General features: G+C 31.5%; 17 protein-coding genes, 1 non-coding gene and 1 pseudogene across 30 annotated transcripts in view; 11 read left to right on the top strand and 8 right to left on the bottom strand.

The window, feature by feature from the left end:
* Positions 1 to 2,884, top strand: part of LOC137822977 (plasma membrane fusion protein) — a 4,993-nt gene extending 2,109 nt beyond the window's left edge. Inside the window, exons 5-8 of one of the 2 annotated variants that reach the window (XM_068628040.2) lie at positions 743 to 802; positions 1,624 to 1,777; positions 2,066 to 2,185; positions 2,713 to 2,884. In XM_068628040.2, coding sequence (XP_068484141.1) covers positions 743 to 802; positions 1,624 to 1,708 — 145 coding nt within the window. In that variant the 3' untranslated portion in view covers positions 1,709 to 1,777; positions 2,066 to 2,185; positions 2,713 to 2,884. Of the gene's footprint in view, positions 1 to 742; positions 803 to 1,623; positions 1,778 to 2,065; positions 2,263 to 2,712 lie in introns of those variants that run through there. The other variant, XM_068628039.1, reaches the window with a different exon arrangement.
* A 414-nt stretch (positions 2,885 to 3,298) lies between these two features.
* Positions 3,299 to 5,353, bottom strand: LOC137822976 (Leucine carboxyl methyltransferase). Of its 2 annotated transcripts, XM_068628038.2 has the most exons (3): positions 4,762 to 5,353; positions 3,937 to 4,191; positions 3,299 to 3,855 (listed from the first exon to the last, which is right to left on the bottom strand). In XM_068628038.2, exons 1-3 carry the CDS (start codon positions 5,141 to 5,143, stop codon positions 3,539 to 3,541), a joined length of 954 nt encoding a protein of 317 aa, XP_068484139.1. In that variant the 5' UTR covers positions 5,144 to 5,353; the 3' UTR covers positions 3,299 to 3,538. The 2 variants fall into 2 exon arrangements, with proteins under 2 accessions (XP_068484139.1, XP_068484138.1); XM_068628037.2 differs by having other exon boundaries at positions 3,299 to 4,191.
* Positions 5,354 to 9,258: 3,905 nt separating this feature from the next.
* On the top strand, positions 9,259 to 16,206 carry LOC137820778 (methyltransferase, putative (DUF21)). 2 transcript variants are annotated; one of them, XM_068625019.2, is made up of 12 exons: positions 9,259 to 9,647; positions 9,756 to 9,832; positions 9,915 to 9,998; positions 10,080 to 10,193; positions 10,517 to 10,603; positions 10,827 to 10,966; positions 11,051 to 11,138; positions 11,695 to 11,768; positions 11,893 to 12,074; positions 12,477 to 12,697; positions 15,499 to 15,545; positions 15,717 to 16,206. In XM_068625019.2, exons 1-12 carry the CDS (start codon positions 9,470 to 9,472, stop codon positions 15,892 to 15,894), a joined length of 1,470 nt encoding a protein of 489 aa, XP_068481120.1. In that variant the 5' UTR covers positions 9,259 to 9,469; the 3' UTR covers positions 15,895 to 16,206. The 2 variants fall into 2 exon arrangements, with proteins under 2 accessions (XP_068481120.1, XP_090151183.1); XM_090295057.1 differs by having other exon boundaries at positions 9,293 to 9,647; positions 10,827 to 10,931.
* A 3,654-nt stretch (positions 16,207 to 19,860) lies between these two features.
* Positions 19,861 to 21,084, bottom strand: LOC150025171 (uncharacterized). The gene has a single exon (XM_090294727.1). The coding sequence runs from the start codon at positions 20,692 to 20,694 to the stop codon at positions 20,221 to 20,223; it is 474 nt and encodes a 157-aa protein (XP_090150853.1). The 5' UTR covers positions 20,695 to 21,084; the 3' UTR covers positions 19,861 to 20,220.
* A 2,682-nt stretch (positions 21,085 to 23,766) lies between these two features.
* On the top strand, positions 23,767 to 31,730 carry LOC137820685 (Sugar isomerase (SIS) family protein). Its single transcript, XM_068624868.2, has 23 exons — positions 23,767 to 23,998; positions 24,095 to 24,171; positions 24,292 to 24,373; positions 24,470 to 24,517; positions 24,828 to 24,983; positions 25,077 to 25,173; positions 25,323 to 25,365; positions 25,488 to 25,555; positions 25,648 to 25,732; positions 25,978 to 26,026; positions 26,429 to 26,501; positions 26,603 to 26,663; positions 27,025 to 27,091; positions 27,554 to 27,610; positions 27,711 to 27,764; positions 27,851 to 27,979; positions 28,614 to 28,677; positions 28,780 to 28,853; positions 29,078 to 29,131; positions 29,224 to 29,292; positions 29,991 to 30,080; positions 30,203 to 30,310; positions 31,342 to 31,730. Exons 1-23 carry the CDS (start codon positions 23,948 to 23,950, stop codon positions 31,390 to 31,392), a joined length of 1,707 nt encoding a protein of 568 aa, XP_068480969.2. The 5' UTR covers positions 23,767 to 23,947; the 3' UTR covers positions 31,393 to 31,730.
* A 10,670-nt stretch (positions 31,731 to 42,400) lies between these two features.
* Positions 42,401 to 42,506, top strand: LOC137823222 (small nucleolar RNA R71; annotated as a pseudogene).
* A 5,249-nt stretch (positions 42,507 to 47,755) lies between these two features.
* Positions 47,756 to 48,531, bottom strand: LOC150025170 (uncharacterized). Its single transcript, XM_090295651.1, has 2 exons — positions 48,076 to 48,531; positions 47,756 to 47,986 (listed from the first exon to the last, which is right to left on the bottom strand). The coding sequence occupies exons 1-2, from the start codon at positions 48,529 to 48,531 to the stop codon at positions 47,756 to 47,758; spliced, it is 687 nt and encodes a 228-aa protein (XP_090151777.1).
* Positions 48,532 to 51,515: 2,984 nt separating this feature from the next.
* On the top strand, positions 51,516 to 60,284 carry LOC137820266 (protein ESSENTIAL FOR POTEXVIRUS ACCUMULATION 1). Its single transcript, XM_068624243.2, has 9 exons — positions 51,516 to 51,775; positions 52,965 to 53,053; positions 53,202 to 54,080; positions 54,163 to 54,292; positions 54,926 to 55,711; positions 55,868 to 58,607; positions 59,075 to 59,268; positions 59,433 to 59,492; positions 59,711 to 60,284. The coding sequence occupies exons 1-9, from the start codon at positions 51,706 to 51,708 to the stop codon at positions 60,037 to 60,039; spliced, it is 5,277 nt and encodes a 1,758-aa protein (XP_068480344.2). The 5' UTR covers positions 51,516 to 51,705; the 3' UTR covers positions 60,040 to 60,284.
* Positions 60,285 to 61,316: 1,032 nt separating this feature from the next.
* On the bottom strand, positions 61,317 to 63,115 carry LOC137822630 (uncharacterized). The gene is made up of 3 exons (XM_068627550.2): positions 62,753 to 63,115; positions 62,326 to 62,538; positions 61,317 to 61,583 (listed from the first exon to the last, which is right to left on the bottom strand). The coding sequence occupies exons 1-3, from the start codon at positions 62,942 to 62,944 to the stop codon at positions 61,524 to 61,526; spliced, it is 465 nt and encodes a 154-aa protein (XP_068483651.2). The 5' UTR covers positions 62,945 to 63,115; the 3' UTR covers positions 61,317 to 61,523.
* A 3,388-nt stretch (positions 63,116 to 66,503) lies between these two features.
* LOC137821654 (uncharacterized) lies at positions 66,504 to 71,070 on the bottom strand. Its single transcript, XM_068626354.2, has 3 exons — positions 70,310 to 71,070; positions 67,414 to 67,758; positions 66,504 to 67,333 (listed from the first exon to the last, which is right to left on the bottom strand). Exons 1-3 carry the CDS (start codon positions 70,577 to 70,579, stop codon positions 66,827 to 66,829), a joined length of 1,122 nt encoding a protein of 373 aa, XP_068482455.1. The 5' UTR covers positions 70,580 to 71,070; the 3' UTR covers positions 66,504 to 66,826.
* A 5,301-nt stretch (positions 71,071 to 76,371) lies between these two features.
* On the top strand, positions 76,372 to 77,415 carry LOC137821453 (uncharacterized). The gene has a single exon (XM_068626059.2). It carries the CDS (start codon positions 76,522 to 76,524, stop codon positions 77,314 to 77,316), a length of 795 nt encoding a protein of 264 aa, XP_068482160.1. The 5' UTR covers positions 76,372 to 76,521; the 3' UTR covers positions 77,317 to 77,415.
* Positions 77,416 to 81,797: 4,382 nt separating this feature from the next.
* Positions 81,798 to 88,478, top strand: LOC137820112 (DNA ligase-like protein). Of its 3 annotated transcripts, none has more exons than XM_068623938.2 (12): positions 81,798 to 82,407; positions 82,504 to 82,558; positions 82,650 to 82,749; positions 82,830 to 83,022; positions 83,249 to 83,302; positions 83,386 to 83,528; positions 83,957 to 84,539; positions 84,708 to 84,819; positions 84,924 to 84,973; positions 85,180 to 85,323; positions 85,982 to 86,235; positions 88,271 to 88,478. In XM_068623938.2, the coding sequence occupies exons 1-11, from the start codon at positions 81,808 to 81,810 to the stop codon at positions 86,210 to 86,212; spliced, it is 2,265 nt and encodes a 754-aa protein (XP_068480039.2). In that variant the 5' UTR covers positions 81,798 to 81,807; the 3' UTR covers positions 86,213 to 86,235; positions 88,271 to 88,478. The 3 variants fall into 3 exon arrangements, with proteins under 3 accessions (XP_068480039.2, XP_068480037.2, XP_090150934.1); XM_068623936.2 differs by having other exon boundaries at positions 81,819 to 82,407; positions 84,705 to 84,819; XM_090294808.1 differs by lacking the exon at positions 82,650 to 82,749 and having other exon boundaries at positions 81,835 to 82,407.
* LOC137820113 (alpha-1,6-mannosyl-glycoprotein 2-beta-N-acetylglucosaminyltransferase) lies at positions 86,855 to 96,584 on the top strand. Of its 4 annotated transcripts, none has more exons than XM_068623940.2 (16): positions 86,855 to 87,302; positions 88,271 to 88,479; positions 88,999 to 89,135; positions 89,209 to 89,319; positions 89,431 to 89,532; positions 89,628 to 89,736; positions 89,830 to 90,030; positions 90,368 to 90,536; positions 90,630 to 90,711; positions 90,801 to 90,894; positions 91,190 to 91,286; positions 92,253 to 92,346; positions 93,888 to 93,960; positions 95,383 to 95,556; positions 95,670 to 95,792; positions 96,001 to 96,584. In XM_068623940.2, exons 1-16 carry the CDS (start codon positions 87,290 to 87,292, stop codon positions 96,160 to 96,162), a joined length of 1,950 nt encoding a protein of 649 aa, XP_068480041.1. In that variant the 5' UTR covers positions 86,855 to 87,289; the 3' UTR covers positions 96,163 to 96,584. The 4 variants fall into 4 exon arrangements, 3 of the variants coding, with proteins under 3 accessions (XP_068480041.1, XP_068480042.1, XP_090150935.1); XR_016515368.1 differs by having other exon boundaries at positions 87,114 to 87,302; positions 88,149 to 88,479; positions 90,630 to 90,700; XM_068623941.2 differs by having other exon boundaries at positions 87,114 to 87,302; positions 88,149 to 88,479.
* Positions 96,585 to 100,793: 4,209 nt separating this feature from the next.
* LOC137821474 (zinc finger protein GAI-ASSOCIATED FACTOR 1) lies at positions 100,794 to 103,509 on the top strand. The gene is given in 5 exon segments (XM_090295917.1): positions 100,794 to 100,983; positions 100,986 to 101,060; positions 101,203 to 101,599; positions 101,697 to 101,866; positions 102,548 to 103,509. Coding segments are annotated over 5 exon segments (1,407 nt in total). The 5' UTR covers positions 100,794 to 100,940; the 3' UTR covers positions 103,270 to 103,509.
* A 6,430-nt stretch (positions 103,510 to 109,939) lies between these two features.
* Positions 109,940 to 118,382, top strand: JAC1 (J-domain protein required for chloroplast accumulation response 1). Of its 4 annotated transcripts, none has more exons than XM_068624563.2 (9): positions 109,940 to 110,694; positions 114,914 to 115,665; positions 115,770 to 116,095; positions 116,234 to 116,336; positions 116,910 to 116,974; positions 117,062 to 117,115; positions 117,201 to 117,278; positions 117,700 to 117,876; positions 118,034 to 118,382. In XM_068624563.2, exons 1-9 carry the CDS (start codon positions 110,222 to 110,224, stop codon positions 118,070 to 118,072), a joined length of 2,067 nt encoding a protein of 688 aa, XP_068480664.1. In that variant the 5' UTR covers positions 109,940 to 110,221; the 3' UTR covers positions 118,073 to 118,382. The 4 variants fall into 4 exon arrangements, with proteins under 4 accessions (XP_068480664.1, XP_068480661.1, XP_068480662.1 ...); XM_068624560.2 differs by having other exon boundaries at positions 110,019 to 110,694; positions 116,907 to 116,974; XM_068624561.2 differs by having other exon boundaries at positions 110,019 to 110,694; positions 116,231 to 116,336.
* A 1,160-nt stretch (positions 118,383 to 119,542) lies between these two features.
* Positions 119,543 to 125,848, bottom strand: LOC137820503 (Phospholipid/glycerol acyltransferase family protein). Of its 2 annotated transcripts, XM_068624625.2 has the most exons (9): positions 125,057 to 125,848; positions 124,351 to 124,467; positions 124,199 to 124,236; positions 123,877 to 123,941; positions 123,175 to 123,243; positions 122,343 to 122,476; positions 121,619 to 121,759; positions 120,167 to 120,230; positions 119,543 to 119,790 (listed from the first exon to the last, which is right to left on the bottom strand). In XM_068624625.2, the coding sequence occupies exons 1-9, from the start codon at positions 125,507 to 125,509 to the stop codon at positions 119,771 to 119,773; spliced, it is 1,101 nt and encodes a 366-aa protein (XP_068480726.1). In that variant the 5' UTR covers positions 125,510 to 125,848; the 3' UTR covers positions 119,543 to 119,770. The 2 variants fall into 2 exon arrangements, with proteins under 2 accessions (XP_068480726.1, XP_068480725.1); XM_068624624.2 differs by lacking the exon at positions 119,543 to 119,790 and having other exon boundaries at positions 119,900 to 120,230; positions 125,057 to 125,821.
* Positions 125,849 to 126,620: 772 nt separating this feature from the next.
* Positions 126,621 to 129,230, top strand: LOC137821066 (DNA glycosylase superfamily protein). The gene is made up of 4 exons (XM_068625484.2): positions 126,621 to 127,241; positions 128,163 to 128,304; positions 128,400 to 128,541; positions 128,660 to 129,230. The coding sequence occupies exons 1-4, from the start codon at positions 126,887 to 126,889 to the stop codon at positions 128,981 to 128,983; spliced, it is 963 nt and encodes a 320-aa protein (XP_068481585.1). The 5' UTR covers positions 126,621 to 126,886; the 3' UTR covers positions 128,984 to 129,230.
* A 779-nt stretch (positions 129,231 to 130,009) lies between these two features.
* On the bottom strand, positions 130,010 to 132,018 carry BZR1 (Brassinosteroid signaling positive regulator (BZR1) family protein). The gene is made up of 2 exons (XM_068625483.2): positions 131,626 to 132,018; positions 130,010 to 130,963 (listed from the first exon to the last, which is right to left on the bottom strand). The coding sequence occupies exons 1-2, from the start codon at positions 131,869 to 131,871 to the stop codon at positions 130,235 to 130,237; spliced, it is 975 nt and encodes a 324-aa protein (XP_068481584.1). The 5' UTR covers positions 131,872 to 132,018; the 3' UTR covers positions 130,010 to 130,234.
* A 6,824-nt stretch (positions 132,019 to 138,842) lies between these two features.
* TRNAD-GUC (transfer RNA aspartic acid (anticodon GUC)) lies at positions 138,843 to 138,914 on the bottom strand. Its single transcript has one exon. It is a non-coding gene; the product is annotated as a tRNA-Asp (tRNA).
* Between the last annotated feature and the right edge of the window lie 2,576 nt (positions 138,915 to 141,490).

The raw sequence follows: 141,490 nt of genomic DNA, 5'->3' as shown, positions 1-141,490 counted from the left end.
ATATGTCGCAATTTTCTTTAACCAATATGAAGCAGGACAAAGGTAGGCCTAGTATAACTAAATATTTTGATTTTAATGGTTGAGATGGAGTTTTGGCGTAATTAATTAGGTTCAGAGCATCTATGTAGTTATTTTGGATAAATTTATGGCAATTCTGATACAATTATGTTCCTATAAGGATATTATTTGGATTGCAAAATTTCTAGGGGGATTATTACTGACTATTCTAGTTTATCATGCTTATAAAAGGGACTGCTGTGCAGAAATGGAGATAGATTTCTACTTTCAGTTATGAATATTATTAAGAGGTTTTCTTGTGTCGTGATAACTGATAGAAATGTAACAAATACAACGAACCTTAACCCGTTGAAGTTTTAGGAGAATAATTTTTTCGTATGATATCAGAGCTAAGTCCCAAGTGTTTCAATAGTTTGATCCTTGCCTCTCCAATTTGTTTTGATAAAACTGAAACTTAACACTTGAAGTTGGCCTTCTCATTTATGTATTCCCTTGGAGCCCAGGTGGCTCTTCCATGATGGGGTATATGATAATGTAACGAAGTTATTCCTGGGTTTTCAGGAGAGTTAGTTCTTGACAGCTGATATCAAATTCCTAAATTTCTGTTATTTCTTTCTCCTGAACCGTGGTTTTCCATATTTCTTAGCAAAATACATGCTGTTCATTTAATTTGATTGCATCTAAAGATGAATGTTTGTTTACCACATCGCTTCTTAAAATGCAGATCTTTCAGCACTATCAGTGGGATGGCAAGTGAAACCAACATTCAACTTGCATCGCATAGGTATTTTTGCTGTCGTAGTTGCTTCCAGGAATATCTTTTAGAAAGACTATTTTTTATTCAAGAAAATTCTCTATGTTATTTGTGAAAGAAGTGAACCTAGTTCATTGACCCCCAAATCTTAGTATTGACTATTAATGAATAATATTCACTTCATTTTTTTGTTACAATTTATTTCATGTTATGCCTAACTGCACTTAATATCAATTACTTGATGAATGAGAGCAGTACCTGAGGTTTTGTGACTTGGAATGAACTTGTAATTTTTTATTGGCTTGATGTACAAAAAATGAGGAGAACTGGGAATTTTGTTTGAGAAGTTCTTAGTTTCTGAAAAGTAGTAGTTAAGCTGGTTGAATGTTCCGAAACATAGGTTGGATTTATTTTGAAACTTTCTTAAGATTTATTCTTCTGTTTTTAACAATTAAAATAAGAAGTTCTTGCATTTGATTCAAAGGGGGCTTCATCCAAAAGACTTGATTTTATTGCCTCTCTTTAATTGTTTGTTTATTAATGTTTTGGAGGATTTATCTATTTGGATTAAATCATAAAATCTCTTTAATTGTTTGTTTTTTAATGCTTGGAAGGATTTATCTATTATGGATTAAATTATAAAAGTGTTGGTTTATATGATTTTTTTCCTCATGATTTGCTGCCTGTCTTGGTTTCCTGTTTTTTTTTCTACCCTCTTCAAGTATTAAGGAGACCAAGTTTTATCTTTCAAAGTTATTGTTGCTTGTTTTAATTTTATTTATTATTCGGGTGCTTATTACCTGATTATTGTATCAATGGGTTGTCCCTAAAATCCTTCTTTTTTTTCCCAGAGAAAAGATAGCGGATGCTGTATCAGATACCATATCTGATCTCGACAAATTTGAGCAGGGAATCAGGGATTGCCTTGAAAGTTGAAACCTAACTGTAAAGAATAGCCTCTCCTACTTTTTGATGTGGAAAGTTGATCCTTAAAAAATCGCGCAAGTATGTGCTTCTGTCTATATCCTATGAATTCAGCACTTCGTTTTTCCAAGTGCCTACTTTCCTTTGATTTTTTAAAAATTTTCTAGTTACTATCTACCATAATGAAAAAGGTGGGCCGTATCTATAGTCTTATACTTCAATAACAGATTGCACTTTCAAAACAGACAAACAGACAAATGTTAGTGTATAATTTCATCAACAAATAGACCTGAATATTGTTTTGACTCTAAACTGTCTGAACAAGGCTTTGGGTTTATGCCTTTGCTAATACGTTCTCTTGTTCCTCAGGGAGCTTATTGGTGTAAATAACCAATTATCTGTTATCACCGGTTTGCTGACTGCCGAGAATACCAAAATATGCTCTTGCCGTACTTTAAAATACTTATTTGTTCTCTCAATCTAAAATCTGTAAGCACTCTGTCAATACACATCTGATATTCTTTTTCAATGCATTCAATCCTCTGAATCGTTTCGGAGAGGAAACACTCATGCTCTTAATAGCTTTATCCTTTTGATATTACGGGATGTGTTCATAATTTGATATACTGAATATGTTATAAACTTTGGTAATTTCTAAGTAAAGGTAAATGCTAGGATGTTCTGAAATGATTTCTTAAAATCAGCCAAAAAATATGAGCGTTTTAAATCTTAAACTAAGGCTGTTTCCCTTTTTGTTTGGAACTGTGTGGGGAATGTCCTGCTTTCAACAAAAGGGATCAAATAAATGCATGCGATACGGGATCCGTTATTACTCTAATTTAGATTCTAAATTTGTCACGATATCTTAAATGATGTAGTGTGATTTAGCTGGAAGTATTTTTTGTTGATCGATGCTATCTTTTTGTACTGGTACCTAATTTAGATGGGACATTTTTGTTGATGCTATATGCACTCTGTCAAGTTATTTATTTTTCTTTTTGATGTTTACTGCCCAGTTGTCATCAGTTTATAGATACTCCTCCAATCCAAGGTACAAAGATACGTATATGCCTTGTTGAAAGAGACTGCTATTTCAATGAGGGGGGAGTTATGTTATGGTTGCTGAAGATTTTTGTGTACTTTCAAACTTGGGAGAAAAGTAATAAATGTATTTTTTAAATGGGACAACCCCCATCTTGGAAACTGCCAAATCAAGACAAGAGCTACTTCACATACCTCATTAGGTGAGAATTTCGTTCAGAGTTTAGTTTTTTATTTATAATCAGGTAATATCACAACATATTTAATAAACATTAATTTTTTATAATACTAAAATTCACACATAGAAATGTGTTGAATAAGATATAACAATTGATCACAAAATTAAAATGATTGTCAGCTCTTTATTTTTTAAAAAAATTGCTCTGAACATTCAATATTTGTTGCTTCAATTTTATAGAGTGAAAGATTTGACATTAGCCAGGTTTTGTTAGTTATGACTGGGTGTATTTGTAAGACATAACTGCATTATTTATTTACTAGCATTATTTTCATCATTTTACGCACAGAAGAGACTTGAATTCTTCCATTAAGAACTGGAAAGAGAAAAGAAGGCTGAGGTCCTTAGGTTATTTATATAGTTTACCCCACGGCACTTCGCCGACGGTGTAGAATATAAATTATACGAGCGACATGATATATTGGCCAACAATTGTTGGACGAATTTGCAAATTAAAATGTGATACCTACTTCCCATGTGCTAGTTGTACAATACAATTAACGAGGATGCATCTAGACAAGATTACGATTAGACATGAATTGGAGACAAGGTGGTTATACATATCAAGCCTGAGTGGTTGGCCCATTATGTGAAACATTTTGATCAGGTGAACCAGAAGCTTCCACCAAGTACAATCGGCAGCATGGCTTCCCATCGTCTGGATTTGTTTGTAGCGATCTGGGCAAACTGCGGAGCTTGTTGAAGAGGTTTAATGGATCATTTAAGAGACCAAAATGGGCATCTGGGTCTCCAATTTGTGAAAGTTTTACATTAGTGAACCCTATGGATGGCAATAGATGGTCTGGCCAATCGCTGTAAAATTGGAAGGCTGAATTGGATAGAGTGGTTGATGACTTATTCATGAAGTCTGCTAAGAGGACTGTGTGGGTTAAGGAGCATTTGTTAGCTAAAATTCTCAGCACTTGCATGGCTTGGGATTGGGTGAGATAGTAGATTATACCTTCTAGAATCCAAACAGTGCTCTTTTGAGGCATGTATCCTGCAATCTCAAGCTTTTCCATCCAGTCATTTTCTCTTATGTCGGCTGCTACTCTGGTTAAGGATTTCGCTTTGGACATAATATGCTGCGAGTCGTATGCGGAGTCCTCGGCTGCTTGTAAAATAGTGGTTTTTACTTCTAACACTCCCGAAAAGTCCACCTCATACACATCACTGTCCTTCAAGCAACTCAAACGATATGCTCTCGTGTCCATTCCTACATTAAAACTTCCACAACTTCATCAATATATAGTTTGTGTACGGGAAAATTACGAGTATATGGAATTAGCAGGGTAAATATAATGCTTTAGGCATGGATTGTTAACAACCTAATTTCTGAGGAATTTGTGTTGCAAAAAAATTATCTGGAATGGCGTGAGTAAAAATATGGACAGATGCACTAGATGGTGATGTCATTGATTATGTTTAGCTCATGGTTAGATAGACTGTGGTCCAAAAAATGGCTAGTGATGATAAACGAATCGGTTTGTCAAAATCAATGAGGTGGCCTTTAAATAGCTTGTAACGTGATCTTGAAGGCGTTAGTAATTTCACCCAAATGTCCCCAATGTTTTAGCCTAACGCTATTATTGTGTTTGAGAGGCTACAAAATCGCACAGCCACATTTGGCGAACATAATAATTACTTATTCTGAGTAACTTAATAGATTCGCACCTCAAAATAACGGTTGGTTAACTGATCAGTTACTGTTACCAATATTAATTAAAAAAAAAGAAGACGAAAGCTGTTTATACAAAATTAAATTAATGGCTGAGTGTGGACAAACCTGCGCCAAGGAGAACAACCTGAGCTGCTCTGCCACTAGGGGAATTAAGGGCATCTTCTAGCCTAGAATCAAACCAGAGGGTTCGTACAGCAAGAATGACTCCAGAAATTTCACGAGCATTGTTGAGACGGTCTTTCTTGATCTTTTCATGGAGGTTTTTCAAGTAAGTTTCCCCTGCCAGTAAATCAGCGAGTGGATCATGGATGGCATGCTTCCACAGAGCCCTTCCCGCAGCAGTTTGGCAAGCTGACCTTTGAAGGAAATCCCATTCTTTTTCAATAGTTGCATGGATTTCTCTAACAGCATCAGTGTTCAGCAAGTCTGGGAGCTTCAGCTCTTGCCATGCTTTGTCCTCAGGCAACCCATTTAGTTTATCTGACATGGTTGTGTGTTACACAAAATAAGGGATTAAGAGGGGCTTCTGAAGAAGATAATGCATGTTATTTATATATAGAGGAGTTTAAAGATTTGGGGTAGGGATAAGGAAAAGAGAACCACACACAATCAAGGATGCCTAAATTATATCCAGCTTCTTGCCTTAGTGAAAGGCAAGGTAACAATGCAGTCCACGACTACCACAACTGCATAGCCCGACCCTTTCCTGCCTCGCCTGTCATTTTTCAACCGCAAAAGTGACATTCTGTGGTTCCCACTACAAATGGTGGGTGCCTCAATTTGGATAACAACAAAATAACTATTCAACCCACTCTATATACATCTCATAAGCGCCTTTGCCATGTAAGCAAACATAATTTATTAAACTCATTTGTTACTATTTCTTATTGATACAGAGACATAGATACGTATAATATCTAAAATGTGGAGACGGAAACACGGATCTATACATTATATAATTATGAATTATATAAATTGACAATAAAGATTTATGTTCATAAGACGGAAACACGGATCTATATATTATATAATTATGAATTATATAAATTGATAATAAAGATTTATGTTCATAAGGATGTTTCATTTTTTTTAGCACAAAGATGTTTCTCGTGACTGGTTCAAAAGGATTTGTTTCCTATTTTTATAATCATATTAAAATTTATACAATAAGTTTGAGTTTTTAAAAAATTGACTCATTTTTATAATTATGTTAGAACTTTGCTAGAATTTTTAAAAATTCAACAAATATTTTTGAATTATATACTTCATCGATACGTGTGTTTTACGAGTATCAGTGTCTGATATGTGTGTGCGACCTCATTCTTACCTAATCATTTGCATTTTTTTTATTTGTTTATCTGTCTCAATTCAATTGGACTAAATGGCTTAATTATCACCACTTTGATCTTCCGTTAATTCTCTTAAAACGCAAATCACAAATACTAGAATCAATGATTCCTTTTTATATAGATGGTGAGAATAAGGTTTATTGTATTGTTTTGTTGTTAAGTTTTACCTTCTCTTTTTATATATAAACGCTTTGTTGTTTTTGACATGGTATAGTTTTTTTACTTTCACTAATACAGTTTTATGAAAAGTAGATTTTCCCTTTGCATACGGCTATTTCTTTTCTCTCATTGTAATGTGAATCTCTTTATTTTGTCCAGGTTAATTTTTTATTTTAGTCTTGTTTTCAATATGAATCACTGTTTTAATGTTCTTGGTATCAGAGCATTCTCTTATTTTTCAATCTCTTAGCAAGTTTTTCAACCTGCTCTGCTTGTGTGTCCGCTTTTTTTTGTTAGTTTTCTTGTTTTGTCTTCTTGTTTGGTTTCTTGCTCGTTCTTCTTCATTTTTTTCGTCTTTATTGATTCTTCAACCATCGAGAACATCTTTGTCATGGATCTTTATATGAATCCCTCCTGTGCATACTACCTACATCCCCCATGAAAATCGTGGAGCCGTTCTTTTCACTCCTCAACTCAAGGAACATAATTATCATTCTGGAAGAGGAATATGACAGTCATTTTGATATGAACGATCGTGTGTAGAAGCGTCTAGGTCTTCTCGTAAGAGATTTCGAAGAACGATTAGACTTTGGACAAAGGAAACCTTTAGGTGACTTCCAATTATACCAAGAACAAGAAATGATAGAGAATTGAGAAACGAAAACAAAGTGCATATATTATTGATATTTCCAATAATAGTTCAATACTCTATTTATAGAGTACTAAAGATAACAAATGATAAAGATAAATGACAAAAAGATAAATGATAAAATCCTAACTAATTAAATCTCAACTAAAGATAAATGATAAATGATAGAACTACTAATTAAATCCTAACTAATTAAATCCCAACTAAAGATAAATGATAAAACTACTAATTAAATCCTAACTAATTAAATCCTAAAACTTTAGAATATAACACATTTTATCCCAGAAAACTAAAATTTGTGGATGGCAGTATCAACGTGCCTGAGCGCGTGATGATCCTAATTTCGAAACATAGGAGATGAACAATGTCATAGTGTTATAATATATTAACTGCACATTATCTGCTTAAATAACTGAAACCGTGGTGTTTAAGATAAGATGCATTTTTTTCTTTCAATAAAATACTTTTATGAAGAGTGGATTTCCCCTTTGCATGTAACTATTTCTTTTTTCTTGTGTAAACTATAATGTCAATCTCTTAACTTTGTCTGGCTTAATTTTTAGTGTCACTTTTTTTTTCAATATGAATTACTGTTTGAATGCATTTGGAAAGAAATACCATTTGTTTTGAGATTTGAATATATATTACGTGTTAACCATCAAATAAGCATAGAGATTTAATTATTATTTAATACACATTCAAAAACTAATTTCTTGATATACTAAAATTTATTTAAAAAAATATCTCTTTTTAGTCACTCACATAAACTTAAAACATACTCTTAACAGCATGCAAATCCTTTTTTTTTCTTCATAAAATATCTAAATCCTAAACGACACTTACCATTATTTTGCTTGCTTGATTGTTTATTTGGGTTGTTTTTTTATGTGAGTTTTATTTTTAAAATGTGTGATTTTTTTTAAAAATAATTAAAAATAATCCATAGTTATATACAAATATACTGTAAAAATTGGATCAAAATATATAAGTTTATTTATTTAAAATTTATACATTAGTAATCAATAGTAGTTGTCATCAAGTTCGAGTTGTAAGTGTGATACTTCGTTACAAAAAAAAATCATTAAAAATATAATTATAAGTAACCCAAACCAATCATAAAACAAAACTATGATTAGCAAAATTTAATTAGAATGAACTTATAATTTGAAGTTTTTTTTATTATATTCTCTGATCACACTAATATTAAAACTATTTTTAGGATTCGTTTACACGTGTTACTAAAATTAAATTCCTGAATCCATCTACAGAAAAACCAAGTAGGAAAATTTTAATTTGGTTAAAAGGACAAATGAATGGAGAAAACAGATAAGCAAAACCGTCTTTCCATCTCCTTCAAATATTTTAATGCTAGAACAGTGACGCAGAAGCCAAGAAATGCGTATCCAACCGAACAACTTTGCAGGAATATTATCCCAGGTTATACAGTATAAACTTCCATACCTGTAAAATGTTCCTAACAAATAAAAATATTAAGTATTGTAATTTTCTTATTTTGCTTAATTACAGATTCGTGTGATTATTAAAAAAAAATCAAACTATTTGCTTACTCTTCACGGTTGTTTTTATTTCCAATTTTAGTATTTTAGGAAGTAATTATAGGTCCTAATTTTTACATAATTTTCTGTAATAATTAACACTATCAGATTTTTTTTTTTGAAATAATTATACTCACTTAAAAAATCTTCTCTGGGGTTAGCGTGAAGTATGAACTTTTATTTAGCAGAATATAAAATTCATTTTTCAGGATAAAAAAATATTTAATGACAATACAAATTTTTTATACTATTATATTATCTAATTATAAATTAACTTAAAAATTGTTATGCATTGAATACGACAACCCCATTCACTACCTTTTGAAAGAGTATTGATTTGAATTGATAATAAATTGCATGTGCTTTTAAATATCCTGATACCTATGTCCATACAGTAGGCAAAATGAGATTGTGTTAGAGGTTTTCCAAGTTTGAATGATTTTAAAACAATAATATGCTAAATGATAATATAAAATTATTAATAAAGTATACGAAATCAATTTTATAATAAAAATTAATAAGCCTTTAATGTATTTTATTAGTTATATTTCTCTCTTTCTTTTTATAACTTTCAAATTTTTAATATTTAAAATTCAAGATAACAATGCCGTTAAACACAATTATCGAACAAATTGAAGTCAATGAGACCACATTAATATTTATTATATTATTATAAAGAGGTTACGTTAGTTAGTATCTGTGGTGCAAGAAAATGTTTTCCCAAAACTAATTACCAATAAAGAAACTATGTGGTTTGTTTTGTGAGTGGAGCGATGTGTGAGAAGAGGAAGTAAAAGCAGGAGAAAAGTGACACGAGTCAGACTTTGAATTGGGAAAACCAGTCAACATGCACTGTAACAATAAAGAAAGAATGGAATTAGGTATTTTCATCATTATTACTATTTATTATTCTCTTTATGCCCACACACACACACTTTATTGTGATGTAAGAAACACAACAACTCCCAAAACCGCAAACCACTGAAGGAAAAAGCTGATCACATCAGCATCGCCTAACCTCTTACCTTAAAATAAGAGAACAAAAACAACCTTAGCCGTGCAGTGCTTTCTTCGTAGTGTCTGAGTGTCTTCAGAGAGAGATGGCGGCGGAGATACCGTGTTGCGGCACAAAGTTCTCATTGTACGTGTTGGTGATCGTAGGATTAGTCTGCTTCGCGGGCCTAATGGCTGGTCTCACTCTCGGACTCATGTCTCTTGGACTCGTCGACCTCGAAGTTCTCATGAAATCTGGCCGTCCTCAGGATCGAATTCACGCTTGTTCGTACTATCCCCTTTTCCTCCTTCCAACAATTCTAATTTAGTATCACTCCTTCTTCCTACTCATCCATTTTTTCTTTCTCTCTTTCTTTCTTTCTTTCTTTGCAGCTAAAATTTATCCAGTGGTCAAGAACCAGCATCTTCTGCTTTGCACGCTTCTAATTGGAAACTCCTTAGCCATGGAGGTATTGTCAATTAACCTATTTAACCTTTCATTGTAATAATAATAATTATTATTATTATGAATTTTAATGTTTCTATTTGTAGGCTCTCCCCATTTTTCTTGATTCGCTGGTGCATCCTGCTGCTGCAATCTTGATTTCGGTCACTCTTATCCTCGTGTTTGGGGAGGTAATTATTGATTTGTGTCATATGAGTAATCTTACTTGGACTGTTTTGTTGAGTGAGGTTACCTGTTCTTGATCGGTGCAGATATTGCCGCAAGCAATTTGCACAAGATATGGATTAACAGTTGGAGCAACGCTGGCTCCATTTGTTCGTGTTCTTCTTCTTGTTTTCTACCCCGTTTCTTATCCAATCAGCAAGGTATGCTTTTATAGATTGCAAGTCACTGCAAGCTGTTAGTGAGGAGTTGAATGAGATGTTTGGATGTGAGAAGTTGAAAACAGGGAATCACAGTTGAGAAGCGAAAGCTGTGTTTTTTAGTTTACGTCTGAAATGGGAAACCAATCACGCTATTTCACACTAGAGCTAAGGTTTAAAATTTGAATCATTTTAGGAGAGGTGTGAATATTTACTACGTGGATAGAATATCTCTGAAAGGGGATATGTATGGGCGTGATGTGATAAAAAAACTGTATGATTACTATATTAAAAGAAAATTCTGATGGAGATTATTATATTTTCAGGTTCTTGATTGGATGTTGGGTAAAGGACATGCTGCCCTTTTGAAGAGGGCAGAGCTCAAGACTTTTGTGAATTTTCATGGAAATGAGGTGTGTGTCTATAATATATATATAATTGAAAATTTGGAGATCCAAGTTTTAGAGGATTTATAAAACTAATGCCTTTATATTCATTTGAATGCTTTAAGACGTGCTTCTGTATTATTATTATGAGCGTGGGTTTCAAATTTATAATAATTATGCTCTAGTTATTTCAGAATGATACTGTTGTGTGCTCTCATGAACATGGATACGTGATTGTGTTCTTTTGTAGGCCGGTAAAGGAGGAGATTTAACTCATGACGAAACGACCATCATTACTGGGGCACTTGAGTTGACAGAAAAGACTGCAAAAGATGCCATGACTCCCATTTCAAAGGCATTTTCCCTTGATCTGGATGCAACTCTAAATTTGTGGGTTTGTGAATTCTTTATGTTGTCTCAACTATTCTTAGGTCTTATTTTGTTCTAACTATGTCCTTTTTGTCTGCACTGAAGGGAGACACTGAATTCCATAATGACAATTGGTCATAGTAGAGTTCCAGTTTATGCAGGAGAAAAAACTAATATCATTGGACTTGTTCTGGTAATTTTTCTAATTTTCTTCCGTTTCAGATTTTGTAAATAAACGCACAGGATTATAGATGGCTAGTTTCAGATAATGTCCATAATTAATGTCTATGTTATAACTCTTGTAATCATATTGTTATGGTGAACATTATTAAGTCAAGTTTCAAATTATTTGTTCGGTTTTGTAAGTTGGTGCATTTTGGCTACATCAAATGGTAACAATATCATACTATTATACTATTGTTTTTTTTTTACTGTTATAATGGTTGTTCGGATGAAATGCATGAAAAATTTTATAAGGATTGATGTCAAGCCTGAGTGAGGTCTTCTAGCAGACCTGATTGTGATTATTGTTTATGATATACGTAGGAGTAATAGATTGTGGATCTGGTATTGTGAGAAGGGTATAACTGATATATAATAAAACATTACTGTCAAATCACTCTGAAATAAAATATTGCGTGAGAAATAGTAAAAAAGAGAAACTCCAGCATTAGCCTTAGCCTACCAGGTCTGCACGATTATGCCACTCATTCTTTGTTAGTTAATGTTCTGTTCACTTGTATGCCCAGGTGAAAAATCTCTTTATGGTTGATTCAAAGGCTGCAGTTCCTCTAAGAAAAATGGTCATCAGAAAAATTCCTCGGTAATCCTTTTTCACACATGAGATGGGATACATTGTGCTTACATACGAACTAGATCGCATATGTGTATGGTTTATATGCTTGCCATTGCCGTTACAAGGTAGTCATTATTTATTCATCCTGCAGTGTTTCAGAGAACATGCCTCTGTATGATATACTGAACGAATTTCAGAAGGGTCACAGTCATATTGCAGTAGTGTATAAGGATCTAAACGGTAAAAACGAGGCCCCAAAAAAGGTCAAAGATGGGGAACAACATGACAGGGACAACTATAAGAATAAGGGAGAGAATGCACCCTTGGATAAAGGTAGAGATTTAAATAAAAGTAGAATAAATTTCAGTTTTTTTGTTGAGTACGTGCTTTCGAAATATTATGTGTGGTTTGCAATTTGTTGAACTCATAAAGCAGGATATGGTAAATTGTACTTTAGTTCCCTTGAGTGTCATCAGTCCTCCTGTCTGCTGACCTTCCTGATTATTTTAGGAAGCTTTTGTACCCAGATATTGTCATTTGTATTCAAAATTTGGGTTTCCTTCTTTGAAGGTCATTTTCAGAACCGTGTGGTTTTACTTCACACTTTTGTGGTTTTCTTCCTGCATGTTTATATATATGCTCTATTGTATTATTTAGTATTAAGATCCTTTGTGGTTGACTCAGTGAAACTCTTGGTGACTATCTTTTTATACCTCACCGTGGCTGCATATATAGGTTCTAGATTGGAGTCAGGTGATACTTTGACTACTGTTACTAAGATTGATGGTGCTCAAGCAAAGAAAAGTCCACCAACAACTCCTGCTTTTAAAAAGCGACATAGAGGTTGTTCATACTGCATCCTGGACCTTGATAATGCGCCCCTGCCAGTATTTCCACTTAATGAAGTGGTTGTTGGTGTTATTACAATGGAGGATGTCATCGAAGAGCTTCTTCAGGTTAGAAGCTATAGTGCATTTATAGTTAGTAGTTTGTGCTCCAAATTATCTAGCCCTGTGTATCTGTTTTCGCTTTTTCATCCCTATTATATTCACCATTTGTTATCTTCTGCCGATGCACAATTCGCCATCCAATGTTCCTTCCCTGTTTTCACTCAGTATGGATGATTAAGTGCTATTTCTGTGGTTAGTTATTGAAGAAGGAACTACCTGATTTGAATTCTGCAGGACTACTTCCCTGTTACATGTAGATAAGGGGAAAAAAATCCAAATTACAAAATACAATCCATAATTATCCTCATATTAGTTTTAATCCATTCAAATAGATTTATTTTAAATTTAAATCCATATTTTTGAATTTTAAATCCAATCCATTTAATTGGAAATGGATTAGATATATATTGGATACATTTTTGGATTATCCAAATTGTGTTTTGGGATGGATTTTGACTTGGCCCGATCCAAGTTAAGCCAAGAAAATCCAGCCGATGTCGAACCGAGTGGGTCTGGGCCGTTGTCTAACCGAGCAGTCCCGAGCCGATTTCGAGCCAAGCGCACCCGGGTCGTTCTTGAGCAGAGCATTCCCGAGTCGATGTCGAGCCGAGTTGGCCCGGACCGATGTCAAGGCAAGCTGGCCCGGGCCGATATCGAGTCAAGCAAGCCCGGGCTGATGTCGAGTCGTCAGGCCCACATCGATGTCGAGCCGAACGGGTCAGGCCAATGTCAAGTTGAGCAAGCCCGGGCCAATGTCGAGCCTCCCAGGCTCGAGCCGATGTCGAGTGGAGCGGGTCTGGGTTGATGTCGAGTCGATTAGGCCCAAGCCAATGTCGAGTCTCCCGGGCCCGAGCCGATGTCAAGCCGAACGAGCCCAGGCCAATGTCGAGCTGAGCAAGCCCGGGATGATGTCTAGCCGAACGGGCCCAGGTCAATGTCAAGTCTCCCGAGCCCGGGACAATGTAGAGGCAATTGGGCCCAGGCCAATGTCGAGTCTCCTGGGCTCGAGCCAATGTCAAGCCGAATGGGCCGGGGTCGATATCGAGCCAAACGGGCCCGAACCGATGTTGAGTCTCCCAAGACCGAGCCGATGTTGAGTCGATTGGGCCCAGGCCAATGTCGAGCCGAGATGGCCTGAGCCAATGTTGAGTCTCTCGGGCCCCGGCTGATGTCAAGCCGAACGGGCTCGGGCCATTATCGAGTGAAGCGCGCCTGGGTCTATGTAGAGTCGATTGGGCCCTAACCAATGTCGAGCTAAGCGGGCCCAGGCTGATATCAAAACGAGCAGCCCCGGCCCGATGTCAAGCCGAGCAGGCCCAGCACGATGGCAAGCCGAGCGGGTTCGGGTCGTTGTCGAGTCGAACGGGCTCGGGCCGATGTCGAATCATCCAGGTCCGGGCCATTGTTGAATCGTCTGGGCCGATGTCGATTCGTTTGGGTGCGGGCCCATGTTGAATCTTTCGGGCCCGGGCTGATGTCGAGTGGAGCGGGCCTGGGTCTATGTCGAGTCGATTGGGCCTTGGCCAATGTCAAGCCGAGCGGGACCGAGCCGATATCGAGTCGTCAGGGCCCAGGCCATTGTCGAGTCGTCCGAGTCTGGACCGATGTTGAGCCAAACGGGCCTGAACCGATGTCGAGTCTCCCGGGCCCAGACCGATGTTGAGTCGATTGGGCCCGGGCCAATGTCGAGTCGAGCTGGCCCGAGCCAATGGCGAGCGCGCCTGTGTTTATGTCAAGTCGATTGGGCTCTGACCAATGTCGAACCGAGCGGGCCCGGGCCGATGTCGGGTCATCCGGGCTCGAGTCGATGTCAAGTCGATTGGGACCTGGCTAATGTCGAGCCAAGCGGGCCCAGACCGATGTCGAGTCGAATGGGCTTGGGCTCAGGCCGATGTCGAATCATCCAGGTCCGGGCCATTGTCGAATCGTCTGGGCCGATGTCGAGTCGTTTGGGCCCTGGCCGATGTTGAATCGCCCGGGCCCGGGCTGATGTCGAGTCGATTGGGCTCGGGCTGATGTCAAGTCGAGCCGTCTCGAGCCAATGTCGAGTGGAGCGAGCCTGGGTCTATGTCGAGTCGATTAGGCCCTGGCCAATGTCGAACCAAGCGGGCCCGAGCTGATGTCGAGTCGTCAGGGCCCAGGCCATTGTCGAGTCGTCCGACCCTGGATCGATGTCGAGTCGTCCAGGTTCAGGCCAATGTCGAGTGGAGCGGGCCCGGGTCGATATCAAGTCGATTGGACCCTGACTAATGTGGAGTTGAGTGGGCCCGAGCCGATGTCAAGTCGAGCGGGCCCGGGCCGATGTTGAGTCGAATGGGCTCAGACCATTGTCGAGTCGTCCGGGCCCGAGCCGATGTCGAACCGAGTTGGTTCTCTTTCAGGTTTAGTCGGCTTAAACCCGGTTCAAGACAAGTTAATTTGTGTCCATATCAAAATAAATTTAATGTAATTGACAAAATAAATTTAATCTAATTAACAAAATGGATTAAATCTATATTTAATCCATTTAAATGGATTTAAAAAAATTTATTTAAATTTGATCATTTAAATTTGATCGTATTAAAATGGATATGAATTTCAATCCATTTATTTGGATTTGGGTTGCATGTGGTCCAGTCCAATCCATGACCACCTAGATGTAGATGTTTGAAACTGCTAGATTGGGTTGTTTTGCTGGCAGAGTCCTAAGAGCTTCATGTTTATTATTCTTGTTATGAACGCATATACAAGTTGCAGTTTTGCTTCTATTGCCTTTTAATTTAGCTTTATGGGTTGATTCATCTTCATTAAATGTTTGTGTATTTCAGGAGGAGATATTAGATGAAACTGATGAATATGTCAATATCCATAACAAGTAAGCTCCTAACTGATTAATCTCATTCGCCATCTGATGCAGTCCAGTTTAGTTTGGTCACTTTGTTACAAGCTGGCATTATGTCTTCTTCGCATTTGGTTTATTGTGTAACAATGGATCATTGTTAGCTTATTGTAAGAAGCATATTAAACTGAGTTATTGCAAATGCAGGATAAAAGTTAACATGAATGCTTCAAAGGAGAAGGCTTCTGATGCAAATCTGTTTCAACCTTCTCAAGCGGTTCAAGGACATACACCAACTAATTCAATCTCTACAGCTACTTCTGCAACAGGCTCACCTACCACAATCGATCTAATCTCTGAAAGTGAGTCACTAAGGAATCAATAGTTCATAAAGAATAAGAGAATGACATAGGTTTGAGCTTGTGTTGAAAAGGCAAAGCAGTATATAGTTTCTTGTAAAATTTCCTTGTATTATATTATGTTAATAATTTAATATAGAGAAAGGAGCACTATGGTAGCGTGTGGCTCGCCAGACAAAACAGAATGGAGCTTTTTTTTCACTTTTGATGAAAGTGGAGTGCAAATCTATCACTCTCTAATATTACACCCAATTCTGTTTATTTTTGAAATGTACTAAACATAAAACAGAGCTTTCATGTTATATTCTATCTCAGTTTCGCTAGTTTATTGACTGCTACCTTTGTCTAAGATATTTTAATGTTGGATTATTCCTGTTGCATGATATCCTAATGTGCTTGTGTATAGTGTATTTGTATTGTAGTGCGAATTTAGAGAGACAAATGAGCAGTGATTGAGAATGTCGTGACTGATGCAACTAAGTGAGATGAGATTTGTTAAATAAAAAATTAGATTTATTTTTAAATTTTAATAATATTTAACTAAAATAAAAGGTATTAAAATGAGTTTATTAGAGTGCTCTGTTTGTATTTTTTTTTTAGCATTTAAATAAAGGGTGGATTGAATTTAATTAAATAAAAAAATACATAAGCCTAAATTAATTCAATTAAAATATTTTTATTTGGTGATAAGTTTATCCAGTTTTTACTAATTTACGCTCTAATTATCTTTGAAAGTAAATTTAGTTATATAAAAAAAATGAATAAAAAACAACTATATAAAATTATATGTATGGGACCAATAAAAGTAAATACGTTGTGCTTCAAATCACACAATTAAAAAAATGTTAATGAGCATTAGGTTGAAAAAATCACACTAATTTACCCTAAACTAAGACTATCATAATTATCACTAACTTTTATATAATATGTAATTTGAGTTTTTTTTTTACGTATTAAAATTAACTATTAGGTAATTAACCTAAAAGAAACATTAAACACATAAGAAATAAAACTTCAATTAAGCTAATGCAATCAATTGATATAAAGATGAGAACAAAATTATTTTTTATCTAACATGAAACTCAATTACAAATTATGTAAAAGAATAAAAAAAAGATGATGATGAATGATTAAAGAAAAAAATTATAAGTGCAAAATAATTATATACTATTATCTCATCATTAATTACGGTCAGCTTATCAATTTTTATTATGATCATTGTTCTAGTCAATTGAAGTCACTCGGAATCTGGGTGAGCTTCTTGTGATCATCGTTTAAGCACCTTTTGGGAACAAGGGACTCCTCCTGTGATGACACTTCGTTGCTCAAGTGAGTAAAAACATAAATTATAATGAGTATATAATATAAAATATGAAATAAGAGTACTCTCTCTGTTGTTTTATTTGATATTCCTTTATGTATAAAGTAATCTGGTATATATAAACCGAATTGTAACCTCTTCATCTCATGATTGATTATGTCTTAATGTGCTTCCTTGACTGAGATCCTTTAATTTGTGCTCCCTCATAATGTTAGATTCATAGGTCGGGAAACTATCATAAATGACCAACTATTCAAGTACATGACTAACAATCATATTAAAAAATCTATTTAAATAAATATTATGTTATGTTATATTATATTATATTCAATCAAATATAATTTATTAAATCTTGTTATTCACACATAATTATTAAAGACTATAAAAAATAAGAGTGCCCGGCAATTTACACTCGAAAAATATACCCATCTTAAAATCATATTAAATGTGGTTTTCAAAACTAAAACCCATTAAATAAACTCTGAGTTTATTAATGAAAGGAATGAGTCATGATCACCTTTTATTTTGTTTGTTACATAGATTAACAACATTACTAACTTAACCATTTTTCTTTACAAAATACTTTATTATTTTTTATAGCAGTTTTTTTTAGGAAATAGTTACATTTTTTTAGATACATATTTTGTTTTCAATTTTATAACGTTTATTGTGAAAATTAATTTTATTTTTCCTTCTCTTTATAAAAAATATTTGAAGATAATTTCCCTCTTATTGCAATTTTGTCTGTGAAAATAATGATAAATTTTATTCCAATTTTGTAATCTCCATTATAAAAATAATTACATGTTCCCTTCTTTCTTTATAAAATATTGGATTTTTATTTTTTTTGTAATATGCTTATCTTTTGCACAAAATAATTGCATATTGCAAAGGTTTCAAATGATTATATTTTACAAACAAATGCCTTTATCAACCTTTTATTTATTGGTTTGATTATAATTCTCTGAGGATAAAAGTTTATCTCGTATTAATATTTAATGATAGATATTTATATAAATCCACGTAAGAGTGTAGATTAGTCCAGGAAAAAACAAATTGAAATCCAGTTTCATCAACGATCAGCCAAAATTTTCTTTAACACCAAAAATATTATCAAACCTTTTGACAAATTTAAGAACATGATTAGTTTTTTAATTATAATTTTAAAAAATGTATTTGAACAATGTGTAAGTGTGTTTAAGAACATTAACCGGAAATTATAAAAAAATATATTAATTTTATATGTATAAACATTTCTAGTTTATGAGTATTTTCAAAAGTTTCTTTTCTCAAACATGTTATCTTCACTTACATTCAAAATTTCTTACCTACTGTAATGTATACAAGTTGTTTTCCTTATTCAAATAGTTAGTTATCTTAATTTTTTTAATCTAAATAAAAATGAATTCTAATAATGGCAACAATCAATTACACATATAATTGATTTGGTAAAATAATCAAATTTTCGTAGTTATTTCAAACACCTTAAATTAAAAAAAGAAGAAGCCATATCTACATATAAGATTTAAACATTCAAGTCAATTTACAACCAAAATAACCATTAGCCAAGAAAAAATAACATACCCATAAAAGATAGGTGAAAGGATATAATAACAATTTAAGACTGAAATCATTACTAATTAAATAAACATTTCATAATCTCTTATATAGTCTAACTAGTTGGTGGTAATATGTATCTGTTCTCATAACTCTAATTCATTCTTAGCTTATAAATCTTAAGATTATGTTTGTGAATCTCATAACTCTACTTCATTCTTAAATCTTAAGATTATGTTTGTGAATATTTTTTTTCTTATATGTTACTCAATTTTTTTATGGAGATTTTCAACTCATATGTATATTACTAATTGAAAGAGAATCAACATCTTTCGATTATTTTAAAACACATACAACAAAATAAAATTTTGATGTGAAAGTTCTATGTTTTTAACTATTGGAGATCCCACATCGACTAAAGATTAGGACATTTCATTGTATATAAGTGGGTGCAAACCTCAATCCTATGAACCAGTTTTATGGTGTTGAATTAGGCTTAAAGTTCACTTTCTAATATCAACAACATTATGTATTTAGTTTTATCAGTATCAAAGAATTATAAAGTTATGTTGGCCTGTCTAATTTGGAAATTTTTTATTTATTGATAAAATTTATTCCAACTACTTTTATATTTTCCGATTAGTTATATTTGAAAATGGTTATATATTTTTGAACTAGTTGTAATTTTTTTTTATTAATGACATATTTGGTATCCCCACCCTATCATATCCTTAGTCTTTATAATAACTTTTAAATAATTTAAACTTGTATTTATTATGTTAAATGGATAAAGAAATGAGTAAAATAGAAAATTCAACAATTATTATTAAAATTAGGAAAATTGCTATATTTCTCAACTTTTACAGAATAATTTGAAAAGGCGTCTAAAAAGTAAATATTGAGATAAAAGAAAAAAAAATTGTTTATAAAGAAAGGTGTTTAAATATGACAAAAAGATACGAAGGGGAGAAAACATTATAGAAAAAGGGTGTAAATCTATTCACCTCCCTTATTATATTTATCTGATCTGGCATAATAGCTCGCTGTACACATAAAAACCTATGACAAAAAGTGTGCAACAGCTAAGAATTGTAGGGAGGAGAAAAACAAAGAATGAACCAATATCTTCACTATTAAGAGACAACATATTCAGTAACAAGCATTCAAGAGATTATAATATATTGCTATCACAGTTAAAAGCAAGTTCTGGGAATGAAACATTGTATTCAACCATAAACAATCCTAATAGCCCAGTGATTAGATAAACCTTAGAACCTGAAGAAAAAGTTCTTTGGATGCTTGCCTTTTCCATTTCAATCATTCGAAAAACATGACAAGCTCAATAACCCAATCCAATAAGTGGTTAGTTCTTTTCTTTCTCCTTATCTATTCCGATTGCCCAAGAATCTCTTTCTTTTGCTTCGTTCTGGAGAACAAAAAGGGTCGGAAATTATAAAAGAAAAGGTAATGATTTTCAAGTGCTTTTTCTGGGTTTGCTTTTGCGTCTGGACCTGCTTCTTGAGGGTTCTCCTTTTGGGAGTTGAATCTCTTCCAACACACCCTCTTCCTTTGTAACTATCACCGTGCATGTTGCCGATGCTGATATTAACTCCTCTTGTGGCTTCCCATGTTGTTGTTGTTCTTCTTTCATGGTTGCTGCAGAAGCTTCTGGTTCCACTTTTTCCCCCTCATTTTCCGTTTCCACAACAACAACCTTACGAGGTCTCCCTCTCTTTCGAGGAGGCTGAGGTTGTTGTTGAAGATGATGCTCCGTGTCACCTCCTTTGGATGAAGCCTCAGCAATCGCTACCGAAAGTTCCTTTGTTCTTTGTCGTTTCTTTTTCCCCATAAATACTTCTCTATCAAATAATAATAACCACCCCCACCCCAACCACTCTGTCTTTAATAATATCTGACAATTTCCTAGATCATGTTTTTCATAGATCATTAAACCTAGTCGAACACAACATATACAATACAACCACTACCAGTAAAATCTTCTGATTCCTGATACTGCTTTTTTCTAATGCAAAGCAAAACCAACCATATCTCTATACGTCAAAAAGCAAGTAGACTGATACATCTTTGACCAGAATCCAGATTTTAAACATTATTATTAAAACAACCAAACACCCTTCTGAACTTACACAGTGGAATATAAAAGCTAATAACCAAATCATAAAAACTCAACCCGTTTAATTCTTCTTCTCTCTTTTTGTTTGTCCAATCTTGTGCTGTTCCCATAACACACCTATAATTATTTTCTGCAGTTAATAATAAAGATTTAACGTGCAGGTACCTAGAAGAGAGACAGTGAATAGAGGAGGGTTAAAAAAAGGTGGTGATGATGTTTGACTGAGTGAGTTCATAAACTAACCCGTGGAATGGAACTGTAAGTAACCATGGTTAAAGGCGTGGACCAAAGGGTTAGGGTTAGGGTGGTGTGAAAATGGGAAGTGGGGTAAGGTTTGGTGTATTGTACTACTCAGACTCAGTGTTGCAGTCTGACCACTTGTGTCTCTTCCCGGGTTTCGCGTCCTCACCTTTTAATTCCTGGGTTGGATTGTGTTCCAGTGTACCCGTTTCTTGTTGTTTCTGCTTTCACTCTCATTTTAGACCGTTCTTTTCTTCCAAGACATGAATCTTGATGAGTTTGAAACATCTACCCTTGTCTTTCATACTAGTTTTTCAAAATTTATTTATCTTTTAATTGAGTTGTTGTTATATTCTAACTAGAATTTCATTCTTTAAAATTTATTGTGATATTCAAGTATATTTTATTATATTAGTTTGTAAAAATTCCTTAGTTATTTATTTAATGACATAGACATGGCTTAATATTAGAAAAAAAATTAATTGCAACACTGCTTTTTTTATTTATTTTTCTTGTGTGCATAATTTACTGTATGTATAATACTGGAGAAAATAGATAAAAAAAGATAATGCTATATAAATTATTAGAAATATAGTATTTCATTTATTTATGATATATATTGTGTAATAAAAAGAGTCTTCTAAACTTGCAATGTCACAATTCAACACGTTACCTAAAATTAAACTCTCTTTTTTTATCAGCAACTTTATTCTTAATAGAGTGACAAGAACCAAATTCTATTAAGATTTTTTTGGTGAAGTTTTGGTCATAAACAGTTATCTCAATAGATTAGTTTGAGAATTAAAGACCCATAAATGATTTTATGCTACAGGAAGTAGAAGTATTTCTTGAATTCTGTTTGTGTTACTTGTAATTGTATGAAAATGTTGTCTCTTGAGACTTTGACTTTTGCAGGAACTATTATTAATAATAATTTCCTTATTCCTCTTTGTGTTTTGGTTCATAGTTACTTGATTATAGAAACTTCAACTGACAACATGAAGATGATTATAGTATGGCATGTATTTCCATGTTTAAAAAAATGAGCATAGCAGAGAAATACTTTACCCTAAGATCGAAGCAAATTCTTACAGAGGTTCAAAGCTAACAATCTTTTTTATAAAACTTTTAGTTCTTATTTATTACTGAGTGAAGAAAGACAAATTTTTATTGTGCACCAAAATAATAAATTATAAATAACATAAAAAAAACCAGAACACATATATATTCAAAACTTTCTTCGCCTTTTAATAATAAAGAGTTGTGAAAAAAATTGTATATTTATATATTTACATAATTAATTTTTATTTTTTTTAAATTCAAATTATTTTTATTTTTATTTAAAATAGAATTACAATTAAAATATAAAAATTATAACCAAAATTATAAAAAATATTTATTATAAAATAACATAATTAATCATATTATATATATAATAAATTATAAATAACAAATATATTTTTTAATAATAAATAAATAAATTTATATAATAATTATATTAATTATAAAAAAGTAAAGATAAAAATAATAATGTTATTTAATATAATTTTTTATCAAATATTTAAATAATATTTTAATTAAAAATAAGTATAAATTATAAATAAATAATTAATTATTTTTTAATAAATTTTAAATATAATATACTTTTATACTTTTATCAATTAAAAAAAATATAATTTCAATCACACTTCATATCACTCACAAATTTTCATAAACTTTTTACTCTATTTACTTAATCCAAACAAATTCACTTTCTTCCCACTTTCCCTTCTAATTATTTCTTACAAATTCATTTCTTAATTAAAAAAAACATAGAAATTGAAAATAATTTTAAATTATACTCTTACTTTTAGCTTAACTTTTAATTAATTTACAATTTTATCAGTCAAAATAAATAAAGAAATTTATTTAGTGTAGTGTATAAGTGAAAAAAAGGATAAAAACAATCATTTTATAAAAAAATGATAATTTTATATAATGAAGATATATATATATATATATATATATATATATATATATATATATATACTATTATAAAGAGAGATAAGGATTTGTTTTTTTTTTTATATTTTTCAATTAAATACTAGTATTAAAAATAATTAAATATATTTTCTTAAAAAGTTATATATATTTTTAATTAATTTAATTAATTATTCATGAAATAATAAAATTAAAAATTTTTAGATATTTATTTGTATCAAATAATAATTGAAGTGTTACAATTAGATGAATTGGCATTTTGTTTTGAATATTTTTACATTCTTTTTATGTATTTTCATATGTTAACCCACTAACTATCCTCAAAATATGGGCACACCTTGGGTGATCAACTTGTTCTACCTATGCTCATTAAAAAATTAAATAAAGCGAGTTGACTTATTCGTGATATTTTTTATTACAACTATCATTAATTTACATTCTCAAATAATAATGGTATATTTAAATACATCAATTTATCACTTTAATTGGCTTAATATGATTTTAATTTTTTTTTATTTTAATAAAAAAATATTTTTCTTTTCAATTATAAGATTCAATATCCGAGAAACATTGGTTTATATAATCTTAAATTTTTTGTTATGAATTATTATGAAAGTAAAATTTGTTACACTGAGATAACTCTTTTACATTATGGATTAACTAACTATTTTATAAAAGAATTATATAAATAGCTTTTCTCTTTAGTTTTGTTCCTTCAACCTGCAACATTTGGCACCTGTCATGTGAAAGAAATAAGTTAAGAAAGTTCCGACTTACATCAAACGCACACAGCTAGTCTCCAATTCATTCATTCACTGGCAGAGTCACATTCTCCCTCTTCGCGCTCATGTCATCCTTCTTTCTCATCTCCGAAACTCAGCCATGGAAGGACCTGAAGGTAACTGAACAAAATTGAATCGATCAACTTCACTGTTGTTGTTATTTCTCACAGTCAATTCGAAATTATCATTAATTGTGTTTCAATTTTGAGCAGGCGCATGTGGAGGACATCAAGAAAACGCATCTTCGCGATCTGTTGACCGATGATAAGCGGTGTCAGTCCATGCTCATGTAATCAAACAATATATTATTCACACTCAGTTCCTAAGTCCAAAACAGGGAAATTCTGAATTCCACTTCCTATTTTCCATGCGCTGGAAATTTATTTTTATGATTTTGTATGTTATGTAGTGAGTTGGACGATATTCTGTTAGACTATTCAAGGCAACAAGCCACTCCCGAAACTATTCAAAGGCTACTTAAATTGGCGGAGGTTTGGAGTTTCTATTGAATCTTTTATCATTCGGTAAACACATGAAAAAGGACTTTCAAAATCCTGATTATTGATTCTGTTGTTGATTTTTTGTAGGCTGCATCGCTCAAAGAAAATATTAACCGCATGTACAGCGGGGAACATGTGAGTCATTGTCATTTCAAATTTAACAAAATTTTGCAGTCCACAAACATAAACACACTCATGCCATTATTTGCTTCTGTTAATTTTGACTTTAATATATTATCTATGTATGGCAAGTGTAAAAAACTATACACTATCGACCGATCAAAGACTATCGGTGGTAAGACCGTGATTGTAGAAAATAACAAACTTATCATATACAATATATGGGTTTGTGATTTGATTTTTACACTTTTAGTCCACAGAATATCTACTTTATTTTTTCTTGATTTTATTTTTCATTTTTGGATAATGTTGGATTCACTTTCAGATAAACAGCACGGAAAACAGGTCAGTGCTTCACGTCGCCCTTCGTGCTTCAAGGGATGCTGTCATACAAAGTGATGGGAAAAATGTTGTACCAGAAGTTTGGAAAGTTCTTGACAAGATCCAGGAGTTCTCTGAGCGGGTTCGCAATGGTTCTTGGGTAATGTGCTGCTCCAATATTCTACAGGGATGTTTTCTGGCCATTGGATTCATTTGAACTAAAGGGTATTAACTACTAACTCTTTTTTTAAAGGTTGGTGCTACAGGGAAGGCTTTGAAGGACGTTGTTGCAATTGGTATTGGGGGAAGCTTCTTGGGTCCGCTGTTTGTACACACTGCACTTCAAACAGGTTGCTTGATTACTGCTAGTCTCTTTAATAACAATTCTACCATTATTGGCCTTTTATTTGTGTTGACATATATTAAAGTGTGTGTGTGAACAGTGTCCCTAGTTGACTAAAAGTAAACTTGTTGAATATATATTTATATCATATTGCAGACCCTGAAGCTATTGAATCTGCAAGGGGTCGTCAGCTGCGCTTGTAAGTATCTGTGTGATTGCAAGCATTAGTTGACTGCGACTGTATAATATTTGCTTACACATTAGAAGCTGGCTGTACTCTTTTCATAAAACCAATCTCATCTTCTGTTTGAATCTCTGCAGTCTTGCAAATGTTGATCCTATTGACGTTGCTAGAAATATTACAGGATTAAATCCTGAAACAACACTTGGTAAACGATTGTGTAACTGATGAATATATATATAATTAAATAGATATGGAGGCTTATCTTGTATGTCTTATTGTTATTTGTAACAATTGCAGTTGTGGTTGTTTCAAAGACTTTTACAACAGCTGAAACCATGCTGAATGCTCGAACTCTTAGAGAATGGATTTCATCTGCACTTGGGTAAGTGCCGCATTAAGAGAAGTTGTTCAACGATATTAGTATAAGCATTGGTTGGGCGTTCAGTAGTTTCCTTCGTTTTCTATGAGGAAATGTGCAGAACTAGATTTGGAACTTATAGTTTATAACTTATTGTAACATACACCCCACTTCCAAATATGTTCACCGATTTTTCAAATGATAGAGAGTGAACAATATTCAGAATGGACTTTGATAATAAATTGAAGACCGTCTCTCATTACTTCCAGGCCCTCTGCAGTTGCAAAGCATATGGTGGCTGTTAGCACAAATCTCACGGTATATTTTTCTTTTTTAGCACTATCTGATTAAGTATTCTTCAATGTCTAACTCTTGTTTTTATTCATGAATCATGTCTGCTTTTGTTTGATCACCACCGTTTGCCTTGATACATATATCAGCCTTGCTTTCTTAAATCCTTAACTATGTGCATTATTTGTCAGCACATGTTGTGTTAAAACATTATCCTTACTTATACAAAAAGGGAAATAACATAATAATTGAATAATAAAGCTGTAATAAGAACATATTACAGAAGGGTGAAGTCCTAATTTCTTTGGTATTATTTTTAAAAAACTTTGCATTTTTTTTCTTTAATAAGAGAAAAAATCATGAAGAGCGCATTTTCTATTTGTAATTATGGCTGTATATGTAACTATTTTTCTTTCATTTATGATGCAGCTTGTGGAAAAGTTTGGTATTGATCCTAACAATGCTTTTGCGTTTTGGGATTGGGTCGGTGGTCGATATAGTGGTGAGTAATGTTTCATCTATCTCCCCCTCTTCTTAGCCTGTTAAAGAATATTTGAAGTTTACAACAGATTTGATTATAATGCTCTGAAATGTGACTTGCAGTTTGCAGTGCTGTTGGAGTTTTGCCATTGTCTCTACAATACGGTTTCTCTGTAATAGAGAAGTATGTCTTTCACTGCTAGTATACTTCTAATCTATAGGCACCTCTTCTAGAAGAGAATGTTCCTAGAAATAGTATAACTTCTTGTGGCTTTATTGTGCTTCACCTTCTTCCTTAAAGGAAATAATCAACTTCACAGATTACAAGAATGATGTAGATAAGAATGCTTTTGATGATCATGACCTTTTAGAATGAGATATAGTGTAGTTTGGTCTCCATTAGTATCTATTTAGATTTCAATTATGTTCTGCATAATATTAGCACTGGTAGTAAAATACAACTTAGTTTTGAAAATTCTTTCGGTAGGAAACTAAGAAACATATACTTGAATGTTTTCTTATGATGGTATTTTTCTCCCTTAAAGGTTCTTAAATGGGGCTTCAAGCATTGATCAACATTTCTATTCACAGCCCTTTGAAAGCAATATACCTGTAAGTGCCCCTTTTCTAATCTTTTATGCTTTTGAGATTTATTGTACATGTGGATCTCTGTTCAACCATATATTCTTTTAATTATGGTGATACTCCATCCATACAGGCTATCCCTCCAGTATGGTTAATTTTATAATCTATAATTGTAAACTAAATATTCTGTGTCACATGAAGCTCCTTTCAGCATTTATTTCCTCTCTTTTCCTCCCTTTGTTTCTTTCACTCTTAGGAGCATTACTACCAGTTACCAATTCCACAGCTTTGGATTTTTTTTTCTCTTAATATATTCCTTTTTCTTTTCGAAGAAGAGGTGAAACTGTGGGAATGGTTAGGAATTTGGTTCATTGTAATTTTTCAGATCCCTTGTTTCTTGGACCTTAGGTTTTCTTGTATTTAAGATGTTTTGTATATTTGGCAAGTACATAATGAGATGCTCAATTACGTTTTATGAGAGTACTCCAGGTGCTTCTGGGTTTGTTGAGCATATGGAATGTTTCATTTCTTGGATATCCAGCCAGAGTGAGTTCTTATTTGGCCTGTTCCCTTCAGAAATATTAAATAGGTTTTGTTGTTCTTAAGTGGCCTCATTCAAAACATTAAACTTTTGGTATTCTTATAGGCCATCTTACCCTATAGTCAAGCTTTGGAGAAGTTGGCCCCCCACATTCAACAGGCAAGTTTGTCGCAGCATTGTGCTTGAATATTATTTTAATTCTATTTTACTTTTATTCTTATATAATTACTATTTTTTTGCTTTAGGTTAGCATGGAGAGTAATGGCAAGGGTGTTTCAATTGATGGTGTTCCTCTACCATTTGAGGCCGGTGAAATTGATTTTGGTGAACCAGGAACTAATGGGCAGCATAGCTTTTATCAGCTCATACATCAGGTGATTTACCAAGTACCATATAATTGGGTGTTTGAACTTAGAAGAATTAATAAACTTTTGTGAAAAATTATACTTGAAAACACTACTTGTCTAAAGGGCTTAATAATGGTAAAGTTAATCACGTCAAAAAGCCTACATTACTAGTGTGCTGAATGTTAATTTTGATGTAAAAGACATTCTAATGAAATAATGTCTACAATTGCATGTTGTGGTTGATATTTCGATTCCACTTTTTACTTGTTTAGAATGCTAATCCTTTGGTCAAATTAGAGATTTTGACATGGGCATAATAAAATCAGGAAGAAATTGCGTGTGTATTTTCATCCTTCCTTTATCTTTCAAATCAATACAAGCAGAAATGTGATCTGATATAATGGTTATCTTCAATTAGTGTTTCTCTAGGTTACTGAAAGTCCAAGGGCACATTTCTTCTACATTAATGCAAATGAGGCATTTCTATATGCAGCTTTCCTTAATTTCTCTTAGCTGACCTGAATTTTGCTTTTGTTTACCAGCCTATTTAAAACAGTAGTTACTTTGCTTCTTTTGATTTAATGTTTTATAACCATATGAAAAATGTGAATATTTAGGGTCTATGCTATTTGTTGAGAAATTTTGCACTTGTTACTTTTAGGGGCGTGTAATTCCTTGTGATTTTATTGGAGTTGTGAAAAGTCAGCAACCTGTCTTTCTGAAGGGTAAGGAGTACAAATTAACATTATCAAGTTTCATCATGATAATTTACTTCTATAAAGTCAGTGATCCTCTGGTAATATTTTAGCAATGCAACTTATAACCAGGTGAAGTAGTGAGTAACCATGATGAGCTCATGTCCAACTTTTTTGCACAGCCTGATGCCCTTGCATATGGGAAGGTACATTTGTTCTTAATCTGTTCTTCTAAATTATATATCAAATGGAAATAAATAAGGATGTAAATAATAAAGTCTGTGTCAATGCTCCCAACTCGAAGGTAACTGTTATGCAGGTTTCGACAGCACTGCACTTGTAGAAATAGCTTCTTTTTTTTAATTCTGTGTAGATTTTCAGCTCTGCTCATTTATCATGAGAAATATGACCATTAATCAAAATCTTGTAGACAGCAGACCAACTGCAAAAGGAAAATGTTTCCCCACACCTTATTCCTCACAAGGTGATATTCCTTGTTCTTCAATGCAACTTGCACATTTAGTAGTTGAATCCTTAGTCACTAGCATGCTCAATTTTTTCTAAACCAAACTACAGACATTCAGCGGCAACCGACCTTCTCTCAGCCTACTGCTTCCATCATTGAAAGCTTACAATATCGGGCAGGTATGTAGTCCACAAGGTTGTGATTAGTAATTAGAGGAAAATGGTTCATTCCTTTTTGTGGAGGTTTTTTTGTCAGTTACTTATTTTATTGAGCATGTTCCTGAGGAAAATTAGGTAATTATGACTGATGAGAGTTATGCACAAATAATATATTAAATATCCATATTTTTGCAATATGGACATGCATTTAGTTTAGTTTTGCTCTCTTGAAAAGCTATTTGTCATATTCCAAGCTAGGCTTTCACACTGGAGATTTAACATGAGAAATAAGCATATTCACTTTGGAAGGTTTGTAAAGAGTATTTTAGTTTTTATTCTTTAGTGCCTATTCCTTCATTGATGTGTACATAATATCTTGACAGTTTAGCCCCGTATCAGAATAACTACTGCAAAAGCTATATCTGTTTGGCAAATAGTTTCCATTCATTTTTCCTTCTGTCCATATTGTTTTCTTCAATCCTTCAGTTTTTGTTTATAGTTCTTGATAGAATATAAAGGTACCATATGTGCGTCTTTCATTCCATGGTTGAGTTGTATATTCTAAATTAGTTGGTCCCTTACCTTTCTCATGATATGAGGAATAATTTGTCAACTTTTGATTTTCCTGCTGAGATCACTCTTCAAATTTGTTTTCTTGCATGAGGATCTATGCAAATTACTTTATTGGTCATAATTTCTTGGTGCTCTATGTTCCTCAGTTGTTGGCAATCTATGAACACAGAATTGCTGTAGAGGGTTTCATTTGGGGAATCAATTCTTTTGATCAGTGGGGAGTAGAGCTGGGGAAGGTATGGTTTCGAGAAGTAATGATTCGTTGTGTTTCTATCTGAGAAATACATATAATTTCAATTGCAGTTTTCTTCCCACTTTATTTCCTGGTCCATTCTCATTATAGTTAATGATAATGCAGTCACTGGCTACTCAAGTCAGAAAGCAACTTAATGCATCTCGAACTAAAGGAGAACCAGTTCAGGGCTTTAATTTCAGTACAACAACAATGTTGAATAGATATCTTCAGGTATGAAGTCCCTTTATCCTACTTGAAAAGGAAAGAAAAAGGAAGTATAATTTTTTTTGTAATGAAAAATTTAGTGTTTTTCTATTGTGTGTTTGTGAACACTTGATAAGAGGTGGGAAAACGAGTTGGCCCTGGGCCTGCTCCATTAGACCCATTGGACTAGGGCTCTAAATTTTAGGTCTAAATCAATTCCAGGTATGTTTGTCCAACGGCGAATTCTTCCTGCATCTCCATAATTTTCCCATATTTTCAAAATTACCGAAATTGTTCATTCTGAATTTTACAATTTGGAATACATAGAGTTCAAAAGGTATTTTCAAATCCCGAAAGTACATCCCAAACTCTATAATTTGGAAAGGGTAAATTAAACTTTTCAAAAAAAAAGTATGGAGGTGCAGCAGGAAGAAAACGCCTCCTCCAACCCATTTAGGCTTCTATTTGTTTAGGCTAGTCCCACCTATTTTAAATGTAAAATGTAGGTTGAGGCTTGGCCAGGCTTGGAATTCTATTTTATGGCCTGAATGAAAGGCATGTTTCTAGCCCAAGACCCAGCCCTAAGCCCAAATCACGTTAGTTCAACTAGGTAGACTGACTAATCTAGCCCCTCTAGATAAGAAGTCTAAATGGAAATTCTTTCTTTAAAAAAAATTAAGTATTATATGTCGAAAACACATGAGCTCATTTAGTTTTTTAAAACAATTTAAAGCATTTAATGGAATGTATTTAATGTTTTCTTGTCATGTTATGGTAGCCACACATTTGAAAACCCCATATTTAAAATTTGTATTCCTGATACTGCATACTTAGTAATATGTCAGTCATACATATGATTGACTGAAAGAACCCACTGCCACGTTTTCTTTCTACATGTTATATGAATCTTTTTAGCTTATAATAATACAAACCATTAAGAGAATGATATCATATCTTTATGCTTAATGGTAGCAGATTACTAAAATCACTTTGTCTAGTTTAATCTTATATCGATTGGCAGTACAATTAATGGCAAAAGTTTAATTTTCTTGTGGCAGGCAAGTTCAGATATCCCAGCGGATCTGCCAACGGCTTTACCGAAGATCTAATTACCTTTTTGCCAATAATATGAAAATAATCTACTGGATGTTATATATGGGATAGCTCATGACTCCTTCTCACCTTACTCCTCCAACAAAATATTAATATTTATAATAAATAAAAAATTTAAAAAAATATATATTTTTAGTAAAAATATAAATAAAATGTAAAATGTTAAAATAATTTTTAAAATTAAAAAAATTATAAATAATTAAAATTTTAATATTTATTGGAGTGTAGGATGAAATATTGGAGTAAAAAAACATTTTTCTATGCCATATATACAGCATGCGTACGGACATGTTTTCGATTTCGGCATCGATTTTTTTTAACTGGTTTAGCACGATACTTGGTTATTCTTCTATCTTGCTGTTGAGTTTGGAGATTGCCAACTGACATGTTTTGATATCCCACTGATTTTCTTAACTTGTCTAGACGATACTTTGATCATCCTTTACTGCGGCGTTGTGTTATAATGGAGAGTGAAAAATGTTTTTGGTTCTAATTTTTCTTTTGAACCTTATGTACTGTGTTGTTGACTTATTTTGAACTTAAGAGTCAAGATGAGCCTGCTTTATATCATTCTTTTCTACATGCTATATGTACAAGGGATGTCTTAAATGTAGCTTTTAGGCCTACATATTGTTCATAATTTCGAGCCTTTAACTTCGGAAAGGCTACCTAGAATTCTATGACCTGATGGCCCTATCTTCATGTTCTGTCTGGTGTGCTCAATGGAATTTCTACGTGGCTTCTACTCGGAGTTTGGACCTCGAAGGTTGCAGAACCTATTTTTTAAGTTTCTGCTGATTGGAATTTCTATTAGGTTTCCTAGTCTTGGTTTGGACGTTTTAAGGTTGAAGAACCTGTTATTTTTAATCAAGAATTGTAAAACGGTTCATTTACCCTTTTTACCATCTCTCCCTTCTTCAGCCGGAGCCTTTTTTTCTTTTTAAGCAGGATTTAATGTCATCTGCCAAAATTCAATCTCATTCTATATCCCCAACTTTCAACCATTTTTTCCGTTCATAGTCATTGACCTAAACTAGCGCGCAAGCACCACAACATCTAATATTGCGACCCTTTTGCATTTGGCACAAATAGCAACCATTTTTTTCATTGTGCACTTCCATTGTACGACTTGCTATCAACACTTTTGGGCAGACATTGATTTGCTATTGCCGACAACATCTTTGTGCAGACTGGGGTTTGACCACTTTTGTTGTGGCTTTGGTAAAGGACATGGATATTTCGGGTCTTGATTAGTGAAAAAAATGTGGATGTGGTGATGCGGTAGGTGTTAACTAGGGAACGGTGGTTTCGAGGAGACAAGAGTGGTAGCATTGTAAATTGGTTTTGTGAGTCATGGATCATACGTGATGGGACATAGTGGAAGAGAATGCTACTACAATTAAATAGTTGTTGATGGAGAGTTGTTAAAATAACGGGATTGGTAATGGAATTTAGACTTATGTTTTGTTTGGATTAAAGGGTGTGAGGAGTGAAAAGTTGAGTGTTGGGAGTGGAAGTATGAAGAAAATGTGAAGAAAGTTGAGGTTGTTTGGATTGAGGTATGTTAGAGTGGATGTTTGAAGAAAGTTTATTGAAATTGGTAAATGATATGATGGTTGTAAGAATATTTTAATTATTTTTAATTGTATAAATTGTAAGATTACAAATTTATCTGTGTATAAAAAAAAAAAATTTGTGTACATTTTTGTTAATTAAAATAATGTAAAATTTAAATTATAAATAAAATAATAAAATAATATAAAATTAAAATTATTATTATTTAATACATTTATTTAATTTATTTTTGTTGTCATTATTTTAAAATTTTATTTTAATTAACATTATTATTTTATAAATTAATTTTACATATTATTTTTATTTTAATATTTAAACATTTATATTATTAATATTAATAAAAAAATTACTGTTATAAATATATAAATATTTATAATATTATTATTATTTATTTTATTATTATATTATATTATTATAAAGCCTAAAATTTCAAATCATGTATTTTATTAATTCTGATTAATAAGGAAAAAATAGATAAAAAATAGATGTACAGTGTATGATTAATTCATAGAAAATTTTATAAAAGAAATGAGGGCACATACGTCATTACCACATTCTTAGGTGGCTTTCTTTCTTCTCCCTCTTCTTTCTCTGCACTTGTGAGAAGGAACCTTCACCTTCCAACCATCTACTCCTCTACCCCCGCGCACTCTCATTAATCAGCTGATCCAAACAAGGAGGCGATTGGGACATCCGTCGTCAACTATAGTCTACCTCCAAAAGCAAACACTACCTTAGGCTGCGTTTGTTTTCAAGTAAAGAAAGACAAAGAATTGCGGTTGGTAATGAAAAGTGAAGAAAATCACCTAATAAAAAAAATTCCACGCAAAACTTTTTTCCCAACGGGAAGAAAGTTATATATATATATATATATATATATATATATATATATATATATATATATATATATATATTAATTTTAATTTACTTTTTTACTCTTTTTATTTTAAACTTAAATTATTATTATTTATTTAAAATATAATTATCATTTAAATATAAACATTATAAAAAAACATAATTATTATAAAAACATAATTAATCATATTATATATAATAAATTATAAATATAAATAATAATTAAAAAATATTTTTTAATAATTAAAAAATAAATTTATATGATAATTATATTAATTAAAAAAAGTAAAGATAAAAATAATAACTTTATTTAATATAAAAAAATTATCAAATATTTATAATTATAAATATTTTAATAATATTTTAATTAAAAATCATTATAATTTATAAATAAATATATCAAATTAATTTTTAACCATTTTTAAATATAAGGATAAATTTGTAAACTTACATTTTTATCAATTTAAAAATATATAATTTCAATCACACCTATCACATAATTCACAAACTTTTATAAATTTTACCCACACTTTCCACTCTATTTATCTTAATCCAAACACCCTAACTTCTTTACACTTTCTCTTTAAATTATCACAAATCTACTCACTTCTTTTCACTCCCTAATCCAAACAAAACCTTAATATGCGACCTATATGCTGTCTCTTTATATAATTTTTTAATAAAATAAACATGTCATAACCCTTAACAGTGTGAAAAAAATAAAAAAAAATAAAGTAAAGAAATAACAAAATCAATACTATATTTAAACTGATAATTTTTTATAGATTTTTTTTTTCAAAACCAAGCACATTTTGGTTTTGTTTACCGCTTGGACCGATCCAAATCGAACCAAAATAAATTATTTTAAGGCTATATTATATTACTTATTTCACTCATATAGATAAACATTTGAGATATTTATGCAAGATAAAAACCTAATATACATAAGTTAGTTCATGCTTGTAAAATTGTGTCAAAAAAGTAACATGTTTAACATATATGAATGAACTAAAAGAAGAGTTGTTTTGGTGAGGTGAATGCTACATTATTAGTCTTGGAAAGAAATGTGTTAAAAACAAAACAAACAAATATTATTGAAAGGAAACCATATAGAGAGATTCATTATGATGTTTGTGTTTTGAATTTAATGCAATACACATGTGTAAAATAAATAAATTTGTTAGACATATGAAAGTAAATATTAGAAGTTACATACTATATATTCCTAAATGTATAAATAAAACATAATCACCTTTTTTGTTTTTCCTTCATAATAAAAGTGTAAACATTCCTTATACTTTATATTTCATTCTATTTTCTTTTTTACTAAAAAGTAAAATAACTGTTAATATGTATAAACAAAATGTATTAATGTTGAAAAAAAAATTAATGTGAAATAGATAATCAATGATGTAAAAAAGATCGAATATATATATATACTAAATAAAGAAATATAAAATAAAAAAGAAAAGTCAAGTGCAAAAGTTATTGTGGTTTAGTTAAAAATTTTATGTTGAAAATGAACTAAACATGACTTATATATCTAGTTCAGATATATTTTTAATTAAAAAACGAACCAAATTATACAACAAAAATACTCTAATCAGCCATGATAATAACATTACATTTCAATTTTTTTATGAATTTTAGGCGAGATTCACAAAGCAGACATAAATTCAAGTAATTTTATTATAGTATAAGATAAATAACTTCAAATATCTTTACAAAATTAAAAATATATTAGGAACAAAAGATGGGGTTTATTTAATTAAAGAACGAAATAAAGATTGCAAATTAAAGGAATCAATTTAATAAAAATAACTAAGCCACTTTTTGAATTTACTATTTACTAGTTGGATCTGTGAACATTTTTCAAAAAATAATTTATAATAATCTTTATTTTTTTGGTTGACCTTTAAAATAATCGCATTGTCAATACAATCAATACTATAAATAAAAATTTTATTAGTATATAAAATAAAATGTATTGTTTTTGTTATACAGAGATCAAGACATAAAATTTGAGTAAGTGCTTAAAACATACTACTAGTGTATAAAGTTAAGTCCTTAAATATTGGTAAATTATTATTCTATGTGACTCAGGGTGTGTTTGAATTAGAGGGTGTGGGGAGTGGAAAGTTGAAGGTGAATGGGAGTGAAAGTGTGAAGAAAATGTGAAAAAAGTTGAGGTTGTTTGGATTGGGGTATGTTAGAGTGGATGTGTGAGAAAAGTTTATTGAAATTGGTGAGTGATGTGATAATTGTAATAATATTATAAATTATTTTGAATAGTAAAGTTTGTAAGATTACAATTTTACCCTTGTATATAAATAAATAATAAATAATGATTAATCCTATTTCATATTTTAGTTAATTATAATTTAAAATTAAAGTATAATTTTATTATTTAACATTTTATTAATTAAAAATTATTTTTTATTTAAGTTAATTTATTTACATAATTTTAATATTATATATGATTTTTTAAATTATGTTATGTTATATATATACAAATATATATATATAATTAATTTTAATAATAATTTTCATTATTATGAATAGCAAAATGAATATATTTTAAAAAGAAAATAGAAATTTAGAATATAACATGAATATTAAGTAGGTGTCAAAATATATAATATAAAGTCATTACATGAAGAAGATAATAATGTTAATTAGAAAAAGAAAAGACATTCTCAGTAATAACATTTTAATCCTTGGAGACCTTCAAACGGTTTTCTATAAGACATATTTTATTCCGTTGTATGATAATAATTTCATCTTTTTCATCGGCAACGTCTTCAATGCACCATTTGAAAAAATTACAGCCTAAAACCATGTTACTTCTAATCTGTTTTGAAGAAAAAAATAAAATTGAACAATGAATAAGTTTAAAATAACATTCTTAAGTTTGTTTCAAACCTAATTGAATAAATTTTACCTTGTAGTTGGGACAACCCCAAAAAAAATTTCCAACATTTTTTTGTGTTGTCGCTATTCTCAAAACAACAAATTGTCCACAATCACAAATAGGATCAACAAAGACACTTGTGCTCCCAGTAGCATGGGTAAAAGTACCACGTTTTTGCACACTACAACCAGTACAACTAGATGACGACGTGTTGTGATATGCAGACATTGAATGACACTTAACCAATGTTGTCAAAGTAATAAGATGGTAAAAAAGTTGCATTAAAAACAATATGATTATGTAAATAAGTAGCATAAAACCTTAACAATAACAATGTCAACTTCAAAAATAACAATAACAATTCATTAATGTTCAACATGAAAATTAGAAATAAAAATAACAATGACAATAACATAATGATAACACACTCAATGGCCTTGATGACGTCGAATGTCACTCAGAGTATCCTCAATTCTGTTCATCCTTTGATCAACCCTGTCAATTCAGGTATTCATGTTTTGTATGTCGGACAAAATTTGAGTTAACAATTCCGTTTGAGTGGGGTTTGCCTCCTCAGGTTGACCACCTTCAACATCTTGTGCTGACAATTCATCCTCTTCATCAACTTCTTCGTGTGCATGGTGAGGTCTACCAAGTTGCCATACGCCATTAACCTGGAATATATTTAATTTTGTCATACTTTTTCCCAAAGTAATGATTCCAGCCTAGCATTATTGCTTGTTCATTCGACAAGTCGAAGCCATACACCTGCAAGATCCTCGTTATCAAATTTGCATATGGGAGAGGTTTCTTGTTATCCCGACATTTGATGATGTGTTGCATGATGTAATGAGGCAAATTAATGCATACATTATTTTTTATTAACCACAACATAAAAATATCTTCATTTAGTAGTTGTGCATAGTTGCTTCCTTGAGGGCACAAGATATGCACCCATGTGTAATGCAACAGTCGGTCATTCATTTTCAGACTACCGACATTTTTTAGATTTTCATCTTCAACGTCTTCACGAATCATGGACGATAATGCTAGTGCTCGATCAAAATTCAGTTTCTCAGGGATTGTCCCAGGGGTTAACTTAAGACCGTCATACTGTAGATGAGCAATGGTCATCCACTCCATTTCTTTAATGTGTATCATTCTTCCGCAAATCTCAATGGCAAGGTGACCAACAGGTGTGATTTTTGCATTTGTATAAAATACTTTTACCAAATCCTCATAATACGGAAGATTAATTCCAAAGAAAGGTCGTAAACCTTGCCAATTCATAAGATTTTGGAATTCAAATCCTGGACCAACAAAAAATGAAGTATGCATCACTTTTGGTGGTAATACTGCTCTTGCGTGAAAGTTCTTTTCAAACACCACCATTTGACGCCTGGTACTGAAGTATCTTGAATAATCAAGAACTTGTTGAATCCTCGTTGCTGGAGGAGGAACGTTGATGACTTTTTACGGCAAGTGCACTGCGTTTGTCAAAAGTAATAATTGTCCCTAAGGACGGATATCGATCCCACAAGGAACAGTGAATTATCGAGTACAATAATCGCTAAATATAAAAATAGAACAATTAAAAGAGTTTTGAATTAATTGTGTTGGCACTGATCAATAAGAAAACAAACAAAGAATTAGTTGTTTCAATTGGAAAAATAAGGATTAGTTTCATCTCTCTCACTCTCAAGTATTTTATTAGCATGTCAATATTAAGTTCTTTTGATTGAAATTGATGCCCGTATAAAAATCATTTATATCGATTCCTCGCATATAAAATCCTTAAGAATGTCCCCTAACTATCGATCCCTCGCATAATTATAAGAACAACTTAGAACGAAGCTCAGACGTTTAATAGCAATTAACATTTTAAGTCTATTCCCTAGCACTCAAATACGTTAAGTATTGTTGTTTAGGTCCGAACCCTAAAAATACCTCCCGGTCAGATTTAAGATTCTCAATTTGTCACGGAAAATTAAAAGTAAAACAACAATACCAATAATCAATCAAGAACTGAATATTAATATATAAAATATCACCTCAATACATAAGAGTTTGAGCAGATTACTCCCAATTCCAAATGGTAGAATTAGCCACGCATACTTCTATCACCTTCCATTCTCCCAATTGGGTTACAATTCACTCTATGGTGTTTTCCTCTCAATCTGGCACACTAAGGTTGAGCCTCTAGCCCTCTATTTATCCTAGTTTTCTAGGGTTAGGTTGTTTCCTATGTCGCGCTAACGGGCTAAATGATAAAACATAAAAAAGGCCCAATCTTTCTTTGCATCTTTTTCCATTCTTGGACCTTCTATCTTTATCTTTTTAACTCAAATCATTCATCTTTAATCCAAATCTTCAATCTTCCTTAGAAATCTGCAATTAACACCAAATTTGAGAATAAAATACTCTTATTCAAATAAATATTATAAAAAATGTAAAAAGGTATAAATTCATAAATTAGGAATTATTTTATATGTAAATTAGCAATAAATCCTCATAAGTGCCTATATTTTAATATGAAATATTACTGAAATTAGACACTTATCACTCTCCCCAACTTAGAATCTTGCTTGTCCTCAAGCAAAGTAAATGAATATATTTGAATTTAAATATCAAACAGCTTAATTCACTAAACAACAGATCAAATTAGAAACTTATGATGCTTCCAAATTCAAATATAGATAATTATAGACACAATCAATTTCCAGGATCAAATCAAAACAAATAAATGACAATTCATCAAGGAATATCTTCTCATATGCTCACGGGTAAGTGTTTGTTTCTCTCTATTTTCACTGAATCAGAACAAATCACAGTTGCTTTTCCTTTCATCTTCAAATCACAAACATATTAGAAACATGAATCTTGAGGTCTTTTCCAGGGTTGTAATGAGGTTGGGCTTCCAAAAAATATTGGTTTTTCTTAGATAACAAAATGCACATATTAAAGAAGAAGAACATATCTACAATTCAATTATAGAGAACATATATGTTATCTAATTACCACTTTCTTTCGATGTCACCTTTTCCCTCATTTTCTTTTTGACTTTTCATGATTTTCATGAAATTTTTCTATCTTTCTTTTCTATTTATTTTTCTTCTTCTGTTCCTTTTTTTTTCTTTTCAATAATAGGAAAAGATTCTTCCTATTTTCAACTTTTTGACTTTCACAATCAGAACCAACATTCCCTTTTCTATAAGTATTGCATTTATGTTCTCCTTCCTTAAACATGCTAAAGGGTAGGAAATTATATCAATAAAGGTTAAGGTGCAATATTAACAAAAAAATTCTTGGCCCAAAGGGGATAAAAAAAAATGGAATTCTAATATAAAGGTTGGCTTTTTGGCCCTGGCTCCTAATTAACACAAACAAATGCCTCAAACATCTTCATGCTCTTTTATGATGCAACAAAAATAAAAATTAAGCAACCACAACTGTCAATTCATCAGTAAAACTCTCAAACTGTTTAAGGTTCACACACTCACTTGGTTTAATTGGTCTAATTCCTTTTTGTCTTGTCATTATCTGTCCTAATCAATCATCCTGTTAAATTTATGTATCATACTTTTAACTACATTTGAATAAGGATTCAATCTAATTTTCTTTTCTAACATGTGTCTAATTCATCTCACTATTTAATATTTAAACACAAATTCTTTTTTCCACAATTCAAAATTAATATTCTAGTTCTTTTTTATTTGAGAAAAATAAACTAGAAAGCAAACAAATTAAAACTGGAAATTTATTCAAGAAAGAAAATTCAAAACCTAAAACTAACAAACTATAAAAAAACAACAAATTTATTCAAAATACAAAATAAGCAATTAAAACAAACTAAAAAAAAGCAAATAAACAAAAAACAAAATAACCGAAAAATAAAATAAAATAAATAAAAACTAAACAGAAAATAAAATTTAAATAATTGAAAAGAAAAGAGAATTAGATAGATAGAACCATATTTTTGCTCAATCCTCTCTTCTTAAGAAGTCATCCAGCTTTTTGTTAAAATCTTTATCTATAATCTTGCTTCATTTGCTGGATCTGCCCCCTTGACTAATAGAACCTATCCTCAGGTCAAAATACATAACCTGCAAAATGATTAGGAGGCATACAAGATTTTTTATATATTTTTTTTTTGAAAAATAAAATAAACAAAGATAACAACATAAAACTAAAATGTGGACTGGGTTGCCTCCCAGTAAGCGCTCGTTTAACGTCATCTAGCTTGACGCCTGTTTATTTCAAGATGGACAACTCTCTTTGTTGCATCATTCTGTACACATTCTTCTCCTGCATTAAAATTTTTATGACCATAAAAAAGATTTAAAGTTACCTCCTCATCTTGAGTTCTAACTTGAAGTTATCCTTTGTCGACATCAACTATGATTCTAGCAGTCTTCATAAAGGGTCTTCCAAGTATCAAGGGAACCTCCTCATCTTCTTTCATGTCCATCACAACAAAATCCACAGGGAATGTGAATTTATCCACCTTGATGAGAACATCTTCAACCACACCATATGGATACTTGGTTACTTGATCAGCTAGCTTTAAAGTCATCTTGGTGGGTTTAATCTCCAAATCCCCTATTTTCTTCAGCATTGCCAAAGGAATTATATTTACGCTTGCTCCTAAATCCAATAAAGCATTGGCTACTAATAAAGCACCTATAGACACAGGAAGGTTAAAACTCCCTGGGTCCTTGAATTTTTTAGGCAGGCCTTTTTGAATAATGACATTGTATCCATCCTCAAGCTCTATATTTCTTTCTTCAATATAGCTCCTATTCTTTCGAAATCTTTCAAATGTTGAATCTTGCTTCAAATTTCCTGCAAAATAATTTTTAGGGAGCAATTTATCAAAGAATTTTCTTTCCTTCTCTTTTTTTGAAGGAGAATGAGGATATGATAAATCTTTTTCAAGAACTCCTCTCTCCTTATTTTCACTTTTCCTCTTTATTTTTTCCTCCTCACTTCTCTCTTTCTCATCTCTCTTCCCCTTTGTCTCATCTTTTTCTTCTTGTTCAGCAACTACATTATCGCAATGCTCTTTTGAATTGGTTTGGCTATTGATTGAAAACTGGCCATTTTGTTCCTCTGGAATTTGTGCAATTTGTTTGGTCAGTTGTCCCATCTGGATCTTTATGCTCCTAATCATGGCCATGCTATTGTCCTGCGCTTTCACAATATTGTCCTGCGCGCTCACAATCTTTGTCAGAGCGTCTTCAACTTTATTCATTCTTTCAAGCATGGATGGATCCTCAACTTCAGGTGAATTGTTCTGATAAAAACAGTGACCATTAGGATGAACATCTCCACAAAAATCACACCTGATTGACTGACTTTGGCTTTGAGATGAATGAACAACATATAATTGTTGGGGCAATTTAGCCATTTGTGCAGTTAGTTGCTCAATCTGCTGTGTCAGAATCTTATTTTTAGCCAAGAGTGCATCTTCTAACAACCCTTTATTATGAAGATCTTGTCCATCATGTTGGGCTTTATAATCAGTTGATGCCAATGCATCAATAATTATTGTCGCTTGTTCTACATCAAGGGCCATCATTGTGCCACCAGCTGCAACATCTAGGAGCATCTTTATGTCAGATCTGAGACCATTCAGGAATACGCTCAGTTGAGCAATATCTTCAAACCCATGATTTGGGCATTTTCTCAATATCATCTTAAATCTTTCCCATGTATCACAAAAGACTTCATTTGCTCCTTGTCTGAACATAGAGATTTCAGACTTTGCTTTGATGTAGCGAGAAATTGGAAAAAATCTTTGCAAAAAATTTTCCTCTACATCCTTCCAGCTAGTGAGGCTCTGATTTGGAAGTGATTTGAGTCATTCCTTAGCCTTTCCTGCCAATGAAAAAGAAAACAAGCGCATATAAACATTTTCAAGATCACCTGAATGAAAACCCATTGTTCCTACCAATTCATAAAATGTATCCAAATGTGAATATGGATCCTCATGTTCCATTGTTGTAAATTGATAGGCACTGATGAGAGTGAGAAAATCAGGATTGATTTCCAAGGCCTTGGCAGTAGTAGGTATTGCAATACTAGAAAAATGTCTTGGTCCTTGGTACCTGACATAATCTCCAAGTGTCCTCCTAGGAGGTGGTGCTTGTTGTTCTGCCATGTTGCTTTCTTCCTAAAGCATATTAGTGGAGAAAAAAAAAACAGAGTACTTTTTTTTTCTTAAAAAATAAAATAAAATAAATTAAATTAAAAAAAATTGAAATAAAAACAAAATACGTAAAATAAAATAAAAATAACACAAAAACTAAAATAAAACACTAAAACGACGTTAAGAGAAAAATAACAAATATATTAAAAAAAAATATAGATAAAATAAAAACTAGAAACAGAATAAAAGAAAACAATAAAAAACAAAAAATAACATACTTAAAAATAAAAAATAAATACTAGAAATAAAATAAAATAAAGCTAAAAAAACCCCTGAAAACTATAATCGTAAACTAACTAATATTCTAACTAACTTGCTTACGTAGAAATAAAACATAAGACTAATAATAAAATATAATTAAAACAAATAAATAACAGTTACGTAAATCTAAATCAAACTACGTAAACTAATCCTAAAAAGAACTAAAATAACATATAATAAAACAAAATCAAAATCAAAACAAATAAAATAAAAATAAACTAAACTAAACTAAATTACATAACGTAAAGAAAAGATTATAAAAACAATAACCTTTTTTAAAAAAAACAGTAAATCTATACTAAAATCAAAATCAAATCTAATTTTAATAAAATAAACAAAATCAAAACAAATAATAATAATAAAAAAAATATTTACAATATTTAGGAAATTATACTCAACAAATCAAATTTGTTCCCCAGCAACGGCGCCAAAAACTTGATGACTTTTTACGGCAAGTGCACCGCGTTTGTCAAAAGTAATAATTGTCCCTAAGGACGGATATCGATCCCACAAGGAACAATGAATTATCGAGTACAATAATTGCTAAATATAAAAATAGAACAATTAAAAGAGTTTTGAATTAATTGTGTTGACACTGATCAATAAGAAAACAAACAAAGAATTAGTTGTTTCAATTGGAAAAATAAGGATTAGTTTATCTCTCTCACTCTCAAGTATTTTGATTAGCATGTCAATATTAAGTTCTTTTGATCGAAATTCATGCCCGTATAAAAATCATTTATATCGATTCCTCGCATATAAAATCCTTAAGAATGTCCCCTAACTATCGATCCCTCGCATAATTATAAGAACAACTTAGAACGAAGCTCAGACGTTTAATAGCAATTAACATTTTAAGTCTATTCCTAGCACTCAAATATGTTAAGTATTGTTGTTTAGGTCCGAACCCTAAAAATACCTCCCGGTCAGATTTAAGATTTTCAATTTGTCACGGAAAATTAAAAGTAAAACAACAATATCAATAATCAATCAAGAACTGAATATTAATATATAAAATATCACCTCAATACATAAGAGTTTGAGTAGATTACTCCCAATTCCAAATGGTAGAATTAGCCACGCATACTTCTATCACCTTCCATTCTCCCAATTGGGTTACAATTCACTTTATGGTGTTTTCCTCTCAATCTGGCACACTAAGGTTGAGCCTCTAGCCCTCTATTTATCCTAGTTTTCTAGGGTTAGGTTGTTTCCTATGTCGCGCTAACGGGCTAAATGATAAAACATAAAAAAGGCTCAATCTTTCTTTGCATCTTTTTCCATTCTGGGACCTTCTATCTTTATCTTTTTAGCTCAAATCAGTCATCTTTAATCCAAATCTTCAATCTTCCTTAGAAATATGCAATTAACACCAAATTTGAGAATAAAATACTCTTATTCAAATAAAGATTATAAAAAATGTAAAAAGGTATAAATTCATAAATTAGGAATTATTTTATATGTAAATTAGCAATAAATCCTCATAAGTGCTTATATTTTAATATGAAATATTACTGAAATTAGACACTTATCAAACGTCAACATCTTCTGCTGAAGATTTACCCTTACGGGTTCTGTTACGTTTGTGGGATGATGATGTCATGTATAATGCAATTACTACAATAAATAACTAAACATAAGTTAACATAATATCATAAAGCAATAGTGCAAGTTCAGAAAGCAAAATATTACATGTCCAATAACTAACAAAGACAGTCAAATATTACATGTCCAATCATGGTAGTTGAATCGAGATACAAGTAGTGTATCGGAGAGTTGATTTTCTGAATCGTGAATCGTTTCGTATCATGAATCGTAAGATTCATAAACATTAAAATTGTAACATATAATTAAATATATAAGATATGTAAACATGCAAAGGTGCAATTATCATAGTCATTCATATTTCATCATCTTCTTCTCCAACATCTACATCACTCAAGTCATCTTCATCTTCTATTAAAAGTTCTTCTTCAATGTCTTCCTCATCTTCTGTGAATTTTTCATTTTTATTGATCTTGGTATTTAAATTTCTAGAACCTATATTAGCAAAAGAAAAACAAATAAATTTAATTAGTTTAGTTTGTTAAAGTTTTCCAGTTGTAAGTTGAAGAAGTTCTAAATAAAAATAATTACCTCTCTTCTTTTTTTACTCAGAGCTCTCTCTTCAACATCAAAACAATCATGTACACTTATGTAACATTTGCCTTTCTTTTTGTTTTCCTTATTTTTAAAAATCCAAGATAATAGAAAAAATCCCAAGACAGCAGTTAATCACTCCCTGTTTTCTGCTTCACTCTCTGTTTTCTACTCTCTTCACCGTGCTTACAGTCACGCACCTCCAACGACCACCGCGCATCTAGTCGAGCGCCTTCGTCCAGCAGTGCGCCTCAGCAATTGCACAATTCCACAAAGTTGTTGCTATTGTTGTCTGGCGCCGCACCTCCTACTGTCACGAGTCTGATGGTCGTTGCTGTCGGAGGAGAGAGGAGAAGAGGTTCGCGAGGTAAAATTTTAAAATTAGGGTTTTCAAATTCCAATTTATTATACGAAACGAAACGATTCTCCGATTCGTCTTCCGATTCGCACGATACAGTTGCGATACGGGAGCGAAAACGATTCTTTGTACGATTCGTATCGTACGACGCCTAAACCGTATCGTTTCGTGCGATTCGTATCGTGAATCGCACGATACTTACTACCATGTGTCCAATAACTAACAAAGACAGCCAAATATTACATGTCCAGTAATTAAAGGTAACCCCCACGCAGAGATATGAAATGAATGCCTAGTCATAAATCCAAACAATTTTTTCATTCGACGCTCATATGACATCCCAAATAGTTGCTTAACTCTTCCGGGATGGTCACATAAAAACTCGTAGCATTGATCCATGAGTTGTTCATCTTGAATGTTTAGCTCCCGAGCATTGCCCAAATATCAGACTCTGAGTACTGGTATGAGGCATGGCGTCGATGGTGGTGTACATGCTCAATATATAGGTCGTTTCTTCGTCTAATTTCGGCAGCTATATCTTGAGCTGTTGTTGCCTGTGCACGAGCAATATTCACCAACTGAGAGGCATTTTCATTTCCATCCTTCATTGTTGACACGCATTGTTGAAGATTAGTATTCAACATTGCAAATTGTTCATCAATGTCGTCCATAGTGGGGCCTTTTCTCTTTGATCCTCGGGATGACGATGTGCACGCAGAGCCAACAAACGGCATAGAAGGAGTGTTTGAGGGTGTGTCTGAAGGAGTGTCACTAGATTGGAATTGAGAAGCAGGTGATCGTGGGACGTAGTCATTTGCCTCCTCAAAGTTCGGTTGTTCGGGGATAAAATCCATATTATTCTCCCCAAGGTTGACACTGAAATTGCGCATGTCAGGAGGTGAATTGATGTCACGGGCTGTCATGACCCGACTTCCTGTGGCTCTATCATTAGACCACAACTCCTCCATGAGGTCATAATGGCGAATGGGATTGAAACGTTATTTCGTCGCAGATGGTTTGGCCTACATACATTTCACATATTAGTATATGATGCGAAATGTGAAGTTAAATGTAATTGTTACATAAAAAAGTACTTATCATTGTACCTTAATCAGCTCACTCCAAACTTCGTCCTCGACTTCAAAAAGTTTGGTGGTCTGGTTCCATGCGAAACCACTCAATCCACCAAACAAATCATGGATTTCCCTCCACCTGTCCTTCAGGCTTTTCTAGCGGTTCTTCACATTATTTGTCTTAAGACCCGATAAGCCCGCCTCATTTAAAGCCATAACTATGTTAGTGTATCCTTGAGTGGTCCAGCTACCATCAATTCTACACCCTTTTCGTACCTCGTCAATCATTGCATTCAGCAAAATTAGGTTCATCTCCGTCGTCCACTTGGTGAACTCTCGATAAGAACCTAATGAATTTGAAGCCACATTTTTTCCGCGATCCATCTAATTAACTTAAATAAAGTTAGGATGACAAACATTGAAAAATGGTAGAAAATATATTATTTCATTAAATTAATTATTTACATAATCTTGCCACATTTCGTTTGCTATAGTGTCCATAATATCACACCCTAGCCTGTAATCATGTTCACGAGCATGGGTGGTGCTTGGTTGGACATCTTGTTCTAACAATTAATTATCTATTTTTTCAAGCAGAGACTCATCATTGTCGATCCGCGTAGAAATTTATGCACAATACAACAAGCTAAAACAATTTTTGTCATAGTATCCACATCATAATGTGGCTCAGTCCCATTGGCTATAATTGGAAAACGTTTTTTAAGCACTCCAAAGGTTCTCTCAATTACGTTCCTAAGTGATGAATGTCGATGATTAAACAACTCTTTTGCATTTTGTGGCCCTCTTCGCGAATATTCTTTCAAATGGTATCTCACCCCGTGATAAGGAGTTATTATATTTCGTTTTAACATAAAACCTGCATCACCAAGATAGTATTTTCCTACAAAGATTGTGGAAAACTGGGTTAGTATATACTACTACAACCTTTTAATTCTTCTACACACCCAATCCCCTATAACTAACCTTCTGGAATAACCAAAGGATCGCCTCGTACCAAAGAATCTTTCAATATCCTTGAATCGGAGGCAGTTCCTTCCCAACTGGCTAAGACATATGTGAACTTCATGTCAAAGTCACAAGCTGCAAATATGTTTTGGGTTGGCCAATCTTTTCTCCCTCGAAAACGAGGCGCATCACCACGTGCAACCTTAGCACGTACATGACTCCCATCTATGGCCCCTAAACAATCCTATTGTAAACAAAAATTCATAACTTTAATTAAACACAAACTAAAGAAGACATTACACATAATTTAAAGTAATGTTATTATCAACAAACCTTAAAGTAGGGGAAAAATCGACTGTTGTTAAGGATGTGGGGTTCTACAACTGTTTCATTTGGTTGAATTAAGAATTCCCCCTCCAACCTTAAAATTGCACTCAAAACATTATGAAAGTGACGGGAAACTGTTTCTCCAGACCGATGGAAAAAAAATGACACACTTTGATTCTTCACATTATGCCCAATAATGTGCAGAAATTTCGCTACTTGTTCTTCCACGGTTGATCGATATGCATCTTTAACAAGTCCAGTTCCCCGTATTCGTTCACATAATTTAATGAAAGCTTCCGATCCCATGCGAATAATGTGACGAGATTCTTCAGTGTGAACCAAGTACTCCATCAATTCTTGTCTGCGGCGCTCTTTTTGTGGTTGGGACTCACTGATACAGTTGCTTATAGTAGGCACCGTGCGTAACAATTTCAATCCAAAAGCAATCATACAAAGAATCATGACTGATGCACCTTGATTATTTTTTTTTATTTGTTCTTCGATTTGTGAAATTAAATTCATGTTCGTCGCAACAAGATCGTCATAAATTGCAACTGTTTCCTCAAAGTGTACCATCTCTGCCTCGTCATAAATTCTTTCCGAATTCATACCGAACGCGGTTACCGTATCGATGTAAAAGTACACCAATACAGTTACCCTAAAACGTACTTTTAATTAATTTTAATACAAAAATTATTATAAATTACTATATCATTCAATAACATAATTTAATCAAACAACAAATAAATATAAACAAACAAAATAATTTATGTACAATCAAAAAAATACTAACTAAAGATTATCAAATTTTATTTGGATCCTGTACAAATATTATTTACAAATAAAATATTATTTCTTATAAACAATTTAATTTTTAAACACTAATAACTATCTACAATTATTATTATAAATTCAAATTTCTCTTGTAAACTTTTTCTGACTATTTAAATTACTATAACATTTTTTTATAACATTTAATTCTAACACCAATAATTTATGGGAAATACAAATTAAAAAAAAATTAAGTCAAAATCATATTTCTACTCAAAACTTTGACTATTTTTTTTAATTACTACAACATTTTTATAATGTTTTTAATTATAACATTAATAAATTATGTTAAATCTACAAAAATAAAACCCTATAAAAATATTTTTTAAATCTTGAATTCCATTCTATCTAAATAACTTTTTTTAAATATTTTTTTATAAACAATTCATTTTTAAATAAATAATTACTTTCTACATTTATTATTAAAATATCAATTAAAAATACCACTTCTAAAATATCAATTACTTTTTAAAAAACCTACAAATTTCTATTTCCAATTGTAAAAATATTCATTTTATTTGATTTAATTATAACATTAATAATTTATGTTTAATATAATCAAAAACCTAAACTTTACATATTTCTGTTTTCATTATGTAAATCATTTATTTCATACAAATAAATATTTTTTTTAAATGTTAAAAAAATAATAACTATCTACAAAAATTAAAACAATAAATCAAATAAAGGAATTAATTTACTAACTCCTTAACATAATTAACTAAACTAAAGTCTAAACAAATTATATTACAACCAACATTAATTTACTAACTCATTAACATAATTAACTAAACTAAATTCTAAAAAAATTATATTACAAAACCATAATCATCCAAACATAAATATAAAACAGAAATTAAGAAAAATAACTTTACATAAAAAATTTAAAAACCTGAAGATAAGCACTAAAAAACAACATAATAGGATGAAGAACACACCACGAGTGCCTGAAAACCACATAAAACAAATTAAGAAACACAGAATTTCACAAAATTTAGAACATAATCGATTATCCCATCAGTTATATACACAGGATAATCGATTATTCACGTATAATCGATTATGTTAGTAGGCAAAAAACAAGCATAATCGATTATGACAATACATAATCGATTAAGACCTTTTTTCCACACTTCAGATAATCGGTTAGTGCCTTTACTTAATCGATTATCTACACCATAATCGATTATGTGACCAGTGCTAGTTCAGCCATAATCGATTAAGCACCATTCAAAGACATGTTCTCACCTCAGATGAACCTACAGATGAACCCAGCACGTGAGATGAACAACCTATACGTAACTCAAGCCCCTACCACACACTATGATGGCTTACGAATTTCTCCAACCACACTACACTACACACTCTAATGGCTTCGCTTTCTTTGCTTATCTGTGAATGGAGGAACCAGCTTCATGCATCGTTTTATATAGCATTTAACCAGCTTCATTCCACACCTACCTCACCCACTGCATTCACTCAGCTTTATCACTTTCACACGGTCAATTTGAGCCAAGTCAGGAATATGATGCTTTCATGTGGCATGCATGCAGGGGCACTGTTCAGCACAAAAGCAAGGGCACCAACGTAACTTCCTATGAATGACATGGCACTCACTCTCCTCAGCTCAACTTTCTCTTCATCTCAAGGGAGAACCGAAATTCACTCCCCTTTCTCTTTCCTTCCACCCTCACCCGCAACAATACATGGATCCAAATAGGGTGGTGTTGTGACTTCCGTTGTCGACAACAGTACCACCCCTAGAAGCAAACAAGCCCTAAGAGTGTGTTTGATCCACTTTTTTTCTTCTTCTACTTTACAATAGAAGTTGGGTCAAACAGTATGTATATACAAGTTTTTAACATCTACTTTTACATGTATAAAATTAAATTTTAAATTTAATATATTTATTTAGTTTTAGTATTAAGATAACCTTGTGTAGTATTTTTATTTTATAAATATGGTTCTCACTATTTAGACCTCCTTCGCTCATTTTTGTAGATTGTATTTTTATTTTCCTTTTTTTGAAAGCATAATTTTGGATTATAAATATTGTTTAGACAGTGCTTCATCTATCTCGTGTGAATCTTGTCCCTTTCTTTTTCTAATTTATTGTTATTAAATATTTTTTTCATTTAAAGATGATACTTAACATAATATATAATATATCAAATATGTTATAATCAATGTATATTTTTTTGTAAATTGTCACTAAAATTGTCAATAAAAATAAGTATAAATTATAAGTTGCAAGTTATCAATTAAACTGTCTCACGATTTCTATAATAAATACAAATGGATGGATCTACTCACAAAATTTAAGGCGTCATATTTCAATTTAAACTAAATAATAAAAATATTATACAAAAGTTAGAAAATATAATAACTTGTTTAAAAAACATATAAATTATGAACAAAAACTAATGAAAAAATAAAAGAAACCAAGGAATGGACTTCAGTGAAGGACATTTTGGTCACTTAGGCGACACCTAAAGTGGAAAATATACGACGCAAGCACACATATTTAATGTTCACATGTCAGTACGTGATCATCACGCGCTTCTGTATGCGCGTAAATATTTATTTCCCAGCATCACAAATGAAGAACAGAATCCGGCAAAGGGTATTTCTGCTAACGTGAGCCGTGGGTGATAGCGTCCTAACGTGCACCCATGCATTTATCATCCTTCAGGCTTAACCTATATTATTCTCTCTCACCCTGGTTCCGGTTCCCCTGACTCACCTTCGCACACCGTTGGTTCAATTGCAATCGTCCGAGACTCTTTCCCTTGCCGATCATCATCCATGGCTGACCACATCTCTGCAACTCGCCTCCACCACATCTCTGCTGCACCTCCTCTTCAGATCTCCAAAGGTCTTTTTCCTTCACCTCTAATTTCCGATTCTCCTAAACCCTAGAGACGTTCCCACACTTTCACTATTCCTATTAGATTACGCCAACCATTTTGTTTCTCTGTTTTAGTTTAGGTTTTTGCTGAGTGGTTTCCTCTTCGTGTCTCGTTTGATCAATGTTTTACTTATTCATTTTTTGGTCGGGGATGACATTGATGAATTGCTCTGCATTTTTCTTTTTTCTTGTTCCTTCTGTTACACTTTTATTTAAAGTTTGAAAACAGTGAAAAAAACCGGACCTAATTATCGTATGTGGTTTTGTTGTTTAGTTGTTCAGAATTTTCTCTGTGAACTCGAGGATTAGAAGTTTAGATTTCGAATGACATTGTGCATTTAGAAATAATTTTTTTATCCAGGGAAACTTTGGTTTGATGATTTTTGAAATTCGAAAAATGATAGATTTTTTTTTACTGTATCTCTAAGTAATTTTTACCAAGATAGATAATACTACTATGTATGTGTTTGTTTGACACATTATAAACGCAAGTCTCACTATATTTTTTCTGGATAGTCACAGAAGCTGCTATTTGTAGCTACTGCTTGAACTTTGGGTCAAGTCTTCCTGGATTTTTATAGCGTTGTCTTTTGATTTTATTAGATTTGATATACTGAGGTATAGAGTTTGTCCACTCCGTGGGAATTGATAATGAAGTACTGTGAGTTAGACGGTGCAGACCATCTACGTATAATTTCCGACACCGATTTTAGTTTCATTTATTGTTTGTTTGTAAATTTGTTTATCTTTGTCCCAGTGCCCCCTCCCCATTCTTCGTTTTAAATTTATTTTATAGACAGACATTTTCCACAAGCACCACCTATTAATGTAGTCAGCAGCATAATCAAACATGTGATGGATTTGTCCTTTCAATCAGAATTGTATATTTCAAACATAGAAAGGACTGATTTCTTTTCATATATTATATTCAATATTTTCGTATAATATTTATTCTTAGTTTCTTCTTGCGTGAAATCATCAATGAATGTATTTGAATTCTTTTGTCTACATTCTTTCTTGGTCTGTCTGTGCGTTCTTTCTATCTATTTAATTATCAACTGAAAAGAACAACATGATGAAAAAATATGTAATTGCTTAGCCAACTGCTAAAAGTGTTCAAATTTTCAAATATTTTTAGTAAACATCTTTCTTGCAGATTTCCATGGCCCTGACAATCCCATTCCACTTTCACCACAATGGCTTCTGCCAAAGCCTGGGGAGAGTAAACCTGCAATAGGAACTGTGGTGTGTACTGATTACTGTTGTTTTTTTTGTCTTTTTGCATTTCTGTAAAATGTATATTTGCAAATCAGAGTTTTATGAACATATCAATCCATAGATAGTGAATAATTGCTTTAAAGTCCGCATCTCTTCTCTATTTCACATTACTCAGGAAAACCATGTGATCTCAACTCCACCAAATGGCAATCGCTCAGAGATGGCTAAGACGTCTGAAAATGGAGAGGACGTGAATGATGGCCATAAGCAAAAGGATGTCTTCCGGCCATCCATGCTTGACTCTGAAAATGGACGACATGATCGTTGGCGTGATGAAGAGAGAGATACTAAGTCCTCTTCCTCTTTACACAAGGATCGTTGGACTGAAAATCCATCGACAAGGCACTTTGCAGAAGCACGTCGTGGCACATCTGATAGATGGAATGATTCAGGCAATAAAGATACCAACTTTGAACAGCGGCGTGAGAGTAAGTGGAACTCACGGTGGGGACCTGGTGATAAGGAGTCCAAAGGTCTTCGTGAGAAATGGAGTGACCCTGGTAAAGATGGTGATCTGCAGGTTGGCAAAAGTTTGTCTAACATATCCAATCTTGTTAAGGATGAAAAGGAAGGGGATCATTATCGGCCATGGAGATCCAATGCCTCACAGAGCCGTGGAAGGGTAGAGCCTACCCACCACCAAAATGTGATGCCAAACAAACAAGTGTCTGTATTGCCATATGGGTGGGGCCGTGGGGAGGATACATCTCCAGTCACTGCTTTTGGGCATGCCCGGTTTGGCTCTGGTGGTAACTCAATTAATGGCACATATATGCATGCTCAATACCCTGAAAATTTATTGGATAAAGTTGAAAGTCAGCATGATGGAAAAGCCCATTGCTTTAGATATAGCAGGAAAAATTTGCTTGATGTGTACAGAGTTGCTGATATGCATACAAATAGAAAACTAGTGGAATTTGTGCAGGTACCTTCTATTACACAGGACGAACCATTGCAGCCTCTAGGTTTTTGTGCTCCAAATTCTGAGGAACTGGTAATTGCTGTCACTGTTTTTCTTGTTCTGGATGTCACTGTTATCTCAAGTGGTTTATTAGATTGCTTTTCTGTTTGAACAGTCTGTGATAAAGGATATTGAAAAGGGGGAAATAATCAGCAGCAGTGCACCTCAGGTGCAAAAAGATGGACGGAACTCGACAGAATTTACACATTCAAGACAAATGAAGCTTGTAAATGCTCCTTTACAAGGTATATTAATTATATAAGCTTACAATAGTGTCAAAGGGCGTGAGCTTCTTTAGAATCTGATTGTTTTGGCAAGGAGTTTCTGACCATTTGAAAGTGGTCCCTTGAATTTCTCAAAAGGCTTCTCAAATAAAAAGCAACAACACATTTTTAGCTGTCTAATAATAATGGAAACAGTAAGCATCTTAAGACATCGTCGAAGTAAGTGGTTGGGAAATGTAGATTGTTAATGTAAAACTAAATGAAACTTTGGGAATTTTGTATTTTTATTACCAACATACACCAATAATGATGTAAGATTTGTTTCTATCTAGATTTTGAAGGTGATCTTTATATTATCTTTAGTTGTAGTGTAAATTATTTGGAGTCTGTAATACTTTGTTTTTAATAAAAAAATTAATGGGTTTTATATGTTTCCATGGTTGGACTATCTCTTTATTAGTGGTTCTTGCTTGCCCTTTACTTACCTCCAATTATTACATATTGACTATCTACACCTCTTATTTGATTTCAGCTTTCAAGTGTAACCTGTCTAATTTTCTCCCAATATAAATGCATTATACTTTGCTACATTAAACAGCTAGGAAGGATGGGTTTTTCTTTGTCTCAAGGAGTTCTTATGCTTTATCTTTTCAGATAGAGTCGAAGATAATGGTTCTTACAGAATGGCAGATGAGGTTCCTAGTAAGAGAGAATCAACCTTTGAAGAAAGTAATTCTGTTCATCCTGGTGCTACATGGCGTGGGACACCACTAGGTGAACGTGCAGGCATAGTTGTGCATGAAAACAGAGATGTGTCCAGTGATATTAAATCAAGAAACCCAGATATGAGCTGGTCACACCCACCAAAAGATACACAGGTTCAGTGGGAGCATAATTTGGACTATTTGTCTGAAACCAGAGATGTGGCTAAGTGGCAATCTAGTGGAGATCCCATTAAAAGGCAGCTATCTGGAATTTTTGATAGTGAATTTGAATCCAGGAGAGTTCAACAAACTTGTCCAGAGGATTTATCACTCTTTTATAAAGATCCTCAGGGTCACATTCAGGGCCCATTTAAAGGAATCGATATTATTAGTTGGTTTGAGGCTGGTTACTTTGGTATAGATTTACCTGTTCGTCTGGAAAATGCAGCATCCGACTCACCATGGTTGCAACTTGGTGATGCCATGCCCCACTTACGAGCAAAGGCACAGCCACCACCTGGATTTTCTGCAGCAAAACACGACTCTACAGAGGCACTTGATTGGCAAAATTCCAGTACCTTTGGGAACATGCATACCGGTTTAAATGAGGTTGAGAGACTGAGAAATGATTCTATGCATAGGAATTCTGCCACTGAAGCTGAAAATAGGTTTTTGGAGTCACTAATGTCCGGTAGCAAGGGCAGTTCCCCACTTGATAGTCTCACATTATCAGAAGGTTAACCATGTTATATTTTTTGTTTTCTATTCTTATTCCTAAATATTAATGCATTGCCATGCATTATCATTCCTCTTCATAATATCTTTATATACTGGATTATGTTTTGAGATAGTTTGGTCTAATCATGATAATTTTGAGATCATGTATTTTTAGGTTTACAAGGGTTTGTCTGTAATAACTCTGGTAATTTGGGAGTAGACGGTGGGAACAACCTTTACTTGCTGGCCAAGAAGATGGCACTTGAACGGCAAAGATCCTTGCCAACTCATCCTTATCCATACTGGCCAGGGAGGGATGTAGTGCCCGTTCCACCAAAATCAGACATTTTTTCAAATGCAGCACCACATTCAAATATCATGTCTTCATTGAGTGACAATCCTCGTCAGCTTCAGCCGCAAAATTCTGAATTAAACTCAATAATCCAAGGATTATCTGACAGGTCATCCACAGGCTTAAATAGTGGTATTGCTGGATGGCCAAATTTTCCTTTGCAAGGTGGATTGGATCCCCTTCTGAATAAGACTGACTTCCATCGTGATCAAAATTATGTTCAAATGCCATTTGGAATTCAACAACAAAGGTTACAAACACCGAACCAGTTTCCCTTAAACAACTTAATTGCTCCAACTTCGGATATTCCATCCAGTATTTTGACAGCAGAGAAGTTGCTTTCTTCTGGCTTATCCCAAGATTCCCAAATGTTGAATATGTTGCAGCAGCAACAACTGCTGCAGTTGCATTCTCAGGCAGCTGCTTTTTCACAACCGATACCTTTCTTAGATAAACTTCTATTGCTGAAGCAGCAACAGCAACATGAGGAGCAACAGCTGTTATTGCGCCAACAACAACAACTGCTATCTCAAGTGCTGCAGGAGCATCAATCTCACCAGCGCTATGGTGATTTATCTTATCAACAGTTGCCTGGAGGTGGAATACCACTGGGAAATTTGCATGCAAATCTTTCTCAAATTCAACCACCAAAAGAGATTTTTTCTAGGAGTTCTCAAACATCAATTCCTGGTGTGCATGGCGAGCTTACTACTACTTCTTTGAATTTACCTCTGCAAGTAAGTCAGGACACTAGTTATAATATAAGCAGTGAATCTTCTGCCCATCTGCCTGACCAATTATTTGAGAATATTAGTCATCAAAAAAGCTGGAGTGCTACACATCCTGAGCAAATTAGTGACAAGCACCACAGTGTAACATTGCCTGCATCAGCTTCTTTCGAAGAATCCTTATTGAGTGAGAATAACATAGCTAAAGAGGAGCTCGACATTGCCCAGAAACCTTTTTCTTTTTCTAACTATACTGCTAAAATCATGGAGCAAATGCCAGACTATACTTGTCCTGCTGATGATACTCAGGTGAGTGCAACTTCCGTGTCCGGTGAGAGTTCTCGACCACTACAGTGTGTTGGTCCTTTTGTTCCCGTGTCTTCATTTGGATCTTGTGGTACCGAGTTACCAGTATCAAGTCAAGTGGGTACAGATGCGGAGATTAAATCAGGTAGTATTGAAGAGCAGCAGGGTGAAAGAGAGAGCTTAAATACTGAACCCTTGGTGGTGGATGCGAAAAGTGTTGAAGCACGGGAACCCAAAAGGACTACTGAGAAGAAATCTAAGAAGCAAAAATCTTCAAAATCTCAGTCTTCTGATCAGGCAAAAGGATTGCTAAAAAATGTGACTCTGCAGAAGTCAAAGAAATCAGAATCTGAGAAGCCACATTGTGCTGAAAAAAATTTGGGAGAAACCAACAAGGGTGAATCAGCTGATGAGACATATCTGCAACAAACATGGAGTAAGGGTAAACAATCTGCAACTGCTACTGCAGAAACAGATAATCATCAAGAAGTTAATTATCTCCCAACTAATACTCCAGGAAGCATCACTGAAACATTTATTGAGAATGAGCCGAAGGTAATCAGTTCTATTTCCACCAAGAATAGTGAATTACCTTCAGGGAGAGCTTGGAAACCTGCTCCTGGTTTTAAGGCAAAATCTCTCCTAGAAATTCAACTGGAAGAACAAAAAAGGGCACAGATAGAAATGCCTGTGTCTGAGATTGCTACCCCTGTCAATTCCACGAGTTCAACAACTCCCTGGGTTGGAGTTGTGGCCAATCCAGACACTGTGAAGGTGTCTAGTGATAGTCACCGAGAGGCAAATTATACTGAATATCTAGCTAAATCTGAAAAATCTCAAAATAGTAAAAACAAGAAAAGCCCATTAAGTGATCTATTGGCAGAAGATGTACCAAAATATAGTGAAAGAGATGGCAAGGTTCCAAACAGCTTGATCCCCTCACAAAATTTAGTTGTTCATTCTCATTCAGAACCAATAGATGAAGGAGACTTCATTGAAGCTAAAGACACCAAAAGAAACCGGAAAAAATATGCGAAGTTGAAGGGTTCAGGGGCTAAGGTTTCAATTCCTGTTGCTTCTAGTGAAATCCCCTTAAGTTCGAGTCACATTGAAAAGGTAAGAGGCTCTCATTCTGTTCAATTGGAGAAAGAACAACTGCCTTCTATCCCTTCAGGACCCTCTCTCGGAGATTTTGTTCTTTGGAAAGGAGAGGCAACAAGCCCATCTCCCCCTCCAGCCTGGACTACTGATTCTGGTAGGATTCCTAAACCAACATCATTAAGGGATATTCAAAAGGAGCAGGAGAAGAAGTCTGCTGCAGTTCTCCCAAACCAACTGCCTACCCCTCAGAAATCACAGCCTGCCCAAGTTGCTCGGAGTAGCAGTTCTTCATGGCCAATTTCAACTTCATCTCCACCAAAAACAGCACCTTCTAACCAGATAAACTCCCAAACTTCTTTGTCAAAATATAGAGGGGATGATGAACTGTTTTGGGGTCCAGTTGAGCAATCTAAGCAAGAAAATAAGCAGTATGTCCTCTGTCTCTTCATTGGGCCTATTGCTTCTACTCATTAATATATTGGCTTGATTAATCTTATTTTCTTCAATAATACTTTACTGACAATGTTAGTTTTGGTATCTGTTAAATATACGTTGTTCTATCTACATCACAATCAGCTAGCAAAGTGCGTGTGGGTGTAAGAAAAGAAAAGCTTTTGTAGATGAACATTGAAATTTCAGTTTTTAGCATTAAATTAACACTTAGTGGCCTCAGGGCGTTAAATAGTACTATAACTTAAAAACAGAATATAATAAACATGGTAATAAGTCATAATCGAGGCAGATTTAAGATTTGGGACACAACCTCACATTTTCTTTATACTAGAACTGTTGTTGCATTTACGAGTAATTTATGCAGCAGTAGGTGGCCAACTTATTGTTTCCTTTATAATCTTGTTTTTATGGATAACTTGACTATTATATTCTTTCTAAGCAGGTCAGGTTTCTCACAGCTTGCTAGCCAGGGGAGCTGGGGTTCTAAAAATGTCACCGTGAAAGGTAATTCCCCTGGATTATTGAGTCGACAAAAATCTGGGAGTGGCAAACCAGCCGAGCGATCTCTATGGTCGACACCTGCCCCTTCTCAGTCGCTGCTAAAACTGAAAAAAGATGCCATGACTAAGAATTCTGGTACTGACATTTTCTTATTCTTTTTGCTTAACATTGTTAATTCCAATTTTCACCTGCTTGGCAATTCTATCGGATTTAGCCTCAGTATGTATAACTCTACTCCTTCTGATTGGTCTATTGATGGTAGTTTAAATACTAAGTTACTTTTTTCCTTTTTTTCTCAGAAGCCACGGATTTCAGAGTTTGGTGTGAGAATGAATGTGTCAGGCTTATTGGGACAACAGGTATTTGCGGTTTCAGATTTGTTTTCCATGCTATGTTTTGATGGATTAATTGTGATTTAGTAGATTGAATTAAGAATGCTAAAGAAAAGTCTATTTCACCAAATGATTATTCTCCCCAAAGAACAGTTCAATGCTTGTCTGAATGTAATCAGGCATTGAGTGGTTATATCATCTTGAATTTCTATTTAATGTTATTTTGACTATCATTTGGATGGCAGATACAAGTTTCCTTCAGTTTTGCTTGAAGCAGTCCAGATCTGAAGCAGAGATTATTCTCACGGAAAACCTGAGATCATATGACCCTGATCATGAATTCATTGATAAATTTCTCAATTACTTGGACTTGCTACCATCAGATGTTTTGGAAATAGCTTTTCAAACGCGAAATGATCAGAAAGTTGATGAATCTGAAAATACAGTCGTACAAGATATAGGTTTGGGAAAGAAGAAAGGTAAGAAAGGAAAAAAGGTCAGGTCTTCAGTTTTGGGATTCAATGTCGTGAGTAACCGGATCATGATGGGTGAGATTCAGGCGGTAGATGACTGATATACACAGGTTATTGCGGAACGTGTAAATATGTTTTTAGCCGTACTTTGTATTTTGTAAATGAGGTTTTTTTTACACTAACAGTAGCAGCATCAATTGGATTTGCTCAAGCAATTTTGTCATCTTAATGTAGAAAATTTTGGCGTTTGAAAGATCGTGCTGACAAACATATTCTTGGCAGCCTTAACTCGATTCAATTAATTTCCTGTTCATTATCGTATATACAAACAAGCAAATTTATTCAAGGGCAGAACATGTAAGTGCTTGGTGTTATGTTTCTATTTCTTGATTATATTTTTAAGGGTTAAATAAATATTGTCTTTTAGCTATTCAGTTTGATTTTTTGTATTTTATAAAGTTTGATTTAAACATTTATGTTTAAATATTTTAAAGTGGTACTTTGGCCAGTTTAAAATTAATTGTGATTTCAATTCCAGTAATTATGTAGGTTGAAAATTTAGCATGCGTGTTTTAGAGTTAATGATTGGAATCACAATTGCTCAAACTTACAGCATTATGGGGCAAAGAATGGTTGATAAACAGTTAGTTCTGGCAGAAAGTTATTCCAATCAAGTATAGAGAATGTTTCGTTGAAGAGGTTTTTTTTATGATTGCTAGACATTTATTTCTGCTGCAGGTTGGCAGGATGGTAATAATATATATTTTAAAATTAGATAAATCTTACACAAAATATATGATTTCATTTCAAATAAATCGCCCGTAAATAATTTTGTTAAATTCTAAAGATTTCGTATTTGGCACATAGGAGTATATTTCAAGTCATTTCGTATTTAGCACATACAAGTAAATTTTATAAGAATATATTTATATATAAATGTATTCAAAATGTCCGTAGCATGTACGTATTGTAAAAAATAAATTATAATTCCATGATTGCAGAACCACATTCGTACTTCACTTTGTAGGAAACTAGAGGCTAAATCCATGATTTCATTTCTCTAAGCCACTAACCCCACTGCTTTGGCATTATAATATTGTTGTTTTGTGATCACCAATAATACATCACACAACTTACCACACTTTAAATCAAGGGATGGATGCTCTTTACCTCATTGTTATGTTAGTTTCTGAAATCAAGAAAAAAATTATACAAGTTTTTTTTTTAAGTTTCATTCATTTTTTTGTTCATTTTAATCCCTAAACGTAGAGATCAAATTTGTAATCCAAACAAAACGCAAGATAGCTCTGAAGACCCAAGGATAACAAATATACATGAAACTTAAAAATGGAAAACAAAAGCAGAGCTGCAAAATAAGTTAACAACAACCAAAGTTAAGGAAATAGATTAAATAACAACTAAAGATAAGCAAGTATGTGACACTGTAATAAATGTTAATCACTTAGAAACTAAGTTGACTAAATTGATCATTGCATTAATACTTGCTACTCCTATGCACTGGCTTCGTGAGACTAGTCCAAAAGTATAATGGTCGTTGCATTGCATACAATCAGAGTAAAGGATTCTAGTTATTTGTCACTGCCCTACTCTCTCCTTGCTTCATTTTTCTTGACTCCGTCATGCTCTGCACATGCCAATCATGAAAAGTAAAAACATACATTTTTCTCTTAGTAATTGAGTCAGTTGCATTGTATTTAACTACCGAAAAATCAAAACAGTGATTTAAACTTAAAAAACCAGCTTCTAATATGAAGTGCACTATACTATCATTGTGTTATATTTCTAGTTAACATGAGACTTAAATTTCTTTCCATACAACCTTCATGCTCAGTGCCATTATATTAGTTACCTGAATAACATGTTGAGTGACTATTTTTATAGATTTAAGATAGGTTCCAATGCAAGAGTTTGAGAGGTAAAATAATGAATAAATAAAGAGAGAAGAAAATTTAAAAACAATAGTTCGATAAAAGATTAATTATACATGTTCAATTTTTCTTATAGTGTATTGATCTTATCACATAATTTCATAGAGAAATTAAAATTAAAATGTGAACTTTAAATTTAACTCAATCTTATAAAATTAAATTTATATCTACTAAATTGATATAGAATTTTTAACACACATCCTCCTAACATCGAAAATATTTCATAATATACGAGTTTACATATTTTACATATTAATTTAGTTGATAAATATGGATTGAGGGTTTAGGGTTTAGGAAAACATACTTTTACTAACTCATCCAAACACAAATTGGAGACTCGTAAAATCTTGAGGCATTTGGCATACATAGAAACGAAGTGAGGAAAGGCACATACATAGAAAAGAAGAAAAACGATCCTAAGTTTAAGTTCGTGCTGACCTGGTGCAATTGAAGAGGAAGAGATCGCAGTAGAGACATCTTGGCAATTTCTGAAACGGCACCGTCTCGCACTCCACCAACATCACTCACCAATTCCTCGTAAGCTGCTTCGAAGGCTTCCCACCAAAACTTGGGTAATCCAACGGATTTTGTACGACTGTGACTGTACAAATCCCACATCTGTCTCACCACCTTCTCTCTCTCCTCCACCTCCTTTTTTTTCAACCAAAACCAAACCATAAACACAAACAAATTATATCACAACACTTTAAAACCTTTACATCTTCATCATCTCAACTAATTCTCATCGCTTTACTTTTTCGATTAAACAGAAAAAATTAATAAAAACTTTACGTCATATAAAAGTTAGTAAAATTAGTTTTACTGCTAGAGACATGGAAGAAATTGCGTTTTGTTGTGTACGTACGAGGACGTCGAGATCTTGAATAATGGTAGAATCGAAATCATCGTTGTCGGTGGTGGACCATTTGAGGGTGACGGAACCAGCGAACATGGACCATAGACCAACGAGGATAACCACTGCTAAGACCCAAAATAAGAACTGCCTCTTACGGTTGCCGTTTCCAGAATCAGCATCATGGCTCCCTCTCTTTGTCATGTTTTTTGTTTTGGTTAAGATACACTGCTTCACTTTATATTTGTGTCAGAATTCAAGTGGCTTTGGCCCAAAAACAAAGTGGGCAATGGTGGGTAACGCTTCCATTACCTATAAAACTTTTTCCAACTAAATTATATTTGCTAGCTTATAGCAATTCACAAACAAATCATTCACAACATAAAAATAAAAATAAGATAAATATTAATTTTTAACTCAATTAAATAAAATAATATGATTCCGTTAAAACTCACGTTGCATAAGGAGTTTCTTTCTTCACCATTTTGACCATATAATATTGTATTCGGTAGAAGGAAGGTATAATTCCATTAAATAAGGAATGGTTCATTCATCATGTGTTATTCGCCAACCATGGAATCAATTGGTGTGTTAGTTTATTCCCACTTTGACATTTTGTGTTATAAAAATAAAATAAAATAACCTTTTAAAAAAATAATGCTGCACATTATATAAAAAAAAGTAAGTTTTCTAAGACTTAATGCTTTAAATGATTAAGACTTTTAACGCGTTGAATATTTTGATATTAATTTTATTATTATTATAAAAGTACAATGATTTATAAAATTCATATTTATATAAAAAAAATATAAAGAAAACAAGTGTTAAAACTTTCTATGGATAATAAGTTGATTCCTATAATATAGCTTGATTATTCCCTTAAAAATTAATGACTTGATTACTCTCTTAAAACATAACAATGACTTTATTATTAATTTAAGTAAGAACATTTCCAGAGAAAGTTATTTATTAGAAATGTTTTTTAAAAAAAAGTATTATTTTAATATCGATTTCACACCTATAACTACAAGAAGAATAATTGTTACCTATTACTAAAATTAGTACAGAATTTCCAAAAATCCGTAAATAAATTGAAATTATTAATGAATTATATACGGACGACAAAAATCCGTAGGTAAATCTAAAGTAAACAAATTTTTTTCAATTTATAATATAGAATTCAAATTAAAATGGTATTCTTATTTTATAAATAATTTGTTATTCTTATTGGAATCACACACCTCAAAGTTACAATGCAAAAATATCATTCCATCGGAGCTCCACTTCATCAAAAGCGTCTCAAGTATATTTTCCCCTCACCATTCAAAATCACTGCAAATTCATCCCATTCACAGGTAATAGTAATAGAACAAACAACGGGTTTTTCACCAAAATGGTGTTTTTTTTTTCATATTTACGTAAACAAACAAAATTACAAAAATAAACAATTTTTGGTCAAAGTTGTTAATGGTGTAGGCAACATCAATTAAATTTGTTAATCTATCTACTTTTTATTTTTTAATTAAAGTTTCTAACTCGGTTGGCAACTTCAGTTTAAATAAAATTGGATACTAGATTGACAATTTCACTCCATTGAAATTGACAATTTGGTTGAAAAGTTCACTTGATTTTTTTTAAAAGAAATGACAATTAATGTTTTTGGAAATAAAAATATAAAGTTAAAATTTTTATTTTAATTATAATATCAAAATTTTATTTTATTTTATTTAAGAAAATGGTATATAAAGTTGAAGAATTAAAATTAATTTTTTTACAATAATTTTAAATAAATTGGGTTAAAAATGAGTTGTGCGATAAATTAAAAATATTTACTATTTTTTAAATATTGCTAAAGTTAAAAATACACTTATAAAAATGTGATATGATTTATGTATAAATTTTTAGACTATATAATATATGAAAGTATAAATTATATAATATGTAAAAAGTAATAATATACATGTATTTATGTAAAATAAATGTATTAAAAAATAAATGAAATTATTGAATAGAAAGTCATTAAAAGAAGATGATATTAAAATATTTGCAACTTCTACCATGATCCCCATCTGCCTACAATCCAATGTCTTCCATGTAATATTATCGACCAACAAGACCACCATGCGTCACATCTTCACATAGATGACAACTTTTCATACCTCTTTATTTTATAATCATGTATGAATTGTACTTATTTATCATTTTATAAATATTGTTTAAACGTTACCTTATTTATTTATAATTATATCAAGATAAACGTTACTTCACGAACATAATTTCAATTTTTTAAAAACAACAAAAGTATTTTTAATTTTAACATTATTTAAAAAATACTGAATATTTTATATTTATTACACAACCTATTTTTAATCCAACTTAATTTTGGGTAACTTTGTTTCTTGTGAAAACAAAAATTTAGTTTTAATTTTTTTTAGTTTTAATAGTTTTAATTAAAAAAATTATTATTATATAAAAAAATTAATTTAAAAAAAAATTATTTAGAAAAATGAACTGAATTTGCCAACCGAATTAACAACTTCAATGGAGTGAATTTGGCAATTCAGTATTCAATTTTATTTAAACTGAAGTTGTCAACCCAATTAAAAACTTTAATTAAAAAATAAAAAACAGATAGATTAACAAATTTAATTGATGTTGCCTATACACAACTTTGACCAAGAATTTCCCACTGTAATTTTTTCTTTTTTCTCGTAAATATGGAAAAAAAAATGCACTGGTGAAAAAACCACAAACAACAGCAGAACACATAAAACTTTTTCAGAAAACATTAACTGAACTGCAAGCATTATAGTATAATCTAGAACTGCAATTGTCTCTTGGTATGTCCACGGTTTGGTTCTCCTCCCTGTATTATTTCCTGCTTTGGACACAGAAAACACCCACCACTGTCCTGCATTGGACACAAAAAAGCAACCGTGAGCATAGCTATCACATGATCACATCTAAGACAACTATATGTTATGTGCCCACCCCTTAATCCTGCTGCATAATTTAGGTTCTTATAGAGTTCAAACAGGTCAGAGAATCTAACCATCCAACATAAGTAAAGGAAGCTAATTTTTCCTTCTCTGTGATGCAGTACCATGCCTTTAATTAGCCCAATGAAAATATTTCATAGGATAAAATCTTACACGTTATAATAGACAAAGATAAACAATTAAATGTCAAGTTCTATATTGTTTTTCAAGTTTACGCGGTTCAAACTAGAAATGAATATATACAAGATAGTCGGATTACAAGGACTTTCCCCAGTTTGTTGTGAAAACTGGGGAACATGCAAACTCTAGAAACAAAAGAACATGCAAACTTCATCACCAATTACTAGAATCACTGAATAGTGACCTTAACACCACAGCCATACAATAACTATCCGGTAAAAACTAGAAGCATATACCTCAAAGCATTGATGTTACTGCTCAGAAGTAGCAAATGTTCAAATCATAGACACATATATAAAGGAACTATAATGAATATGACAAAAAAAGTGACAACAAAGATGCCAGTTTCCAGAATTAATATGTAAACTTAGACAATCTGACAATCACCCATGAGCACTCTAGCATTGCAATGATTTAGTTTTCCAAAGATATGCATCTAGGTTAAAATTCTAGACTCTAATTCAAAGATAATTTTTTTTATAAGATTTTCTTAATAGACTTACGAATGATTTTCGCTGTCATTTCTCATTGGTCTGAACGTTCTCTTAAATAAAGTTTTAGATATGCAGATTGAGATTATACTATTATAATTGCTATTTTCCATAGCTGTTTATAAACTTTGTCTTTTTCATCTGAATAAATCATTAGTTCGTTCTTTGATCGAATATAAACCCTCAATAGAGTAATCAAATAACAATTTATAAACAAAAACTGTGAATCCAACTGAACATTTTCCAAACAATATGCATCTATCTGTCACCCAAAAGATCCCAGTTAAAAAAGGATTGAATTACTTTCAAGTGCAGGATACCCATTCCGCCATATGTTTGTCTACATATGTTGCAGTATTTACAGTTCCTAGTTGAGTTGATGGAGCAGAGATAACGACGATAACCGAAGCAAAATCCTATCCCATTCCCTCTGTACCTTCGTGTTGTTCTTTCTCTCCATCAGAGGGAGCGAGAAAGCTATTCATGGACAACCCAACAATATTAAAGTCAACCTCTTCAATCGTCCACGTTTCCTCGATCATACGTTTGTGATTTTGCTCTGCACCGTACCTATTAAGCGTGGCAATGGTGGTCCCACCGTGCGCTATGTTAATGCCATCGATGTATCTATAATCTTCGATCAATGACTGGATGTTAGTTTCCCAGAAGACGTACTCTTTGCCTTTCATGGTCTTCATTTTCACCAACTTGGTGTCCTCGAATTTCACGAGCAGCCCCGTGCGTTGGCTAAAGTAGCCCACTATCGTGTGCATCACAATCTCAGTGTTGGACGTGCTCTGCACTTGAAGAACTTGTTGAGCCGTGTGCAACTTCAGCATGAAACAAACCTCGTTGTTGATGATGTTCTCTCCCACACATTCTGCCTCTTGGAACAAGTTTGCCGTGCACCTTGGGTCCAGTCCCTGATCATAACAACACGTGATGAGTCTGCTCCCATGAAAAAAAAAAAGCGTGGTTTGGATGAAAGCGTGGTTTCTATTACCTGAAAGAAGCGGCGAAGTGGTCTGGGAGGGCCTTTGTTTGGATGAAAGGGTTGAGAAGAAGTGTGGTTCCAAGCTATCTTACCGTCGCATCCTGCACTGACCTTGTAACCGGAAACAACCAATTCCAAGCACCACAAATCTGGGTTCTTCTGCCATAACACAAAGCCTCCCACTTCAGGTTTTCCTCTTGCTTCAGCTTCCTCATCAAACTCACCTTGACGCATTTCCGATCCACATATTCTCACTCGTCCAATTGCATACATACTTTCCAGTGAATTCAATGCACTCACTCCTCCCGTCGCTGCCACGTACTGCTGAACTATGTACTTAGCATTCGAATCTTTCTGCATCCATCATCAATGCATGCATCCCCGTCTCATTTGTTATTATATAAACCAATATGCATCACAAATTAGGTTTATTTACATCAATCATGCAATTCTAAGTAAACGTTTTATGTCTTTCTAGAATTTCTTTTAAGAGGTGGTGCTTAAAAGTATGTTTTATAGTTTTTTTAAATTATGTTTAGGAACACTTTTGTATTTTATTTCTTTAGAATTGTGCACATTTTGTTTTTTTTTTCTTCTAAAATCATGACTTTTAACAATATTCTTTTGTTTATTTGGGGGAATTTTGTTTTGTACTTGGGTGTGTTTTTTAATTTTATTTACTTTAATTTTTTTATGAAAATTTATTGAATGTGATATTGTAGTTTTTATTTTTATTTATTTCATAACAATATTTTTATAATTTTAGATTATTTGGCTAATTAATTATGTTAGAGGAATGTAATTTGGAAAAAATTTAAAATGATTGTAATAATTTAAGTCTTTATTCTAATAAACTAAATTCAATAAAATGGGGACACAAATATTATCAATAATATTTTTTATTTTGTATACGGACAATTTACTCAATTATAAAGAAAATATGAATTTCTAAACCAAAAAATTTCGATCATGAAGTTTGGTAACTAAAAGACTCATACATGATGATTGCAAGTTATACAAGAAAGTATTGCTCGAACTATTATACAATATATTGCTTCTCATTTATCTTATGGACGGTGTACAAGACAATTTATGATATATCTTGGAATGTGTGTTATGGTCTTTTAAGTAATAAATTAATGATTAAATTATTGTAACCTAGTTGTTCAAGTTCATAACATCTTTTTTTAACTGAAAAATATCATTCCACTTTATTAATTGCAATTGTCCATGATGGAAATCCAAACATATTGTTTCTAACATTTGCAAATGTTGAATGTGAGATAAAATAAGTTTGTTGTTTGGTTCTTTTAATTGTTGCGCCAATAAATCACATATTAACCAAACTTATACATAGGAAAGACTCTTTAGAGTCAATGTGTCATTTACTATAGTATTTAAAGTTATGAAATGAAACAATCTACTATTCAAGCTAACTCAACTAGGAGATCAACATTTTGGCAAACCATTTCATGGATAGATCAAATACTATTAGAGAAGTAAACTCAAATATATGATGGATGCAAGAATGCACAAACTTTGTTTTGAAAGGACTTACCCATTATGCTCTTGTTAAGACAACATTTGAAAGAACAAAATCTCAATTTGATGAAAGATGGATCAAGATAAAGTGCATATTGTGAGTAGACATCAATATCCAAGAAAAACAAAGATTAATCATGTGTCATGTTCAATGGTAGAATAGACAAAATTACAAGTTTAATGTTTAAGAGATAACGACTATCCAACTTGGTCAATAATAATGTCGTACACAGTTAAATTAAATTATCAATAATGTGATCATAAGGAGTTTTAAACCGTTCGAGTATCTTATCCTCAAATCATTGTCTTATGTTCCTCTTGTCACTCACAACTACTAAAATTTACTCAGACTTGCAAAATTTAGTTTATTCAATTCGAGATGAAGATTATTGATTTAGTTATATTAAATTTAATTCTTAACTTTTAAATCTGTCGTAAACACTCAAGAAGTTCAAATACTACTCGTATTTATAATGAAAAGGATAAATCATTTTTAGTAATATTTGTTCCCTAATTTTTTGAATTTATCTCATTACCATGAATACTTGAATTTAGTATTATTCATTAATATTTCTAAATTGCATTCAATTAACATAATCATTTTCAATAATTAACAAAATAATCTAAAATTATAAAAATGTTATTATGAAATAAATAAATGCAACATTATATTCAAGTCCTTTTAAAAAAATCAAATAAATAAAATTAAAAAAAAACACACCCAGAAATGTGCACAATTCTAAAAGAATAAAATAAAATTAAAATTTGAAAAACTAAAAATGTGATCCTTAAGAATTTTTTATAAAAAAACATGCTTATGAACACATTTAAAAAAAAATCCTAAAACATGTTTTGAAAATCATGTTACCAAACACAATTTAAAAAAGAAAAAAAAAATCACATTAAAACTGGGGTAAAAAGCTAGACTTTTTCATTTTCAAGCTTTACTTCTAAACACAGTGTAAATTTTACCTACATTGATATAAAAAAAAAAAAAAAAAAAACAAAATCTATCATGTTGTATAAATTTAAAGTAGAATGGTACCATCTTGAAGAAAAAAACTGAAAAATTAATTATTGGACAAGGTAATGCAAAATGTCACATTATATAATATGGTTTTGTGGCGAGGATGGAGTTTTTGTGGGGGTGACTGTTTGCAAGTTTTTATTGGCTTTTGATTTTCTAATGTTCATAATTTTTTAATAGGATTGGGTATCTTTCTTATTTATTATATTCATTAAAAAAATGTTTGTGTATGAGTTAAAAAAAAGTTGTACTCACGATATTCTGCATATGATAATTGGTGTCTAATGAGATAATAGGAGTGGGAAATTGAATAGATAATTGGTAATTAGGTCTTACAATGGAACAATCTTTGAGGGGGCGAGTCAAAGCATGGTCTGATGAAAGCTGAACAGGGATAACGGGAGCACCCACAAGCTTGAGCAGCACCAAGAATTCATTGTTCAATGATGACTTATCAGCAAATTGAGTATTCATCAGAGTTCGGAGGTTCTGCCACCGATTGAAGCCGGTGGTGCCCATGCTGCTCAACATCTCATCAGGAATTGGCACCTCAAGGATCGTCTCCAACCCATCTTCCTTGTCAAGATTAGGACACAACTTCCTCATGATATCAAGAAAGAGGGATAGGAATCCTTAATTTTAAGAGCACCCTTCCTCTTTCTGGGTAGAGGGTAACCCCTGTGCCTGGGAAGCCTTTGTTTGTGCCCTACTGAAATGTCAAAGGAGAACCAAAACGCAACACAGGACCAGATCTTCCGTTTTCTGTCCTACGCCGTTCCATGCCCGTAGGGTTAGCTACGGTGCCAATCTCTACCTCTCTTTTCTTGTTCTTCTCTTCTTCCTTCTTCTCTACGCAAATTTAGCATACACCAAAAAAGGATCTGTCTTCTTTCTTTACACTATTTCTCTATTTATTTGTATATTCTGAAACATAATATGATAAGTACTACAATTTTCTAATACATTTCAGGATTAAAACAATGTTTTAAATTCAAAATAATATGTAAGGGTTCAAATTGATTTTTAATGTTTTGAATTTAGGGTTCAAAAATATGTAAGGGTTCAAATTGTATATCCACTTTATAAATTTTAAATTTAACTACTAAGTGCTGCTCTCCTGTTTCTTAATTCCAACTTGTTTGGCAAAAATGGTGATGAGAGTCACCCCTGGAGTCAGTTAATTATAGCATAACCATTAATGGCAATAAATTAATGATCATGATGAAAAAGAAAATAGCAAATATGAATAATGGTGGTGCTAATTTGTAGTAATAATAAATTTATAACCATAAATAAAAAGGTTGTTGAGGTTTAAAAAAACATCAATGACAAATAATGGATAACAATAAATAGTAACAGAGTATAAATGATTGTGATTTGTATTGGGAGGAATATGAGTACCTCATATTCATTATTTGTTTTATTTTTAAAAAAAATTGTCTTATTATCTCTTATGTTACTTAATTAATGGATATCGGTATATATAGATAGTTGTAGTTTTTTTTTAATTTTAAATTAAATTAATTAAAAATAAAATTTTAAAATATAAATTCAAATAATTTTTTTAAAATAGAACTTAAATATAATTAAAAGTGTATAATAAAATATTAATACAAATATAATCTGAAATATATATTGCGCGTAACATTTATATGGAGTAATCTGAAACATTGCGTAGAGCATGTGGAGGAATCTAGAATATCATGTGTTAGAATGACATTAATAAATATTACCTTGGTTTTAGTAATATTTTCTAAATTCTCTTTTCTTTTTTGGACAAAATGACGAGTTGGGCTCGTTTGTTCGTCCATCGTTCTGAGCAAGGTCAATCCGCTGGACTGTTTCTTCCTGCACATTATCATCTCCCTATGCACATTAATTCAAGAGTTCAGAGACACCCGAGCCATGCACTATGCCAAGATCAGGCTTATAGCATATGCAAAAAAATCCAGATTATGCAGCTTAAATTATGCAGAATATGCAGCACAGATTTAGCAAATCCAAATTATGCAGCACAGGATATCACACTGGGTGCTGTCATTCAAGCTTGAGCATAGCAACAAGCTTCTTTTGTGCCCACTGAGGTGAATTGTCTTGTGTATAATGCCTGCACCCTCTACCTCCTTATTTTTTTATTTTATTTTTCTGTTAGGGAGATGAGACCTAAAAACTATTAAAGTTTTCGTCTTTCTCTTTCTTTTGAACAGGTTGCTAGAGTTTCACTGGGATCTTTCTCATCTTTGTGTTACTTTTTCGGTTCTTGGTCTTGGGTGGATGTCAAATGGTGGAAGTATTGCACAAGGCACTCCGACGCTCAAGTCAATAAAGAGTGTTTGGTACTCAGATAGGTGTACAGTAATAATGACGTAACTTGTTCTTTGGAATGTGTGTTATTTATATTATTTTAATGGGCTTACCTCATTGTATCTATTAGTGGAATGGATTCTATTGTTGCATTATCTAATTCTTAATGATGATTTAGTTTCACTAACTTTGGTTTGAACATTAATGGTTATATGTGTCGGTGAGTCAGATCATGGATGTTTCGGTCAGGTCGGTAAGGGAGACCGAACACAAGAGCATATCCGTCGGTTATGCCGGTACATTTTTCTTACTTGCTATTCACCTTTTTCATTGATCAACCAAGCCTAGGACTCCCCAAGCCCAATCCCTCTACCATTCTGAATTCTGCAGTTTCTTCTTAAACCCCATGTTCATTCCCTTTACTTTTCCTCTGCTGTCATTCTTTATCCGCTGCCTTTAAATCCCTCTGCAATGCTCTCCTTAATCGCCATACAGCAGCTGCAAGGCCTGGCTTCAAACCTGCAAAACAAAACATACCTTCCCCAGCAGTGGTCCCTTAAACACAACCAGTTAGATGAGACAAATTTACTTTGCCCTTAACCCTCTCATGTACCTCTTGTTTGTATAGCACCACCCAGATTCTTTCCCTCTGCCACAATCTTACCTCAACTTTCTTATTCATTGTATACAAATCAAAGGGTCCAACCACAAGTAAAAAAAACTTGCATCTCCTACTTTAAACGTAATTGATGACCAAACCTCACGTGAATACTTCAATATCATCTATTTTCTTAGTTAAAAAATGTAATGCTTGCTTTGCATCCATTTCTTATTATCTCCATTTATGGGTTATAACGTTGTTAAGCCTATAAAATATGTTTTTTTTTAAGTTTAAGAAAAATAAAATTGGAAGGAAAAAAAGAGGATCATTTATCACAACTAGTACAGTACTAGAAAATGATTCAATAATAAGCATTATGGTAGTAATGATGTTAACATAATTGTAGTTTTTTATCTACCCTTTATATATATATATATATATATATATATATGAATTAAAATATATATGTTTAAACTTTATTTTCCTCAAATTCACATTTATTTTACTATTTATTATTTATATTATTTTTCTCTCCTTTAACTCAACTAAAGTAATAACTAAGATAAAAAAAAGAGTTCCTTATACTTTTTTCTATACTATCTTGTACATGTATGATGGGAAAAGACTGTGATAATATGTAGCTTTGTGTGAAGATCGGGGCTCAAGCATTCAATTCCAGCAATGGATTTTCATTGGCTCTTCAAGAACAAAATTAACGTTGACAGTTCTTTTGTTGGGGAATCCCATGATCACACCACGTCATTTTTTTATTTCTTTTATCAGCCAATATCATACTACGTCATAACCAAATGTTTTCATCAGAAGGTTGTGAAAAGAACAATGTTTTCTTTTCGAGCTACTGGACTCCCAAGGTTCTTGAATTTTTTGAGTATCGAATAAAGGTTTTCATAGAAAAGACTGCTAAAATCAATAATAATAATTAGTATAAAAGAATTCAATATCTACTGCATTTATTGTGTATTTATAGGTTTTTAAGTAAATCTAGAAGAAAAGATATATTTAGTTGTATTTTTGGCAAATAAATACGTTAATAATGTCTTTTAATTTTAAATATAATTCTCATCTGACGACATCATTAAGCATTGAAGTACTAGATTTAACCCCAACCACTGACATGTATACTCTAAATTTAAGTATATTGAAGATAGTAGGTAGAATAACAATAAAAGAAATGGATCTTAATAACCTTGTGAAAGGAAATAAAATCCTCTCTGTTATTTTTATTAGCTGGGTGGAAAACATTGGATTAAACATATGGAATGTTATCATTTATGACTTGAATCTTTGATTTGGTACTGGAATGCAGGGTTTTTGGTTGAAGACCTTGGTCGTGGTTGAAAAGCTCTCGCAGAAGGGATGTAAGCACGGATTTTGTGATGACTGAAGTTTAAGTTTTGATAGTTTTATATTTTTTATTTTAGAGATTATGATAACGTATTCTTGTGTAATAGGATTGAGATATCTAAAATATCCTCTATTATTTTATTATTTTATTATTTAGTTGTTGATAAAAAAAAACCTATTTTAGACAAGAGTTTGAACTACATTACATCTAGAACATTTAGAGTAGTAAAAAATAAGTGTATTTTTAGCTAGTATGTAATACGTTTTTCTTTCTTATGTGTTATCTTATATGTACGGAAAGTCTTTGTTCTCTTCTTTATGTATCAAGTCTTGATATGGGTTGATTCGATAAAAAAGACTAATTATTGAAGATTCATTGATTTGTTGTAATACGGTATTGAATATGAATATCGATAGAAGATGCGTTTACACATTATCAAACCTGACTCATAACACTATATCTTCCTCGTTTTGGACGTAAGCCAAAAAACTGAAAACTATTCTATTATGATTTATGCAATATCAGACTTGACCATTACACTAAAAAAAATATCACGTATAAGCAGCACATAATTAATTTATGAGGAGGTGAAGTGGATGTGAAGTTTAAAATGAAGCAAAGTATACCATATTATTGTTGATTTGTATTAATTGATAAAAGAAAAAGTGTATAAGAAATATTCAAAATACAAGATGTGGACAAGAACATGCAGTGCAAACGCCGAAGGCTACGTCAGGTGGATTGTTTGCGCTTGTTTGGAAGTGAGTGGCAGTTGGGTGTGAGAGGATATCACGATAAATATTTTTTATTTATTTTTTTCAATTGCTAGTTTTAAAAAATATGTTAATGTCAGAATATAATTTATCAAGAGCATTTCTATCTATATGTTTTTAAAAAATAAACCAAAAACATAACGTGTGTGGTGACGCAAAAACAGGTGTGTGGGCTGAGTCAAAATAGGCAAGAGTGTAGAAAGGCATGAAAGTTTAATGTTGTTTGGAAATGGTTGTCCATTTGTGCACTTAAGAACTGTGATACGTCCCACGTATCTCGTTACCAAGTCTCTGTTGTCCCATCTGCATCTGTGTTTGGAGCTGTGCTTACCAAATTGTACTACCACATTGTGGAAAATCATGAACTCCATTTATCAACCTTAATTTGAAAATTAACCCTTTTATTATGTCTTTATTAAAATCGGTTTACCATATGATAAAGGTAAGTGCTTACTGAAATAATTTATAGGTTAAAAAGTCAATAAATATTATTTTAGAGACCATTATTACTAACTCTTAATACTTTTCACTCACTTATTCTAAAACTTCTAATGATTTAAACCTAAGAGAGTATTTTACAATTGATCACTTACTTTCAACAATTTATAATTAAATAATGTGAAAAATGATTAAATTAGAAAAAAAAAGGCGATCACCCCAGTGCGTCTAAAAACGTAGGTGGGGTTTAACTTTTTCAGAAAAGTTGAAAAAGATGGATCATTCTTTTTGGGATATGCTGTGTTGAACTCGTCAACACATTGCTTTCCATCAACATTGGAGGAAAACAAGGATTTGCGGACAATTAAGTCACATTTAGATAAAATTATAGCATAAATATTTATACAAAGAAAAGAAAGCAAATAATTAAATTCTACCATGCATTCATGAGTCAAAGCAACTATATTCTCTAATTTTAATTAATGAAGAAAGCTTTTACATAACTGGCTTAGACATATATATAAATTCGTTTTCCTGATAAAAAAAAAGACTATTTATTTTTTTACCTTTTCCATAATACAAAATAAATAAAAAATGAACGGAAAAGTTGATTAAACCTGGATTCATTTAAAATGTTAAATTCAGTGGGTGTTCGGCGTTGATTAGTCCAGGTACCAACACCTTTCGCATAACTTTTTGCATACTTAGTTTTCAATTGTCGACATTAAGTGTTTAATCTATAGCATGGTGCTAACCCCTTTCTTCTGCGAACGTGAGGTTCTTGCAATTATGTGCGTGTCTTCATTACGTAACTGGTCCCTAACTCACTGTCATTTTCGAACAGCTTTCCAACTCTACGGCCATTTCCAGTACGAACGGAACCACACTCTCACTTGGATTCAGTCATAATATTCTCACACAATCAAACTTTCCTTTCTCCCTAATACTTAACACAAATGCCGGCCATTCTTATTCTATTTTATTCCTCTTTATTATAAATATATTCTTAACCCTAAAGTGTTTAATACGTGCCATCTTTTCTCTAGTTTCCGACTATTACCACACCATGGCCAAACGATTCAAACTCAAATTCAGTGTCCCTTCGTTTCAAATATGTCGCTCAAAAGACCTTTCTTCTTTCCCAGGAAACCCCGTTCCCGCCATATACCGTCTCTCTCCCGTTAACCACAACGCACGTGACACCGGTTATCCCAACCTTCCTTCTCCTTCACCGTCCAAGATAGCGTCGTCCATTGCTCAAGGGTGCAAAATGTGCCGTGACAAGGACCCCACGAAAGTCAAATCCAGACGCGGGAAAGGCACGTCGAGCGTTCCGTCGAGGCGAAGCGATTTTCTAATCGACAACATCGAGGAGGAGGAAAGCGCGACTCTGATTTCTTGCTTGACGAGTTTCTCCGACGAGATTTGTCAGGACGAGGTGAGAGATTTGAGAAGCAGTCGGCATGGAAGGAAGACGAGCAGCGTGAAGAAGGTTCAGAGCGTGAGGTTTCGGAGCTCTTTGGAGAATCGGGGAGGAGCGGAAACGAGGGAGAAAGTGAAGAAGATGTCGACGACGGTGACGCGGAGCAGTGTTGAGGGGAAGGTGAGGGAGAGCTTTGCGGTGGTGAAGAAGTCGAAGGATCCTTACCAAGACTTTAAAAAATCGATGATGGAGATGATAACGGAGATGGAGATGTCTGAGGCGGAAGACCTGGAACAGCTTTTGCAGTGTTTCTTGGCGTTGAACTCGCGGAGTTACCATTCAGTCATTGTTAGAGTTTTCATGGAGATTTGGCAACAAATGTTCGTATGGAGCCCTACGTCCGTCAGAAATCTTCAAACGGACGTTAAAACAAACTGATATGGAAAAGTAAATTGTGTTTTGTTTTATTTTATTTTATATGTGAATGAGCGAGTCTTAGGATGTTTTATTTGTTTATTGCTTTGAAAAAACATATTCATATACAAATTTAATTTAATCTCATTCAATTCTAGTATGCGATTAAGAATATAGATGAGTGTGAGTGGAATACATATGATATGTAATAAAAGAAATAGAAAGAAAAATAAGGAATATTGGTTTTATGGAAAGTATATATCACTATTATTTTTACGTGAATGAGTCAAATTTTACACTGGTTAAAAAAAAGTGATTCTAATGTAGGTTAATGGGAATATTTTTGCATAGGTTTTTAAAAAAATGACAATTTATGTTGTTTCCCATCAAAGTTAATTTTTCTATAATGAACTAGTTGTTTTCATCACAAATTATTTGAATCATATTATAATTATAATTTATTGAAGATATGAGAATGAAAAAAAATATAAAAATAAAAATAATTATAAGAATCTTTAATGACAATTGAATCCAATAAAAAAATTGCAATTTTGTTTGTAAAATATTATGCTATAATTTTATCAAATAATACAAATATAGTTGATTACAAATTAACTTTGATAGACTTGTATCTTGGTCTATTTCAATAACTGTAGTGAATACAACACAACTTTTTTATAATGTTAGCATAAAATTTTGTGAAAATAAAAAAAGAATAATTTTATATAGGATGTGAGATTTTTTCTTGTGTTCCCACCAATAATATTAATATTTTTAAAATAAAGCTTTTGGCTTCAGTTATTACCCATAATGTATTACTTGTTTTGTTTTGGAGAATGGTATTGTCCTTAAAAAAGTATTGTGGTGGGTTAGATTCCACGCACATATCATGGTCTTAACCTCTTAAGTCACATTAATATTTTTCCTTCATAGTTTATAAATTTGAAAATAATTTTTATATTAGTTAATGGTTGAGTCACGCATAAAAATCAAATTATAATTGTCTTCAAAGTCACAATACTTTGTTTTTTAACTAGAGAAATTTTTTGTTAACACTGTAAATAATTAAAAAAAAAACATATCTTTGATATTTTTGATGGTAATATAATAATATTTTTAAATTAAAATATTAATTTATTAAAATGAGAGGTATATGTTTTTATTATTGAGTATTGAGAATATTAATATATCTAACACCCTTCTAAATATAACGTCACAAACTCTTTCCATTTCTCCCCAATCAACTTGCATCTCCTTAGTCTGTCTTCTCTCATTTTCGCTACTGGTCGCTTACATATTTTCCACAATCATCGTCAAACAATGCATCTTTCTCCTATTAAATATTTTTTGTTGAAATTGTTGCAAGTCGTAAGCAATAAGGATTCTTATATTTTCTCAGATGTCTTAATTCTTAGACAACTCAGTGTAACATCAAATAATGAAAGAAGTTTGTTATTTTTATAAGTCATTATATGAATATCGGTGAAATGAAATATAAACTCTAAATTTTAAATTTTAAACTTACAGTTTAATTGTTTGGATGAGGGTGGAAATGAGTGAGTGAATTTGAGATAATTTGAATGAAATGTATAGAAAGTAGAGTGTTTAGATTAAGGTAAATATAGTAAAAAATATATGAAAAATTTCTGAAAGTTTGTGAATGATGTGATTGAAACTATATTTTTTTTTAACTGATAAAAATGTAAGTTTACAAATTTATCCTAATATATAAAAATTATTAAAATATTAATTTGATTTATTTATTTATAAATTATAATTATTTTTAATTGAAATGTTTTTAACTAAAAATATTTGATACAAATTTATTTTTACATTAAATAACATTATTATTTTTATCTTTACTTTTTTTAATTAATATAATTATTATATAAATTTATTTCTATATCATTAAAAATATATATTTATTTTTATTATTATTTATATTTATAATTTATTAGATATGATATGATTAATTATGCTATTTTATAATAATATTTTTTTTACAATTTTAATTATATTTTTATATTTAAATTATAATTTTATTTAAAATAAAAATAATAATAGTTTGAGTGTAAAATAAAAAGGATAAGAAAGCAAATTATAATTAATTAATGAAGTAAATATATATTTATTTAGTTAATTACAATTTTTTTCCCATCGAAAAAGTTTTGATTGAATTTTTTTTTTCCGATTTTCGTGTTTGCATTGGTATTTAAGTTTTTCACATAGAGTAAATGCTTAATTTTCTTCACCCTAAAGCAAACGGGGCTTTTCTTAATATTGTTTTTTTTGCATTCAGATGCAAATTTTATAATGTTTATACCTATCTATTTATAAAGGTAATCCCATTATAACTATTTTTTTTTATATAATTTTTTTTTCCGATTCTAATTTTATTTAATACATCTCATTTTATTAATACAATTGAATATTTAATCATTTCATATAAATTATTATTATTTTTTAAAATAATATTAATTTACAGTTTTTATGGTTCTCCACTTTTTTCTTAGTTTCCTACTTTAAGACAATAAAGAGAGCATAACCTCATACATTTTTATCACAAATCTCACGCATAAAATAAAATAATATTAATTTTTAATCACTTTCTTCATTTCATCTTTTGTTTTTTAATTTGACTCATCCAAAATTATTTATATATGTATATTACATTTCTATTTTCGTAAAAATTAAATAAAAGAAGAAAAATGTGTTTCTACTGGTTTAAATATAGTTCAAATAAAAAGAATACTTTCATCTAACAACCAGCTTTAATAATATAATAATATATATTATTATTTAAAATTAAAAATAAATAAATGTTTTTATCTTTTAATAATATCAAATAAATGTATTTAGTGGTGTGGTGTAAAAATATCACCAGTCATATTTAAAATAACAATTTTAAACAAAAGGCACTCGATCTCACAGACTATAAATTTTAAAGAAAAAAAAAGTATTTTTAATATAAAAGTAAAATATATCAAAAGATAAAACATATTATATAAAGTAAATGATTAGGTTTAGTGTTATTTTTGTTTTTAAAGGACTAATATTATAATTATTTTGTCATCTTAAAATTTAAATAATGTTAAATGTTCTCTTCATATCGATTATTTTAAATTAAAATAAAATAAAATATTGTTATATTAGTGTGATTCATTTAAAGAATATAAAATATAATATTAAATTGTGTAACTAAATAATTCATATAAGACATATTTTCCCTTTGAATTATAGGGGTTAAACATATGGCTAATCACATATTCATATATTTGAGATTTTTTATAAACTAAGAATGTGTTATTTGAATATATATTTTTAAAATTTTTGTTGGTTATATATGGGATGCTATTTTTTATTATTTCATATATTTTGTATTCTATAATATTTGTAATTTTTTAAAGAATTAATTACAATGACAATGTATAGTTAACCCTCAACAAGGGTTAATATATAAAAAATAATATATAAAATGATTTATAATTAGTTGATAATGTAAACTTTTGTCCACAATACGTGCTTTTATTTCATTTTATTTTAAAATAATAAAAATTGTTTTTAATATGAATTTATTTAAATTTGATTTAAAAAGGAAATTAATGGAACGGTGAGAGGATAAACAAAAGTATAATTTGGGAAAATATGTAAACTGTTTCTTACATGTTTATTCATTTTATTGTAATTTTTTAATAAGATATTCAATAATTATAATTTTTAATGTTTTCGATAATTTTATTTTAGAAACAGACAAAAAAGTTTTTTGTTTTCTCCTGAGGGAACAATTTAGAATTATTTATCTACAACTTTTACAATTATTAACGAAGAGAACTAATCTCTATAACTATTTATTTGTAGTGTAAATAATTTACTATAATTTTTTTAATTAATTTAATATATAATTTTTTTAATATTTTCTGTAACATTTTATTTAAAATTTAATGAATTACTTCCATATTGTATTCATAGTTTTATTAAAATATATACAATTACATAATTTTTTTATTATATTTTTATGAATTAACAATTAAAAAATAAAAAGAATACAATTTAAAAATATGTATCTATTTAATTTTTAAAAGTTGTATTAAAAAATTATATAGCCATAATTTTTAAAAAGAGAGTAATTTAATTATTTTGAAATAAAAAGAAGTTATTCAATTATTCATGTTATTAAATAAATAAATAAATAAACAAACTATTTTTTATATTTATTGATGATAGATTTGCCCAATTAAAAGATAACATAAAAAAATTATCAAATAATATACCCTCTTTATATATTAATATATATATATATTTAAATAATGGTATAGATAGTTAATATTTGTATTTTATTTTATCAATTTATAATTATTTATGAAAATAAATATAATAATTTTTTTAACAACTAGATATTAGTTTATATTTATGTAAGGAAAGAGTTAAAAAAGAAAAAGAAAGTTACAAAGGGTGATTTCCTTTGGCGCCTTTTCCCAATTTCGAAAGTATTTGCCGCCATTTCATTAGGGTATAATGATGCAACGAGCCCTTTTTATTTGCAGGTCTAGCGGCACTGGTTTCACCAAATCAAAGATCTTGATTCATCAAACCCTGAAACTCAGTTCAGAATCATCCATGGAGAGCGACCACGACCTTGAGCTATTGCCTTCATCTCCGGTCCACGAACGAAAGCTGAAGCGTTTGAGGAAAGCTGCAAGGGTTCCCGAACCTTCTCATCTTCCTCCCTCGCCCGCTGTTTTTTATGAATCCAGAAAACGCGAAGAACACTTAACCGTATCAAACGGAAAATTGGGATCGGAACATGAGACTCAGGAACATAGCCCAAGTTCAGGCTCTCAGCCTGACTTTCAAAGAGCCGTAACCGTCAACGATGGTGATTTGGGCGCGAAGAGGGTTCTCGATTTCGATTCTGTAATTGATGGTGAGAGTCAAGAAGTTAGGGATCTGAAGACCGGCGATGAGTTCACGGTTTTCAATACCGACGAAGTAGAGAGGAAACGTCGTAGTTTAAATGACTTACCGGAGAATAAAAAGAAGAAGAGAATTGTCGGCAGTGATGGAAGTGAAAAGAAGCCTAAAGAATCTGCCACCAATAAGAGGAAGGCCGAGAAGGTGGACAACTACATATTCCTATGCTGTTAAATTTTATTTGAATATTGATGCGTTTGGTTTTGGAATTGCTAATTTGTGGATTTTATGATCTAACAGGAAAGGCGAGAAACTATGAATAATCTTCGAGCCGATTCTCAAAGGCTTCTTCGAGGTACGGATTGATTGTAAGCTGTAATCAATTTTTCGATCTAGTGCTGATTCGAGTTTCTACCAACTCTAATAGTTCACTGTGATTTTAATAGAAACTAGAGATGCGGCTTTTAAACCTGCTCCTCTTGTTCAAAAGCCAATTTCTTCGATATTGGATAAGATTCGGCAGAGGAAATTGGAGATTTTAAAGAAGTAGGTGGATATGCATAAAATTTTTTCTTAGCACGCAATTCTAACCTTGGAAAACACACTCATTGTTACCTGGTTTGTAGATCTAGTACTTCTTTTGAAGATGATGACGATATCCTGATGGATGAGGGGATATCTGATAATGTTGAAAAGGATGATCTGGAAGAAATGCCAGCCACATGCCCTGCAGCCACAAAGAGTGATTCTGGGACGTTAAATGTTGAATCTAGCGATGCTAAAGATAATTTTTGCTCTGGCAGCATTCCTTCTCCCACGGTGAGTCAATTTATGCACTTTACTGGGAAATAATCTTTCATTTTGATTATGAAAGGCCATTAGGTATTTTCTTCTGCTCACAATTGCGGACAATGTAATGTGTTAATCTTGGTCACGTCTTTGGGAGTGTGGCATTTTGTATATGCTATACCACGTCTTTATTTAAGTTTTTAACTAAGTGTATATATTTGAAAAATTTATAAATCACGTCTCTATTGAATTTCAGGCTATGGGTTCGGAGTCTGAACATGCATTTCGAGCTCCTATTGGTGATACACAGGTTTTCCATCAGTCTGTTTGCTAAAATCCTTGCCGTTAAATGTCGATTTTGTCACCAATTGCTTTCTTGTCTGCAATTTCCAGGAACTCTTCTTTGATTCTGAAAGAAGTGACACTAAAGGAGAGGCTGTAAATGAGAAGTCTAACAATCCTTCGGAAGAAGTTTTTGTCCCATCAATGCTTTCAATGAACTTGAAACTTGATTCTGCTTCTCCCGACGATGATGTGTAAGTCTTTAATTTTTCGTGCTTTTTCAAAAGATTTGCTAACGCAGAAATTTCATCACATTGATTTTTCAAAACTCCATTGCCTATTTTTGCCACCTATAATGTTGCCAATACCATACTACTATGAAACTAGCATTGTTATTTAATATTTACTTAACTATGTGGCTCTTACTTTCTGTTAAAATTAAAACCTTGAAAACACATATAGAGATAAGTCAAATAACAATATGGTGTTGTTTTATGTCTGCAAACTCTTGTTATGACTAAAAGCTGCTAATTGATATGTAATGATGATTTGTGGATCCTTTTCTTTGGCAAAACACGACCTTTAAATTTTGCGAAGTTAAAGATCTGGATAGTGGTTGGTTACTTTTACTTCACTTTGTTCTAAAATAAAAGAAAAAAAATTGGCAACTTCTTTTTTCCAGCTCTTCTGATGAGGAGGAAAATGACAAGGAGAACGTAGATCCACATGTACATGTGCCAGTTGACTTTACTTTACTACCAAATGGTGACCCTGTTAGGGCTTTTGTTGATGAAGAAGCAGAAGAGGAAGATGACAGTGATCATGATCTACAGCGTTTCCAAGATAATGAAGGTGAAGAAGACAATGATGATGATATTGAGGAACTTAATGACATGATTGCAACTCAATATGATGAAAAGCCAAATGATAAAGAAAAGCGTGACCAACTCCACCAACAGTGGCTTCAGCAACAAGATACAGTTGGAGTGGATAATCTACTCCAGAAACTTAATTGTGGTTTAAAATTGAAAGAAATACAATCAATTGAAGAAGATGAAGAAAGCATAGAAATTGAAAGTGATGGCGGTGATGAAGATGATGAAGCTGATGAATACGTTGCTCCAGCAGAATCCTTGAAGGCCATTTTGAAAAAGATGAAGCAGATGATCCCACAAATGTTTTCAGATAAAGATGATAAATATGTATCATCTGACGATGAAGAAACTGAGGAGAAACTAGCTAGACAATGCCTCTATTATAAAACTGTGAGTTCTCACTTCTAAGCAACCGTAATGAACGTGTACTGCATATCTCTTTTATAACTGTGCTAAAGTTATCACTGTTTTAACTTAAATTTATTTCATTTGCATGTGTGTTCTGATATTCTCATGTAATCAAATAGGAATTGATCCAATTTTGTAATGTACTAGCAGGAAAAGAAAGCTACTTTCTTTTCACCAGGTGAGGACGAAAGTAGCAAGGGTGTTTTCAGTCTCATAAAGAAATTAAATGTGCCCGATACCAAGAGAAAAGGAAGAACTACTTGTAAGATTTACAAATTCCACTTTCACCACATGCAATGTATATCAATAATGCTTCTAGGTCGTGAGAATACTAATAATGGTTTCTGCCATTAATTTATGCTGCAGCCATCTTTGATATGCCGACCAGTGGACAGAACATACAAATATCATCAAAGGTTGGTTAGCTTAGACTGTTAAATGTAGAATTATGAAACTATTTACTTATTAAACGTCCCTTTACCAAGCATGCTCTATATGTTTAGATACTTCTTTGAACATTTTCAACGATATACTTGGATGATAAAAGTGCGTTTTCATTATCCTCAGCTATATATTAGGTGCCAATTCTTAGTTTTTTTTTTATATATTTTAAATATTGCAGTCATCTTTTGTCGGTCGGGCTTCAGATCGTTTTATCCCCAATTCTCGAAAGCAGGGATCATGCAAGGTCCGATCATTTGTATTTGGGCGAGATGACAGCGACAGCAGAAGTTCATATTTGATGCCAGAGGATTCTTCAGATGCGGTAACTAGCTGAAACCAAAATGTTAAACCTTTCTGTGGTTTTTGAAAATTGTTGCCATTACTTCAGACTTCACAGATTGATTTTGATATACTTATACAGTAAAACGCGTGTAAAATCATTTTTATATTACTAAAATTTGACTAAATAATATAAGAGTGTTTTTATGAACATTTCCATAATTATCTTTTAAGAAAAAAGTAATAAATTTAGTTTGTGTCAAAGTTTATTGTAAAATTTTGTAGAAATTATTGACATCTTTTATACATTAATTGATGCATAAGTTTCTTTTAGTTTATGAATTTTTATTTTGAGATTTTTTAGAGATGTTTATTAGAGTTTGATTTTTTTCATAATATAATAATTTCTGATGGATTTTATGATATTTTTAAATAATGCTCATCAAATACTCTTCCAAATATTTTTGAGGTGTCTCAACGCTCTACTTATAAGTTATATTAAAAATAATATTCCGTAACAATTTTTTTTGCATGCGTTTAGCAATTATCATTAGCATAACATTGGTAATTATGGTTGGAGTTTCATGCTGATGATAATAATAAGCACACAACTCTTAATTATTTGCTTGACATTGTTGTGGTTGCTTATTGGACAATTTGCTAATCTGTAAGGCGTGTTACTTTCCTGACGAACTTAACAGATTCCAAGGGAGAGTCAACCACCAAAACCGGCTTCCACCAAGTTCCAAAGAAATACACAGAACAAAAATGCTACCTCGAATTCTGCATCTCAAGAGTCAAATGTATCGCTTTTGGATATACTAAGGAAGTCTTCACATCATACAGAGCATAGCTTGCAGAATTCCAAAGTTCAACCAAATGCATCAATATTTGATGCATTCAAGTTAGTGAAGAAGCCAACCAAGGCGTAGGCGAGACTTCGATGGAAATATTGGTCATATTCGTATGCTTAAACCTTTAAACCTTTATCAATTATCATATAATTTATTTCAATTTCTGAAATAATTGAAAAAAGATAAATTCCTCATACGTGAAATAATAGTTAAGTAACCTTTTTTTCGTTCTGTAAAATTCTTTTTTGCTTTTATATTTGTCTAAAAAGAAATTCTGTTTCAATTTATTTGTTAACTTAGAAGTTTGAAGTAGTATCAATAATGTTTAATATTTTATTTAATTTAAATATTTGTTCCAGATGATAAATAATGGAGATAACACCAGATAGATTAAAATAAATTTAACTTGTAGGTTCCAGGAGTATTTTGTGTTATCTTTTCAAATGTATACTAGATAAAGAAACAATTTTCAATTTCTAACGTGCCAAATGTACCACAAGTGAAAAAAGTAGTAATTTTCCCAAAGTATTCAGGATTTCTTCCTTTTAGCATTAACATAAAAGTTGTTATCAGGTCATAAATTATCTTTGTTTTCATTAAATTAGTTTATGGATGTAGTGAAGTTATAATTTGTTCAATTATTTATCGGGAACAAGAAAGTATTAATCAAATTGATGGATAGTTTAAGAAGCCCAATATTGTTTTATTATTTGAAATGCCGTGAAGACGGTGCACCGTCGTTGCCTAAGCGCAAATTCCCAAACCAACATCTGGCTGGAGGTTGAAATGAAACGAAATGGACGTGGGAAGGTTGAACTAAAGAGTAAGACTAAATTAACAATTTAGTTTTTAAAATAATATTATACTATTAATAGATGAAAGAATAATAAATGTGATAATAGATGTAATGAAAAAAGGAAAAAAAAAAGATAGAACAAAGTGAAAATATGAAGTAAGTGAAATGGAGATTTTTTCCATTAATAAACAAAAATGTGAAGTTAACCTGAAGTTGTTACTGCTCGCTATAAACATTGTTTCGCTTCCGATATCTGAATTTCCTACAAAGAGAAAGACATTGGCTACCCTCAAACAAAACGCGATCATTTCTCTCTTCTCCACTCACCGTTGCATCGGAACAGTCTCCACTGATCCGTCATGGACAACTCCGGTTCGTTCTCACTCTCCTTTCTCTTGCTTACGTACATAGCTCTTTTATTCTCTTTCACTCTCAATTCAGTTACTTCGTTTTGGGAATCCCTTTCATGTTTTCAGTTCGAATCTAACCACAAAACCTCGTTGTTTCACCTGTTGCGAGTTCTCGTTTCCCACGCTTCAATTTGGGGCGTAATCACACGGATTCGACGTTTCTGTGTGCTGTGCTTACAATTCCCGCGGCTTGTTTTTGCTTTCGTAATGGATTTTGTTTCTTATTTTGTTAGGGCTTTAGAGACCTAATCGATCTATGCCCGGTTGTTAAGTCGGTAGCTGTGTAAGATGAGGTTTGAGAGGGCTTGTTTATGGAGAATCTACATGATCCGCTAATCCTATTCGAAATCTAGCCGTGTAGCTATGTTTGAAATTACTTTGTTAAAAAAATAACTTGAACCGAATTTGTGTGATGTAAGTGAGGAGCTGTGTGTGTGAATTCTGAGAGGTTTGTTTATGTGCAACCTTGCTTTTATTGTTTTTGTTTCTGTTTCCCCCTTTTTTGGTTTACTTCTCTACTTACTTTGATATGGATTGTGAGTGAGTGAAACTATGCAAAAAAAACAAAATCTTATAGCTTGTTTTGAACTTTGATCACCTAACGCTAGCCATCTATTGTATATCTTGAATCAAAGGCTGCAGTTTGACTCACGTCTATACCCTTTGGATACACGCATTTAATGAGTTTCATAATGTATCTTTTATCAATTGGCTAGTTCCTGCACTTCAACTGGTTCAATGAAATAGTTATATAAAGAGTCTAAAAAATAGGTATATTTGATATTTTGTATTATTTTGACCTTTTTAGGAATGGATCCAGTGGATTATGGGACTGTTCTGTTTTTGAAAACAAAAAATTTGTGGAGTACATTGATCTTTAGTGAACCTGTGCTGAGGTGTTGCAATTTGACTGGTTAATGCATCTAGCAGGGAATTCTCAAGATGTGGTTGTGCCACCAGTTGAAGGTGTTGCAGGAGGTGGTACCGCTTATGGGTGGAATGATGGTGGCACACTTGGCTTGAATGTCAAGGGACCAGTTGACCCAACAGAAATTCCGACTAGGGACCTAGTGCATGTATGGTGCATGCCAAACACAGCAAATGTTGGACCTCAAGATATGGCCAGACATCTGGAGCCTGTTAGTATTTTTGTTGTATCTCATTGTGGTGGCAAATATTCCTATTCATCTTCCAGTAAAAGTCTTAGTGTTTTATTTTAATAATTCGTGTATACACAACTACATGTTTCTGGTTAGCATGACCTCTTGTTTGCCGTTTATGAATAGTAACTGCATTATAGTTATAGTTATTATTTCACATTTTGTCAAGGGTGTTATCCACTTGCAAATTGACTCTTCCCAATTACATGCTTGACTGACAGCATATGATGCATGCCTCAAAATGGTTTGTATTATATTGATAATTAATGCACTGAGTTTGGCACGGCAGTTTTAAATTCTAAGAACTTGCGGTTATGATTATAATTTTGACAATCAGACACAAGAGTTCACTTTTAGAACCAAAAGTTCTTTACCCTTGATTTGTGGTTGGAGTTTTATGTATAAAAAAGTTGTAGAATCATATTGGAATTAAGAAATTTTATAAATCCTGAAACATTTGCTATTTTGCTTGACATTAGAGTTTTTGCTTAATGTCAGATAAATCTACTGGCGGCTAGAAATGAGAGGGAGAGTGTGCAAATAGCTATCCGACCAAAGGTTTCATGGGCTGGTTCTATTGCTGCAGGGACTGTGCAGATTCAGTGCAATGACCTATGCTCCACATCTGGAGACAGGTTGGAGTTTTTCATATTGTATGGAACAAATACATGATTTACTTCCATTTTATGCTGACATCAGTTTTGGCAGACTGATTGTTGGGCAGTCACTACTGTTGCGACGGGTGGTGCCCATTTTAGGTGTACCAGATGCTCTTGTTCCTGTTGAGCTTCCAGTCAGTCAAATAAACCTGTTTCCTGGGTACTTGTCTGATTTATGTTCTCTTGAGTTCTAGTGCTGTGTGCAAAAGTTGCTGGATGGTTGACTGCTTTTTCAGTTTTCACTGTTTTTGGCATTCTTTTGCTTCTTTAGGGAGACTACTGCTCTTTGGATATCTATTGATGTTCCTAGTTCTCAACCTCCAGGACAATATGAAGGAGAGATTGTCATTACTGCCATAAAAGCAGATGCAGAGTGAGCCCTTTTCTTTTCCTTCACTTCTGATTTTGTGTTACACATAATTTTGTAATTTCTGTTTATCAACTTTGTCAACTTTACCCACTGCACAGATCTCCTGCTCAAAGTTTAAGCAAGGTTGAGAAACATCAATTGTATAGGGACCTAAAGGGATGTCTTGATGTTATCGAGCCTATCGATGGGAAACCATTAGAAGAAGTGGTGGGTTTTTTTTATCACTGTTCCTCATTTTGATACTCTTGTTGACCTTGATGCCATTATGGTTTTTTTTTTATCTAAGCATATTGTGTTTAGGTTGAAAGGGTGAAATCTGCAACTACATCTTTAAGAAGGATTCTCGTGTCCCCATCATTTTCTGAATTCATTTCAGATAATGGACCAGTAGACATAATGGATGAGGATGCCATTTCAAATCTCTCCCTACGGGTGAAGTTAAATCTGACTGTTTGGGAATTTGTACTTCCTGAAACTCCCTCGCTCCCTGCTGTATTTGGTGTATCCTCTACCCATAAAAGGCCAAAGATTTAAATCCAGATGATTATATTTACCTTTTTGTAATGTTTGGGGTCATGTACACACACATGCACATTCTTATTTATAATGAGGAAATGATGTAGTAACAGAGAAAAAATTTAATAACTAATAATGAGGATTATTTACCAAGATATTTCCCCATTTAATATAATAAACTTATATTTCTTAACAGTTTGTAGAGAACGTAACTGGCACTTATATTTCATTCACTGTTGCACTTTGGACCTATATCTTTGTGAAATTAGGAATTAGAAAAGTTTATCTGTTGCAAACTTGTTTTTTACCTTTATTACACCAGATATCTGATACTGTAATTGAGGATCGATTTGGTGTTCAACAAGGGACAGCTGAGTGGTATGAGGCATTGGATCAACATTTCAAATGGCTTCTTCAATATAGAATCAGCCCTTATTTTTGTAAATGGGCTGATGGTATGCGTGTTTTGACATACACATCTCCATGGCCAGGTATTTTTATGCGGCAATAAGTTTGACAGAATCAATTCCAAAAAGAGAATTAATATGGGATTGCTGAAACTTCCTCACTTCTTGCCATTGTAGCGGATCATCCAAAGTCAGATGAATATTTTTCAGATCCACGGTTGGCAGCATATGCTGTACCATATAAACAAGTAATCTCCGGGTATACAGTCAGTTGTTTCCGTTTGCTTCTATCAGGTATATTTGCAATGAAAACTGATGAGATTCAACCCATCTGTTGATGTGCCACAGTAATGATGCGGCGAAGGATTACTTGCAGAAACAAGTTGAGATATTGAGAACCAAGGCTCACTGGAGAAAAGCTTACTTTTACTTGTGGGATGAGGTATAGACATGTGTGCTATTGTTTTGCAATAATATAAAATGTTCTTCTCTAGGATGACATCTTAGTTTAGATAGACCTTTATTCTATCTCTGGATTTGATAGTGCTGTTTAAGAAAAATAAAAACAGGCAAGTGACTCTTTCTGTAGTTATTGGTTAATTATTTTCATGCTTTTCTGTCTAATAATTCTTTTTAATAGCTTCCTTATATTTTTACTGCCTCGTTAGTATAGCTATGTACCAGGTCCAGCATGCTATGACCCTGATCAGCTGTTTTTGTTTTCATAATTTTTCCAGCCACTGAACTTGGAACAATATGATTCCGTTCGCAATATGGCTAGTGAGATTCATGCGTATGCTCCAGATGCTCGTATTTTAACTACTTACTATTGTGGTATGTATTATATATCTTAAATTATCATAAGCTAATCTCTACAGTCTTATGTGGGGATTACATGATAATTTCTCTCCCTTAGGATGTATTTTTTTTTATTGTTTCTCATCTTGGCAATGAGGCTTGGTTTATTTAACAAAATGCACTTCTCATAATTTTTTTTTTATCAGCATGCACTTCTCATAATAACAGCAAAATTTTTACATGGCTGCATTTCTGTCAGTAATTATAATTTATTTCATGAATTAGTTAATTGTGTAGTTGGAGTTAGTATCATCCAGGTGCTCTCTACAGTTATTGGATCTATAAATAGTTTTGCCTGGGTAAATCTGTGGGTGTTCGTATATATTACTTAATTAAAAAACAAAACATATATTCTCATTTAGGGCGAATTTAATCTTGTTAGACTTTAGGTAGAATGGTATAAAGTGTTTACAGGCACATTCTTGGGGTTTAATATTTGACAACCCCAATTTTTTATACAACCACATTACAACTCCCAATACTATTATTTTAATACTTTTTTATATCATTTAATTACAAATTTACCCTTTATTACATATATTTATTTCTAAACCTATCACATCAAAGGTTGTATACAACTCCAAGAGTTGTCAACCTATCATTTTCCTTAATATTTTACCTGTTGCTAAATCATATTGGTTGACAATTTCTGACTTTGTTCAGATAGTATTTGACAGTATCTGATAAAAGTATTGTGACTGTGACCTGGGAAAATAAATGACACAATCTGTATGTGTTTATTTATATGATTCCAATCAGAAATATGCTTTGTTGATTATTGTTTTTGCTGCATGTTTCTGATGACTGTGAAACATACTTCACAATTAATTCATATATTGTTTGACTCTGTTAATCCGCCTAGTTGGTTCATTTTAACTTCTACAGTTGAATTTTCTTTTTCCTGTTGTAATTATCTTATTGTGTGATTATTGTTTTATGTAGGACCAAATGATGCACCTCTTGCATCTACTCCATTTGAGGCTTTTGTTAAAGTTCCAAGTTTTTTGCGTCCTCATAATCAAATTTATTGTACAAGGTATTGCTCTATTCTGACCTTTGCCTATCCAGAGTTTAGTACACTATTTAATGTGTAACTTTGAGCTATTTACTATTTGCTTAACTTTGCTTATTTTTGACCAAGGGTATGTCAAAAGTAATATTGAAAGTTATCCTTTTCATTTCAGAGGTACTCTTGGCATTGGCATATACTTTGATGTACTGTTTTCATGTGTTTATGATTTTTTTCTGGATTTCCTATGTTGATTTCATTATTCGGTTTTTTACCTACTTTAGGGCATAAGGAGTTACATTTTTTAGGTCTTGTTCCTGTTTACATTGATCGCAGTTGTGTTTGATTTACACTATTTTTGCTTTCTGATGCATAATCCTTCTCATATAGTGAATTGGTATTGAACATGAGTGAACGACATTCTAGACACATTCTACATTTGTTTTCCAAAATTGGTATTGATATTTAGTACATTTTTCTGTCCTCACTTTCTGGAATAATTTCAAGTTGCGACCAGATGCTCATGAAATTTACTGATGTAGTGAGACTCTGTTTGTGGTGATGCAATTTTTGGAATTCCAATTGAAGCAATTTTCAGGATCTTATAGTCAACTATGATTCACGGATACTATATGTATATTGGATATGATATATACCGAATACAGCAACATGTTTATCCTAAAAATAACAGGATAAGATATGTGCAAGATACCTGGATAAAAGTTCATAGAAGCAGATAATAAATGTATAACTGCAGTAGTGCAAATCAAAATTAAAAACACATTTCTTAGGCAATATTGAAATAAAAATTATAAATCATGTCATCATATTACTTTCTGTTAGTTACATATAGGAATAACACTATCAGTCTATACTTTTTTAAAATGATTTATGAAGAGAACGATTTTTATCTTTGGTTTATGAAGAGACTATATTTCTTTGTTTCTGTATTACACACACTGATATGTTTCTTGTTAAATGAATATAAATGCACTTAAAAAGTGTGGACACTTCATCAACACAAATGGGTAAAGTATCCAAAAGTATCAAAATTGGATATGTGAAACAAATAAAAGTATTAGTGTTTTTTATTGGTTTGGATACTTCATCTGTGTATATCGATGAAGTATCATAAAGTAATGGTAAATATAGATACATGAAGCAAATTGAGTTATTGGTGCTTCATGGATAGTTAATGACATTAAAATGTTCTTTCATAATAAACAGATTGCTAATATTTGTTGAAGGACTTCGTTGTGAAAATTGGTTGTCTTGTGGTTTGGGTGAGAGCTATTGTGCCCTCTGGGGACTGCTGACCACCTTCATATTTTGGAAGCCTTTGTTATGTGGATCAATTCATTTCTATATGCATTGTGAGTTAAACTTCAGTTAGGTTACTGAACTATAGTGTTATTTTTTGGATACCTTGACGGGTTTATTTCTCAGGTCTCATTTTTTGTGCCCTTGGAAGAAATCATTCTTGCCATGTTGAAAATAAGATAGGGAAGAAAGAAAAACAGAAGCCTTCTATCGTTAGGCATGCTAAGTAATTGAATATGTTTTTGCAGTGAATGGGTTCTGGGCAATCGGGAAGATCTGGTTAAGGATATTATTGCTGAATTACAACCAGAGAATGGTGAGGTAATATTATAATTTCATTGTTTTTCCAAAGTTGTTATTTGGTTTGTGCACTAAATATCTGCTGGGGTGGTTGATACTTACTGTGTACCGCATCAATGCTGGTAGTAGAACAAAATCTCGTAAACACAAGTAAGCACTCTTATTTGGTATATATTTTTCATAATAATGGCCGAGTCTACCTGTGTACTATGAGGCTCAGCTCTAAGTTCCTTATGTTTTTCCTCGTTGTCTGCCATGATCTGGATTTTGGAAACAGCGCTAGCATCAACTTTACGTTTTAGGATAGATTCTTATATTCTTGTTATTGTGACTTTGACCTGCTTCCAAGTCTATTTCCTTAAAATTTCAGTGTATTAATTGTTAAGACCAAGGCTCAGGTTGCATTATTTAAGGGAGTCATTGTGCTTTGTTATGTATCACAGGATATAGCCCCTATACCTCTCACTCTCACCTGTGATCATTACATCTAGTATTCTCTCAAGTTAATTATGAATTTGTGATGTATAAATAATCATTAAAGATGTTGGGTACCTGTAGTGACCGGAAAAACGTTAAAATAAATTAACAAAATGGGAATTGTCACTGAAGTTTATTTATTACAGGAAAACATACTAAATATCGTTTCAAAACCTAGTCTTAGGAACCATACTTTGACTCCAGTAGTTTATCATGCATAGGAAAGTTACTAGCTTCTTAGGAAGGTAATTCTAAAATAATTAAATGTACAAAATGGAAATATCAACAATTTGAAACAAGTGAAAAAATATGAATATTCTTTTAACGAACTCTTATTCCTAAATATATATATATATTCCCAAGGGCAATGAGGAAATCAAAGTTATATAATAACCATAAAGTAAGTGGATCCAAAAGGGACACTAACAACGACCTACATTATTATTTTAAATATTGAAAGTTATTCACGCTATCCAAAGAGAAAATACTGGTAGATCCCATGTAGTTATTTAAATTTTTGTACTTAATATGTATATGGAATCAAAGAATTTTGACATACTTAGTTTTTACCTTTTTAGTCATCATTTATAAAAACAAATAAAATTTGCTAAGTTTAATTAATTTAGATAAACCTTTAACCTGGACTTAAATCTGATCACATAGACAAGGATGGTATTAGAATAACAGGCTAGGTGGTAAGGCGTGGAAAATAGGCGAACGGGTGAGGTAGAAGAAAGAATGAGGGCAATAAAAAACAAAATTTGATTACGGATTTTAGTATATATTTGATTGGGTTGTTATGTTGTGCACTTGTCTTTTTATTCTCAACATATCTCCTTTTTTATTCCACTTCAATTTCTGTTTTTGTACTGTTTCCCTCCTATCTCTCTTTTTCTGATCAATTCATTCTTATTTTAGTAATAATTCTAACTAAACAAGGAGAAATGGTGGTGGATTTTGCTACAGGAGTGGTGGACTTATGTCTGTATGGGACCGTCAGATCCTCATCCAAATTGGCATCTTGGAATGCGAGGTACCCAACACCGTGCTGTTATGTGGCGTGTGTGGAAAGAGGGTGGCACAGGATTTTTGTACTGGGGGGCCAACTGCTATGAGAAGGCAACTGTAGCCAGTGCAGAGGTGACTGAATAGCTTTTTATGCTATCTTCTAAAATATGGAGCTGTTAGAACTTGTTATACTGCATTGATAATTTGACTATTTTTTGACAATCAAAATAATTTTTTGGATGCAGATAAAATTCAGGCATGGTCTCCCCCCTGGAGATGGAGTCCTATACTATCCTGGTGAGGTGTTCTCAATTTCTCATCAGCCAGTGGCTTCTCTTAGACTCGAGCGCATACTTAATGGCTTGCAGGTAAAACTTTTTATCATCTTTTCTTTGTAACTTTGTAAGTTATTGTTGTATTTTGAAGGAATGTCACAGCCTCCTTATTTAGTTGGTTTTCCCATCTCTGTTTCTTGCCTGAAGATCTGTATTCATGGCATGTTCTGGAATAAAGCTGCAAGTGTTTTTCTCTTCTGCATTCTGATCTGAGATTCCGTTTTCCTTGACTGTTATTTAGGACATCGAGTACCTTAGACTATATGCTTCAAGATACGGTAGGGATGAAAGTATTGCACTTCTGGAGAGGACGGGAGTGTACTTTGGTCCTGAGCGTTACACATTTGAGCACATGCCAATTGATGCAATGAGAGGGCAAATATTTAATGCCTGCCGTTCATGAATTGGGTAGTTATGGATGCTGCTTGACCGAGTGGTTGAGTGGTTCATTTGTTTATAGCTGGAAAGTTCAACCTTCAGTATCTTAAATATCTAACTTTATAAGATGCGATTGGCATAGTGATCGAATGAGGTCCTTAAAATATCACACACACGTACTGTTCAATTTGAACTAGTAGATACAAATGTGCATATGAAACATATGAAACGAACTTAGATGAGAAAATCTGTTGTTCATATGTGCCTTATGTGCCTTTTGAGAGTAGATAGGATCATAATCTACTACGGTTAATGTTGCAGTGTGAAGATAGTATATGTATTTTGACTTACCTATTTTAACATGCTTGATAGACATTTTAAATTGTTACTGTAAACTAGTTGAACTAACAAGAGAAATGGCTATTAATATAATTATTATTAGATGAACATAGTCCGTAGAATTCATATTCATCAATAATAGAGTACTAATATTGAAGGTCAGTTATGTTAGCAATCTTTACCTGTATAGAGTTTGTCTATTTTTGTTTCTTCCAATGTATCTTTTAAAGTTGGTTGTGTTCATGTATTTTTGGAGGTGGGACTGAAGAGGATAAAATTGATTGCCTTCCAGTTAGATCTTTTATGCAGGGAGGCTATAAGGGCTAGAGACTAGGATGGATTTAGATAAGTTTTTTTTTATGTTCTTATTGTCAACATTTTCATATTATTAAAATTATTATATGTAGGATTTCTTTAAATGATGTCTTTTCTATGAAGTTATATCCTTAAGAACATGTGGTACTAGCATGACAGTGAAAAACGCCTATGAATTGATTGTCTTTGTCGTCTTTTATGTTGAGCTAAAGATAATGAAAAACTTATATCAACTTTTTTATATTACTATTTTCAAAATTTTCATTTTATCTAAGTGATGAGGGTATTTTTTTTCAATAATGAATAATTTTGATTAAATATCTATTATAAAATTTAAAAAAAATCATGAATATCATTTTGTTATATATAAAAACACCAATAGAGGAGTATCTGATAACAAAATATTAAATTGTACCTGTTTTGAAAATATTTTTTTTATTATTTGAAAAATACATTAACACGGTGTCCCTCTTATCCATAGCATTGCTAGGGTCAATTAAATATTATTATTTTATTTATATTAATTTTTTATCAAGAAATATAATATATATTATTAAAAAAATTTATTAGGTTGACACAATTTATATATTTACTACTCAATTAAATATATTATTATTTTATTTTAAAATTTTATTGACATTAATTTTTATTAAAATAATATAATATTTTATTATTAAAAATTATAAAGTGAAGTAAGAGAAAAAAACTAATATGAGATAAACTTTTCTATTTTCTTATAGAATAAAACCGATTGTTTTTTGTTTACCCTTTCAACCTTTATAAAGATAATAAAGATTATGTTCTATAACTTAATAGAGTTTATATTCTATAACTGCTTTTTTTAAGTACTCTTTTATCATTTTTTATCCAGATAAACATTTAATTCTATTATTTACTTACAATAAAAAATTGTACATATAATAAAAGGAATCTATACTTTATACAAAAGATTGTTTTTCTTTTTCTTGTCCACTTCTATAAAGACAATTAATAGAGATTGTGTCATGTAACCACTTCTTATTTAATATACTCTTTTATCATTTTTATTCTTGTAAACATAACTAATTCTATTGTTATTATAATAAAAAATTACATATATTATAAAATTTAATAAAAATATAACTATTTTATGTATATTTTTATTTAAATAGTTATTATAATAATAAATAACTTTTTAAGTATATATTATTGTAATAAAAGATGGATGTACATGTATGTACACATGTGTTACCCTTAATATGGATTAAGATTATATAACTTTAGGTTTAACATATTAAGTTGGTGGTGTATGTCAAAATGGTATAAAATTGTTAATGCATTCATATTTTTTCTTGGTAAAAATCAATACGTTAAACAAATCACATTTTAGATGTATTTTAAAATAATAACAATAATAATTTATTGATATTTTATTACAAATAAATTAATGTTTAAATTGAGAAAGAGATATCTTTTATATAGATGAAAAAAAGAGGTGAACTAGTTTATATAACGAGAGAATGGATAAACTATATTCTATAAAAAAATTAATAATAAAATACTAAATACATCTTATATAATTTGATATTTTTAAGTACTTATCTAGAAAGTTGATGGGATGATATGATGATGATGAGATACAGCTGTAAGGTGTGGTGGGTTTTGGGACCCTTGGCTTGCTTGCAGTTTGCATAATAATGTCAAAAGGAAAAAATATAATGATTTTGAGTTTGATGATCTTTTTGGCTGCTCTTCTCTTCTTTCTCTTCAATTCAACCCTTTTTTCATTTCATCAATTGATTTGAACTGCCAATGCCCCCTCTCCTCATCATTACTATATATCTTAATTATTCTTAATTATTTATACCAATCATACAACTTACAACAATATACTCTTTTCTTATGTAAAAATTTAAATTAATTAATTATCATATGTTATTTTAAACTTTAAGATTCATTAGTTTTGTTTTTAACTTTGATACCTATACTTCTTTCTAATCACTTTCAGGTATTCAATTGATTGACTCTGATAATAGACATTTGTTTGTACTTTTCTAAAATAAAAGTAGTCTCTGAAAAGTGTTACTATGTTCAAACTTATGAAAAAAAGTTTTAAAAAAATTATTTCAAGATTCAAAACTCTTCTTCAAAATAGAAAGTAATTATAATTAACTACTTTGATTACATTATATAAAAAATAACTTAAAATTTAGTGTAACTCTGTTTTCATCGTAAACCATATATGTTTACATATAATAATAATAATCTTGTTTTATTTGTTCAAAGATAAAAGGTTGTAGGTATTTTTTTTTTTACCAAAAATTATAACTTTATTTAAAATATACAAATATTTGCAATACAATACAAGGCGAAATTTAATGTAAAAAAAGAAAATTGAGAAGAGATAAGTCTTGATAAAAATAATAATTTACACTATAAAATCATTAAATGATAATTACATTTATCTCACATTACAAAAATAAGTAAAAACTATAAGCAATGAAACTCTCACCTCATCTTGAAGCTATCCTTAAATCAATTTGAATTTTGTGACAGGTTGGATATGCTTTGCAATTGCATGACTATGCATAATTTTATTTTCTTATTTCACTACTTTTCGTTATCTGGTCTTTTTAAGGGTTTTGCATAATTTTTTCACAAGTCTATGGAGATTGATAAATCTCAAATAAATTATGTGACCTAGTGAGTCCTATTTTTAATTACAATTATTTTAAGTATATTTCTATTTTACATTTATAAAAGTTATATGTTTAGAAAATATAGATTTTAGTTTTTCAAAAATACTTTTTTTATTCAAATAAAGAATTTAATCATATTTAAAAATAATAATCTTAAATTTAAATTTTTAATTAAATAAAATAAAATTAGAACATGTTTTTTACACACCAAATTATCTTTATAAAATATATTTTTTTGACTCATTAATTTATGTAAAAAATTTATTAAATATTCTAAAAATGTGAAGTGCAATGTCAATAGATTTATAATAGTAGTATGATCTGAGAATGAATACTCTAAAATGCCCTTCACCTCTATCATTATCAATGTTGTTGACATATGAAGTACACAAAATAGATTTTAAAATTTATTTATAAATTAAAAGTTTAAGATTTGATCGTATTTCTTGTTTTTTTTTCAATGATCTTAGAGATAAATACCCTGTTCAAGATTTCTATATTATAGTTAACAGATATAGATTGTTTGTAAATAAATGAAGAATTTGTAGCATGTAATTATAATGAGAGAAAGTGTTGAAAATTTTTGTCATTAACCAATTATGACAGAATTGTAATGATAAGATTGGATAGGAATTGAAAACAATCATAGTGTTATGAAAACCAAATGAGTGAGTTGTTACTATGAGCAACTTTGGTCTATACCACATAAGCTCAGCTGCTACAATGATGCTCAAATTCAATAAATCACCAAAATATATAAATAAATAAACTTAAAACCAAGTACCTTTACTTCATGTTGAAATAACTATTCAAGTAATAATGATTGTATGTATATAAATAATGAAACAAACAATTATCCATAAATATTATTTGTGTAGCTTTAACTATACCCGAGTTTTTGTTTTTGTTTTTTTCTTTCGAAGACACAATATTATTTTTCTCTGTTACAGGTTACCACTGGAGTACACGACAAGCACCGCTCCACGGTTTTGCTATCGACAAAGGTCATGAACCGGTTATTGTAACACGTGGACGGTGGGATTCTCATTTTTTTTATTTACCACGAAAAACTTTTTAGCTTTGTATGTGTTTTTTTAAAGTAATTTATAGTTAGAACATTATTAATTCCTTAATTACTAAATAAAGTAAGGGACAGGGGCTAGAGATTTTGTTTTTGTTTTCTACAATAGAAACCTTCTGAGCAGTTCTGTCTCCCTCGCAGGTTAACCATGGTTAGCTCGCGCCGCTTTAGCCTGGTTAGTATTTTTCAATACATATGACGTATCATCTTCCTTTCAAATTATTTCTCCCCCTCTCCTTCAACTTCCTCCACCGCGCCGCCTAGAAGGACCGTCGTAAGCAGCGCGGCCGAGAACGTTGAATCACGGTTTCACTCCACAAAGTACAACATATAATTAAAAGAGAGACTCGGAGAGGAGTTGTTCAGTTCACCATAGTTAAGAAAAGAACCATGACGGAACCTCAGAATCCTTCACCATTCACACATTCTTCAGCTTGGAAATCGCACCACAACCACAACCACAACCTCCGCCACCTCCCAAAAGGAAACGAAGCCTCCCTGGAATGCCAGGTATATTTGTACTTATTTATTTACTTCCAATTTATATAACCATAATTTGTGTCTTACATATGATAAATATATTCAGTTTGAGTGGCTTTGTGAATATTCTTGGTTTTGGATTTTGCGTGTTTTTATTTGTTGTTTTTTTCAGATCCAGATGCTGAAGTGATTGCTTTGTCACCGAAGACGCTGATGGCGACGAACCGTTTCGTTTGCGAGATCTGTAACAAAGGGTTCCAGCGCGATCAGAATCTGCAGCTTCACCGGCGCGGTCACAACTTGCCGTGGAAGCTGCGGCAGCGAGGGAGCAAGGAACCGCGGAAGAAAGCGTACGTGTGCCCCGAGCCTTCCTGCGTCCACCACAACCCCGCCAGGGCGCTCGGCGACCTGACCGGCATCAAGAAGCACTTCTGCAGAAAACACGGCGAGAAAAAGTGGAAATGCGAACGCTGCTCTAAGAAATACGCTGTACAGTCGGACTGGAAAGCTCATATGAAAACTTGCGGCAGCAGAGAGTACCGATGCGACTGCGGCGCCTTGTTCTCGAGGTATCAAAATCAAAATACTTCTCTTTTGTTATTTATTTTTATTTTTATTTTTTCCATTGTAATGTCTCTAATAGTAATGCGTATTATGTTGTTGAAGGAGGGATAGTTTCATCACGCACAGAGCATTTTGTGATGTATTAGCGCAAGAGAGCGCAAAAGCCCAAAATGTTAGCACTAGCAACGCTGATGTGCCTTCTTCGCCCCCTGCACCTCCACTCACTCCCTCTGCCACCGTCGTCTCTCCAACTTTGTCCATTCAGAGCTCCGGTACGTAGTTTTCTTAGCTTCAAACTCCTTCAACTTTTCACACTTCCCTCTCCATTTTTAATTGAAAAGAGTTAAAGATAAATGCATATAATAATGAAGCTTATATAAACACTTTTGACATTTTTTGTTTTATTCTGTTTGTTGGAGAAATCTACAAGTCTGGCTGTAGTATGGATCTACCCAGGAGATAGGGATGGGATCTACGCTCATTATATTCCTTCTCAAATTGGTTAATAATTAATGATAAAATATTCCATGCAAACAATTTCATTTCAAAAAAATCCCTATAAATTTTATTTTATTTCATTAGTAAAACAATTATTATTGACTTTAATTATATAAAAAAATAATGCTACTCTGGGTACTCTCCCCCATGATACTCAGATATGCCATGCCATAAGTTCCACGCTTAAATTCTTTAGTAAAAAAAATTATGTAGGAAGGGTGAAAGCTTTTTGCTCCATGCATATTCAATTGAAGTTGAAGCTGAGAATAAAAAGAGAGACCTCTACAATAATTGTTTCACTTTTTGCTCCATGCATGTTCAATTTCAAGCTTTTTAACCCTCTTGCAATATAATTGTATATAATCATTTAAAAGCTAAAAAGCTTATTTTTCTTTTTATATTTTAACTCTGTTTTTTGTTAGTTTATCTATTTTGCTACTTTTGTTTTTGTCCAGAAAACCCAAGGAAGCTATCACCAATGTCTCCAAACGCAACGTGCTTCGTGACAAGCAGCACCCCTTCCGGTTCCACTGTTTGTACCACTGTTTTTGCGAGTGTGTTGGCACCGTCCACAACGACAACTCATTCACAATCCCAATCACCGTCACCATCAACTTCCTCGTTCTTCAACCTCATGTCAAACTTGGCTCGCTCGGATAACCCTAAGGCCATATCTAACCTGAGAGAACCCACGTCCCTCTCCCTCTCCTCACCACTCTATCTCTCCAATAATGACTCTCCCCACTTCACAGCATCTCCTCAACCTGCTCTGTCTGCCACTGCATTACTCCAAAAAGCAGCTCAAATGGGTGCATCCAGTGGTTCCCTTCTTCGTGGCTTAGGCTTAGCAAAGACACCATCATCATCATCATCCTTGGGGAAAGACCAGCGTTTTAACATCAATGCAACCACAACCGCACAATGGAACCAGCGAGTAAAACAAGAGAATCAGTCCGTACTGGATAACCTTGGGCTTGGGCTTCCCTGTGGAAGTGGAAGTGTGACAGATGTGGTGATGGGCCCTTCTACCCCATTTGTGGGCCAGCCAATGACCCGTGATCTTCTCGGTCTTAGCATCGGTGGCGGCGGCGGAGCAAGCAGAGGTGGTCTCTCTGCCCTGGTCACGTCTTTGGGAGGGAACTTCGATTCACCCGGTGATGAAGGAGTTCACCGCTAGAAAACTGGAAATAATTGTCTAGTTGTTTTCTCGAACGGAAAACAGACACTGCCTTAATCAGTTGCATCTGCGCAACAAAACTGTTGGGTCTTCTGGCCATGCCCGGAATTTTTGTGACGGGTTAATCAGCCAAACTCTGTTGCTATTCAGAAAACGATAGGATAAAGTTACATGTATAATGTATTAGAATCTTTCTTTGCAATATTTATATGTATAAATCTCCTCTCACTTTTTCTTTTCTCTGGCAATTCTCCTCATGCTGTCATCAAAATGTAGATATGGCCACATGGCCACTGTAATCTTATTTTTTATAAAAAAAACTATATAAAAAACTAATTAATAGCTATTTTTAGTAATATACTAATAGTACATATGAGTGAATCAAACAATGATATTTTGTTTTCAGAAATAAGGAATTGTTATTACTTTTTTTTATGTTATTTTATTATCTCATGTTGAGTTTTATACTAGTAGAACATATCTTTTATTTGGAGAAGGTTTACTTAAATTGGTATCGGAAATAAATAAAAATGTCCTATCTTGTAATTAGTTTATTTTTTGAAAGTAAGATAAAAGATGAAATTATGTTCCAAGAATATAAATAATTTTATTTTATTCCGATAATCATATAACACATTTTTAGTTATTCATTTGATCACCATTAATAAGAGATATGTTTTAGTTTTATGACTTATATATTTAAACTGATTTTATTTATTAATAAAAAAACTCTTATGATTGCTAAATAGTCACGATCAGCAAAGTCTACAAGTTACTGTAGCAGCACACTCTCAATTATGAGTCTGGTTCGAAACAAAATTAAAAGATTTTTGAAGTGTTTCTCTATTAAAAAAACTATACTTTTAGTTTGTATTCAAACAGATTTTGTGTCTATATAAGAAGTGTTGTCTCTGCTTGCACAGGACTTGAATAGTATTTCAGAGATGAGCTTTTGTATAAGAAAGACAAAAAGATATGGACAAATGAACAAATTAGAGATGGACCACAGGAGAAGGAAAGAACCTTAATTCACCAAACTGACTTTTTCTTATTTAAGAAAATCTTGACAAATTTATTTTAGGATACCATTAATGATATTAAATGCTAAGACACCTTCCATATGTTGTACAATTTGATATTAGTGTTTGTTTGGAGATACACAATTATAAAATATTTAGAACTTAAATGTGCATTAAATATATAAATTTCTTTTCTTCTTTCGTAAAATAAAGTGGTCTGCTTAATTTCTTTTTATTTGTACAACAAATTTGACTTATTAAATATATGCATTTCTTGATGATCTTTTGTGTTTTTCTCTTTACTTTTTATTAGCAGATTTTTTGGGTAAATTTAATTAGTTTTTTTTCATTATCTTTATTGTTTATATTATATATAATTTCATAATTTTTAAAAATAAAGATATTTAATAGTATGATAAAAATCTCGTTTTATGAATTAGATTTATGAAATTTATTAAATTTAAAGTTCATTCTTTGATAATATAATATAATATATTATCAGAATTATTGAAATTTTTTATTAATAAAAGTTGATTGGATTCATCAGCCAAGATAAATATTTATGAGTTTAATTTAATAAATACTAAATTTACAAACATGTATGGTGATTGTGAATCTCATTAGTTTTATTGAAGGAGGAGACTTAACCCAAGATTTGTTAAATATCATAAAACATGATTTGTTGAAATAATTTTGAAGAAAAGAAAGGTTGAAAAGAAGTGTGAAGTGACTAGGTTCCATTTCACGGTTGGCATGGATGATTAAAATAAATGCATGGGAATGGATAGGTGACGGTGGTGGTAGTCAATTTCTGCAGCAGCAGCAGCAGTGGGTCCTGCTTCTGCATTTGTACGAGTTACCAAAATAATGCAATGCAACTTTCAAACTTGTCTCCCAGAATTTCCAAGTTCACACACAAGTTCCAACCAACCAAGTCGACAATGCAATTTTCAAGGGTCTTGCTACTGCTTGTTTTAAGTGTGTTAATAATCACCGCAAAAAAATTTTAGTAATGAAAAGGCTTTATCAAAAACATAGTTTAACAATTATAATAGCAAATAATTAATAGTATTTGGGGATGTCAGTGCCAGAAAAAAAAAGCGTGAAGGTATGCAAGGATTCAGTTACTGATAAGTGGCATAAATGTCAGGTGATGAGCTATGCTACGACGAATTAGGCTTCAAACAATTAATATAAGTGTGTCAAAAAAGTTTAAGGAGTGTGAGGAAAAACGGATGAACCAGCTCACCCTGCATAGATTACATAAATATTTTACGTGTTTATCTAGATTCCTATTCCGAAATATCGTTCTAAGGACGAGTTTGTTTACATTAGGTAAAAGGTCAATGATCTTAATTTTCGTTTGGATTAGAAAGATAATTTGAAAAAGGAATTTGAGGTTAATTTTTTGTTTGGATTAGAAAGATAATTTGAAAAAGGAAATTTGAGGTGATTTGAGATTGTTCAGTGAAAAAGTGAAGATAAAGTTTATAATTGATGACAGAAAATTGTATTTTTTTTATTTATATTATTTTATAAATTTTGTCATTAATATTTTTTAGTTTAATTTATTTTATATATTATTAATTTTTTATTTTAATAATAGAAATTATTTATATTATATTATATAACTAATCATTATTTTATTATAATATAAATATAAATGAAATAATAATATAAAAATATAACATATATTTAGTATAATAATTATAAACATATATAATAAAACATATAATATATTTAATAATTTTAGAAAAATATAATTAAAGATAAAATAAATTTTAAATAAAAATAAAAATTATTACAAAACCTTAATAAATAAAAAAATAATATTTTAAAATAAAACTATATTAAAATAAATCATCAAAATTTAATTAGTTTTATTTTATTTATTAATTTAATATTTTTATTTTATTTATTTAACATAAAACATATAATAACAAAATATTAAATTTATTTTATTAATTATTTAAATATTTTTATTTTATTATAAATCTAATTTTTATTATATATTACAAATATTTATTATTTTAAAATAAAAAACAGTAGTTGTTACATTTTATTAAAAATGAGACTTTCTTTCCTAAGTGAAAATGGAAAGTTGAGGAGAGATTTTTTTTTTCTCTTGCAATTTTCAGTATTGTGTTTTTTTTTTTTTAGCTTTACTTGCCTTTTTTTTACTCTATATGTTTTTGTCGTCCAAAACAAACAGGAGATTAATGAAGGATTGTTGTCGTGATGACTCAAAAATCGTGTGAATAGTTGATTTTAGGTTGTTATTAGTCTCATGGGTTTTAAGAAAGATTGGTTGGCTATAAATAACTAGTTCTTCTCGATTTAACTTGGATTTCAAGGGAACCGTGTCACTACTCTTCAATATGCGTTTTAGTTAGATATTTTCTTCACATTTTTCGTTCTCATTTATAATAGTAAGGTGATGTGATTAGTGTGATTCTCTTACATTTTTTTAGGGGTATGTCTTTCATTGTTTGTTATTTTTTTTGTTGCAACCATGTGGTTTAGTAATAGTCAATAGTGTACGCCAAAATGTACTTGCAAGGCCTTTGTAACCTTATCATATTCACTCGAAAATGTGTCTTTCACTCTCTAAAACACTTTTTTTAGTATGTCTCAATTTCTAGTGATCTTTATCTTATTCTTTTTTCCAGTTGAATGTCTCAATTTTAGAGAGACAAATACTTGCAAAGACACTCCGACACTCAATCAATGTTTTTTATAAGCTATTTACAAGATGTTTTTCAGAAAAGAGAATTATTTACTTAAAAAATTATCTTTTATTTATATTATTTTAAGATGGACACGTCCCAAGTCTTCTATACTCATTATTTCTCTATTTCTCTAGATAATCTTGTTTATTAATCAAGATAATCTTGTTTATCCTCCTAATTTCTTGTATTTATGTTATCTAGAAATTATTTACTACTATTATAATTCACTACTATAAAATGTCTTTTGAAATAACAAAACTCTAGTCATCTATGCTTTGAGTTTCGACAAAAAAAGAATTGAGCCTACTCAGTCTCACTAGTAACCCAAATCCACTTTAAAGACCTATGAAAAGCACATGTTCCTAACTTAGATCAAACGTAGCAAATGAAGTCGTAGGGATTTTTTGCACCACAAGAACATACTCAAACCCCATGTTACAACAGTCCAAAAGGTAGTTCCATACTCAACAACCATGCCACAGCCCAAAAAGTAGATTTGCAAGGATCGCATATATTTGGGTTGTGTGATTTGAAATAATTTTCAGAGAAAAAATTGAGTATAAAATAAAAAGAAAGTCCTAGTTTTTGGAAAGTGTTTGGAACTTTTACTGTACCCTTAATAACAATATTTACATGCATACTTTTTAATAGTTACCAGACAATTAATAAATGATATATTTAAATCAATAATACTTTCTTAAAAAATATTTTACTAAAAAAATATTTATATTTTAAAAATACATCTAAGATGAATTTTGACGTTATATTACAAACTATCAGTATTTATTTATTCAGTCAAATCAATTATATACTATACATTTTTTATTTGTTTCCACTATGGGGTTTTATTAAAACAAACTATATCATTTTCTATAAAAATAAACCATATTACCTTCCACTCATTTTTTTTTAACTTGCATTTAGGTCTTTCATGGCATGGACCTCATCCTCATTCTTTTCTGTAATTAACTATTCTCATTGAGAGTTACTTCCACGTACAAATTCTCTAATGAAATCCATTTAAGAATAAGAAATGCTGAATTGAAGAGATGAATACGTGTGCATGTAACCAATTTAGAAAGAATAAAAGTGAATTATACATACAAATGAAATTCAGTTAATTGCCTAAAACACGAATGTCTGTTGAAAACAATATAAAGTGTGGATGAAAAAGTGTGCAGACACATGCTTATAATGAAAAATAACAATGTCAAATTTATACAATTTATATAGAAATTAAAAGTGTACCTGTGAATAATGTTTATCCACTCGATACACAATTTGTTGTCGTGTTAGTAGTCTCTGAATTCTTTAAAGTTCTTCCTCTCTTGCGCGTGTGTTCCGTCGGTCGTGCTAGTAGTATCTGCGATTGCACTCCGATGCTCAAGTCAGTGTTAATGATTAGTTTTGTTCTCTCAGGATATGAAAACGTATATTTTCTCCATTCAGAAGTCTTTTTTATCAGTTGACTTGGGCCTTCATTAGTGTGGGCCAGATAACCGGTTTACCAAGACGTGTGTAGTGGTCCTCAGGTCATATGTAGTGGTTTTCTGATATCACAGGAATGCATTCGAAGTGGATCTTTGACATATTTAACGTCAATTATAACTGTTTTCTTATCACGTATTTATTGTGTTACATTATTAATTCATGTCTTCAACGGTCCGACCAGTAAAAAAAAATAATAATTGGAGGGAAATTACAATTAGATGCATGATTAAATTACCTCCCGCGAGTCTCAACAGCTACTCATGAATCAAATGCAAATGCTTGGATCCGTTACGTTACCTATGAGGATGGTAACGTGCATTCCATGTCTCTCTGTATGTACCTTTCTGTTCTTCTGCCACAAATTCCCATTCTGAATAAACAAGAATGTGATATTGCTAAAATAAAAACAGACCTTCTGTATTAAAATTAAGTTTCTAAAGACTAATGCAAAAGCTTGTTTTATAAAACCCAAACACACTGCAACGTTCATTATAATTCCATTCCCTTTTTTTATTGCTTATTGTCGCTTTCGCCTGCCCAACGCACAACCTAAAACTAACAACATAATACAAAATCGTTAACTAGTAGTTGTACCTAACACCTACAATATAGGATTTATAATATATCATGTGATACTAGATCAGAATTCTTAGACGTGAACTCTTAACTAATATTAATAGTAGTATACAAAATTATTCATTTACTTACTTACAAAATTATCTGCAATATAACTGATTTGATTTGAGTATCGAACGCTATTTAAATGATTACTATAAAATAGTTACTTCATTGTATCTTTATCTAAATTCTTAAGTATATAAATATTTAAATGATTACTATAAAATAGTTACTTCATTGTATCTTTATCTAAATTCTTAAGTATATAAATATATTAATTTTTTGGGGAAGTAGATCTATCTCATTATTCATTTACTTACTTACAAAATTATTTATATTTCAACTGGTTTGAGTGTCGAAGAATTTTTTGTAAATTCAAAAAAAATACACCGTACTCACAGAGACCATATCTCAAAAGAAGGACAACTCATCCTCGATATAAAGAATAGTTATTGATCTAACAAGTGATATTAAGATTTTTAATTTTCATTTTCACGTGGTACTAATATAATAATTTGTATATTGTTAATTAATTAAAATGTAATTATTATAAAGTTAATAAACTGCTTTAAATAATTATTTTTATCAAAATTTATATATTTCCATTTAAAAAATAAAAATAAGAAAAATGAACTGTCATGCTCACTTTTTTTCTCTTTCTATGTATCTATAAATATTAAGAGGTTTTGAAAATGTGAAAGGAAAAGACAAAAGTAGAGAGCAATGAAATGAGAGGCTATCGCGAGAGGAGTGTCATCATCACAGTTTAGTTTTTAGAGAGTGTATTTAATACGTATCACACAAAATTATGCTAAATCCAAAACATGGAGTAGATCGCGTTGCTTATCGCGATCACCACTTTAGATTTATCCGCTAAAAAATTTGGCAGCCAATCCACATTCACTCATAATTTGTGGCTTCGCAATTTTGGTTACATTTTTCCGTTAGCCCTACACGCCATTGTCCTCTTCTTCTCCAACTCACTTCCTCGTCCAAATTCCTCTTCCATCTCACAAACACACCTCTGCACTCTGCACTCTCTACTTTCACTTCAACAGTTTCCCGCCAGAGGTTTGATTTGTGAATTCTTATTTTATGGAGACAATTTATTCTTCTCAACGAGAGAGCGTCCTTTTAGGTTATAATAATAATATTAGTTATGAGAATGGAAATAATTCTCTGATTCGGAGGTCGTCTTCGACCAATTCCAACTTGGAGGTTGATTTCAACGACGTGTTTGGGGGGCCGCCGCGGAGGTCATCGCTAAGCGAAGCGCGGCAGAGTCTGACCGAGTTGAAGGATTGGAGCGAAGAGGAAGGGGAAAGTGGTTGGTGTAGGTGGCCGCCGGAGCGGGAGAAACCGGTGTTTGGAGAGGATATTGGAAACCGGAGGCGTCACGGCAACAAGAACAATGACTTCTTCGATGACATTTTCGGAGGTGAGGAATCGGCGAGTGTGTGTTCCACGCCAAAGAAACGCGTTGGGGACCCTTTCACGTTCTCTCGAGTGTCCAGTCCTCTGCCATCGGCGCTTGATCCCGTTGCTGCCTCTCTTCCTCTACCATTCAGGTTTTTCTCTTCTTACCATTATTTTCATTAATATATATATTATATTTAGTATGAATATTCATTATTAATACCAGAGAACACACAGCGCAACAAGGCCTATAATATTTAATTATCATTAAATATTATAATTAAAAAATTATAAAAAATAAAAAGAAATTGTTTTAAATATATTTTACATTCTCTTTTTTTATTTAATGTTTATGATATTAAAAGAATGTTTATATAGAAGTTAGGAATTATATATTTTTATGTAAAAAAAATAGTTGTATTTGATAGTAATTTGTGTACCCTAAAATAAGAAAATTGATTATATGTGGTTTAAGTGATAAATTTATTACTACTAAAGTTTTTGTTAGTAAATGAAGTGATTTAATGTTCCTAGTAAGTGATCTACTAATATATTACTCGGTAATTACACCATAAAATTAAATTAAAATGAAGTATAAGTATAAAAAATTCCAATGAAACTGCATACATCTATATCCCTTCCGGTATGTAGATTTTTCCTATTTCTAATCTCTTTGTGCATACGACTTCAAGGTTGTGGAAAGAGTTGTGAATCTTTTTTATTATATGAGGATTAGTCTCAACATCTTTTTAGAATTATATTTTTATCAAAACAAGATAATAATGACAATGCCGTGATATCACTTTATCTCGAACATATGTTTATTTTAAAAGAAATAAATAAAGATTGGTTAACAAAAAAAGGAAATAGACAAGAAATAAAATGTAATACTTAGTTATTTAACAAAGTTAAAATACATGAGAAATAAATACAAAATATTTTTAAATTATGTCATTTAACTGATTTGATATAAATTAAAGAATCAATAAAATTAAATAAGAAATAATAATTCAAGTTATTCCACTATTTGATTTATTTTTTAAAATTAAAATTATTTTCCTTTTTGCGCTCTCATCTAAACATGGATGACATACAATCCCTAACATGTATTGAACATGAACAGTAAAAATGGAATTTAAGCAGTTTGGAATACATAAAATGCATAGAAAATTTGAAAATTGAACAGACTTTCGGCATGTGTGAGAGGGAAAAATGAAAGAAAGTTACCTGAAGATAAAATAATAGATTAGGTATAATTTATAATTGATTATATAATAAATGTTTTATTAATATTTATGTTCATCTTATAATTTATAATTGTTTATCGATGATTTTTTACAGTTTTATTTTATAATAATAATAAATACATAAATTTCGTATTTCTTTCTTTCATTCAAGTATCTATTTTATTTATTTATTTAAGATAAAATATATTAAGTATACACAAATATTAAACTTAAAATAAAGTGCAACAATTAATAATTCTAAATCATTTAATATAAAAAGTTTTAATTGTTGACTAATAATACAATCTTTAAATTTTTGTTATAAATAACATTTAAGTGATTTCCACTTTTATCATCACGAAATTCTTAAATTATTTCTTCCTAATCATATATTTCCAAAAGAAAAAAACCCTTGAACTTTAAGACTTTTTCATTACAAAATATATATTGGTTAAAGAGATCTAAGAGCATATATGTTGGTTCTTATAAAAAATAACAATATTGAAGTTTTTATTTCACTTTAAATGAAACATGTTATGTCACATTATTTTTAAGCAATACAATTATATTAAATTTTTATAAGTTTTACTTTGATAAATAATTTTTATAAACGCTTACACTTTTATAGTTTTTTATTTATATTTGAATTTTTTATTTCTCGTTTTTTCTTGTTAAACATCATTCAATATTTTATAAGATAATTATTTTTTAAGTAACAGATTACATATTCTATTGTTGTTAAAATAATAATTTGTTGTTGAAATAAATAATTGTGTTTAATAAAATGATAGTTGAGTTGTGTATAATAAAAAACAAATGAAATCTTAAAATTTTAACTATTATAAACAAATTTTGATTGTTTTGAAAAATATTACACAAATATTCCATAAACATTACACTAACCCTAACTATTCTGAAAAATGTTACATGATATATAAAGAAGGTTTTTGCAGAATTTAAAAAAGAGAAAATTACTTGCAATATAAAAAAAGTATAAGGGTGTGGTAAAATACTTTTAAATTTATATGTGAAAAGCTTTTCAAAATTATAATAATGAGACTAATATAATAAAAAATTTACTATTTTAAAATGATATTTCAATTATTTAGGAAATGCTATATCTTTTTTAATCATTTATCATTGATGTATATCTTTTTATTGTTTTATTATTTAGTCTAACCATTTTTGAAAAAATATTGTTAATTTTTTTTGAAAAACTAATATCTGATTTATACATTTAATGAAAATGATAAAATATGTTACTTTTTCATGTAACCAATATTTATTTTAATATAAGGTAAATATTTGATAAATTGTTAAATTAACATTTTAACCATTTGGATATGAATTTATTATTGCTACACAAACAAATAGCTATATCAGCGATTACTTGTTAAAGTAAAAATATAATTAACTAAATTTTAAAAGAGCCATAATTTTCATAATTTTGAAGTATATAAAGACACACATATATACGTGATACAAAAATAAGTCTGTTTATATTTTATTTTCTCTAAATATAAAAACCCGTTAAAATCATATTTTAAAATTTTAAATAATGATGGTTAAAAACAGACACAAATTAAAAATATTATGTAATAACATTAAATATCAATAGTTTAGAAATGGAGAGCTCAGAAATACCAAAATAGCATAATTTTTTATAAAAAAGGTAGTCAAATGTTATATAAAGCACTACTACAAAAGTTATTGTATGCACGTTTTTTAACTTCTAGTAAATGTTTATCTTGAATTGTGATACACATAGTTATTCCAAGAATTATAATTCACATCAACACTACATTGTTGGACACTGCAATCTAATATAAGAACCTATAATTCGATTTATCAGTTTCTTTAATGAGAAATAATTAAGTAAGCTATTATCAACTAATTGTTTATTGTCTATACATCGGTACTTAATAAATAGTCAAATTTTAATGCAACCAGTACTCAAACTTAAAAAAAATATCACTTGGGAATTTGAAAATATTTTAAAATGAAGCTCAATTAAAATTTATTTTCTTAACAAAGTCATTAAATCATAAATTATCATATATATATATATATATATATTTTAAAGGCTATATATAAAGTAATTTTTAATCAATGACCATGTAAAAACTTTGTACTGATAATCTACTAAATTAATTTCTTAAAATAATTTAGGTAATAATATATTGCAAACAAAAAATGAAAGAAGTTCATAGCAGTTATGGGTAATAAAGGGTAAGAAATGTATAGCAAGAAAACTCAACATACGTGATGGTAAGAGACCGATCTTAGATTAAGAACATATTTGTTCTTGACTATCTTGAATGTTCTAAATTTAGTTCGTGACCTTTATATAAGAACCTAAATCAGATATAAAATGTTTTTTATATAAAAACCTAAATCAGATATAAAATGTTTTTTATATAAAAACCTAAATCAGATATAAAATGTTCATAATTGAATATGTACCGATATTATTTCAATTTCTCTAAATATTTGTATGGTTTGAGATTGGAGAGTTGGGCATTGATAAAGTTTTATCAGAAGAAAATTAACCAATTATAAACTCTGATTTAGACCTAATTATAACTATAAAAAGGTAACCAATTATAGTTACACTGTCTGAATACAAGTAAAAATAAAACATAAATATTCAACGCTCTAAATGAAAGAATCTCTTATCTATTGCCTATTCATACAAAAATAAAATAAGTCTGACCGGATTTTTAATTGCCCCAATTGTATTCAGAACATGTTAACCTGAGTTAAACTATTTTCTTAATCTATCCACTTATTTTTATTGGACGGGTCAAATGGAGTCAGATTTCATAATTATGATTTACATAAGGAAAATTGACAAATATGTTTGTCTTTTATTGCTGAAATCAAATTATTTCAAACATGAATGCAGTATTAAATAATTACTATATGATGAGTTTTTAGTTTTTAGCTATAAATAGCATGCGTAGGTAGCTTAAAATAAAGCGCCTCTTTCCCTACATGACTCCTTATCTTATCCTAAAAAGATAAACTTCTGATCTTACAGCACCACTCTCTACTATCCCCAATTTCAAATCAATTCATTAATGATTTCTTCTTGTTCATCTTCAATTTGCCGCTGATTCTTGCTCCACCATTTTAAACTGACCAGCCTTCCAGCCAAATTGACAAATGGGGTGGACCTTCCAACATTTGGTTCCCCCACGAGGACTAACAGCATCAACAATGGTATTGTTGCTTCAAATGGACTTGGCCTTTCAGATTCTTACTCATCCAGAATTTCAATCCAGCAAAAGGAGTTGAAAAAGGATTTAAAACCTTACCGACAAAGTCTTCTATCACAGGAGTTTTCAAACTCGAGCACATCTGATAAAGCAGACAAAGGAAGCATCATGAAACAGGACATATCTATTAGTGAAGTTTCGCCTGCTTCTAGTAATGGTCAATTCCATTTCTCAATATACAAATGGGCCAGTAAAGATGTGCCAATGGTGATGTCTCTTAGGACAGAAAGAGCCTCCAAGGCTAAGGATAAGCTTAAACTTGAGAAATGCTCAAGTGCTAAAGAAAGGGTGGTCAGTGAGATCACCACACAAAAACCTATGGCATATGATTCCTCTGTCATGAATAATGGAAAAGAAAACGTATCAACTACTTCCACAGCCACTGAAAATGGAGCAGACTCAAACCAGATTGTAGAACAAATAGTTTCTGCCAAGGCTCAATCACATATTACCCTAGATGTTCCCGCTAGTTCTACCCCGGGTGACGCTAGAGCAGTATCAAGTACTCATTCTGCAGGCGAGAACGGCTTCTCTGGAAAAACTGAGACAGGAAGGGATACTCAGAAGGTTGAGTCCAAACCTTTACAGTTTCTGTTCAAAGAAAATGATAAGAAACAAGGTGAAGTAATTTTCCCTTTACATTATGTATATAAATGTATGTATGTTTAAACACATATTACTACCTTTCCAGTCTGTGATACTGTTCTTCATATCATATGACAGATAATAGTCAGATGATTACAAGGGAGAAAGAAGAAAACAGGATGAAAAGCACAAAAAAATTGTCTGCTGTTTTTGATGTTACCGAGAATCCCATGAAACAAGTAGAAAAGACAGTTTCCGCAATAGATGTAGGACATAGCAAAGCCACTTCCCAGGGTTCAGTGAGCTTAGGTGAGAATAAGGGGAAAGGCCTAGTTAAAGGAAAGGTCAAAGAATTCGCTCGAATTTTCAACCAAGAAACTGCAACAAAACCGAAAGTTGACTCCAAATCTCGACCTCAGGGCTCTACATACAAGCAGAGAGATGCTTTAAGAACAAAGAATGACGTAAGTGCTGTCACAGCTTAATAAATGCACTTTGTTGAAAGGACATTAACTTTTTGAATATGCTTTAGTGCTAAATCTCATGTATAATTCTGGTTTCACAACAGCGAAGGTTTTTAATATTTCTTTCAACTCTAGCAGGTTGAAAGTGGGCCTGAACAATCCAAGAAGGAGAACTCTACTGTAGAGACTACCAACATATCTGCTGATGATATGTCAAATCAAGAGGATATGTCAGAATCAGGTATTGCTTAGTTATCAATATCCCTTCAGTTGAGAATTTATTTACATGGGAAGAGATCGAATTGTGCATATACTCCTCTCCTCTTTATTCCTAGCATGGTGACAAGAATATGGCAAACTTACTGAATATGCATGTGACCTACATCTAACAATAGGAAAATATAATTACATGCAAGCAACAAGCAGCATGCAGCAAGGTTTTATTTAAAATTTTATGTGGTCACTTATTATTTCCTAATGTTTTTTTCTTAATTGTCTGTTAAATCAGTACTCTAGTAAGTTTTCTTCACTGTATGGTCTACATCCAAGATGTGGATGGATTTCATCTTGATACGGTGCTAGGGAAACAATTTACAGAATCAGTGAATCATACGGTGCCAATTATTTTAAGAAAATCCTATTAGAAGTTTTCCTTGCAAGAAAAAAATCCCTTGTTATTATTCAAACGTGACACTTGATTATTTAAGATAGTCTGAAATACGCTTACACCAATCTTTGATCAGCTTTTAAACTCTGTAGATATGATTTGGCCTGAATACTTGATGATTATGAAACAACTTGATTTTGTTAGCAGAAATTCCTGATATATCATTTACTGTTATCGGAGATAAAGACGAGTGCTTCCACGGGGGTTTCATGGTATTTCATACAAAATTAATTAATTTCCATTCATGAGTAGAAAGTTTTAGAGCTTAAAATGATAAGCTTCTATATTGGGTTTTTCAGATACAAGTATTATCCCAAGATGAGGGCGAGGACTTACAAAATCAAGAAATTCAAGTAACTTATTACTTAACTAGATTTGTTTGTTTCAAGGTTATAGAAGAACAGTTATATTTAGTATATATCTCTGTATACAATGTAGATGATTGACAAGAAGATAAAACAGTGGTCTAAAGGGAAGGAAGGAAACATACGATCCCTGCTATCGACATTACAACATGTAAGAAAACAATACTTACTCCTTATTGCTCTTGTCTCATTTGGTTGAAAATTTGATTTCTCCGTTTTTGTTGAATAATATGATGAATACAGTAAGAGGTTTGTGCTTTTAATATAAATGGGACAATAGAGTATGATAATCCACCTATTATTTCTTAATAATATAATCTGAGTAAGTATTAAAAAAATAATTAAATTTAAATTCACTTTTCTGAGTAACATGAGGGATTAAGAAGGATGAGTGGGAGTTAAAGTCACTTTGATCTAATTAGGATATTATGAGTATATTAGGAAGGGTGGAGAAAGTTGATTCTCTTTTGAGAGTTTTACACTCTGGGATAACTTAATTTTCGTAAAATTGTGTATTTGATTATCCATAGTTCCATGCAAAGTACTAACTCTTGGTTAAATCACGCATAAAGGTACTTTGGAAGGAGTGTGGATGGAAGCATGTGCCTCTTGTTGATATAATTGAAGGGAACGCGGTAAAAAGATCTTATCAAAGAGCTTTACTCTGCTTGCATCCCGATAAGTTGCAGCAAAAGGGTGCTTCTTCAGACCAGAAATATATTGCAGAGAAGGTTTTTGATATTTTACAGGTAACATATTTCTGCCAATTCATTAGCATTACAATTATTCTATTCTTAGGAAGGTATTGAAATGCAGGAAATGATTTATAAACTTATCATCATCTAGCTTCTTTTTTTTAAACTTATTCAAAACAGTGACTTACTTTGTCCATATTTTACAATGCAGGAGGCATGGACTCAATTCAATATGCTCGGTGCACTGTAAATTTTTCAATACCTTTATTGAGTAAAAGCTCTAGTTGGTACATTGTGCGAAGCTTCCCTCCATGGACTCTCAATAAGGGGGTAGATCTTGTTCTTATCACAAAAGCAAGTGTTACTTTATATACCTGTAACTAATTTCGTAGCAATTGTAGTATATTGGGTCGAAAATATGTAATTTTCCTGTCTGGTATGAATTCACCAATATTTTTTCCCCTTCAACACTATAGTTTATTTTTCTTACTTGTATATCTACTGCACAATATATAGAAAGAGGTCACTGACCTGAAGGTACAGTCATTCTATCAGCTTCACTTTTCTGTTTCATTGGAAATTCTTTTCAACTTACGATTACTTTCCCTAATTTTGCTGCAATTATACTGTACACAACTTAATTTAGAAAAAAAAAATACTTATGTCAAATCATTGTTAGTTATCTGTTATTAAGAGTTTACAATCACTCAAAAATATATACATTTTCGCCATTCAACTAAAGACGTGAATCTAATCTTCATTATTTAACCAAACAAATAAAACACAAACTTCCAAATAAAGAATCAAGAAGATGAAAGCATTAAAAAAATAGTACTGAAATACTCTACATCTATTACCCGCAGGCAAAAAATCAACGAACCAGCCAATTGGATTAAGAAACATGTGTGCCGAATCTACTGATAAAATTCCAGTCTAATCCAACCATTAACAAAGTTACAAATGTAATTTTACGATTATGAGAGAAACAAATTTTAGCTTTCCTTTCTTAGAGAACTTACCCAGTAAATGGATTGTCCCAAATATTAAACAAATATTCCATCTTTAACGTTTTAGATGACTTTTAAAGTGCGTAAAAAAGATATATTTTTTATCTATATGCATATTGCGTTTACTTGTAAATATTCAGAATACATTCAACTTCATGCATTTCTTTCACGGAAGACCAACTATTATATTATTAATTATATAATAAAATAGACTTTTTTTCAGAATATTAAATATCTCTTTAATTCGTATACATCTTTCCTAGTTTTTAAATTTTAAATAAATACTTTTAACATTATATAGACTACTATCTTCCCATAGTTTTTATAATTAAGATTCTTACGAGTTAAGCTAAAATTAACCTTTATACCTAGAATTCTTAATTTTTTGCAACTAGTCTTCTAACGCCACAAAATTTGAGTACTAAATAATTTCACCACAAAAACAAAATCCGACTTGAGTTCTCAAGTTATCTTTAATAATTCATAATATTTTACCTTGTCACTATCACACAAAACCCTTATTGACTTAAAAAATTAAGCAACGTAGATTGTTTCTCCTATAACAACCTTTACATGAAGTATGTAAAAACTCATTTGCTCCAATAAAATTAGATTACTTAAAGAATCAACCTAAACAGCTTCTATTGCCGTTAACTCATCATCACCCCCCGAAAAAAATGGCACCCAAGTCGCTCTACCAAATGCAACAAACATTAAATAATAAGAATAATTGGAAATGATATTTTAGAAGACCCTATATACATACATTGAGCGTCCGCTCAGAAATCCGTTAATGCTCTAGACTCTAGATGCAGTTATCAGATAAATACATTTCAAATATGAATTCTTGCTCTGCACATAATTTTCTATATTAATTTCCTTTTCTTTCCTGATAAATAACGGAACCATACAATGAATATACAGACCACGAATCCGAAGAATTAGCATTGGGAAAACAAACCTGCAGGAAAACGAAAAAGAAGATTCAGATCTAAGGTTACATGGTCTTTCTCAAATGAGTTCAGGTCATTTATCACAATCAAAAACGTGAACGAACAGAAACACTAATAGATCTTGAATTGTGGGCCTCAATAGAACACCATCAATTAAACATTATTGGTCACATTATTTACAATAAAATTACATAAGTACCATTCAGATGTTTAGGTGAATGTATACTAATTAGCTATAAATACCCCTCACGCAAGCCGAACATTCTTAAGCAGAGACACTAAGTTTGAAACTAAAACTCGACTTGAACTACATTTCATTTGAGACTGGGGCCAGAAATTATCATTCGTCTTTCTGATGCAAAACACTAGGCAGGCTATTATTACCATTGAGAGCAGCATGATACGTTCGTTTTTCAGCAAGCCCAATATCAGAAAGTATCAAATTACCCTGCAAGTACAACACACAACATAGAATAAATAAGCTAGCATCAACAGAGTTATATAATAAGATATAGGTCAATACACTTTGCTGTAAATGGTATAACATGGAAGCAAAATAAGATATACGATAAAAATAAAGTAAAATAGGAAATTAAGCTTTTGATTTTCACTAGACAGCCCTTGAAAGTGAAAGTGTGTAAGATTTTTAAGTGTATCCCTGTTAAACACAATAGTGAGTTTTTTCTATTTTTCAATACCTTAAGTTTTATTGAATTCAAAATGCAATTTAGGCTTCATAGCCGTACAAACACAACAAAGAAAACATCATCTGCACCCGCTAATTTCATTCACAGAATAGTGGGTCGTTTCCTAAATATATGAGCTAAATTTTAACTCCGTATTATCCCTAAAAAATAGGTCAACAACTGACCACCTTTTTTGAAACCGAAAACATACTCTACTTATTAAATTCAGAACAGAAACGGAAATTCTAACTGCTAACAATCCCATTATGCTAGATGAAAATGAAAATTACAGGGACAATATCATAAAATTAAATATTATACTCAATTAACATTTAACCGTTTCTATAATTTGCTAAACCAAACAGCATTGCAAGTATGTGAGTGTGCACACACAAGAGTTAATATTTTTCTATATTTGAAAAGTAGTAGAATATAAAAATTTATACAATTATGAATGTGATAAAACTTCCAATCTAATGATAGACACTGTAAGAAAGTCATCCAACAGATTATATGGTGTAAGATGGCTTTGATTCACACTTCTGTCTACCGAATAACTTCCAAGTGTAACAGTATTTTGAGAGTAAGTTGTGCATTGTTTGTATTGAATACAAACCACAAACACCTAGTTAAACTACCAATCTAAGTCAAGTACCAGTGTATGGCTTGGGACAATTTAGTACAAGCCCACTAATAAGGAGAGCAAATTAACATCACAAGCAAAGCAACAATACAAGACTCCCAAAACACCTAGTCCTAATATTCTAACATTTCCTCCAAAACAAAAATTAAATATCCACAGTTGAATTAGTTTACAACATATCACGCTAAAAAAGTAAATACAAAATTAATTTACAATATACTTTTCAAAGAAAAGAAAAGAAAATACCAACAATTAAAGCATGTAGCACTTTTAACTCAATTCTGAAAATGCAGAAAGAATAAACAATTTTTCAACAGATGGGTTGCCCAAAAAAGCAAGTTCTTTAAAGAATTATTTGGTGTGACTGTAAAGTCTCGGTGTCAATTTATACACATGTGAGTAAAGACTGACTCCAGTCATAGAACAGGAAAACACTCTATATCCTTAACTATTTAATTAACACTGCAGTAGAGAAACAGTGATTTTTTTTCTCGGAGAAAACAATACCTCAGAAGCCATCAACCTTCTAACATTATTTGCATAAAGTTTAGGATCATCCATCTCCTGTTCCGAGGGATAGTAAACAGGTAATCGGATCACGTCCATATAATTCACAAACTGACACAGGAGAAATATCACATGCCGCACCTGCCATCGTAAATGTACACTTAAATAAAAGAATAAAAACAAATGTTACTAAGAAAGATGACAATTTCTACAATAGAAATTACACCAAAAGATTTCAAAGAATTAAATTTTATTAGAGTTTCTTATAGAAAATGAGCAGATAACATTAAAATAAGAATAGTAATAGCAGCAACAAATCGTTTCTCCTAGATGGTTAACACAGCATCCTTTGAAGGACAAAAGCTGGTCTCTGTTCTAAAACGTACTACAACTTTTTACGCTTTACACATGTAGAAAGAATGTTTTTGAGCTACTCACGCAAAAGAAAAAATAAAAAGAAATTGCACTATCAACTACCAAGTATGAAGCCAAGTGAGAATAAAGAGTTCCACTAGCTTTCTCACAATTTCAGACATGGCATCATACTTTCAGAAGAAAATTCAAGAAAAAAGTAACTACATAGAATTCAAACCTTAGGTACACCTCTAGATTCAAAATATAACAGTTATCGGAATAGAACAGTTTATATATTGGGTATAAGATTGGCTTTTATAATCAGAATCCAGCAAAAAACGTGACACTTTATTACTATTTAAGTACTTACCCCAGATATGGTATCCCAGGCAGGGCTAAATCTCTGGTAATGATATCTTAAAATCACAGGAAGTACTGGTGCCTTTGCTAAAAAACCACCAGTCTTGAATGGAAGGAGGAACTCTCCATTTGTGGTTGTACCTTCTGTAGAATACCCATATCATTAAATTAAGTGATTGTAAATGATAAATACAAATGAGTGAAAGAAACTTAAATTACTCCATTAATAATTAAATGATAAATAGAAATGAGTGAAAGAAACTGATAAACTACGACTACTGTAACCATATGCAACAATTAATAGCAGCAGAATAAATTAATAAACATGAAGAACTTAAAGCTACAGAATTATATTTTAAGATACAAAATGAGAGGTGTGGCCACTAAGAAGTGAACATAACTAATGAATCTTTAGGTTGAAAATGGATTTAATAGAGAAAAGAGTGAATTAAAAACATAAACTTCTGCCTGTTGATGAGAACATGGATTCAGTATTAACAAATAGGATAAAAGGTCAAGAAATACAGCAACTATAATCACCAAAAATTAATTTTATTATAAATACAAGTTGAAATAGAAGTAGAAAAATCCACATCAATCATTTTATACGCCAGTATATACAAAATCAATACCTTCCTCTTAATATAATAGAGAACAAAGAGGTGGGTAGGGGTAAAAAAAATTTAAAAACTTAAAAAACTGCCAACTACTGTGGCTTCATCTTCTTAAGATTATATAAATTTTTTATATATTGGACACAACAGGATACCAAATACTACTAAATATTGAAAGAATAAATTTGATCAATCCCTCTCCAAAAAAAGAGCAAAGAGGATGATAACCTGGAAATAACATCATTAATGGAGCAGACTCATTTCGATGAGCTTCTCGAATTCTATCAGTGACAACAGCTGCAGAATGAAAATTCACATGTTAGCTTCGAGATGTTATGGATGATTATGTCCCAAAGAAAAGATTGCACGAGATTAAATTTAGCCACCAGTTATAACACTCAATATAACTAATATTCATAACAGGACAACTGCCCTCTAGACAGTGATAAATAGCTTGAGTGTATTTAGATGCCAAAGGGGAAATTCAAATTAAACAAATAAAATTAATACAGACAAAGGAAAACGAAGATTAATTGCTGTTAGTTCCTATTTATGTAAAGACTTTGGAATTCTAATCAGACGAGTGATGCCACCAAACACTCTGAATGAGAACTTCTAAGATAAGTCAACTTCCTCAACTACCAACAATGATTGGGCAGTCTTCAACAAATGGTACATAAAGGTTTATATCGGATCTTCTAATGTATGCCTTACAATTAAACGATTGGGAGGTATGCATATTGTGTAGAAAAATTAAAAAATCAAGATACAAAAAAACTAATGCAGTGCCATAAAAAATATGAAAAGAAAAAACATAAAGCACAGAATAAGGAATACAACAAGGGATTTTACATTCTTTTACATTGTTCGAATTGTACAGTGTTATAATTATTATAAAGTGCATGCTCATACAAAGATACATATGCGCACCTGAAACACCCTTGAAGTCTGATGACTTTGATTCCCGCTGAACATAGACACAACCAAGGCACTTACTGTCACAAGAAACATACCAAAATATATAACCACCTGATTTTTTAGCAGTCCCTTGCAATAGAAAAATAATGCATATTGAATTATAAGAAATCTGGCATTCTCATTTTCAGAACCATATGCTGATCCCTAATCTTATGAAATAACAATTTTAAATGGAAATTTGAGGGGGGAATAGACCAGAGCATGTAAAGATCTAAGGAACCCAAATGAAGCAATGTGATCTAAGGTTGCAATAATCCAATTTAAGCTAACAGACCTGATGAGACCAACGAGAGGAAGTCTAGCCACTGATCTCTACATCAATGAAATCCAATAATTGAAACAAAAAAAATGTCAGCAACAAACATCCGTAAAGGATACATTCATATTCAACTAGTCATGGAGCAAAAAGTTAGTCGTAACACAAACCTTAGCAACAAAACTAGGGAACGAGGATGACATGTGATACAAAATATCCAGGTATGACACATGATTAGATATTATTACACCAGGTCTCTCCAACTCTTCAGGCTGTTGCTCGTCTTCCTTCGGGAATTGAAGTAAACAAAAGAAGAGAGGAAGAACTAAAATCAAATACCAATACATAACATTTTTCTTGTTGCAAAATATAATGAAACAAGATGACTAAAGACTTGTCATCTAATAACTGTTAAAATACATTTCATCATTCCACTCAGGAGTGAAAAGCAAAGGGAGACACCACTTCTCAGTAAGCTTACTAACAAACCACGTACTGAAAATACTAAAAAAGGAATGAAAAAAAGTAACTAAATCCTTTTTTCAGTTCCTACGGGACAGAATTCACATAACTTCAACTGAAATGAGAAATACAATTAGTGAGTAAATGACACTCTCTATCCATATATAATACTTATATTTTTACCCAGAAAACAAAAAGGAATAAAATATCAGGCAAAATCTCTCTGGAGAAGAGCCCCGTATCTAAGTTTTGTCCTTATATTTATAATTCTAAAAACAATTCTGAATGCTCTTACTTTTACACTATCCAACACTCAAGTAAGCTAAACTTGAGGTCATGGATATCATCGAGTCCCATATAAAAGTCAATAACTAGAAACTGAGAAAGCGAATAAGACAAAGCAATTAAAATAACCTGAGAAGCAGAGTTAAATACGGGGATCCAATAAAAGCCAAAAATGAAGAGCATGACTCTGGAGAGGGCGCGTCCACATGAAACAATAACCGCTCTCCTCCACCCACTCATGTGAGCGTAATGTTCTTGTTCATCTTCGCGATTGGGCGCATAGAAGAGAGTACAAATCCTACAAATTAAGTAATAGAAGAGCAAAACGGTGGCCGCGAGAAGAACTCTGATAGGGAGAAGAGTGACCAACGCGAAACCGAGCAAGAGCTTCTCCTTCGCCGGCAACTCGCCCCGTCCCATGGTGCCGTAGATGTCTCGGCGGACGTAAGCAGCGAACTTCTTCTCCATCTCGGCGATGCTGTCGGCGGAGGCTAGAGACTCGGACTTTAGGAGAGGACGGTCATCCCGAGCGGTGCTGCCGTTGGGAGGCTTGGAATTGAGGTCTTTGAGCTCGGACTCCATTGTGGATCGAACGATGAAGCTACTTTGATTGATGAATTACTCACTGGTTTTCCCTTCCATGAATAATAGATTTAGGGTTTTAGCAAGAGAGGGAAGAGAAATGCAGCGACGCAACAGGGAAAAGGATAGACCACACAGATGCTTCTGTTTCTTCCTTTTATTCGCTTATGCGATCTGCTACTTTTTCTTTTCTTTCCTCACAAATCTCCTTTTTCCCCTTTTTTTCCAAGCACCGAAAACTATATATACTCGTTAAAATATCTCTTTCACAAAAAAAATAAATAAAAAATAAATAAAAGTTGTTTCTTCCATATATTTGCTGAACTGATCAAAATGATTAAATGAAGGCAGTTTCTGCATCCCTACATTTTTCTTCCTGCACCCCCACAATGTTATGCAAAGACTAAATTGTCCCAATTATTTTATAAAAACCCTAAAATACACTTGAATTGTATTTATTTTTTTGCATTATGGATTATGGAATCCAGAAAAATTTTAGATTGACACTTCTGGTAAAATTTTGGATCCACAACCAATCCCATAATTCAAATTATGCATTTCACATTCAAAAATTCATTATTCAAAAAAAGTATTTTGGATCCTCCAATCCGTAACAGAAATATGCATTCTGGATTCAGAAATCCGTAATTCAAAAAAAAAATTCCGGATTCACGAATCCGTAACAGAATTAGGCTTCCGGATTCAGCAATCCGAAAATCAATAATTTATGCAAAAATTACTTCCAAAACACCCCCTCATCCAGAAAAAAAATATTCAGTTCCGAATTGATGAATCCGTAGCATACTCTCAGATTCCTATTTCCAGTAACCACGATGACTTTTTTCAAATAAAATATTAAGGCCAGTTTCGGGATTTAGAAAATTGTGGGGGTGCAGGAAGAAAAATGTAGGGGTGCAGAAAGAAGAAGCCTTAAATGAATTGGGTTGCATCGGCCCACCCATTTTCTTGAGGTTACAACAGGCCGAGTAATCTGATTTCTAGAAAATAAAAAATTCAATTATTTTAATGGGCAGGGCTTGCATAGAAGATAAGTGAGGGCCCGGCCCATGTTGGGAGAAGTTATAGATAGAGAGATGAGGTGGCCTTTTGGTGGGTGTGAGAGTCTTTGGATTCTTTTTCTCAACGGTTGACAAAGCAACCCAACCTCCATACAACAATACAACAAACAAAAGCAAGGCCAATTCTCACAACAAACCCACACAATCCAATTCCTTTAACGTTACTGAACAATGCTGACTGTGACCTTTCGCCTACGCTAAACTTCACTCTTACTCTCTTCCCCTTTTCTTCACTATATATTCATCTCATCCTTCAGAACCAAAATTTCAAATCCAATCCAACAAACAAACACTTACAATGCCCGAACCGCGACCCATTCTCAAACCCGCCGGAAACAGAGTGACTTTCGACAACGTGCCCAAGCACAAGAACCACAACCACGTAAAGACTCCTCCGCGCCCGAGAAACCTGCCACCGCAAATTCCTAATGCCGTTACGGAAAGCAACGTCTCCTTGGATAGCACGTGTTCCCCGGATTCCTGTTCAAGCAATTCAACTCCCAAAACGGTGAATCCCGCAACTGCAACTGCAAGCAGGAGAAGCGTGAACCGTAACGGGTTTAAGCCGGTTAGGGTTGTGCCCGACGCCGTGGACGTAGCCACCACCGTGTCTCCGCCTCCCAAGAGATGTGAATGGATCACTCCACATTCTGGTAAGCGTGCCTCGCCCACACACACACTCGCAGAAGAGAATCTTCATTTTCTTTTTCAGTGTTAAAAAGTCACCACTTTTGTTTTTTTAATAAATAGTAAGAATTTGAACCTGCATGTATCCAATTTTCCAGGCTTAAGTAATTAAAAAATAAAAACTATTACATAAAAAAAATATAAATGACAATATTTAATAAAATGTATTTGTCTTTTGTTTTTTTTGTTATATCTTTTATTTTATTATTGTGACAAAACTTTGTACGACAATTATTTTAGTGGACTTGTAGATAATATATATTTATTGTGATTCTAAACGTTTGTCGTCATTTCGCTTCTCGTGGAATTTATGGTCCAAAAATGGTTTTGTTCGGTAGTAGTTATTACATGTCACTTATTTACACGACAGTATCTCCTCTTGACTAATTATTAGTAAAATTAATTACTCTTAAACTATAAAAAACATAATTCAATTTATTTTACATTTTTATTTTCATATAATATAGAGAGATTTTTTCTAAAATTATTCTCAAATTGTATTCATTGAAAATTATCTTTACATTTAAAGACAAAAGTATATCACATTTCCCCCAATGAAGTTAGAAGAAATATCCTCGTTACCTCTTTTTAGCTTCGGATTTTGTTTGTAAACTCTCTTTTTTTTATAGTTCTAAATTTCCAATTTTTATTAGTGGGGTGATTGTTAAGTGATTCTGAATACTATTTTTCAAGAGATACAGTATATAATTAAGTATTATTAATTTTTTAATAAATTATAAATTGTGAATATAAGTTATATGAAAATTAGTGTTTGGATCACTTATTAATTTCTCAATATTCTTAAATTAACTAGAATGTGCAAGCTCTTATTTACCTTGCCCCATTGATAATTACCTTCTCAAGCAATGCTACTCCATTCTAAACAGATCCCCTTTACACTGCTTTCCATGATGAGGAATGGGGTGTTCCAGTTAATAATGATAGAAAGCTATTTGAACTTCTGGTATTTTCACAAGCATTGGCAGAACATAGTTGGTCAACAATTCTTAACCAGAGGGACATATTCAGGCATGTCTATCTCTAAATCAACCAATTTTTTTTAAACCGTGACACTTTATGTAAATACGTATTATCTGACTCTTAGAATTGAACATGTGCCACAGGAAGCTTTTTGAAAATTTTGACCCATCATCAGTTGCACAGTTTACTGAAAAGAAATTGCTAACACTGAAAAGAAACGACAGCTCATTGTTATCAGAACCAAAGCTTCGTGCCATTGTGGAAAATGCTAAACAATTACTTAAGGTAACTTTTAATGCTGCTTTTGAAGCAAATATATGAGTGGAGATTTGAATTTTAAAGTGAGGAAAGTCGGAACTAATGCATCTCAAAATCACATTGGTTAATGATTTATCCATTATAGGTTCAGAGGGAGTTTGGCTCGTTCAGCAATTACTGTTGGAGATTTGTTAACCACAAACCGATAAGAAATGAATTCAGATATGGGCGGCAAGTACCAGCCAAGACTCCAAAAGCAGAAGTGATAAGCAAGGACATGATGCGTAGAGGTTTCCAATGTGTGGGACCGACTGTGGTTTATTCGTTCCTGCAAGTAGCGGGACTTGTTAATGACCACCTCTTGACATGCTTCAGGCACCAAGAATGCAACGTGACGACCAAAAACGAATTCAAAACTGAGGTTAAGGAGAGTAATAAGTTACAAAATGAAACTTCGGAGCTGAGATAAACAGAATCACTGAAGACATGGTGGATTGTTGTTGTCATTTTACTTTTGTAATTGTATTGTATGCTATAATTTTATTCTTAGTTAATTTGGTCGTGTTTCACCTAACCTAACCAAAAAATGACAGGCCCCATCTTGTTATTGGTGTTCGCATCTGAAGGTGCATGTTTCTTTGACTACACTTGACTGATAAAGTTGTTTTTCTGTTTCGGTGTTCTGTAATTAATTTTCAGCTTAGTATTGCCACCATGTAGAATTGATAATGCATTTTCCATGTCCGTTATATTTCATATTCATGGACATATTTGGAATACTATCATCATTTATAACCTAATCCATAATAATGGGGGACTGTTAGAAACTTCATCTCGAGGGTCTTTTGCATTGGTCCTTTGTTTGCGTCCTTGTCTTGCCCATCATGGGTTTCCTCGTACAACAATTTTCTTGCTTATCCTTGTTCACTGTGTCCTTGCCTTGCCTATCATGGGTTTCCTCGTAAAATTTTCTTGCTTTATCCTAGTTCACTTCACCAACCGATATTATGATTGCAAATTAATTAGTTTGAGAATTTTTATTTTTTTTTCAAAATGCTTCAATTTGATAATCTTTTAGTCTCTATAATAAGTACGAATTCTATGATAGGTCTGTTTAAAATTCTATTTAGAAGTTGGGTTTTGTGATTTGACAGACTAAAATCAGAGTGGAATCAAGTCCACTAAACAAGACAATTCGATTGCATTGTTTTGCTAAACATAGATTTCTGACCATTTTAATTGTTCTGGGAAGAAACTGTGCAAAAGTAACTGTAGTACTATTGACCATTTATAAACAAACACCAGTTTTGTTGGGCATGTTTGGATAGATAGGAAGGTTGAGGAGAAAAGGATCCAATGAAAAACAGATAACCAAATGAATTATTTATTCTGATTTTATTTGTTTATATTTTTAAAAACTGAAATCCTTAAAAATATAAATAAAATTGATATGATAAAAAAATGAGTAAAGGAAGAGTCTTGGTTTTGCACGTAGTTACTGTAACCATAAAGCGCCCTGAAGTCTTATACTTGCGGATTCCAATAACTAGTATGTGACTACATACATAAGAAGTGTTGCTTGCAGCTAGAGAGCATGACAATCTACTAACAATTACTTGAGTTTCAAGTTTCAACACCCCAAAATTAAATAAACAATTGTAGGGTCTCACTCATCCTCACCCTCTCAATCTGACATAATCCAGGAAACAGTGTTTGCCGCCTAAGCAAGCGTCTTCCCACTTCCTAGTGTGAGCTCCAAATCATCCAATCCCCCTTCATGAATCCTCTCCCCAACCCAGGGCTTCACCTGCACCCCAAATTGCACTTCTGAGTTTCTCATCTCTTGGATACGGTTATCAGGGTGGTTGAGGTTGTGCATGTGCTGCTGACTCACAACAGGTTTGATAAAGTTCAAGGTGGGAGAGATGGGCACTGCAGAAACAGAAGGTGCAAATGCTTGGAAGTTCAACCACTGGCCAGACTCAACAGTGGAGGTATCAGACTCATCACATTCGGGAATAGTGGGCGGGGCATGAAGCTGGCGGTGTGTGGGGCTAGCCGGGGCAGAAGCAGCGAAGAGAGGGTGGTTTTGGTGGTGGTGGTTGAATGATGATGCCATGGAGGCTTTGACAATGGAGTCCCATGTGGGTATTGGTTTGGGGTTTCTTGAAGTTGGCGAAGACAAAGGCGGGGTCACAGGGGCGCTATTTGATATTCTCAGAGGAGGGAGAGAAGCAGAGAAAGAATGTCGAATATAAGGAATCAAATTTGACGCGTTGTTGTCATCCAAACGAGAAGGGCTCGGAAAAGAAGAGGAGGAGGGGCTAACTTGGTAGGAAGGAATTGGACTTGGAAACGAAGAAGAAAGAGGACTCAGATTTTGTGATGAAAAGGGGGTGTTTCTGATGGAGGTGTCAGCGCCATCCCCTGGAAATGGTACCCTGCATCCCTATTCCACAAACAATAGTCATACCCGAAACCAAATCAGTACATCCATATCTTTTACAAAGTATCTACACTAGACATCCCAATTTTGCTTAATTACACCTCGGTGTGCGTTTAACATTTGCACCATTCACTTCTAGTAAAAATAGGTTAAGAAATTAAGCAATTTATTTTAAATAATTTTATCCCAAAGTTAGGGTCTATTTTTTTTTTACTACATGCAAAAATTAACAGAAAAAATGTTTCAACACAATCAAATTTCAAGTCAACATCAATTCTCCTATTTGTAAAATAAAACACACAAAATCACTTTTATTCATATTTGAAAGTGATTATTCTAGTTCTAGGCAATTTAACATTGAATTCATAATTGAACATGATCATTTTAAACAATTAAGCATGAATAGAAGCATACACATCATTGGTTGAGGAAAATTGACCTTGTTGATTCATGTGTTACCTATTTGTTCTAAAGAACAACTCATATTCTCTCTCTTACAGACACGAGAAAACTAAAGATAAAAAAAATAGTGAGGATTCATGTTATTGGAGCAAGATTTGAATCAAACAGTGAACAGTGAATGCAAAATCGGAAAAAGTGAGATCTCCATGAAATTAAACACGTTGAGAGAATGAAGAAGTTGAGAGAAGGAAAAAGAAGAATACCTTACGATAGGTGGTGCCGTCTTCTTCAACAGTCCAGCCAGCTTCGATGCACAGAGCCTTCAAAACCTCGTTGTTGTCGCAATGTTTGGGCAAATTGTAGTTCCCCTGTGCCCTAAGTCCAGTGTATATCTTGGCAGCTATGGCTCTTCTCCGCCTCTCCCTCCGCCGGTTGTTCTCTCTTTCCCTCCAGGACGGCTTCCTCCGATTGGCAGCCGCAGCTGCCGACGTTGCTCCGTCGGAAGTCATTGTGAGTTCCAGTAGCCGATCTAAACAAAGACAGAGAAGAGGCTCACGAGGAATGCGCTGCTTCCACTTCTTGTAATGGTTGAAGAATAGAAGGTGTTGTCTCCCTCTAGGAGCTAGTTGGGGAGGTTATAATAAGATGCGGAAACCCTCACCGAATATCTTGAGGGCCACGCGTATCAGCAGCGTTAAAAGATGGGACGTGATTGACAAGTAGACGCTATAAAAGGCATGGTGGTGCGGAGACCTAGCATAACATGTGCACTGCCTTTTGATCACCTAATTATTACTGCCCATGGGGCCCACATATGGGCTTAGCTCACCTCTACTCAAACTAAGCCCTTTCAAAGTGGTTATGCCACAACGGGTGGTGATGGATCCACCTTCCAATTTCGATCTTCCCAAACACTTTTTCCTTTTCCTTTGCCTTTTCTTTTCTTTTTCTTCTCCCTTTAACGTAACGGCTCACACAATTAACACAACATGCGCGATATCACCATGTGAAGACCCGACCCGGGTTCCGCGTGAAGGATCTTGGCACGGGCATGATATAACCCTTCTCCATTTTTGTTTCTTTCTTTGTTGTTTTCCTTCTCACTGTTAATTTCTTTCTTTGTTGTTTTCCTTCTCACTGTTAATTATTCCTTTTGAGTCTTCTGTATGCTAAGCATTGTGCATTATTTTGTGATCACATTCGATTTTTAGATCTAATTATTACAATAGTATCTTTTCTGGGTTAGTTTAATCCAATTATCTGATTATTATTTTTCTGTTACTTCAATTATTGAGGATGTGCTCCTTACTACTGGAGATGAAAATCATGAAACACTCTGAGATGCTACAAAACTAGTGATGGATGGCAGGACAAGTTGATCTTGTCGCTTACCGAAATTATTACTACCAGATAAGAAGAGACACTATTCAAAGAAAAATATTGTAAGAGAAGAATGAAGAAAGTTAAAATAATAGGAGACAAGTAATTTATTTTGACACTTTGCTAGTGGAAAAGATCTTTTTACACACAAAAATAGGTGTTATTCTAAAATGTAGGACTTGCCTTTAATTATGTAGTTATTATAAAAATCAATAACTTTAATTTTGTAAGAGATTATGATTAAATGGGAGTGTACAAAATATTCATATTCTTCATTTTGTTTGGATTGGAGTAGGGGTGAAAAAGAGGAGAAAGTAAGAGAAAGAGATGGAAATTATTCTGATTGAGAAAAATAAGTAGATTTCAGCAACAAGTTTATAATAATTATAATTTAATAAGAAATGAACAATTATGAAAGAAATACTTTATATAATGCAAAAATAATATAAACATTTATCTAAACTTTAAAATATATATATATATATATATAATTGAAAATAAGGTTGAAACATTTTTTCCATAACAATATAAAATATAAAAGTGTATTAAAAATTTGTAATATTTCAAATCTGCATTGAGGACCAAATTCATGAATAAATTTTCATTTAATATCAATTAAATAAAAAAGTACACTTAAAATTCCATTACATCTCATATTATATAATTATTTCAATTTATTTTGGGTTATGATGTGTCAGTTTATGAGTTATGAAAATTAAATTGTTTACAGATTATGAAAATCTTCACACAAAATGGTAAATAACTAAAGGTCTCATCTATACATATTTGACATCCATATTGATAAAAAGGGAAAATTACAAAATGATAAACTGTGATTGTGATTATTTAAAAATAAAATAAAAAAAGTCATGAAGCCACATAATCAAGGTAATTTATATAATCCATTTAAACTTGCATATTATGCAAGTTATTTTAATTGATTGTGTTATTCTTAAATACATACAACCAAGTTGAGAAGCATAATCATAATGTGTTCTTTAATTATAACTCATAACCAACCTACCAATATCATAACTTACCCTGTAAAATGGTACAAATCCATAATGAGACTGAATCAATCCAAGCTACTAAAATAAGACACACAAATTTATTACTTACTGAGAAAATAAAATACAAAAATTAAATCAAACAATAAATTAGTGAGACAAAAATTATTATTTTCCAAACAATAATAGTCTCTGTCTTAAAAGACAAAAAAAATTCACTTATCAACACTGTGCTGAGCAAAACTACAGGCACTTTGATCTCACTAATACTTATGGATGGGATGACAGTAAACTCCTTCTCCTACTCTTTTCCATCCTTTTAAATTGTTCCAAATACATAAATCCAAACACGAATGATTTATAACTTCTTTTTCTTGCAAATACTAAACTAAATCACTTGAAACAACTATTAATGTGTTTCAATTAAATTATAAAAAAATTTCAAAGTAAAATTATAAAATTTGTTAGGCTAATAATGTATCAAAATTATAATTATATTTGTACATCATGCTTTAATTTTAAATATGTGATTTTCAGGTATTAATCATGTAAAAAAAATCATAAGTGAATGTTTCAAAAGTTAATAATGCACAACAAAAAAACTAAACTAATAAGAGTTAAGACTATTCATTCAAAATTTATGAGTAGGTATTTTATAAAACCACAAAACATAAAAGGTGAAAAAGAAATATTAACACTTTTAAACCAATAAAATTTAAGTTGTTGTATTTGATGGAATAAGGTAAAATAAATTTAAAAAACAACCGAAGAATTTTTTTTGTGTCTTTTATTAAAACATTATTTTACAAATTAATATATTTGAGATGAAGTGACCATGAGAAGAAGTAAACTGGTTATGTAACATTTCTCAAAACAAAGACAAAATGATAGGAACGTGTTTAAGTTAAATAATAAATGTTACTAGGTAAATGTTTTACTGTACCTGTTGACAATTTATTTTTTTATCTATTATACTTTTGAATTATTGTATTTAGGTTTATTTATAATTTTAGTTTGTTATTTTAACTGATTTTATAAGTTTTAACTTAGAAAAGATAAATTTAAAAAAAATACAATAAAAACTAAATCAATTAAAAGAAAATAAGTTCTCAAAACTATATTCATCTAATCTTTTAACACATATTTTCTTCCACTATTTTTAATTATAGACATATTTTCTAGTGGTACTTGTAGTACCAAAACTATTGAAATACCTCTTTATCTGTTTGTTTTTTTTATGTGACAAACATAATTTCAGTATGAAATTGGATATTAAAATGGTTCAGGTTAACTCTTAGAGGTTATAATATTATTGTTCAAGCCAACAACAATGCCTCTTACTTATATATTTAAACTACAAGAAAAACGCGAATTATATACGGATTATTACATACGGATCAAAATCCGTATGTAAAATTAACCTTCTAGTGGTAGATGGCAGGGCAAGTTGGATCTTGTCGCGTTGTGACTGCTATGGAAATTATTACTACTAGATAAGAAGAGACACTATTCAAAGAAAAAGAGTCATATTAAGTGCAGATGGCTTCCAACATTAATAAATAATATAAATAGACATAAATAATAATTAGAAATAATGAAAAAGTTAAAAATAATTTTTTTTACATTACATACGGATTTTGGATTTTACATACGGATTTTGGTTGTATGTAATTCCAATTTTTCTTGTAGTGTTAGTTTAGTCATAAACAATGATTTTCAGTCTAGTTGTTCTGTTCTTTTTTCGATGTTCTTTTTTATGTTTTACATGTTCTCCCCACCCTTCTATATTTAGTATTTTTCAATATTAAATGTTAATTCCTTATTTAAGTAAATTTATGTTATTTCAACTATTATAATAATATAAGAACAAACAATGAGATGGTTATATTAAATGTTTGTTATTATTTAAGATTGTTTTCATATCTATTTTATTCCTATTCACAATAGTTTACAAATTACTTGAACTTGACCTATGATACCACAGTTATAATATACTTATGATACCACAATTATAATATATTTGACACTGAAAATTCGTTTGTTACTTAAAAAAAACCAGTAAATACTCATTCCAATAATTGATTATAAATATCCAAAAGATTCACCGTTTGATTAGAGAAAAATAATCATTTTTACAAAAATAAATATATATATATATAATTAAAAATAAGGTTGAAACATTTTCATACTAATGTAAAAATATAAAAGTGTATTAAAAATTTGTAAAATTTGAAAATTGATTTACAAATAAAAAAAAGTGTATTACAAAATTTGTAATATTTCAAATTATAAATAAATTCTCATTTAATATCAATTAAAAAAAATACACTTAAAATTCCATTACATTACATGTTACATAATTAACTATACTATAATTATTTCAATTTATTTTGGGTTATGATGTGTTAGTTTATGAATTATGAAAATTAAATAGTTTACAAATTATAAAAATCTTCACACAAAATGGTAAACAACACTAAAGGTCTTATTTACACAATTTTTAGCATCCACATTGGTAAAAAAGAAAATTACATATGATAAATATTGAAGTATGATTGTGATTATTTAAAAAAAAATAAAATCATGAAGTGACATAATCGAGTAAGGTAATTTATATAATCCATTTATATCCATTTATACTTGCATACATTCCTGTTTATGCAAGTTATTTTAATTGATTATGCTATTCTTAAATACACACAATGAAGTTGAGAAGCATAATCATTATGTTCTTAAATTATAACTCATAACAAACCTACCAATATCATATCTTACCCTGTAAAATGGGACAAATCCATAATGAGACTGAATCAATCCAAGCTACTAAAATAAAGACACATGCAAATTTATTACTGAGAAAATAAAATACAAAAATTAAATCAAACAATAAATTAGTGAGACAAAAATTATTATTTTCCAAACAATAATAGTTTCATCTTAAAGACAAAAAAATTTCACTTATCAACACTGTACTGGGAAAAAATAAATGCACTTTGATCTCACTATAATACTCATGGATGAGATGCCAATAAACTCCTTCTCCTACTCTTTTCCATCCTTTTAAATTGTCCCAAATACATAAATCCAAACACAAATGATTTGTACCTCCTTTTTCTTGCAAATACTAAACTAAATCACTTTAAACAAACACTATTAATGTATTTCAATTAAATTATAAATTTTTCTCCAAATAAAATTATAAAATTTCTTAGGCTAGTAATGTATCAAAATTATAATTGTATTTGTACACTCATGCTTTAATTTAAAAATGTGATTTTCACGTATTAATCATGTAAAAAAAATGACATTGTCATAAGTAAAATCAACTTAAAAAAAACACAAGTGAATATTTCAAAAGATAATAATGTCATCATAGTATTGCACACAAAAACTGGTAAGAGTTAAGACGTTTTTCTCAAAATATATGAGTAGGTGTTTTATAAAACCACAAAACATAAAAGGTGAAAAAGAAATATTAACACTTTTAAACCAATAAAATTTAATTTGTTGCATTTGATGGAATATAAGGTAAAATAAATTTTAAAAATAACCGAAGAATCTTTTTGTGTGTATTTTATTAAAACATATTGTACAAATTAATATATTTGAGATGAAGATGTTGTGACTCTAAGAAGAACTGAACTGGTTATGTAACATTTCTCAAAACAAGACAAAATGATAGGAACGTGTTTAAGTTAAACAATAAATGTTACTAGGTAAATGCTTTATTGTATCTTGATAATTTATTATTTTTATCTAATATACTTTTGAATTATTGTATTTAAGTTTATGTATAATTTTAGTTTGTTATTTTAACTGATTTTATAAGTTTTAACTTAAAAAAGATAAATTTTAAAAATTATAATAAAAACTAAATCAATTAAAAGAGAATAAGTTCTCAAAAACTAGATTCATCTAATCTTTTAACACATATTTTCTTCCTTTTTTTTTTTAATTATAGGCATAGTTTACAATGATACTTGTAATGCGAAAGCTATTTAAATGAGTCTTTATTCTTTTTTTTTTATGTGACAAACATAATTTTAGTATGAAATAGGATGTTAAAATAGTTCATGCTAACTCAACAAAATTTATAATATTATTGTTCAAGCCAAAAATGATGTCTCCTACTTAGATATTTATTTTAGCCATAAACCAATCGAGTTATTATGTATACTTTTTTATGTGTTTTTTTTTATGTTTTACATGTTTTCCCTACCTTTTGTATTTGATATTTTTCAATTTTAAATGTTAATCCCTCATTTAAATGAATTAATGTTATTTCAATTATTGTAACAAAGAAGAAAATAATGGGACTACTATATTGAATATTTATTATTATTTAAGATTGTTTCCATGTCTATTTTATTCCTTTTCACAAGAGTTTACAAACTACTTCAACTTGACCTATCATACTACAATTATAATATATTCGACATTGAAAATTCGTTTGTTAAAAAAAACAAAAACGATGAGCCAATAATTAATTATAAACATCAAAGATTCACTGTTTAGAAAAAAAAATCAATTTTACATTAATAAAAACAAAAACATAATTAACCCAAAATTATATTGCATAATAAATAAATAAAGTACTATCAAATAATAATCACCATTAATATAAAAAACAATTATCTAACAACAATAAAAACAATAAAAGTGTTATATGTATTATCAAATTATCTTGCTAAATCATGTTCCTATAAATTCAACACATGTTCCCTAAATAAAAGTATTATCACATGCTACCACTCTAACATATCTGTTGAAAGATTTTGCATTTAACATTCAAATCACACAAATGTAATGTCAATGGTTAGTAGTATCCTCTAACTACAAACACTTATAGATACTTAGCTCTGAATTGTTAGTTATATTTTGTTGTAAAAAAAAATAGCAAACATTAATAACATTTTAAAAATAAAGAAATTTTAAAAAACTATTAAATGAATAAATCCATACATATAGTATACAAAATATATATATATATATATCATCTATTATGATATTTTCAAATTAGAAGCAAATAGTATTAAAAGAGATAAGATATTAAGAATTTTTAAAATAATTGTTGAAAAAAAATCTCAAAAAAACGCCATTGCCGGGGATCGAACCCGGGTCATCCGCGTGACAGGCGGAAATACTTACCACTATACTACAACGACTTTATTGATACATAATTTCAGCTAAATTTATATGAAAGTTAGCTATCAAAATTTCTTAGACGTTATTACCCTCCGGGCAGAGGTTTGAGATTTTGGTCCATTCTGAACATTTTTGATGCAGTCAAGCATGGGGACCAATTTCTACTGTATCATCGCAAATGTAACAGCCATCACTTTCGTATTTATATCTTTACCATGTTATAATCATTAATAATTAATTTCCTTCATTTTTCCTCTTATTCTCAAATTATCTAAAATTGAAATTCATGTTCATTTTCGGAAACCTATCTCATAATCCACCAATCAAAGATAATAGTAATCGAGATAAACTGGTTTTCACTAACTACACTTTGAACAATGAAAATGAAACTAAGACCAAGTTATTTAATAAAGAATCTCCCCCTTTAAAACCATTTTTTTTCTTCTTGCATCTCTACACTCTACAAATAGTAATTTTATTTCACTTCATTGAGACAAGTAACTTGGTTCAAGTTAGATGAAAAATGTTTTTTTTTTATAAATGAGCTTCAAATAATTCATAATTTATTACAAGTAAAATGTGAAATAAGTAAGGGTCACTTACTTATGGTACTAATGTGGAAGGTGTTTTATTGAGAAAAAATTGTTAGAAATCAAAATATAAATTTAAGTTCCACATTACATTAAATAAGAAAGTTGAATAATATTTAAAAAATAATATATATATATATATATAATTTAATTATCTTAATGTTTTGAGTTAAATATAATACCATAATTCATTATATAAGTTATCCATAATTTTTTGATATTAAATCTCATCCATTTATCCCTCTCACATAACACAACAAAAACTTTTATTAATGTTTTTATTGCCATTCTAGTTTATGTGCCTCTTTAGCGTCATATGACCAATAAAATTATAAAAGACCCAGATAACAATGCCTTAATTTGCACCACCTAAAAAAGTAATAATGATGACCAATAAAAATTCAAGAAAAACAGAAAAGTTAGGTTCCGGAACTCTTTATGTTAGTAATAAAATTATTAATGGTGAGTAACAGAAGAAGAATGAGGATGAAAAATAAAGAGCTCTTTTTTTGGTACGATGATTCAGTAAGGATTCTAAATTTTGAATATAGGACGACATAATCTACCTAAAACCTCTGCTATTAACGAGTATGAAAAAACAAATTACTTAGCAACAAAACTACATAAGTCATTGATTTAGCAAGTGATAAAAAACCAGAAATGTACTTTCAGTTGCGAACTTAATTTCCGGAACTTGCTATTCCAGCAACAAACAAAAGATGTGAAATAATATGACCAGGAATCGACCATGACGGACTCACTTTAAGCACCGTGGGGCACATGTCCTAACTCGTTATGTTTTTTTTTTTATTGTTGTTATAAATTAAGGTTGTCATTTTAGGTATTCTATTTTCCGTATTTTACTCTTTAACATATTAGTTTTTATCATTATTTTGTTTCATGAAACAAAGACACGCTCTTATTTTTATCAACCTATTTTAAATTTTAAATTAAAAAATGATACTTCTAAAACCTATCGAATTGTATATATATATATATGTTTTTATGTGATGAATTTAGAAATAAATATATAATAAATAGTAGATTTGAAATTAAATGATATTAAAAAATATTGAAATATAAAGAGTTATAATATAATTATATGAAAAATGTGAGTTTTCAATTTATTATTATCCTTTTAAATTTTCTAGTTTGTCACTGTTTTTTTAAATGACATTGTTTCAAAGATTCTATGAAACAAAGACAGCTTCTTACTAATGTATAATTTCGTTCATTATAAAATTGGACAACAAATATGGGTATTTGTTGTTGATTTTTAATTAACTTTAAAATTTGATAATATGAAATTTATTTAATAAAATATAAATTATTAAAGTAAAACTCTAAAAGGGATTTTTTTTTTTATAGAATGGAATATATCTAATATTAAAGAGATTTTATTGTCTATGATTCTTCAAACTAATTAGGGTGATAATAAATATATGATTTCTAACAATGCCTTTAAAATAAAATTTTAAGATACTACAGTGCAGTGGAAATGAGATGAATCCATTAATCACAGTACATTAAGTAAGTTTGGTCTAAAGAGAATATTAATAGCAGCTTTTTAAGAGTCTTACCCCTTGTTTTTTCTTTTTCTCCTAACCATGTTTATTCTCCCTTCTTTTATATTTTATCTAATTTTATGGAGTTTTTTCTATTTTTAAAATTTTTCTTACTATAAAAAATCCTTAATATAAATAATTTTAAAGACTAAAAATAATTAATTACTATATTAACTAAATTAAATATTATTTTAAAAATTAAATACATTTTTTATATCTAAACTAATATTTATTATTAATAAAAAAATTAAATTCACATCTAATTAACTGTCATATTTTAAAAAATTACTTTTCATACAAGATTGGTTTATGAGATACGCAGTGGAATAATTAGATTTGTCAAACAAATAAAGTACTGGGATTAGTCAATAACTTTAAACTTAATGCTAGTATTTGGAAAATACTATTACAATATATATATATATATATATATATAATATG

Source organism: Phaseolus vulgaris, chromosome 9 (genome assembly GCF_051622355.1).
Source record: "Phaseolus vulgaris cultivar YP4 chromosome 9, ASM5162235v1, whole genome shotgun sequence".
In the NCBI taxonomy this organism is placed as follows: domain Eukaryota; kingdom Viridiplantae; phylum Streptophyta; class Magnoliopsida; order Fabales; family Fabaceae; genus Phaseolus; species Phaseolus vulgaris.
The sequence above is the reverse complement of the archived record's forward strand: the minus strand, read 5'-3'. Positions and strand labels throughout refer to the sequence as shown.

Excerpts from the sequence above, each read along its gene's own strand:
- BZR1 (XM_068625483.2), bottom strand. The coding sequence starts at position 131,871 with ATGACTTCCGACGGAGCAACGTCGGCAGCTGCGGCTGCCAATCGGAGG. Across the intron at positions 130,964-131,625 it reads ACGGCACCACCTATCGTAAG|GGATGCAGGGTACCATTTCC; the intron begins GTATTCTTCTTT and ends TTTGTGGAATAG.
- LOC137820113 (XM_068623940.2), top strand. Across the intron at positions 89,737-89,829 it reads GGAAACCATTAGAAGAAGTG|GTTGAAAGGGTGAAATCTGC; the intron begins GTGGGTTTTTTT and ends TATTGTGTTTAG. Across the intron at positions 95,557-95,669 it reads CAACTGTAGCCAGTGCAGAG|ATAAAATTCAGGCATGGTCT; the intron begins GTGACTGAATAG and ends TTTTGGATGCAG.
- LOC137821654 (XM_068626354.2), bottom strand. The coding sequence starts at position 70,579 with ATGAGGAAGTTGTGTCCTAATCTTGACAAGGAAGATGGGTTGGAGACG. Across the intron at positions 67,759-70,309 it reads CCCTCAAAGATTGTTCCATT|AAAGATTCGAATGCTAAGTA; the intron begins GTAAGACCTAAT and ends TGATGGATGCAG. Across the intron at positions 67,334-67,413 it reads CACTTCGCCGCTTCTTTCAG|GGACTGGACCCAAGGTGCAC; the intron begins GTAATAGAAACC and ends TGTTATGATCAG.
- LOC137822630 (XM_068627550.2), bottom strand. The coding sequence starts at position 62,944 with ATGACAAAGAGAGGGAGCCATGATGCTGATTCTGGAAACGGCAACCGT. Across the intron at positions 62,539-62,752 it reads TTCAAGATCTCGACGTCCTC|GAGGTGGAGGAGAGAGAGAA; the intron begins GTACGTACACAA and ends TTGAAAAAAAAG. Across the intron at positions 61,584-62,325 it reads TTCCTCTTCAATTGCACCAG|AGCATGACGGAGTCAAGAAA; the intron begins GTCAGCACGAAC and ends TGGCATGTGCAG.
- LOC137820112 (XM_068623938.2), top strand. The coding sequence starts at position 81,808 with ATGATGCAACGAGCCCTTTTTATTTGCAGGTCTAGCGGCACTGGTTTC. Across the intron at positions 83,529-83,956 it reads GCTTCTCCCGACGATGATGT|CTCTTCTGATGAGGAGGAAA; the intron begins GTAAGTCTTTAA and ends TCTTTTTTCCAG. Across the intron at positions 84,820-84,923 it reads GAGAAAAGGAAGAACTACTT|CCATCTTTGATATGCCGACC; the intron begins GTAAGATTTACA and ends TTTATGCTGCAG.
- LOC137822976 (XM_068628037.2), bottom strand. The coding sequence starts at position 5,143 with ATGTCAGATAAACTAAATGGGTTGCCTGAGGACAAAGCATGGCAAGAG. Across the intron at positions 4,192-4,761 it reads GGTTGTTCTCCTTGGCGCAG|GAATGGACACGAGAGCATAT; the intron begins GTTTGTCCACAC and ends GTTTTAATGTAG.
- LOC137821453 (XM_068626059.2), top strand. The coding sequence starts at position 76,522 with ATGGCCAAACGATTCAAACTCAAATTCAGTGTCCCTTCGTTTCAAATA.
- LOC137820503 (XM_068624624.2), bottom strand. The coding sequence starts at position 125,509 with ATGGAGTCCGAGCTCAAAGACCTCAATTCCAAGCCTCCCAACGGCAGC. Across the intron at positions 122,477-123,174 it reads ATTAATGATGTTATTTCCAG|AAGGTACAACCACAAATGGA; the intron begins GTTATCATCCTC and ends GGTATTCTACAG. Across the intron at positions 120,231-121,618 it reads GAAGGTTGATGGCTTCTGAG|GGTAATTTGATACTTTCTGA; the intron begins GTATTGTTTTCT and ends TTGTACTTGCAG.
- LOC137820778 (XM_068625019.2), top strand. The coding sequence starts at position 9,470 with ATGGCGGCGGAGATACCGTGTTGCGGCACAAAGTTCTCATTGTACGTG. Across the intron at positions 9,648-9,755 it reads TCAGGATCGAATTCACGCTT|CTAAAATTTATCCAGTGGTC; the intron begins GTTCGTACTATC and ends CTTTCTTTGCAG. Across the intron at positions 12,075-12,476 it reads GAATGCACCCTTGGATAAAG|GTTCTAGATTGGAGTCAGGT; the intron begins GTAGAGATTTAA and ends CTGCATATATAG.
- LOC150025171 (XM_090294727.1), bottom strand. The coding sequence starts at position 20,694 with ATGATCTATGAAAAACATGATCTAGGAAATTGTCAGATATTATTAAAG.
- LOC137821066 (XM_068625484.2), top strand. The coding sequence starts at position 126,887 with ATGCCCGAACCGCGACCCATTCTCAAACCCGCCGGAAACAGAGTGACT. Across the intron at positions 128,305-128,399 it reads AACCAGAGGGACATATTCAG|GAAGCTTTTTGAAAATTTTG; the intron begins GCATGTCTATCT and ends CATGTGCCACAG. Across the intron at positions 128,542-128,659 it reads ATGCTAAACAATTACTTAAG|GTTCAGAGGGAGTTTGGCTC; the intron begins GTAACTTTTAAT and ends TATCCATTATAG.
- LOC150025170 (XM_090295651.1), bottom strand. The coding sequence starts at position 48,531 with ATGATTCTTTGTATGATTGCTTTTGGATTGAAATTGTTACGCACGGTG. Across the intron at positions 47,987-48,075 it reads GATTTTTCCCCTACTTTAAG|GATTGTTTAGGGGCCATAGA; the intron begins GTTTGTTGATAA and ends TGTTTACAATAG.
- LOC137820266 (XM_068624243.2), top strand. The coding sequence starts at position 51,706 with ATGGCTGACCACATCTCTGCAACTCGCCTCCACCACATCTCTGCTGCA. Across the intron at positions 54,293-54,925 it reads TGTAAATGCTCCTTTACAAG|ATAGAGTCGAAGATAATGGT; the intron begins GTATATTAATTA and ends TTATCTTTTCAG. Across the intron at positions 59,493-59,710 it reads CAGGCTTATTGGGACAACAG|ATACAAGTTTCCTTCAGTTT; the intron begins GTATTTGCGGTT and ends TTTGGATGGCAG.
- LOC137820685 (XM_068624868.2), top strand. The coding sequence starts at position 23,948 with ATGTCATCCTTCTTTCTCATCTCCGAAACTCAGCCATGGAAGGACCTG. Across the intron at positions 24,984-25,076 it reads GGGTTCGCAATGGTTCTTGG|GTTGGTGCTACAGGGAAGGC; the intron begins GTAATGTGCTGC and ends CTTTTTTTAAAG. Across the intron at positions 25,733-25,977 it reads TGGATTTCATCTGCACTTGG|GCCCTCTGCAGTTGCAAAGC; the intron begins GTAAGTGCCGCA and ends CATTACTTCCAG.
- JAC1 (XM_068624559.2), top strand. The coding sequence starts at position 110,222 with ATGGAGACAATTTATTCTTCTCAACGAGAGAGCGTCCTTTTAGGTTAT. Across the intron at positions 116,337-116,906 it reads AGAGGATATGTCAGAATCAG|CAGAAATTCCTGATATATCA; the intron begins GTATTGCTTAGT and ends TGATTTTGTTAG. Across the intron at positions 116,975-117,061 it reads GCTTCCACGGGGGTTTCATG|ATACAAGTATTATCCCAAGA; the intron begins GTATTTCATACA and ends TGGGTTTTTCAG.